The sequence below is a fragment of the Rattus rattus genome, chromosome 9 (assembly GCF_011064425.1).
Source record: "Rattus rattus isolate New Zealand chromosome 9, Rrattus_CSIRO_v1, whole genome shotgun sequence".
NCBI lineage: Eukaryota > Metazoa > Chordata > Mammalia > Rodentia > Muridae > Rattus > Rattus rattus.
The window spans coordinates 59,586,019-59,710,184 of record NC_046162.1 but is presented as its reverse complement, the minus strand read 5'-3'; the positions used below and the strand labels follow the sequence as shown (position 1 = coordinate 59,710,184).

At 50.1% G+C, this 124,166-nt stretch overlaps 4 protein-coding genes across 8 annotated transcripts; 2 read left to right on the top strand and 2 right to left on the bottom strand.

Moving 5' to 3' along the window:
* The first annotated feature begins 10,071 nt into the window (after positions 1-10,071).
* On the top strand, positions 10,072-36,394 carry Jup (junction plakoglobin). Of its 3 annotated transcripts, none has more exons than XM_032912237.1 (15): positions 10,072-10,219; positions 21,236-21,448; positions 23,876-24,135; positions 24,286-24,524; positions 25,932-26,133; positions 26,988-27,132; positions 27,644-27,747; positions 28,879-29,217; positions 29,911-30,066; positions 30,258-30,377; positions 32,604-32,754; positions 32,867-32,988; positions 34,458-34,497; positions 34,675-34,844; positions 35,596-36,394. In XM_032912237.1, exons 2-14 carry the CDS (start codon positions 21,241-21,243, stop codon positions 34,824-34,826), a joined length of 2,238 nt encoding a protein of 745 aa, XP_032768128.1. In that variant the 5' UTR covers positions 10,072-10,219; positions 21,236-21,240; the 3' UTR covers positions 34,827-34,844; positions 35,596-36,394. The 3 variants fall into 3 exon arrangements, with proteins under 3 accessions (XP_032768128.1, XP_032768127.1, XP_032768129.1); XM_032912236.1 differs by having other exon boundaries at positions 10,072-10,234; XM_032912238.1 differs by lacking the exon at positions 10,072-10,219 and adding an exon at positions 10,403-10,784.
* Positions 36,395-50,626: 14,232 nt separating this feature from the next.
* Positions 50,627-58,967, top strand: Hap1 (huntingtin associated protein 1). 2 transcript variants are annotated; one of them, XR_004389085.1, is made up of 13 exons: positions 50,627-51,036; positions 51,972-52,048; positions 52,375-52,491; positions 52,604-52,782; positions 52,942-53,041; positions 53,142-53,208; positions 54,449-54,579; positions 54,865-54,927; positions 55,209-55,343; positions 55,436-55,527; positions 56,762-57,144; positions 57,520-57,727; positions 57,858-58,967. XR_004389085.1 is itself a non-coding variant. In XM_032913225.1 (12 exons), the coding sequence occupies exons 1-12, from the start codon at positions 50,646-50,648 to the stop codon at positions 57,672-57,674; spliced, it is 1,890 nt and encodes a 629-aa protein (XP_032769116.1). In that variant the 5' UTR covers positions 50,627-50,645; the 3' UTR covers positions 57,675-58,967. The 2 variants fall into 2 exon arrangements, 1 of the variants encoding a protein (XP_032769116.1); XM_032913225.1 differs by having other exon boundaries at positions 57,520-58,967.
* Positions 58,968-69,363: 10,396 nt separating this feature from the next.
* Positions 69,364-72,029, bottom strand: Gast (gastrin). 2 transcript variants are annotated; one of them, XM_032913882.1, is made up of 3 exons: positions 71,936-72,029; positions 69,666-69,881; positions 69,364-69,554 (listed from the first exon to the last, which is right to left on the bottom strand). In XM_032913882.1, the coding sequence occupies exons 2-3, from the start codon at positions 69,874-69,876 to the stop codon at positions 69,451-69,453; spliced, it is 315 nt and encodes a 104-aa protein (XP_032769773.1). In that variant the 5' UTR covers positions 69,877-69,881; positions 71,936-72,029; the 3' UTR covers positions 69,364-69,450. The 2 variants fall into 2 exon arrangements, with proteins under 2 accessions (XP_032769773.1, XP_032769774.1); XM_032913883.1 differs by lacking the exon at positions 71,936-72,029 and adding an exon at positions 70,457-70,488.
* A 16,587-nt stretch (positions 72,030-88,616) lies between these two features.
* Eif1 (eukaryotic translation initiation factor 1) lies at positions 88,617-90,928 on the bottom strand. The gene is made up of 4 exons (XM_032913208.1): positions 90,739-90,928; positions 89,980-90,143; positions 89,764-89,865; positions 88,617-89,462 (listed from the first exon to the last, which is right to left on the bottom strand). The coding sequence occupies exons 1-4, from the start codon at positions 90,767-90,769 to the stop codon at positions 89,418-89,420; spliced, it is 342 nt and encodes a 113-aa protein (XP_032769099.1). The 5' UTR covers positions 90,770-90,928; the 3' UTR covers positions 88,617-89,417.
* Between the last annotated feature and the right edge of the window lie 33,238 nt (positions 90,929-124,166).

Below are 124,166 nucleotides of genomic sequence, written 5' to 3'. Positions count from 1 at the left end.
CATTGCCACCCCTCCCTGCTCCCAGGTGCCAGATGGCCAATCCTGGGACTCACACACCTTTGTGCCCTAGAAGACTGATGTCCCATCTGTCTCTCTCCTAGGCTCTGGTCCAAGTCTGTTGGCCTTTAGAGGTAGAACTGGGTTCCGGATAGGTAGCTTCCCTGTGACCTTCGTCTCTATCATAGGGAGTCCAGAGTGGTTTCCTGGCAGCGTCAGGTACCGGGATGGCTCTGCCCACCCTCTCTCGCCCAGGCTGTTGCACTGTCAGCATCTAGTGGCTCACCCCCTGCTCCAGGGAGGGGCTGCCTTCCAGGCCTGGCACCACATGCTGCAGGGAGCAGGATGTGCTTGAACATGTCTGCACAGATGTGTGCTGTTGTGAGCACCAGCTCTGGAATCTGGACTGCTGGGTGTGGTCTGAAAAGTGCCTGTGGATCAGAGTGCAAAGGTGTGTGTGCGCGTGCATGTGTGCGTGCCCGGTGTGAGCATGCACTTGTGTGCAGAGGTCTGAGGTTGCCCAGAATGTCTTTCAGTGCGTATGCCTCTGTCCATATGCATGTGTACCCAGATGTGTTTCGGGAGGGCTCCATTGATCCACACATTTTTTGAGTACCTTTTACGTATCAGGCATGCTTCAGGTTGCTGGGCAAAGTAGGCCAGTCACCCCGCCCTCTCAGAGTTCTGTTCCACCGGAGGCAGGTGGTGAGCAAGAGATCTTAGATAAATTGTTAGTATCCCAGGACTCAGGAGGCAGAAGAACTCTTACCACAAGTTCCAGGCCAGCCAGGGCTGCATAGGAAAACCCCCATCTAAAAACAAAAATTGAATTATGCTAGATATATCAGATAAGAAAATAGAGCTGGAGGGGTTGGGGATTTAGCTCAGTGGTAGAGTGCTTGCCTAGCAAGCGCAAGGCCCTGGGTTCGGTCCCCAGCTCCGGAAAAAAAAGAAAATAGAGCTGGGTAAGAGGGACCCAGAATGCTGAAGGGTCTCAGATGACATGTGTGACTATGTTTGAGTATGCATCTGAGTGTGCATGCGTGTGGCTGAGTGTGCATCCAAATGTGTGTGTGTGTGTGTGTGTGTGTGTGTGTGTGTGTGTGTGTGTGTGTGTGTGTATACGTGCCTATTAGCTACCCCTAGGAATCCTGTCCAGGCCCTTGACCAATCTCGGTATGTCTCACTCAGCTCCCCTTTCTCAGGGAGCTAGCAGCCCCTCCCATCTCTCCCTAATGTGAGCCTCTCCCATTGTCAGGCCGGCTGGCTCCCCAAACCGGTGAGACAGAATCCCAGCCAGTCTCCGAGTGGGCCCTCCAGCCCATTCTCCCAGCCGCACCCAGTCCACATGCTCTCACCTCTCCTCAGCCTTCCTACGACATGACATCCCACCAGTTCTTCCATTCTCAACAGTATGCTGGGTGGAGGTGTGGGCTGAGCAAAACACACTGGGCTGTGACCTCACACAATCAGACCAAACTCAAGAGATGCCACGTGAGTGTTCTGGATCCAGAAACTGGATCTCATCCTTAGAGAAGCAGAACTCTGTAGTGCCGGGTGCCCCCCAGGTACCAGACTTGATCATTGTTACCCTCAAAACTGCCCCCCTTATTTTAGGTGTGCTGGAGTGATGTTCAGAGTGAAGTGTTATGATCTGAAGAGAGGTCAGATGGAAGGGAAAGGCCCTGGGCTTTAGGTTGTCCACTGGACCAAGGAGAAGAATGGGCCGTTACACACCTACTGTGTTAGGATACAAGGAATTCGAAAAGGGAGAGTGGAGGGGGGAAGAGGAGAAGAAAACAAGGTAAGGAAGACAAAGGGAAAGGAACAGAGTCCTGGTGTCAGGCCCAGGGAGAATGTAGGTCTCCTATTGGGGGGCCTGGGACAGAGTTCTTGGGGTCATGTAGGAAAACAGGCTTTCTAACTTCTGAGAGTGATGGTCAGCAGAAGAGAGTCCCATTAGCGCTCCCAAATTCCAGTAACTTCCTTTCTCAGTCTGAAGAGAATTTTTGGAGGGCTGGAGAGATGGTTCAGTGGTTAAGAGCACTGCCTGCCCTCCCAGGAGTCCTGAGTTCAATTCCCAGCAACCACAAGGTGGCTCTCAACCATCTGTAATGGGATCTGATGCCCTCTTCTGGTGTGTCTGAAAATGGCGACAGGGTACTCACATAAATAAAACTAAGCACATTAATTATTTTTTTAGCCACTCTAGTAGTGGGATGCTGTTTCCACTTTACAGTATTATTGTTAGTACTGACAGACTACTGTGATGGGACCCGCCTTGGAATGAACCCTTAAGGAAACTCTGGAGAAATGGTTCAACAGTTAAGAGCACGGGCGGTTCTTCCAGAGGACCCGGGTTTGATTCCCAGCACCCACGTACCAGCTCAGTACAATTGTCTGTGACTCCACACTCTGTCATTTGCAGGTACTGCCCACATGTGGTACTCAAACATACTTGCAGACAAAACACGACTTTAATACAACTTTTAAATCTAAAAATTAAAAAAAAAGGGACGAACCCTTAGTGTCTCATCTCATGTTGCCTGTCTCCGAGGGTAGTCTCTTCTTGGAACAAAGAAGGGGACCTTCTCCATGTCAAATGATCCTGTCAGGCTGGCTCTGGAGCTAATAACTTTACCTAGCAAAGACCTGGTGATCACAGGGCCCAGGGTCATCATCCTTGTCTCCTAACTCTGGTCTCCTCCACACCTTTTTTTTTTTTTTTTTTTTTTTTTTTTTTTTTTTTTCGAGCTGGGGATCGAACCCAGGGCCTTGCGCTTCCCTAGGCAAGCACTCTACCACTGAGCTAAATCCCCAACCCCCACACCTTCTTTTATAGTCTCTCCAAGTCACCCCTGGAAAATGGCCCTGATTTCATGGATAGGGAAACTGAGGCCCCAAGAGTCTGGGTTGGTCTCCAGGTCCAGAGCTAACTCTGATCTGGACTAGCACATGGCTCTGGCTGCTTCCTTTTACGATCAGGTTCCAAGATGACTGGAGATTCATGGGAGTATGCTGGGAGCCATAGCAAGCGGCCCCAGCCGAAACCAAAATCCCAGGCCCAACCTATGGTCCGATCACCTCATAATCACTACCTCCCTGGGTCACGGCTGGCGCCAATGGCTCCTGGATAGCATCTCTCTTGTCCTCTGAAACAGCCCTTGGTATAGAAGCACCTATTCTGCCCATGACTCAGGTGGGGAAACTGAGGTGAGGTTGTGCTTATTTCCTTGCCTTCCTCCCACATACATATGCTTGACCCCTTGGCTACCCGGAAGAACTCTCTGAGGTCGTAAGAAAAGCAGAGGCCAAGGGAACTTGACGTTTTCCATTTGGGGTCATCGTCTCCATCTTTTCCTTTAAAAAGAAATTCATCCAGCTTGGGGGGGGGCGGTGCCCATCTTGCATAGAACTCTTGAGTTCCATTCTCGGTACTATGTAAACCAAGTATGACATTGTAAAACCAGCACTCCGGAGATGGAGGTTCAAAAGTTTGAGATCATGCTCAACTACGTTGCAACTTCAAGGCCAGCTTGGGCTTTCTGGAAAAAATGAGGAGGAGGAGGAGGAGGAGGGACTACTGCCATGTTCCTTGGATAAATTCAGAGGTGACCTGATTTCTTTCCTTCTTTGCCCCTTAACCACTTGGCTACATTCTTAGGGTCTTTCTGGAGGAAGAGGCTGGTAAGGGATGGGTTCAACCAGTCCAAGTGGGAAGTCTAGCTTGTCTCCCTGGCTTGCCCAAGTGTACAGTAGGTGGGGTTATTTGAGGGCGTCACAGTCACACAGAACCATTACATTGTTTTGTTATCTCGGGATAAGATTATACACTCCTTCGCAGACCTAGGGTCAGGCCTGGAAGTCAGAAAACGCTTGTCCGATGACTTTAACCTCCAGTCGTCTTTTTCTACCACTGTGTTGTTTATTGATTTTTTTTTTTTTTTAACACATTGGTATCCTCAAACACGGAAGAGTTTCACGGTGTTGGGAGCTCTTGCTCCCAACCTCTCATACTCCTGTCCAGCTGGCTTCTCTCCTTCACTCTTATCTCCAGCTCGGCCCTGCCCTCCCCCCTCACTCCAGGCCCTTCCCCCTCACTACTTCCAGGTTCTCTGTTGGGATCATAAATTATCCATGAGCTGTAAGCGCCGCTGCTTCAACTGGAGCTGAAGTGCTGATGAAATATTCAAGGACCTCGACTCTCACTTTCCCCAGGGGCCTGGCCCTAGATTTCTGAGTCCTGCCCCAATTCCTACTGAGCCACTGAGACCTCCGGGGTGTGCTTGGTGATCCCTCTGCTTCGCCCAGCACCGTGGCTCTGTTTGCTGGGTACGGTCGGTGGCGACCTAGAGGATATAAGGTCCAAGTCCTGGTGTCAAGCCTTCGAGGGTGTCCTAGGCATCTGTGGCCTACCATCAACCTTCCACCCTGGCTATCTAACTCCCAAACGTTCCTACAGTCTTACTTCGGATGACAGAAGTCAAGCTTGAAGCATCAGCCCTTGCTTCCTTCTCCCCCCAGGACCCTACCACCCTCCCTGGGTTGAAAAGAGAGATTGTTTGGGAAATGACCTAGTGGACAGGAAACAAAGGTTCTCTGTTTCCAGCCCTGCTATGCATTTGGCGTTCATGTGGCCTTAGAGAAGCCCCCTCTCGGGGCTGTAACCGCGGTTTTTCAGGTGTGCATGGGGAGCAAAGAGTCATTTCTTTCCAAGAACTCCACAGTGGGAGAGGTGTGAGTGTGTGTGTGTGTGTGTGTGTGTGTGTGTGTGTGTGGTGTCCTGCAAGCGGGTGTGACCGCATGCACAGGTGCAAGCTTGCTCAGGAGTAATGGCCTGCCTGTCTGTGGGAAGGGCTCCTGGTTAGTGCAGGCATTTCCCAGGGCTTGCGGAGGGGAGGGTGGAGGGAGGGGCAGGCGGGCAGGCTGGCAGGGCAGGTGGAGCCCCACCTGTGTCAGCCTGTGCTTGGAGTCGCCCAAGCCAGGAGCAGGAGGCTGAGTGACTCAGGTGGCAATGTCTCACTTGTCCCTCCCTTTCCATCTAAAACTACTCAGCTGGGATCGGCTGGAGGTTGCTCCAAGAAGGAGTTCTCAAAAAGACCCACTTCAGAACACACCCATGCCACAAGCCTGTCCTGAATCTTCACTGGTGGGGGTTGGCGCGGAAGGGGAGCAGCTGTTCTGGGACTTCATTCTAGAAGGGTTGTAGTGGGTAAAGGGAACAGCCCAGGACAGGCATTCTCTAAAGAGATCCAGGGTTCCTCTGGGCTGCCCTTCCCCCACCTCTGGTATCTGGCCCTGGCCGGTACTATTTCTGTTTCCCTATCTCTGTTTTCTTGTCTCCCTGTTTTCTTTTTGGCATTCCACCCCGCCCACACGCCTTGCTGCGAAGTGTCATGTCTGTCGCTAGAACTACCTCTGTAATTAGGAGCCTTCCTTGGCTGGGAGCACACCCACAGGACTAGCTATGGGCAGCATCTGGCCACAGAACCAAGTGGCACAAAGAAGGCAGCCGTACACCCACCCCTCCTCGAGACTGCTCCAGCTCTAGCTGAAGTCAGGATCCCTCTAGCAGGGCGTCTGGAGACTTCCAGGGCCTTCAGCTGCCTGTGTCCCTAGGGATCCAGCCTTGAAGTGGTCATGCCGAACAAGCCCCGCCCCCAACATCCGTGGGCAGGGGCTAAAGGACCTGCGGAGGCTCACAGACAGGCTGCAGATCCGTATGAGTTTCCGAGCAAGTGAGCAATCTGTTAAAAAAAAGCAATCCCAGGGGTTGGGGATTTAGCCCAGTGGTAGAGCGCTTGCCTAGCAAGCGCAAGGCCCTGGGTTCGGTCCCCAGCTCCGAAAAAAAGAAAAAAAAAAAAAAAAAAAAAGCAATCCCAGCACAAGAGAACCCCCACAATGACCACCAAAGGCCTGGAAGGGCTTTAGAATTCTCGCTCTGTCCGAGCAGGATAGCCCCAGGGATATTTGTTTCCAGCTTCCAGACCCCAAGACTTCTGCCTTCCCTCCTCCTGTCTCTGCTCTCAACACAAAGCCACCTCCGGCCCTACACATTCGTGAAGACACAGGAGTTTGCTTGTTGTCCCCAGCTGCCCAACTCCACTTGTAATTTCTTTGGCTTACCACCCAGAAGTGCCAGACCCTTCGGGACAGAGGGCTGTAGTGAAAGTTCATAGGTTTAGAAGCATAATCTATGCTGGACAAAGAACACCAGGGCTTCAAGTACCTGGTCTGCAAGGGGTGTGAGTTCTCTGCGGCCTTCTCCCCTAGTTGACCCTGAGTAGAGACTCAACCTCAGGAAGGTCAGGTCAGAGATAAAAAGTTGGAGCCTTTAAAGGTTAAGACTGGGGACAGAAGGTCTCTTCCCCTAGCCTATGGATGGCTCTGTACCTGGAATGATAGCTAAGCATGAGCACGACACCATTAGATTTTAACATTGCCTTTGATAGAGAGCGGCCCAGAACAGCTTCATCTGTTTGTATTTGTTCTTTATCAGCGTTAAACAGAGGCCCCTGCATGATTCAAAGGCCGAAAGGTCTGTGTGTGTGTGTGTGTCTGTCTGTCTGTGTCTGTCTGTCTGTGCGTGTATGTGTCTGTGTGTGTGTCTGTCTGTCTGTCTGTGTGTCTGTCTGTCTGTGTCTGTCTGTCTGTGTCTGTCTGTCTGTGCGTGTATGCGTCTGTGTGTGTGTGTGTGTGTCTGTGTGTGTGTGTCTGTGTGTCCAAATACAGCCGTCCATCAGGAGGGCTCTCTCCACGGCGTAAAGATGAAGTTCAAACAAAGAAGAGAAACACAGGCTGGTGAGATGGCTCAGTGGGTAAAGGTGTTTTCTCTGCATGCCTGGCAACCTGAATTGAGTCTCCAGAACCCGCATTTGAAAGGACAGGAATTGTTGAACTTGGCAAAACTGTCGTATGACCTTCACAGGCAAGCTATGGCACACCCGCCCTCATCACGCATACATACGATAATTAGAAGAAGAAAGAACAGAAACTCTCCTGCTTCCTTATACGGCCCGGAGGCCTATAAGGAGGTATGAGGAAGAAATGACATAAACAGTGGAGGCGTCCTGACTGCTCTGGACAATATCTGATTGATGTTCACCTTTGCCTTAAAGAGGTTCTCCAATGCACACTCCCTAATCTTGATCATTGGCTTCTGTCTCTGGGGAGCCTGGGATGGGGCTGGTTGGTGCTCCATTACTCCCGACTCTCAGGCTCCAAAAGGCGGCAAGGCTGAGTTAATCAGATACGTCTTGGTGGCCCAAGGATTTAATGCCTACTGAGCTCCGGGCAAGGGAAATGAGGTTAAGCTGCAGGGATACAAGTGGAAGCTAGACATCAGAGGAAACTCACCACTATCAGAAAAAAAGGAGACAAGGCCGTTTGCTATAAGGGAGACTGAAGAATTTCCCTTTTTTGGAGATTTGTCAAATACAAAAATTCTTGCCTTTAAAGGCTGGGAAGCTGGAGATTGGGTTAGATACCCTTGTGCCCTCTCCTTCAAGTTCAAGGTGCAAAGGAGACCATGGTCACAGGGTCACAGCAATGTCCAGTTCCACTCCTGTGTGCCCCCTTCCCTCCAGGAGATCAAATCCCCTATGCAAAAGAACGGATTCCAGGAACGACTATTTTCTGATTCCTTTACATATCCTCTGATGCAGATGAAGCCCTGGTGCTTGGCAGGCACCAGGCACATAGTAGGCGATTAAGAAACACACAGGAAATCCATCCATCTGGGAGGAACTGGCTCTGTTTTCTACATTGGAGCCTCCATGGCTGGGGGGTGCTTAGCTTTGGCCTCAACAACGTGCCGTGCCGTGTGGCTTGTTACATGCTAAGACAAGCAGGGGTGCCCTTCTGCAGACACACAGAGTTTATCCAGAAGCCCCAAATCCTTCCTCCAATACCACCTAGGCTAGTCTATTCCCCTCTCCAGCCTTCCCCTGCTGCGAGTTGGCTGAAGGAAGGAAGAAAGGCGGCAGAGAAAAGCTTGGACGTGGTGTGTGAGTGGGTGGGAGGGATGGGTGAAGGTGGAACCCTGGCAGAGGTAGCAGCTTGGGACAGTGAGTCTGGGATGATCACTGTGGAGAGTGGCAAGTGGCAGGTGGGGGCATGGATTAGGTAGAGATAAGGACCCTCAGGTAAGCTGGGAGGGAAACAGCAGAGGGGAGGGGTCCTGGCAACTTGGCACATACAGCTACAGCTAGATCAGGGATGCTGCAATCGTCCTCTCCCTTCCAGGAAGACTTACTGGATGGAAGAGAACAAGTTAAGCCTCGTTTCCTTCTCTGTTGGGGGAATGTGGTCAAAGATACTGTTAGGATATCTTCATCTGGAGTTATGTTAGCCCGTAAGTTCTCGTGTGTGTGTGTGTGTGTGTGTGTGTGTGCGTGCGTGCGTGTGTGCATGTGTTTTCAGGAAATTCTTTTCTAAACAGCCACTCCCCCAACTCCCACCCACACAAGCTGTTTCCTCTGGCCACTCTGTAAGCTCTCTGAGAGTTAGGGTACTTTTAATTATCTGTGCAGCCAAAGTCTACACTGGCGCCCAGCATAGAGTTGGTGCTCAGTACTCTCGTTGAGCGAATGAATGCCTACAGACCCTTGGTTCATGTTGCAGCCGCTACAGCAGTCATCAACCGCAGGGAGAAATACCCACATCTTCTCAGGCTACCTATTGAGTTCTTTTGGATAGCTCAGCAGCCTCGCCCGCTATGGAGGGCTTGCTGCCCCCTTTTGTTTAGAACCAAGCCCCCTTTCTTTCCATCCACTGGCTTCCCCCCCCCAACCCACCAAAGCTTCTTTACATCATGATTTAATCTTTGACGGAATCGCTTTGTCTGTGTCTCCCTGGAGAGGTATCCACCGCCCGCCCGAACCCCCACAAACACATACTGACCCTTCTGTTCTTAAAATAAGGTGTCCAAGTTTACAGTGCACCACATTTCCTAGTCTTTCGATCTCTGGAGCTTAGTTTTAAAATCGCATTACACTGTATTTACTTTTATGAGTGTGGGACTTGTGCCAAGGCGGGAGATCAGGGGACAGAGGACAACCTTTTGGACTTGGTCTACCTCCACCAGGTATCAAACTCAGGTCATCACACTTGCCCAACTGAGACGTCACACAAGCCCATTAAAGATATTCTCTTAATGCGGATCATTTTGAACCCTCTTTGTAGACCAGGGTGGCCTCTAACTCAGAGAGCTGCCTGCCTCTGCCTCCTTGAGTGCTGAGGTTAAGGTTAAAGGCCCGTGTCACCACTGCCTGGCTGCCTGCTCCAGCACTTTTTAAGAACTGTCTCGAACGGACCATCTCACTGGCTTAAATACTGACATTCCTCAGCTGTTTAAGCTACAAAGTTTATTTAATCTCTCCAACCCAAGATAGATAAAGCTAATGAACCCACTTAGATACAGGGTGAAAAGTATACTAACTGGCCTAAGGTCATACAAAGATTAAGGGGAGAACCCAAACCAGGCCTTCTAATTCTAAACAGAAGAGAACCGGGAACACTCCATCTTTTGTAGGGGGAGAAATCCCAACCTAGCACAAAGCCTATGAAATGCTTTACAAACATCTTATTACTATGTTGAGGCAAGAATGAATAATCCTGACGCTGAGTTGGCTGGCTAGTGAAGGCGTCAGTCCTTTCCCATGCTTCCCCCTGACTCACCTGTTGGACAGGTAGGGGGAAGGGGAGAATAATGAGTCTTACCTGCTCAGGGCTAGGGTGGGGCAAGTAACGCCCCACCTGTTCCATTGGCTTTTGCCTTAGTCTTACTGACAGCCCTCTGTCCAATCATAAGGAAGAAACTTTCTATTTGCCAATAGATGCAGAGTGAGGATGAGACCTCAAGTTGGCGTCCACCCCAGAGTCGACTGGCAGTCCCTGGGGCCAATGGTGAGCGCATAAACAGAGGCGGCCGTGGTAGAGGTCCCGGCGTGAGGCTCCGCCCCTCAATGGGATAGTCAGGCTGGGCAGCCAGTGAGATAACCTCAGAGGGTGGGAGTCTCCCTAGGGGGCGGAGCTTCAAGGGGGCGAGAGGTGTGGCTTGGCTGTCAGGTCCCTTTGCCTTTTGTTCGGTTACTGAGTTGCTGCCTTGGCCAGAGTCCGGAGCAGCCGCCGCCCGAGCGCCCCGAGCTCAGTTCGCTGCCTGCGCCGGCTGTCTCCCGGCCAGACCCGACCCCGACCCGGCTCGGCCCGGCTCCACGCTCAGGTACACCCGATAGGGGTACGTATCACTGAGGGTAGAGTAGGGCAAGCGGCCGAGAGGTTGGTTCCAGCGGTTTCAGGGCAGGTGAGGGCGGGTGCCAGGGAGCGCATCCTACACCAGCGACAGGGGGCGCACTGGGGTCCGGGGCACGGGACCCCTGGGACAAGCGATCTGGGTTGGAGCGCCCCTCCAGTCTCGGTGAACCGCAGGTCTGAGAAGGGCGGGGAGGAACTAGGGCAGGTGCCTCGGAGTTCGCGCCTCCCCCAGGGCCCGCGGAGCTTGCCCGACGCGGCGTCGCTGACTCTCCCCTGGAGCTGACCGGGCAGACTTTGACCCGCTCCGCCTGGTCCCAGATCCCACGGTGACAGGAATTTACCGCTCGGGAAACTTGCTGCCTAGTCTCTTTGGGGCCACCCTCACCCCACCCCACGCGTCATCCTCGCTTTCCCTCCCTCCCTACTCCCCCAGGCCTGGGTGGGGCCCTATTGTCTGCGCCCAGCTTACCCAACTGTGGGGGCCGAGTGCACATTTTCCCAGAGACGCGATTCCCACCTGCTGAGCAGAGCAGGTGAGCGCTTGGAGGACCGAGGCCCTGCCCTGTAGCTCCGAGCTGGACCTGTGGCGCCTCCCTCCGCTCTAGTGTACGCCGGTCTATGGCTTCTCCTACGGAGGTGGATGGGGTGACTGGGGAACTGGTGAAGGGTCTGGGCTCAGTGCCCTACCGATGTCTGACCTGGTGGCATGGCCTGGAGTCTGGGCCGGTAGAGAAAATTAAGAAACACTCGCCCAGATTTTAGTAGCTTGTGGTTTCCAGAGTGTTGGTAGGGAAACAGCGATATCTTTTGATTTCTGCAACCCATTATTGTTGAGAAATCACTCCAAACAAACTTTCCAGGAGAAAGTAACCGTGGGGGCCTTTTCTAGGATTTTCCCCGTCTCCTTGTTGAGAGCTGATTCAAGGCTTGGTGGTACTTTAGAGGAAAGCCTCTTCCCTGGTCAGCTCCAAGCTGAACACAGCCAGTGCGCTTTGACCCGGTTCTCCCTGCCCCCACCTCCATCCTGTTTGCTAGGCCCCTAAGGCCCGAGGTAGGGACCAATGGGGGTGGGTGGGGGCGTTGCTGAAAGGGGAAGTGTCTTCTTCCTTCCCTTTTCGCATCCTCACGGGACCACCACACCCCCTTATATGAGGCCTGCTAAGTGCCTCTCCTCCCAAGCTCTGCCCCTTCCCCAGGAATGGGGTTGGGGCAGGGCTGGGCCAAACTAGGAAGATTGGGAAGAGTGATTAATTTTTCCCCAACTCCCCCGTTCCATCCCCCAGTTTATTTAGCTGGCTGACCATTGAGGCAGGGTAGCATAGGGCAGGAATGTTGCTTGCTGTTCGCTGGGTTTCTAAATTATGAAGGTGCGTCCTTTCTAGAGGACTTGCCAGAAGTCCCTCCTCCACCCACTCTTTTCCTGAGTGTTTGGCGGGGAAAGTGGGACAGGAGGAAGTCTTTGCTATGGAAGGCGTCTGCCATGCCAGGCACCCTCAGGGTGAACAGTTTGAGCCCTCCCTTGGTTCCCTGTGCTGAGAGCTCTCTCCAGCTGGAATTGTCAACTTCTACTCGGCTTGCTGCACTCTTCTGTACAAATCTGAACATTGGCCTTTTCATAGGTATTTGGAGCCCAGTCTTCTTGGGGGGCAGAGCAGGAATGACAGCGCTAGCTGGGGGCAGAGGGAAGATGGGGCGGGGGTCGTGAGCACTGTTTGCTCTGATTCACCTGGAAGCTGAGGTAGTGCTTGGTTGTGAATAGGAGAGTGGGGGTGGGGGCCGCCCCCCCCCCGTAATCTCGCCTTAGGTCCTGTGGTTGGTAAAATATGTGTGACCACCTTTAGGAAGAACTGGGGGCATTAGTTTTAGGCTCATGTCCTCTCTGTGTCAAGGTGGAGGAGGGGTAGGCATTGTCATTAGGTGAACTAAATGAATAGTTTAGCGAATCTGGTTCGTGGCTCTGGTGAAAAGACAGTACTGAGGAAGAAGTAGGGCTATGAGCTGCCCGGCCCAAGCTGGCTTCTGACGGACAGGAGGGAGGGGAAGCAAAGGTAGGATCCGATTAGTCATTTCTTACCAGATCAAGTCTGGGCTTGGGTGACAGAAGCCTCCCCCGCACCCGAGCTCCACCCCATTCCCTCTGGAGCCGCCGTCTGGCCTGCTAAGGTTGAGCTTTGGAGAATGCAGCCTGTGGGAACGGAAGGTCAGGCGGGGCCTGCTTGACTGTTTTCCTTCCTGGGGGCCCACAGGTCATTGCCTATGAGAGGGAGGCCTGTCATCCTGCAGAGCTGCTTTAGGACAAGGTGACACATTTGGCTGGTCCACAGAAGGACAGTGATCTAGGGAGACAGTCTAAGGGGTCAGCTCTGAGAACAGGGACTTGGACGGAGATAGTTTGAATCCCTGAGCAGTGTCTCCTTACCTGTGCAGCCTGCGTCAAAGCACCTTCCTGGCTCAGCGACCTCAGGAATTAATAAACCTAGCTACCCAGAAAGTACTTGACTGATGGTAGCTCAAAGCCAGAAGACTATCTGGTACCAAGCGCTTCCTTACGGTTCCCACTAACCATGCTCACAGAGGCAGGCACACTTTAATGTCTTCCTCAGAAACTCAGGGAAGGATAGCAACTTGCCCGGTGTTGCTAGACTCAAGAGAGGGCTAAGCTCAGACCTCATTCTGCTGTTAGGCTCTACTACAACTCTGGAAGGATTTCTTTTTTCTTTCCCCTTTTTCTTTTGGCTGCTAAGGACCAAATCCAGGGCCTTGTGGATTTGCACGTAGACAAGCACTTTCCCATGGGATCCATCATCGGCCCTGGATGGAAGTTGTATCCCCCCACTGTCCTTTCTTTAATTTTTTTTTTTTTTTTCGGAGCTGGGGACCGAACCCAGGGCCTTGCGCTTGCTAGGCAAGTGCTCTACCACTGAGCTAAATCCCCAACCCCCTCCACTGTCCTTTCTTGACAGTCTCTTGTAGCCTAGGCTAGCCTCTGAGGTTGACCTTGAACTACTTCCTTTCTTTTTGATGACAGGGTCTCAAAGTGCAGCCCTGACTGGCCTAGAACTTGCTGTATAGACTGGAGAGGGGAAGGTTTCAAACTGCTCCCCGGGATAACAGGTGTGTGCCACCATGCCCAGGCAAACTTTATAAAACATTCATCATCATCATCATCGTATGTATGTATGTATGTATGTATGTATGTATGTATGTATGTATGTATGTATGTTGTGTGTGTGCCTGTGTGTCTGAGCATGCACAAGACCTCTGTGGAGATCAGAGAACAACCTTCAGGATTTTTTTTTTTTCCTTCCACCCTGTGGGTCCAATTTAGCTTTAGCCCAATCAGCCATCTGTCAACTCTTCAGACTTTGAACTTGCCATCCTCCTGCCTCTACCTCTCAAGTGCTGGAATCACAGGCATGTGGCACTGTAGCTGGCTTATACCATGCTGGGGGGTCGGACCCAGGGCTTCCTATAAGCTAGGTGACCGCTCTACCAAGGAAGCTACCTCTTTATCCCTAAATGGAAGTTTTTTTTACTGCCCCTTTTGGAGGGCCTCAGCTCCAAGGATAGAAGGGAATTTAGGAGAGCCCTGCTAGACGTGTGGGGGTGGTGAAGGCGGGACAGGTTTGTCAGGTGGGAGTGACTCATCCCCTGGCTGCCAGTACTCTGAAGCCTCACCGGCTGCCCCGCTCGCCTTGGTCGCTGTGGTAGGTGGTAAGGCAGCTCCTCCAGACCAGGAGCTGAGAGGGTCTAAGTTAGGGGAGACCAGAGGGAAGGACAGCATGGTTCAGAGCTTTCTGGGCTGGACCCCGGATAGGAGGTGGGAGCTACCTGCTTCACTAACTAGTGTCTGGGGCTTTGCCAGGTTTAAGTGGGCATGGGCGGGGGGTGAGGCGGGGGAGACACATGAGTCAGATTTAGGCTTGGGTTGAGAGTCCTGCTGGAGCATGCCAGTTAGCACAGCCCGGCTGCCTGGAGAGGAGTTTCTACTGCCCTGTCCGGTCTGGAGACCCTAGCATCTAGGCAATGAAAACCTCCACAGGAGGGTCTTGCTGTGGGAGTAGGGTGAGGGGTTGTGGGGGGGGAGGTTGGTGCCTGTCAGCCAGAGCCCTAGTCCTCAAGGGAGGATTTGGTGGTGCAAGGTCTTCTTAGGTATGACTGGTTTGGGCCCCTCTGCCAACCCAGCACCTGGCTCCAGAATGGGCCTGGGAGTGGGAACCTGGGGCTAGGCTGAGCCTGCGCACTGGTACATCCTGAAGACTGAGGCTCTTACTACCAGATCTTAAGATTCCGGACGGAACCACAGCATGATTACTGACCTTAGCGAAGAGAGCCCTCCGCCAGGAGCCTTGACTTAAGCACAGATGGAGAATGGAGTCATTCTGGCAGAGCACCACACAGGGAGATGGATGGACTTGTGGCTTTCTAGCACCCTGAGGCCACAGGGACAAGGTGGGTGGGTGGGGCACACAGATGTCCTTATGAAAAGAAGAGGCTAGAACAGAAAAAAAGGACTTCCTATCCAGAAGACAGTGTCAGGTCCCCAGTAGGCAGAGTTAGTTATAGAAGACTCGGAGCTGCTATGCGGGTTCTGGGAACTGGTCTGGGTCCTTTCCAAGAGCCGTAAGCGCTCTTAACTGCTGAGACCGCTCTCCAGCCCCAGATGGGAGGTCTTCCCTTCAAAAGGAGAAGCAGGTGGAGGGAGGCTCACAGTAGCGTCTCCTCTGGAGAGGGCCACCCTTGCTCAGGAGTTACTTCCTGTAGGGGAATAGTCAGTCCGAGACCTACTGAGTCCTTGGAGGAAACTTCTTTTGGGGACTTTAGGAAGAAGGACCACAGGGCCTAATAGAAAACTAGCATTTGACAGCTGGCTGACCCAGCAACTCTGAAAGAAAAAGGTAGTGAGATGGACCAGGACGGGTCACTGGGATTTGTGTCTCTGCAGATGACAGACACCTTGAGGCCTTTCTCTTGGGATGTGGTTGACTGTCCCATTTTCTAGCAACTTCCTGGGCTAGGTTTGAAGAGAGAGAGAGAGAGAGAGAGGGGAGAGAGAGAGAGAGAGAGAGAGAGAGAGAGAGAGAGAGAGAGAGAGAGAGAGAGCTTTGACTGTCTGCTTGAGCTAGCCTCCTGGCCTCTTAACTTTTGGTTGGCCGCGTTAGAGAGGGTGCTCAACTTTCTCTGCGGTTTCTCAGTGTGGAGAGAGATCTTATGTCTAGCGATGTCGAGAAGAGGCCAGGCGGTCAACAAACTGCCTCACTGTGGGCTGCCGCTCTGCCTCCTTTCACTGGGAAATCCATATTCGCTCTCTTTTTGTTCGCTTGTTTTTTGTTTTTGCTTGTTTGTTTTTAAATTTTTTTTTCTTTTTTTTCGGAGCTGGGGACCGAACCCAGGGCCTTGCGCTTGCTAGGCAAGTGCTCTACCACTGAGCTAAATCCCCAACCCCGCTTGTTTGTTTTTAAAGACAAAATCTCTATGTATCCCTTTCTGGCCAGAAACTCACGGAGATCCACCGGCCTCTGTCTTGTCGGTATCAAAGGCGTGCTCCACCATGCTCAGTTGGCCATCTATTTTTTTTTTTTTTTTTTCTTCTCACGACAGGGTTTTCTATGTAGCCCTGGCTGTCCTGGAATTCACTCTGTAGACCAGGCTGGCCTTGAACTCTTGCCTGTACTTCTGGAGTGCTAGGCTCAAAGGTGCGCACCCTCACCAGCCGGCTGGTCGTCTTTTTTTTTTTTTTTTTTTTTAATTGAAGAATGTACATGAGTTTGTAAGAATAAAAAACTTTCCTTAATCTGAACTGTGTGAGGCAGCCACCTTGAACCACCTTCTCCTCCCTACCTTCCTCTGCTCTTGACCTTGCACCTCCACGTGAGCTCTGTATACGGTGGTGAGCTCCTTTTATTCCTGCACAATACAGGGATTAGAACCCAGGGAGGGCTTCCGGGCAGGACATACAAGTACTTTATTCATAAGCTGCTCGTCCGTGAAGCCCTCCCATGCCCTCACTATGGCAAGTTTTTATTTTTCAAACGTGTATTTATTTCCGATGTGTGCTGCATACAGGTTGAAGTCAGGGGGCAACTTGCAAGAGTCAGTTCTCTCCTTCTGCCATGTGGATTAAACTCCTCAGGCTAGGCTGCAGGCACCTTTACCTGCTGGACTTTCTTAGCAGCCCCCACCAAGGCATTTGCAGGAAGCTTTCTTGCAAAGCTTTTGCTCGCTGCAGCCTGTGCTGTCCGGAAACTAAGGGTTCAGGTCCCTCCTGTCCAGCCTTACCCCTGCAACATCATACCCTAACTGGCTGGCATCCAACTGCCGTTAATGGGGCTGCCTAAGCCCCAGTGGTGCTGGCTAGTGGCTTGTAACAGCTGGAGTGATTTTCCACTCCCAGGAGCCCTGGTTTGGGCTCATCTGCCGGCTTGGGATGCTGCCCTCATCAGGGATGCAGCTGCAGCTGGAGCCCTCCGTTAGGGGAGCCCTGAGGTTCCTTAGGTCAGGCCACTTGGCCAGGCCACTTCCCTCTGCTACACATCCCCTTCATTTTCCCACCCGGTTCTGTTTGCTTTGGGAAGCGGCCCAGAAGAGAACAAACAGCGGCTGGGTCATGGCCTGAGCCTCTCCCACTCCAGACCTCTTCTCAGCCATGGTCTGGCCTGGGCTGCCCTCCAGGCTGGAAGTGAGAATGTTCCTTTGAAACTTCCCTTGTCTTCTCCAGTCCTCAGCACGGGCCATGCACGAGTAGCTCCTGCTGTCTCTCTTACCAGCGTGGCCATTCTGATGACGGAGGCCATGCTGGCTGCCCAGGAGCTTCTTCTCACTATGGTAGAATGGGGCACTGGGGGACAGTGAGGGGTTCCCTCCTGGAATCCGCAGTCTCTAGAAGTTTCTATGTCTGACTGTGCGAACCATGACAACCTGTTTTTTTTTTTTCCTGTCCTTGGGATGGCTGGCAGTATCTCAGCTGGATCCAGAGGCACTGAGAAGGGAAGCTTAGGGCTGGTGTCCTCTCTAAGCCCTCACCCTGAAGTGCTGACTGTTCCGTTGGGACTGGCTACTGCTTCAGGTTGAAGGAGAGGCAGGGAGGGTGGCAGCTATGTTCAGATCACATACAGTCTGAGGAAAAGGGCTCACATGAGTAAATGGTTTGTCTTGCCAAGAGACCCACAGCCTCTTGCAAAGATGCTTGCCAACCGCTCCTCTCCTGCTTTGATGGAAGCCTGTGGATCCGGGTGTGCATAGGGTACCAACCTCTAGCCCCAAGGACCTCTAGGGTAGCTCAGCCTGTACCTGAGCACATTTCTAGGTTTTTTGTTGTCACTTAGCAGCCCAGCCTAGCTGTGTTTGTTGCTTGACTGTCCCTGCAGGTGCTGGCTAGGCCGGAGGCTGCTGTCACTCTTGGTGGGGTTATTTTTAAAGTCAGGACTGGGCGTCATTCTGCAGGACAGCTTGGATGGAGGGTGTGTGGTGCCAGCACCCCAGCTGGCTGCACAGAACGGGCGAGAAGGGCAGGGCTCTTGCCCCCAGTCTGGAGCCAGTGGGGGAAGGGCCCTCAGCCTACCCTTCTAGGGCCTGTGTCTTCTGTCTTCCTGCCCTCCTACTCCACCCTGTGATCTCTAAGCTGGCTTCTTCCTCCCTGCTACCAACAATGGAGCAGAGGCCCACTGCTAAACAAAGGTCCCCCTTTCAACTCGGAAACCCGCCCTGTCTCTGTCTCTACCCATCTCTGGCCCAGTGCCTGGGCAGGGCCCCACCGCTGTCTCACTCACTTCCACCCTGGTTCTATCCAGGGGCATTGCAGAAGGTCTGACCTGTGGATCCAGGGTGAAGAATGCTGAGACCGAACTGGGTGCGGCCTCTCCACCCCGAGAATGGCCAAACCTGTACTTTTGCTTGTTGTGGAAGAAATTTCCCAGGCTCTCTTGAGGAGTTGGTAGGGAGAAAGGTGGAGTTGATGTAGCATCCTGTCTGATGGCTGACTACCAGCCTTCCTGTTGCAAGGGTAGCTGTGTCTGTGAAGAGTTCTGGTGTGTCCCCTCTCTGAGCTGTCTTCTTCTTTACCTTGCTCACTCTTAGCCTTCGTTGACACAGGAACCCTAGAGTCTTGTCAGAATCTGGTGTGCAGTCAGTGTGCCTCTTCTGAGATCATGGGGCCAGCCTTTCTCAGGTTAAAAAAACACCCGAAGGGGCTGGAGAGACATTTCAGCGGTTAAGAGCGCCTGCAGCTCTACCAAAGGACCCGGGTTCAGTTCCCAGCAGTCACATGGCAGCTCACAACTGCCTGTCACTCCGTGTTTCACATGACACCCTCACACAGACATGCAGGCAGGCAAAAACACCAAGGCACATGAAAAACAAATCATTCAAAGCAAAACAACAGCGCCTCCCCTTGGTCAGAGGGCGCAGCTTCTCCAAGACTCCAGTCTGCAGGTAAGGCAGGGCCAGCGCCCAGCAGAGTGCCACCACTTCTGCACCATGGAGCCTCAGTGTCCCCACCTACAAATTGGGAGTCAGCAAAGGCCTACCAGCAGGGTTGGAATTCGCTGGCTATTAGAGAACTGGACGCTTGCCCTCTGATATCCCTTGACCTCTGCCTGTCCCTGGGCAGTTTTCCAGCCCTTTGCTTCCCTTGGCTTCAGGCCTGACCAGCTGGACCTGAGGACCAGCCTATGAGGGAACCCCTCTCCTGAGGCTACTCTTGACTGCAGTGTTTCCTTCTGAGCTGAGGCTGGTTCTTGGTTTGAGATGAGCCTTCTCCCATCTCTGTGGGTCCTAGATGGCTGGTTGTATGGCTATCAGTGGAAGGCAGCTTTGTGCTTGTACCAGGGAGTGCATTCCTTCCAGGCCCTTCTTCCTCATCTTCGCCTCCGTTGGGCACTGACAGAGGGTCAGTGCCGGTGGGTTTCACCTTCTCAAGAGCTCAGGGTTCTCTTTCTTTTTCTATCTCCCAAAGATGACTTCCTCCCAAGCTCCCCAAGTTCTCTCTTTGGAAGCTGCCCTTGGGGCAGAGGACAGGAAGGAGAAGGGGAAGAAGGCAGGATTTTCATGAGCCGCCTCCAAGCTCCTGATTTCCTACTGCTCGCTGCTTGAGCTGGGTGGAGGGGAGCACGAGCAGGCGGGGGTGTTCTAAAATAGCTCTCCAGGCAAGTGTCTGGGAGCAGCTGTGCACATCTGGTGGCACCGAGCCTGCTGTCGGTGGCCTGGGCCTGCTGCTGTTTATCAGCCCCAAACGAAACTCTGAGTCACCCGGGATGGGGGAATGGTGGAAGGTGGCAGCTGGGGGCTGGTGCTGCTCTTGCTTCCGTCTGTTTTAGGCCTGCTCGTGGCAGGGGAGGGGCTGTGCGTCCCAGGAATGGCTGGGAGAACATTCATCAAGATCTCCTTTTTATTCCCCCTTCGAAACAGTGCCTCCTTTTGTAGCTGGCCTCCCACTGGTGAACCTCCTATCCCAGTCTCCTCTGTACCGGCATGACAGGCGTGTTCTACCATGCCCCTCTGTCGTCATGCAGTGAAGGTGGGGTCGGGGCTGTCACTGGGAAGAGGCCCCTGATTCTCTTTGTTCCTGGGGTGGCGCCTCTCAGTACACCAGCTGCCCCACCCTAATTTTTGCAGGCTCCCCCATCACGGTGGAACAACCTGTTTGAGAGAGCCTGGGCGCCACCCCATTTTACGAGCGGACTAGCCTGGGCTCTGTTCATTCTCTGAACATTCTGCTTTGGAGTGTAGAGGCAGAAGGCTTCGGCATCAAGCTCGCTTATGCCTGGTCCCTTCTCTGATCCCATTTCTAGCCAGTTTCCACATCTGTAAATTGAGGGGCAAAGCTTTGAAACCCATGTGCGTGCAAGGCTGATGGCATTTGTGAGAGGTCTGGAGGCATGTGTGAAGGGTGAGAGCACATAGTAGGTCCTCAGGCATTCCCTTGTCTCTCTACGTGACTGCCTGTATGTAGGTAGTGGTAGTTTCCGCGCCCATGACAGTGGGGCCAAACAGACCAAACGAGCCCACATCAAGTAGGTGCAGATGCCCGTGAGCCTTAAAGTGACCCCAAGTCCTCAGAACAGGGTGAGAGTCCTCAAGAGCAGTGACCCCCCCCCAAGAGGCCTGCTCCACTCTGCTCTTCTAGCCCGGGTTCTAGAAAGTGGATGGTGAACGAACACCCTAGGGGTGATGCAGTTAGGACAGCAACAACCTGGTCCCCAACAGTAGACCCCCTACTAAGTGCTGTCACCATAGCGAGTCCTTCCCAAGCACCGTCCCCACAGCAGTCCATCGAGTGTGGTGGAACCTGACTTTGAAGCCGTTGGCACCCAACAAGAGGTGGATTGGTGAGGGAGTCGTTTGCCAAGATTTGGACTGGTCCCTAGAGCTCAGAATGCTGGGAGCTGGAAGAGAGGAAGCCCTGGTTACGCTTGACCTTCTGGAATAGGAGATTCAGGAACTCTGAGGAAGCCCTGGGCGGCCCAGAGGAACCTGTCGGACAGCTTCCCTGCCCCACCCAGTTTCTCATCCAATGGCTGATAGTTTGCTATGCCTCTGCACCCTTTCCCAGGGAGCTCTAGTGGAGCGAGAGCAGGTCTGCAGAGCCCAGCAGCTGTCTGAAACCCTTAGCTCCTTTTCCACTGGCAATGTTGGGGTTGGGGCAGGCTGGCGAGCCCTGGGCTGGGCTGGAGGGATCTGACTGTTTCCTGTCTTCACACCAGAGCTGGAGCCTGCAAAAACCCAGAGCTTATTCCTAATGGTCCCCCTGCAGCCCTACTGTGCCCCCAGGCCATCTTCTGGTCAGGCAGGCCCATTTTGGCTTGGGTGCCCTTTTACTTCACCCCTGTACCTTGCTGTCTGTAACCCTCTGAGGCCCTTGAGGCTATGATAGGGCTTCAGGAGAAGGGACGATTTCAGGGATGGGGGCTACAGCTGAGTTGGAACTGGAGGTAATGGTGTCTCTCTCTAGGCAGCTGACATTGTGCTCCTGTTTTGTCTTCAACAGCCACGATGGAGGTGATGAACCTTATTGAACAGCCCATCAAGGTGACGGAGTGGCAGCAGACGTACACCTATGACTCGGGCATCCACTCCGGTGTCAATACCTGTGTGCCCTCTGTCAGCAGCAAGGGCCTCCTCGATGAGGATGACACCTGCGGCAGACAGTACACACTCAAGAAAACTACCACCTACACACAAGGGGTGCCACAGAGCCAAGGTCTGGACTCCCTTTAGATTTTTCAATCTGGGTTCTCTGCATAGCCCCGGCTGTCCTGGAACACCTCTGTAGATCAGGCTGGTTTTGAACTCACAGAGATCTGCCTGCCTCTGCCTCCCCTGTGCTGGAATTAAAGGCGTGCACCACCACGCCCGGCCGGCTTCACAGTTCCCACTCCTGAGGACTCGGGAAGTCTGAAGGGAACGCGTGACTACCCAAAGAGAGATAGAGAAGTCGCCCCAGTGAATTCCGAATGTGTGGGACGTCACAGGGTGCCATTGGAGCCCAGAGTTCTTGGCTTCTGGGGTCTTAGAAATGTAATAGGGAGATTTTATTGATAGCCCTTGGGGTGGGGGTTGGAGAGACCTGGAGATTACTGGAAAGGCATATTCTTTTCACTCCAGAAACTTCATGTCTGATGAGAAAGACAGGGAACAACCTGCCCCGCCCCACCCCCCAGTCTGGTGGAAGAGTCATAGTTCAAGCTTAGACTGGGCTAGCACTGTACTGAGGACAGGTATGGGGGAGCTGATTCAGTTGTGGGTTCCCGTCACAAAGGCAAATACTCTACCAGTCCAACTGTTCCATTCCCTTCTGGGACAAAGGTGCACATGGCTTTAGGACTGTCATTTGCAGATGCCCCCAGGGCCCTAAATGTCCCAGAAGATTTGAGATTTGAGGCCTGGACAGTTGCAGGATGAGTTGTGACTGGTTAGGGCTCTATGAACTGAGCCTCTGTGTCCCAGGTCTCCTCCTTGGCTGTGCTGGGAGGAACCTCTCTGTGTCCAGTTAGGCCAGGTGATCTCCTAGGAGCTAAAGGAAAGCGTATATAGGTAGGAGAGCCCTGTGGGCAGCCTCTCCTTCCCCATAGAGAATGGCCTTGTTCCTGCCTCTCTACTTACTAGGGCACTGGGACATTTGCCACAGCAGGACTATATGGGACTTTTTCTTGAGTTGCTACTTTGTGGAAAGTGAGTTGTATCATTAGACTGATGACGTTTAACTTGTTTAATCTCTTGACTGACTACGCTGGTGGAGGAAGAGCGAGGCTCTGGGCTCCTGAGTCCACTGCTTTTATGACCTCACTCTCCAGTGTCCTGCAAAGTGGAGACAGTGTTGTACTTGCCTTGTGAGCTTATTGTTGACAGATTAAATAAGCAGGAGGAAGGTTTTAACACAGTGTCTGGCACAAGTACTCCACCACTAGCCATTCCTCTTTGTCATTTATGTGTGTGGGTCTACATGAACATATGCACAACTGTGTGTGAGGGGGACCCCTGGAGGCCAGAAAGAGTCCTTTGGGACTGCGTAGCCAAGGGTGCCCTTCAACTTCCTTTTGCTGCCACTTCTGAAGTAGTGTAATTGCATGAGAGTGCCACCGTGCCTGTTTTGTTTTTTTTTTTAAGATTTATTTATTGATTATATATGAGTACACTGTTGCTGTCTTCAGACACACCAGAAGAGGGCATCGGATCCCATTACAGATGGTTGTGAGCCACCATGTGGTTGCTGGGATTTGAACTCAGGACCTCTGGAAGAGCAGTCGGTGCTCTTAACCACTGAGCCACCGCTCAGCCCACTGCGTGCCTGTTTTTATCCACTGCTGGGAGCAGAACCTTGTCAGGCCAGCATTCTACCAGCTAAGCTACACATCCAACCAAAGCTGTTAGTAATTTATTTCTAAGCTGGCCATCGTAGCAAAAGTATATGATGTCCCAGCTATTTGGTAGGCCTGAGGCAGGAGGATTACAAGTACAAGATCTACCTGAGTACGAAGTAAGTTCAAAGCCAACTTGGGTAACTTAAAATATTTTTAGTTTTTTAAGCGAGTGAATATGTGCCTGCATGTCTGTGAAGTGTGTGTACCAAATGGGTGCAGTGCTTATGGTGGCCAGAAGAGGGCGCCTGAACCTGGAACTGGAGTTAGATAGGGCTGTAGCCGCCATGTAGGCGCTAGGAATAGACCCTGTGTCCTCTCCGAGAGTAAGTAACACGTGGTCTTAATGGCAGAACCATTTTTCTGGCCCCTAATTTTTTTTTAAGGCTGGGAATACAGCTCAGTGGTTAGAGTGCTTGCTGAGCAAGTGTGTGTCCTGACCTTTACTTCCTTATTGCACTGCAATAAAAATATTGCCATGGTCACTTTTGTAATAATAGGGTGTCAGACACGAGTCTTTTAAAAGCAAGTCTTAATTAGCTGTTGTAGAGTTGCCTGCGCTGGGCGGGTCATGATATAAATGGGATGATATAGGCAAGGGCGATGATGTATCCCAGGGGCCCCGGTTAGGCTCAGAATCATGAGCGATACCCTGTCCTTTGGTGGAACACGAGGTAGCTCGGAGCCATGTCTGCAAGGCTGACCTTGCTCTTCGGGGTCCCCGTAAAAAAATCTCCTGCGGCTCAGTCCTTGTGCCATTTGGCTTTCAGGCGACCTGGAGTACCAGATGTCCACCACGGCCAGAGCCAAGCGGGTGCGGGAGGCCATGTGCCCAGGTGTCTCAGGCGAGGACAGTTCTCTCCTCCTGGCCACCCAGGTGGAGGGGCAGACGACCAACCTGCAGCGACTGGCCGAACCATCCCAGCTACTCAAGTCGGCCATTGTACATCTCATCAACTACCAGGACGACGCAGAGCTGGCCACCCGGGCTCTGCCTGAGCTCACCAAGCTGCTCAACGATGAGGACCCGGTCTGTGAAGGGCCTGGAGGTTGGGTGGGATAGAGCTGGCTGTCCCCAGAGGGATGGGCCGTCTAAGCTCTGTGGAGGAAATCTTTGACTTCCTTCCCTCTGTGGAGGAGCCTGGGGCTCTCTGCTCAAGGTCTCACGCACTTCCTCCAGGTAGTGGTCACCAAGGCGGCTATGATCGTGAACCAGCTGTCCAAGAAGGAGGCATCCCGCCGTGCCCTGATGGGCTCGCCCCAGCTGGTGGCGGCTGTGGTGCGGACCATGCAGAACACCAGTGACCTGGATACTGCCCGCTGTACCACCAGCATCCTGCACAACCTCTCCCACCACCGAGAGGGGCTGCTTGCTATCTTCAAGTCTGGAGGTATCCCAGCCCTGGTCCGAATGCTCAGGTACTCAATGCCTCTGCAGCATGGGAGCTGGGGGGTCCCGGGCTTCCACACGTATACAAGGAGCACCACACCCATCCTAGGTCTCAGCCGCTCACAGCCTACCCCAAGGACAGTAGTGTAAACGGCAGGCCGGCTGGTAGGATAGGATGTAAGTTGTAGCAAAGGATGGTTGAGAGTGCCCGGAGGCAGAGCGGCAGACGCTGAGGGCGGGGGCTTTGTGCTCAGAGTAGGTAAGGGGTAGGCTATCCTAGCAGGAGAGAACAGTATGGCTAACCCCCACCCAACTGTGCTCCCCCCCCCCTTTCCTGGCCCTTGTCCTGATGCGAGTGAGAGTTCTTTGAGGGCGGAAGCTGATTTCACTCCCCTCTGATCCTCTCCCAGGGCTTCTCCTGTATGACCTTAGACACAGAAGTAACTCAGCTGTCCAGGGACCTCGTAGGCAATTAGCGCCTTGCGGGACCTCAGAGGAGGGAGTAGAGAGAAGATGTGCCGAGGCCTTTAAGAATGGGGCTGAGGGGGTTGGGAATTTAGCTCAGTGGTAGAGCCCTTGCCTAGGAAGCGCAAGGCCCTGGGTTCGGTCCCCAGCTCCAGGGAAAAAAAAAGAACCAAAAAAAAAAAAAAAGAGTGGGACTGACTGGGTATGGTGGTGTTCTCCTTTACCCCCAGCCCTCAAGAGGTAGAGACATGCAGATCTCTACCAGGCGAACCTGATCTATACAGAGAGTTCTAGGCTAGCCAGGGCTGCACAGTGAGAACCTGTCTTTAAAAAAAAAAAAGGGGGGGGGGTGGGGATTGAGCTCAGCGGTAGAGCACTTGCCTAGTGCGCAAGGCCCTGGGTTTGGTCCCCAGCTCCGGAAAAAAAAAAAAAAAAAAAAAAATGAAAGAAGGAAAAGGGAGGAGTTGGGTGGGTGGGTGGGTGGGAGTGGCTCAGTATTTATTTATCTCTCAAGCGTGAGGACCCAAGTTTAATCTCCAGCACCCCATGTAAACATACTGGATGTGGTAAAGTGTTTTCCCAGCACTGGGGAAACAGAAACCAGAAGCATCCGTGGAGCTTGCTGGCTGACCAGTTTAGCCTAATTGGTGAGCTCCAGGCCAGTAGGAGACACTGTGTCTAAGGAGGGGGATTGTGTTCCCGAGGAGCACATCTGAGTTTGTTTTCTGGCGAATCTACACGTTCATTTGTATTGACACACCAACACACACCCACAGAACACACATGCACACGCATAAACAAAATTACAAAAGGGTTTGTGTTTGAGGAAGAATGAGATTTTGGGAAGGGCATATTTGCATAGGGTTCTTGACTTGGGGTGAGCTTTCTGGATGTGGTGGGGACTCCTTCCAGACCTCATTTCAGGCCCGGGCTCTGACAACTGACTCACACGGGTTCTGCCTGTTCCTCAGTTCCCCCGTAGAGTCTGTCCTGTTCTACGCCATCACCACACTGCACAACCTGCTGCTCTACCAGGAGGGCGCCAAGATGGCGGTGCGTCTGGCGGACGGGCTGCAGAAGATGGTGCCCCTACTTAACAAGAACAACCCCAAATTCCTGGCCATCACCACCGACTGCCTGCAGCTCCTGGCCTATGGCAACCAGGAGAGCAAGGTGGGTCCCTCCACCAAAGCCTACAACACCGTTGCGGCTTCAGGCCACTTCCCGGAAGGCGTATGGATGTACAGACACAGAAGAATGGGTCTCTTGGGCCTGCTTCTGAATTCTTAGGAACTAATATTTTAAGGATGGGAAGAAATTAAGGATCCGGATATAACTCAGTGATGGAAGCTACCTAGCCTCCCGAGTGACCTTGGATTCAGTCCTTAGAATTGAAAAGGGGGGCGGGGCAGGGTGGAGAGACGGCTTGGGGGCCAGCAGAGGGCTATCGATGCCCTGGAACTGAAATTACAGATTGTTATAGGTCACATGGGTGCTGGGAATCGAACCTGCGCTCTCTGGAAAAGCCACCAGTGCTCCTCACTGCGGAGAGAGCCATCTCTCCGGCCCTCTCTGTGTTTGTTAGTCAGGGTCTCTCTCGCTTAACCCTGGCTGACCTGGAATCCTACCTCAGTCTCCCAAACTACTGGGTGCGGAACACTAGACCTGGCAGGGCTAACAAGGTCTTTTGATTTTCATTATGTTTTTTTGTTGTTGTTGTTTTGTTTTGTTTTTTTTTTTAAGTTCTTCTAGACTTACTCAGTGGGTTAGCTCCCTTTCTTAAAGGATTACGGTTCATTACACCACCACCACCACCACCACTGATAATGGCTGTAACTGGCTTTCCTTTGCCACATGCTTTGCCAGCATTTGATGCTATCGCTTTTTTTTCCCCCCACCGAGATGTTGGCTCGATAGTCACGAAAGCCATTTACAGTTTAGCGGGAGCTTTATAATGACAGCTGCACCGCCTCCACACAATGCCTTCTGTCTTACACTCAGCCTTTTTCCCCTCCCCGCCCCGACAGCTGATCATCCTGGCCAATGGGGGACCCCAGGGTCTTGTGCAGATCATGAGGAACTACAGCTACGAGAAGCTTCTGTGGACCACCAGCCGGGTGCTCAAGGTGCTCTCCGTGTGCCCCAGCAACAAACCTGCCATCGTGGAGGCTGGTGAGTGTGAGAACCGCAAGGTGGCTTGTCTGGGAACCCAAGAGTAGACTCGAACCTGAAGAGCTCTTGCTACTTTTCCAGAGGACCTAAGTTTGGTTCCCAGTATCCACATCCACATACTGCCTGTAGCTCAAATTGGGAGGGCCTTGATGCCCTCTTCTGGGTACTGCACATCACCTCCACACCCCTACACCACCCCCCTCACACAAATAATAATGATCTTTAAGAATAAATACAAGGGCTGGAGAGATGACTCAGTGGTTAAGAGCACTGACTGCTCTTCCAGAGGTCCTGAGTTCAAATCCCAGCAACCACATGGTGGCTCACAATCATCTGTAATGGGATCTGATGCCCTCTTCTGGTGTGTCTGAAGATACCTACAGTGTACTTATATACAATAAATAAATAAATCTACAAAAAAAAAAGAATAAATACAAAAAAGTGACCTCTGGAGCCAGGATGATCAGGGTAGGCTCCCTTGAGGCTGACAAGACTCCTGTCCCCTCCCCAGGTGGGATGCAGGCTCTGGGCAAGCACTTGACAAGCAACAGCCCCCGCCTGGTGCAGAACTGCCTGTGGACTCTGCGCAATCTCTCGGATGTGGCCACCAAGCAGGTGAGAGAGGAGTCTGGGCCTGGGCCAGTCTCTTAAACCGTGCCAGCCTTCTACCCTGGCCTATGACCTGTGGGACCTGCGAGTCCTCCTGCTTCGTGGCTAAGGTTGAAAAGGCCCAGATGACATCATGCTTTCTTCCTGTTTAGGGTTTGGGAAGGGAAAAGGAAGGGGGCTGACATCTTTACGTTGGGCTTCAGGTGAGGGGACAATTTGGGCCTAGACCCTGGAGTAAGAAGCTGTACTCCAAGGGCTGGAGAGGTTGCTCAGTGGTTACAGAGCATCTGATGTCCTCTTCTAGCCTCTGAGGGCATCGGACATACACATGGTGACGGACACACAGGCAGGCAAATATATATATATATGCTAGCCACAGCGCACTGCAGCTTCAGGGCACGTCTGTGGCACCACCTTCCAAGCAGACCTCTGTTCCAGTGCTTAGCCATCACCACGCCACCAAGCAAGCATCCTCCATGGACAGACACTCCCAGTCATCTAGAGGGGGAGTAAGGGGCCCCCTATTGGTTGTGGAAGAAACCGAGGCTTGGAGTTGAGAGCCCATGTTCAGAGCCAGTAAATGACAGAGCTGGCGTTCTGACCCGTGACGTGTATCTCCAAGGCCCAGAGCCTTTCTGACCCACTGCCTAGCCCTACATAGCAATCCTTGGGAGAAGAGAGGTTTTTGAATTAGGGATTTAGGTGTGTGATTTAGGAATTAGGTGTGTGGGGGGTAGATTTAGCTTGGGGACTCCAGGTATGACAGAGAAGGCCCAGCAAGGTAAGAAGCATATAGAGGGGATTGGCTGACCCTGAACCCTATGACCCATTGCTAACTTCCTCCTGACCAGAGGCCTCCTGCGGCCAGTGGGGATGAAGCACGTAGAGCTTGGACTTAGAGGCAGGCCTCCAGCTTTGGGTCTGTGGAGGAGCTTTTCTCAGCCCCCTGGCTCTAGTGCTCCAGGAGCTGCAAAGGGCTTCCCTCAAGGCATGGGAGGCCATGAGGTCAAGGTTCCTGGCTCTAGACAAGCAAGACCAAGCCCTTCAGCCGGTTCATTCATTCCCCTTGGACCTACTGGAGAGGCTGTGTAGAGACGGTGTGTCCCTTACCCTTCGTGCTCTTCCCTTCTGTCTCAGGAGGGCCTGGAGAACGTGCTGAAGATCCTGGTCAATCAGCTGAGCGTGGATGATGTCAACGTCCTCACCTGTGCCACGGGCACCCTCTCCAACCTGACCTGCAACAACAGCAAAAACAAGACGCTGGTGACGCAGAACAGCGGCGTGGAGGCGCTCATCCACGCCATCCTCAGAGCCGGAGACAAGGATGACATCACAGAGCCCGCCGTCTGCGCCCTGCGCCACCTTACCAGCCGCCACCCCGAGGCTGAGATGGCCCAGAACTCTGTGCGCCTCAACTATGGAATCCCGGCCATTGTGAAACTGCTCAACCAGCCGAACCAGTGGCCACTGGTCAAGGTACCCAGTAAAGGCCACAGCCACTGTGGGGGGTAGGTGAGGGGTGTGTCCCCTGTTCAGGGGGCAGGAGGATGCTTTTCCCTCCGTTTGTTTTATTATTTATTCTTACTAGAGTTATTCACTTATTTATTTATTTTGTTGTTGGGGGACAGGGTCTCTATAGCTCTGATTGTCCTATAATTCTGTAGACCAGGCTGGCCTCAAACTCACAGAGATCCTCCTGCCTCTGCCTCCCAAGTGCTGGGATTAAAGGTGTTTGTCACCCTTCCTGACTCTGGATATTTTTTAAAACAGGGTTCCCTGAGATGTAGCCCAGGCTGGCCTTAGACTTGCAATCCCCCTGCCTCAGGCTCCTGACTGCTGAGAATATTCGACATGTCCCACCTCAGCAATCTAGATTTTTTTTTTAAAAAATAAAGTGTTAGGTATTCCAGGCTAACCCCAAATTGTAGCTGAGGATCACCTTGATCCCCCTGCCTCAGCCTCTCTCAAGTGCTGGGGTTATAGCTGTGTGCCACACAGCTGGGGAATCAGGACTTACCTCACACTGCAGTAGCTGCTGAAATGGAGTTGGGATTCAGAAGGGATGACAGGAGGCACAAAATACCTAAGGATAGGGAGCTGGCATCCCCCAGATATTCAAGGACCACCTCCCCCCAGCCCCCAATCAATCACTGCCTTCTTTCTCGCCAGGCAACTATCGGCCTGATCCGGAACCTGGCTCTGTGCCCCGCCAACCATGCCCCGCTGCAGGAGGCCGCGGTCATTCCCCGCCTCGTTCAGCTGCTGGTCAAGGCCCACCAGGATGCCCAGCGACATGTAGCTGCAGGCACCCAGCAGCCCTACACGGTAAGAGAGCTTAGTGGTGTCAGGGATGGACTCCTTGGGGTGTGTCCTCAGGGTTTATGTGTCTAGAAGAAGAGGCGAGTTGACACTAATGTCAACTCTAGGGCCTGATGAATGGTGTCAGGGTGTGCTTTGTCCAGGGGCCACCTGTCCCCCTCCTCTTGTTTCATGGCTCTTCTCATCTTCTCATGCAGGATGGTGTGAGGATGGAGGAGATCGTGGAGGGCTGCACCGGAGCCCTGCACATCCTCGCCCGAGATCCCATGAACCGCATGGAGATCTTCCGGCTCAACACCATTCCCCTGTTTGTCCAGGTAAGTCGGGTACCGATGAGCAGGAGATCCGTCCCCAGTCACTCCTGGAGGGAGGGGGGAGGATAGGATGTGTGGGTCAGCCTTAGTCTAGGTCTGTGTAGAAGGGTGGTGGATTAAGTGGCTTTCCAAACTTAGAAGCGAGGGAGATCACAAGAGCCTTCTAGAGATACATTAAGAGCATCTGCATGTTCAAGACAACTGGAAAGGGACAAACAAGGAACATAGGAGGGAGTGCCTCCGCACACCGGAGCTCATTAACTCTGGGTCCTAGCCGTGCTGTGTGCACAGAGTCAACAAGTGGTTCCCAGGTGGCTCATAAGCAGACAGGGCTCAGCCCAGGGATTTACAGAAATGAAATTCAGCTCCCAGTGAGAGGCCATTTTCCACTGTCAAATTGGCCAACTTGAGGGTTGGATAAACTGAGCATCTTGTGCCCTACTTGGGGTGGGGGAAGGGCAGCCTGGGAGCTATCCTTTGACCTGGAATTCAAAGCCGACTCTCTCTTGGGGAAAATCATTTAGCATAACGTAAATGGACAGAGATGTGTGCTGTGAGATAACAATTGCAGGCACAGCTGTTAAAAACAAGCTCTTTGTCTAATGGTGAGGAAATGGTGTTGGAGGAAACAACTGGGCGTGGCGGTACGCGCTTCTCATTCCTGCACTGAGGAGCAGAGGCTGGAGGATTAGCCATGGAGGGTCAGCTCAAGGCTAGCCTGGGTTATCTTTGACTTTAAAAAAGGAGTGGCAGTGTGTGATGTTGCATGGGGGAGGCTGAGGCTGGAGGGCTGAGAGACAGTTCTGGGGTAGCCTGGGCTAGTAGCAAGACCTTATCTTTTAAATCAAGCGAAACAGAAGAATGCTTTAGTATGTCATACAGCCATATGCAGTGAGGTCTCACCAAAGGGATATGTTTGTTTTACTTTGTGGTCCTGGGGATTGAACCCAGGGCCAAGCTCAGGGACAAGTACTCTACCCATGAGCTACATCCCCAGCCCAAGACTTTTTTTCTCCTTTGAAAAAAAAAATTTTAAAAATTTATTTTGTGAGTACATTTTATGAAGACCACAGCTGTCCTCAGACACACCAGAAGAGGGCATCGGATCCCATTACAGATGGTTGTGAGCCACCATGTGGTTGCTGGGAATTGAACTCAAGACCTCTGGAAGAGCAGTCAGTGCTCTTAACCGCTGAGCCATCTCTCCAGCCCACTGGGTGGGGTAATATTTTTTATTAGTATTCAGACTGAATCCCATCCTACCTTCAGTGGAATGGGTTGTTTCTTGGTTAGCATTACATCCCTCTTATTCATATGAACTTGTAGGTTTGTAGGACAGGCTTTGAGGTAATACACAGAAAAATGCCTTATCCTACCAGGGTAGGCAAAAAACTGAAAGAGCAATTAAAATTAGTAGTGGGGCTGGGAGATGGCTGCCAGTGAGGTAGTCGCTGTGCCTCCTGAGAAGCTGAGATCAGACCCCAGCCCTCAGGCGCATGTTTTTAACCCGAGCATTGGGAGGAGCGGGCCTAGCCAGACCAGGAGCTGCAGCGTCAGAGACAGACCCTGTCTGAAAAGTTGAGAAGCCACTGAAGGGGACGCGTGACTTCAACCTCCGATCTTCATACACAAGTACATGTACCCAAGTGCACATGTGCCCACCATAGAATCGCACATATAGAAACACAAAAAAATAGACTGGGTGTGCACACCTTTAACCTGGGAGGCAGAGGCAGGCGCATCTCTGTGAGTTCGAGGCTAGCCTGGTCTACAAAGGGACTCCAGGACAGCCAGGGCTCTTATACAGAGAAATCCTGTCTGGACAAACAAAAATATATACATATATATGTACGTGTGTGTGTGCTTATGTATAGTATATATAATATATAATGTTATACTACATATACTCTGTATAGTATATTTATATATACTATATAATATAATAATTATATATAATAAAATGTATAGTATATAATAATAATATAATAATAGGGCTGTGATAAAATACACTGCTCACATGCTGACATGTTGGCAGAGGCTGTGTCTGCCCAGGTATGGTGGTCTGGTAGCTCAGGAAGCAGTGGCTGGTCTGGGTTTTTTGCCCTTCCGTTATGCTTTCTTTGGCTCTCTCTTTTCTAAGATAGCCAGACAGGGCAGGACTGGGCAGTGCTGCTGCCATGCAGCCTCGTTTACCTCACTCCTCACCCCCACCTGTGTCCTCTCTCCTAGCTCCTGTATTCCTCTGTGGAGAACATCCAGCGTGTGGCTGCCGGAGTGCTGTGCGAGCTGGCCCAGGACAAGGAGGCTGCCGATGCCATAGACGCGGAGGGCGCCTCTGCCCCTCTCATGGAACTGCTCCACTCCCGCAATGAGGGGACCGGTGAGGGACCGGGACTGTGGGAAAGCCCCAGAGGGAGGAACCTGAGCTCTGTTCTCCCAGCCACAGGCCTTGACAGCAGCCTCTGACTTGGTCTTAACTTCCCTCTGCTCAGCGACCTACGCTGCTGCTGTCCTGTTCCGCATCTCCGAGGACAAGAACCCAGATTACCGTAAGCGAGTGTCTGTGGAACTCACCAACTCGCTCTTCAAGCATGACCCAGCTGCCTGGGAGGCTGTGAGTATCAGACTGGACTTGAACATCTGATTGTCCAAGCCACATACTGCACGGGGCCAGCTCACTGCTGTCCGAGGAGGCATAGCTGACCTCAGAGAGGTAGCCTGAAACTCAGGATTCACTTCAAGACTGATTTTGAACTCTTTTTTTTTTTTTTTTTTTTAATTTATTTTATGGGGGTTGGGGATTTAGCTCAGTGGTAGAACAAGGCCCTGGGTTCGGTCCCCAGCTCCGAAAAAGAAAGAAAAAAAATTATTTTATGTATATGAGTATACTATAGCTTCAGACACACCAGAAGAGGGCATCGGATCCCATTACAGATGGTTGTGAGCCACCATGTGGTTGCTGGGGATTGAACTCAGAACCTCTGGAAGAGCAGTCAGTGCTCTTAACCTCTGAGCCATCTCTCCCGCCCGATTTTGAACTCTTAATCCTTCTGTCTTCACCTTTCAAGTGCTGTGACTAAAAGCCATTAAGGTATGGGTTACCATGCCTGACTTAGATTTTTATTTTATTTTGCAATGGGGTCCTTTATAGAGAGTCATGAGCCACCATGTGGTTGCTGGGAATTGAACCCAGGACCTCTGGAAGAGTAGCCATTACTCTCAACCTCTGAGCGATCTCTCCAGCCCAGCAGTGGGGTCCTTTATGACATAGAGATAGCAGATTGAAGCATACCTAATATTTTATTTTGTGTGTGCTTTTGTTTGCTTGCTTGGGTATTTTTTAGTACTGGGGGTCAGATCGGGGCCTTGTGTATACCCTGCAGGCACTCTACCTCTGAGCTGTATCTGTAGTCTGGGATGGTGTTTTGAGATAGTCTTACTATATAATGTAGCCCAGGCTGACCTTGAATATATGATGATTCTCTTGCCTTGACCACTAAATGCTGGAATTAATAGGAATTGGGGTCTCGCTCTAGCCCTAGCTTAGCCTGGACTCCGCATCATCCTCCTGCCTCAGCCTCCTAAGTGCTGGGGTTGCAGGCATGATCCACCCACTGTTCCCAGCTACATATCTCTTTTGCTCACAGGAATATAAAGGGTTTGAGTGTGTGTGTGTGTGTGTGTGTGTGTGTGTGTGTGTGTGTGTGTGTGTGTAATGGAACCCGGGACCCTGGCCATGCTTGACAGGTACTCTGCCACTGGCCTACGCCCACATCCACGGTTGTCTTGCTCTAATTTGCACACTGCTACTGTGTAGCCAGTCGCACCCTGTATCGACCTCTCTCCCCTCCCTCTCCACAGCTGCTCTGGCCTGTCTGTGCCCAAGTCACTGGTGTCTAGACCTCTACCCAGGGCAGTGCCTGGCAACATAGAGCTTTCCTTTCTTCCTCTGGGTGTGGGTGTGGTGTGGTGTTGGAGGAGGCCTCCTGGCCCCTTGTTTGGAGCACCTCTCTGTTCCTTGGTGGAAAAGCAGCCCAGAGGATACTTTCCCACGCTTCCCTATATCTTTTTGTCCTTCCTCAGGCCCAGAGCATGATCCCGATCAACGAACCCTATGCAGACGGTGAGTGTGTGCAGCCCTACCCCAGGGCCTGGGGCTGTGTGGGTGAGAGTAGCCAGTGTGTTCCGGTCTAGATCCCCGCTGTGGGGTGCGGGGAGGGAGTTAGGTAAGCCGCAGGCCTACTCTGCTCTCAGGTGTGGCCTGCAGACCTCTGGATAAGTCTTCCTTTCTCATCCCCAGACATGGATGCCACCTACCGCCCCATGTACTCCAGCGATGTGCCTCTGGACCCGCTGGATATGCACATGGACATGGATGGCGACTACCCCATGGACACCTACAGCGACGGCCTGAGACCTCCCTACCCCGCTGCAGACCACATGCTGGCCTAGCTGGCTCCGCCTCACTCAGTAAGGCCCCTTTCTGTCTTGCGGCCTTGCCCTCTGCCTGTAGCTGTGGATACAGTGGCACTTCATTTTTTCTCTGGCCTGGTGGGGACCTCTCGGTCCTGGGCTATAAACCATGGCTCATTTGGGGGCGGGGAAGGAGTGTGGCAGTCCTGTGCTTTTTGGTCTGTTACCCTTTGGCCTGCTTTTCCTCTGATGATGGTGAATATGACTATTGAGTCTTACTCCGGTGTTTCAGGCTAGCCTGAAATTCACTGTGTAGCCCAGGCTGGCCTCAAGTCTGTGGCTTTTCCCCAGCCTTAGCGACACCACCATGCCCAGTGTCACCTTTTTTTTTCTTTTATTACACTGGGAACTGAACCTGTTGTGCCTTATGACTGCTAGGCAGGGGCTTTACCATTGAGCCGCATCTCCAGCCCTGGTTTTGCCTTTTATTATATTGAGATAGTCTTGCTAAACCGGCTGGGCTAGCCTTTAATACTCGGGAGCCCAGACATGCCTTGAATTTAGGATCTTCCCGCATTGGTCCCTTAAGTAGGTGGATTATAGGCCTGCACAGCGTGGGGTGGGGAGGTCCCTCCTTTACATTCATCCCTTGCTTGGTGAGTCTGTGCACCTCCAGCTACTTCTAAGCAAATAAGGAAAAAGGCCAGTTTTTTTCTGGGGTCATAGGCAGAGGTCACAATAGCACCCTGAACTTCCAGGGGATACAGGCCTGTCAAGCCCCTGACCTCCATGTCCACATGCCCCACAGGAGCTGTTTCTCACCTGGAAAGCTCTCCAGAGCAGACTGTGGGACAGAGACAGAAAAGTACCTAAGCCCCGGGAGCCAGCCTGGACTTCTTCCTGAACACGCGCTCCAGAGAGTTCCTCCGTAGGGATTTTGGGATGGTGTCTGCTCCCGCTTTTTTGTCCTGGGCTGGGGATCCAGGCTCAGTACTTTCTCCCCCTCCCCACTATGGCTATGACCACTAAAGCTTTAGACTCGGCCTGTGTCCCTGCACAGCAGCCCTCTCTGCTGACTCCAGCTGCCTGGACCCCCCCAGGGCTTCCTTTGTTTTTCCGGGGCCAGTTTTCTCACTGAACTTCAGCATCCAACTGCCCTGACCTCCTGGGATATCCAAGACACAGGTTCAAGGCCCAAACCCTTGACATCCAAAGCTTCTTTTGAAAAGTTCAGGGACCTTCTTGCGGGTAGCGGGAGAGAGTGGAGACTTTTTAAGTGCCCCTGCTAGGACCTGCCCTTCTCTTCAGGATGCTAAGTCTGCCTTGCCCCTCCCAAGGGTGAAGCTCCCTCTCACACTGCTCCACACTGGCCCATCTGACCTGCAGAAGTGCTCTAGCTCACCCCTCTGGTGTGTGGTGAGGGGCTTTCTTCTCCCACTCCTGTTTGACTCCCACCACCTCCTGCACATGGGTTTGGGGAGGACTGAAATGGAAATCCCCTCAGAGAGTCTTATTATCAACACTTTATGTTTTGGTTATTGGTTTTTCTTTCCTTTTTGTTTTTGTATAGACCAAAGCAAAGAAAATAAAATAACACAGAGATCCAATGGAGGCGGTTAAAAGCATTTTGGTGTAGGGGAAGTAAGGGGTGTAATGGTGGTGACTGATCTCTTCTGCTGCCCCTCATTGGGTGAACCTGGCAAATGAAGGGAAGGGAAGAGCGGGATTCCATTGGGTGATTTAATCCCATGTTCACATAGAACTTTAGGGGTCTAAGACACAGGATAGGTGACCAAAAGCTTCTGCTTTAGGGACACCAGGTTGTCTTGTTCCAAAGGCAAACTCCTTGCTGGCTTCAGTCTCTGCTGCCCTGTTGTAACGTGGGTGTGACAGATGTCTCCTATACCCATCTCTCCGTGGCCTATTGCTCACTAATACAGGCTTCCTATTGGGCAGAACTGGGCCCACCCCAGCTCCTGTCCACCCTTGCTGCTCACAAACCGCTAACACTAATGCTGGCCAGCACCCTCTGCACTTTCATGCCTCCTGGTCTTTGCTCAGGCTGTCCCCTCTACCAGGAAAGCCTTTTCGTGCTGGCCTACGCCATCTGTCTCAGCCACACCCCAGGAGCACTGATCCTGGCTAATCCTGGCACCTCCTTTGCTACCTGGTGCTGTCCCTGGACACAGATGTCTTTACGCCTAGTACATGGGACGCTTCTTGAAGTTCTTCTTTCTGAAGCGGGCTGGTCACAATGGCCTTGGCAAATGCCGAGAACAGGAAATTCCTGTAACCTGCTCTTGTAGGGCCAGACATCTGCCTCCGATAACTGCAGGGAACCCAGGCTAGGACCTGAGGGTCACAGAGCATCGGGGTAACTCCCTGCTTCCCTGCCCAGTCAATCGCATTTGAGGATGAAATAAGAAAAAAACTAAAAACAAACAAACAAAAACAAAAAATACCAAACCAGGGGGTCCAGGAAGAGAGAAGCAGTGTGGGGTGGAGGCAGGGAGTTTGTTCAATCAAGAAATGGCTGTGCCATCAGGTGGAAGTGATGAGGGACAGCTGAGCTCCACAGGCAGCACCATGGGAGGGGGAGGAGACAGAGCATACAGAGACCACAAGCAAGGAGGTCATTTAACAATACCCTTTAACTGTGCTATATGTTCAGGACCTGGCTGAACGCACAGTCTGGGTAGTCGAAAAGAATCTGGTAAAGGAAGAACACTGGACCCGGTGAGTGGGCGTGGGAAGCAGCGAGGGAGAGACAGCACATGAGCCTGAGGTGGTGGATTCAGTAGGATTCTGCATCTGTGGCCGATGCTCCCCAGACAGGCAGTCTGGGACCTCACTCCCAACCACGGATGCTCCCTGTTCGCTGAACCCAAGTGGAAACCCGAGAGTGTGCTTACGTTATTTCTAGCTGCCCAGCATAGAGCAGAGCGATCTAGAGATGCCAAGGAGGATAGCGAGAAGTCTACCCAGCCCTGAAGAGGATGGGTGGTGGCTGCTGAGGAAGAACCTCATTGTGTACCCCCAGGACAGGCAGCCAGGGCAAGGGATCCAGAGAATGGAGCAAAACCGCCTTGGAAAGATTGAAAGTTAATTCTAGCATTGATGGAGCTGAAGCGCTGAGCGTCCCAGCAGGCTGGCCCAAAAGGGCACAGTAATCTCTGTAACGTTCATGGTCCATTTCTGTTACCATGTAGGAGCTAACCACAGCCCTGAGAAAGCTGACGCTTTCGGGGCCTTGATTTTCTTATCTATAAAATGAGGGCTGTAGCGTACGTAGCACAGGGTAGAGTATGAGTTCGGTTTGTGCCCAGGTTATGGAGTCCCCACCCTCAGGAGGAACCATGCCTGGCCCATCTGCCTAGTATCGGGAGAAAAGGAGAAGACGCTGGGATTCCAGGCAGAGGGTAAATGGGGTTGGAGAGACCAGAGCACTGGCTGCTTCCATTCCCAGCACTGAGGTAGCAACTCACAACTGTCTGTAACTCCAGTGAGGGCACTCTGGCCTCCATGGGCATCGGGCATGCCTATGGTGCCCATGCATGTGGTCAGACAAAATGATTACTGGTAAAAAAAAAAACCGGGTTGGGGGGGGTTGGAGAATCGAAACTTGATTCCCACTGGAACTACACCACATGACCGGCCTTTCCTGGGAAGTTGAGAACTATCCCAGCTCTGCCTGGCAGCCCCTAGTGAATGTCAAGGCTCTGGCAGTGACAGGAGATTCGGAAGCCATTGTGTACACAACCACCGCGGCTGACCACAGAAAGGGCTGCTTCCTGTGCTAGCGGCAGAGGAACTGACCGAGTGGTATCCCTAGGACGGAAGGTGATGAGTCAGGTGGCAGACATGTTGGAGCAGCCACGGCCAAGGAACGTGAACCCTGCCCCATGAGTGTGGAGGAAGGACACCTGTGTTGTCCACGACAGTCAACAGACCCATAACCTAGACAGCGACTAGAGCAGAGGCACGCCTATCAAAATGGTAGGAGCCACTCCAATGTGGGGAGAGGACAGTTGGCTAAATGACAAGCCCAGGGCTCTGAGAAATAGTGATAGGAAAGGGGGAGCAGGGGCGGCCAGAATCCAACTAGACAGATTTCTACAATGAGATTGAGTGTCTTTTTTTTTTTTTTTTTTTTTTTTTGTCAGAGCTGAGGTCTAAACCCAGGGCCTTGTGCTTGCTAGGCAAGCGCTCTACCACTGAGCTAAATCCCCAACCCCCCAAGTGTCCTTTTACATTATTATATGTATGTGTGTCACAAATAGAACTCGGGGTCAGCCTTAGTGGCAGGTGCCTGTACCCACTGAGCCATCTCACTGGCCTGCATATTCAACCCATCTTATCTTTTGAGATTAGTGTTGCTAAGGGAGCCTGGGGCTATCACTTTGGCTAGACTTGCTGGCCTGCCAGTCCCACGGGTCCTTATGCCTCAGTTCCTGGCACTGGAATCACAGGCCCGCACCGCACCACTATCCTGTTTAAGCAGCTTGAGCTCAGGTCATTCCAGTAAGCCCTTTACTAAATGAAACTATTAGAAACAAAATGTCATGGTGCAGGAGGGGTGGCTAAGAGGTGAAGAACACTTGCTATTCACAAACTCCGGTTTGGTTTCCATGTAACTCTGTCTCCATGAGAGATTCAACATTTCTGGAATCCAGGAAGCCAGGAGCAGCTCCACATGTGCGCATATCACACACACACACACACACACACACACACACACACACACACACCAACATCTTTTTTTTTTAAGTTAAGGGAGCCTTACACTGGAAATTTTCTCTCTCTCTCTCTCTCTCTCTCTCTCTCTCTCTCTCTCTCTCTCTCTCTCTTTTCTGGAGCTGGGGACCAACTCAGGGCCTTGCGTTTGCTAGGCAAGCGCTCTACCACTGAGCTAATCCCCAACCCCTACACTGGAAATTTAAATCACAACTGTAAGACCTCATTCCAGAAACTATAACTTAGGCTGTCAAGTTGGTTCAGTGGGTAAATGCTCCCTGCCAAGCTGGGTTTGACCCCTGAACCCGTTTGATAACATGCAAGCTGCCCTCTGACCTCCATTTGTGGGTCACGTCGTGCACATGTGCGCACACACATCATGCAAAGTTTCTTTTTAAGGCATGTAGCTTCATTTAAAAGAATAAAAGAAATCTGGGGGTTGGGGATTTAGCTCAGTGGTAGAGCGCTTGCCTAGCAAGCGCAAACCTGTTCGTCCCCAGCTCTGGGAAAAAAAAAAAAAAAAAGAATAAAAGAAATCTAAGTAAATACTGAAAATAATTTAGCTGGACCCCAAGTCCTTTAGTTTAAGCTGCAAACGTCCGTTCACATAGGAATTGACTATAAAGTTAGGCTGTACACAAGATGTGGGGACAATCTGAGAGATTCAGTTGAATCTCAAGTTCATAAAAAAACTTATATATCCAGGTGTGGTGTCAGACCTCTCTAATCATAGCTCCCAGAAGACTGAGGGAGGAGGATCAAGAATTGCAGAAAACAACCAAGAAGATTAATGCCAGGAAGTGGTGGTAAATGCCTTTATCTTAGCACTCTGGAGGCAGAGGCAGAGGCAGGCTGATCTCTGAGTTTGAGGTCAGCCTGGTCTGCAGAGTGAGTTCCTGGACAGCCAGGGCTGCACAGAGAAACCCTGCCTTGAAACACACATGCACACACACACACACACACACACACACACACACACACACACAATTTATTTCGGTAGATTGGGGTTGGTGGTACATACCTATAATCCCAACTGGAACAAAACGTGGAGAGGCAGGAAGGTCACTAGTTTGGGGTCATCCTTGGCTACATAAATTCAGGGCCAGCCTAGGTTAAGTGAGACTGGTCTCTAGGAAAGGTGGTTGGGGTAGACAACACAGATGCATATACAAGTCAAACATTATATCATCACATGAGATTTACTATGAACCATTGGCCCACGTATTAAGCAAAATTGATGACGGATGCTGAGAAGCCCCAGGATCTGCCATACACTGCAAGCCAAGACTGAGAACCCAAGTGGTTGGTGTCTTTCTGTCCAGGTCCTGGAAGGCCTGGGAACCAGGAGAGCCTGGCTTGAAAGTGCCAGTCTGGGGCTGGGAGGAGAGGAACTGAAATGTCTTCGCCCAAACAATGAGAAGAAAAAGGACAAATCCCTTCTTTGTTCTGTTCTGTTTGGGTCCAACGGGAAGATGGCCACCTACACAGAACACCGCAAGCTCCTTGAAGGAAGTCCCTGGATTGGAATGCCCACCCTTCATCCCCTCACCCTCTCCTAGGGGCCTGCTCTTTGCCAGGTTTTTCTCAATGCTGTGGGGATCTCAGCACCCACTATCCTTACCTGTTGGTAACATTATTACACTTTGGGAACTGGGAGACAACGGTCATTCCAAGCCAGGAGGGAAATGGTAGTGCTTACTATATTCAAGCATAGGGCGGGGTGGGGCTGGGAGGGGCACTAGGTAGACCGCTGATGCACTGTGGCCCAAGCAGCAAAGACTCCAAGGCCCCCTACCTGGAGGGAGAGTGGTGTGAAGGTATTTTGCTGTGCCTTAGCTAGGACACCAACAGCCACCAGATGTCAGTGGTGTAACAGTCAACGCTGGTGGTTTATTCTGATTCTGGAGACTTTGGTAGTGGGAGCTGCTGCCTGTGTATTGACTGGAAGGTGCCATGATCCCTGGTGAAGCTGTCCAGGGACTATGCTTGGAGAACCAATAAGAAGTCCCTATCTCTACCTCGGGCTCCTGTCATCCAGCCCTGAGCTCATCGATCATCTGGAATAGCCTTGAGACACGAAGTAGGTCTTTTTCCTTCCTTCTTTCCCTCCTTCTCTTCTCTTTCTCTCCATTTGCTTTCTCTTTCCTGTTTTAAGATAGGGCGTAATATAACTTAGGCTAGCCTAAAAGTTTCTATGTAGCCGAGGCTAGCCTGAAAGTTTTATGTTACTCCCTCCCCATACCTAAATGCTGTGATAACAAACATGTCACCACACAATGCTTCCCCTCTTCTTTCCCCTCCATCTCCTTTCCTTCTTTTCCTTTCTCTTCCCTTCTTCCATCCTTCTCTCCCTCCTGTCTTTTGTCTTCCTCTTCCTCCTCTTTTCTTTCTTCTTTCTTTAGGTTTGCACCAGGCCACCCAACAGCAAGGTTGGGGATATTGGAGATACTTTCTGCTTTTAAGGCTACTAAAGCCCAGGGAGCCTGCCTGGGATTTGATTTGCCAACAGTACTGACAACAGTAGTTTGTGGGGATTGGGGATTTAGCTCAGTGGTAGAGTGCTTGCCTAGCAAGCGCAAGGCCCTGGGTTCGGTCCTCACTCTGAGAAAATAAAAAACAAAAAAAAAACACCCCAGTAGTTTGTGGAGTTCTGATGAATGGCAAAAGCCACACCACATATCAGCCAATGGCCAGTTTTGCCCAGCGTGTGGAAGGCAGGGACATGATACTCAGAGAGGTTAGAAAATGCCCCTAAGGCAGCACAGCTCATGAGAGCCCCAGCGCTGGCCTTTGAATGGCAGATACCAACTCCTTCCCAGGCAGCTTCCCTATCCTCCACAACGGGGACTGGGTCCAGGCCTCCATTGTTGCTATGTCCAATCAGTTCAAATGGGGGCTGGGTAGCCTACAATGCCAACTCATACCAAGAAGGAGGAGCTCAAGGCAGCCTGTCACACATCCTTCCCCCTGAGCCAGAGATGTACACACCTAGTCTGGGGCCCCCTCCCCCAGAGCAGAACTACCAACAGAAGCGGGGCCTGATGCAGTCTTGTAATCTCAGCTGCTTAGAGAACAGAGGCAGGGGTATTGCGAGTTCAAGGTCTGCCTGGACGGCTTAGTTACCTCAAAATGGAAAGGAGAGGCCTGGGGAGATGGCTGCTTTTGGAGAAGATCTGCCTTGCAGAGAGCATCAGAGGGCGTGAGCCTCTTCAGCTCTTCCCCAAGTCTCAGAATAAAGTGGTTGACAGTCTCCACCTCCAAAAAACCAATGAGTGGTCTTCCAGAAGTCCCGGGTTCTATTCCCACCACTTACAGGGTAGCTTACAATTTTCTTTGACCTCAGTTCCAGGAGTTCTGAGGCCCTCTGGCTCCTGAGGCACCACATGCACTGATGCACACCACCGTGCACTCAAGCCCAGAGTCCATCCTTAGATTCATTCAGTAAACAGTTATTGGGCGCCTAATTACGGTCCAAAGCATAAAACAGTAAACAAAACAGACGCTGCCTTCGTCGTCGGTGAAATGGGGAAACTGGATTATCTTGCATTGTGAATGGTGAGCACCGAGAGTTAAATAAGGAGTCAGGGTAGGGGATGGAGTCTCTCAAGCCCCTGTGAGTGGCGAAGGTCCCACTGCAAGAGCCAGAGAGGTGGTAGGAAGCATAGGGGTTAGGAGCGGAGAAAGCATTCCTCCTGAGACCTTGGTCCTTCTGCCTCTAGGACGCCCTATCCCTCCCTAGCGCCTGCTCTCTAGATCCTGACATCTTGCGCTTCCCGAATACAGCCAGCAGGGGGCGCAAGACACAGCCAGCCGTTCTCCTAGGTGCTCTGACTCGACTAGCCTGAACTCCATCTGACTCACATAGCCTGAGCGCCATCTGCGGACTCTTGAGCCCCAAGAGTTTGGCTGTATTTCTGAGAGGAGGCATAAAGGAAAGGGGAAGGATGCTGAGAGATAGGAAAAGCCTGATCCTCGGGAATTCCATCCTGTGAAGGTTGTATGAGGAAGGGTTTGTGCTGGTGCTGGATTGGAGTAGGGGCTACAGTGGCCCATCTGCCTGGGTGACAGGATCCAGGAGATGGAGCAGCCCTAGGCCTGCAGAAGTCAGCAGGGGAATTGCCAAGAGGAAGTCTCATCCAATTCCAGTCCTCGGTCATTCAGAGAGGAGTGCTGGGGCCTTACTCTGGGCCTAGCATTGACCCTCGGCAACCCTACTGGTGACTTTTTCCAGGATTAGTCCAGGAAAGGAGGCAGGGAGAGGGAACTAAACTAGGTGTGGGCTACCCAAGGCTGGGAATTAGAGGAAATGTGCCCCTGAGTTCACGGGTGGAGGTAACTAGAATGTGAAGGTTTATGTCTCTCCCTGGTCCCTCTTTGGCCCATTAAAGGTCAGAGAAGACACACTGGGATAAAGAAGAAGGCCTCGGTCCCTTAGGACGTTTCTAGAACAGAGAACGACCAGGATCAGAGTCCCCTCTGGCTCTCCTAGCAGTGCTGGGCCCTGAAGAGACCACAACAGCGACTATTGCTAATGCTTTTTACGCAGGTGAATGAGCAGGACCAGGGGCGAGGCCGAACGTGATCTCACACTGCCCTCTAGAGGCCACAGCCAGAATCGCATGATTCCAACGCACTGACCTAGAGGACTCTTTTTCTGTGTCATTTCCCGTTTTACTCAGACTCCCCAGGTCAAGACAGCTTCTCCATATGCAAGGAGATGTCTAATGCACATTTGAAGAGCTCCTACTATGTGCCCTGTTCTGTGCTCTCTGTAGGCCAAGTGTCCAGGCACAGAGAGACTGCCTGGAAGGAAGAGCCCTAAAGCTGTGACCTCATGAGAGATGGGCTGGCCAGGTGTCAAAAGAGTCCCCTCCTGTCCTTTACTGTCCACAGCAAACACTGGGGCTGTGTTTCCTTCTAAGTTTTTGCTGACAATGAAAACATGTGGACTGTGGGGAAAGGCAGTCAATGTATGCTCCTTTGAAGGTTGAGGCAGGGGGATTAAAAGTTCAAGGGAGGGGGTTGGGGATTTAGCTCAGTGGTAGAGCGCTTGCCTAGGAAGCGCAAGGCCCTGGGTTCGGCCCCCAGCTCCGAAAAAAAAATCCAAAAAAAAAAAAAAAAGTTCAAGGAGATTAGTGAGAGGACCAGCAATTTAGAAACTATTTTTCTCTTCCAGAGGTTCTGCCTCTGCCTCCTGAGTTCTGGGATGAAAGGTGTGTGCATCACTACTTTTGTTAATAACTTAAGGTCCCCAATGGACTCACTGGTCTAATAAGTTAGACTTGGGGAGAATCACTTCATTGTCTTTGGTGCCATATCTGGGGTGAACAGACACTTGTTTACATATCCTTAGGAAGAACCATGCAATTCTCCAGTCCCTCCCCGGCTGAGTCCTCCTCCAAAGCTCTCCTCACAGTCGCTCCCCCTGGCACACGGTCCCTCCGGCTCCACGGCCCCATCTTCTTTTAGTTTTTCCAGAGACAAGTGTCACTCAGTGAAGGAACTCTAGCCAGGCCTAGCATGCAAACATGGCTCTGGAAGGCCCTGTCCTTCTTCCCCATTCCCTCTGCCTTGCTAAAAAAACGGTTAGAGGGCATTCCTGGAACTAGCCACCAGGTTCTATTTCCTTATTTGGCCACTTCCTCTTTCTGAGACTGATTGCCAAGGTCCAGCCATCAAAGTATTGAAGTCCAGCCATCAAAAGTGTATCTAAGTACACCGTAGCCATCTTCAGACAGCAGAAGAGGGCATCAGCCCCTATTATGGATGGTTGTGAGCCACCATGTGGTTGCTGGGATTTGAACTCAGGACCTCTGGAAGAGCAGTCAGTGCTCTTAACCACTGAGCCATCTCTTCAATCCCAAACTACCCTTTTCTCACGGACCACATCAGTCTCCTCTGTATCCAGAGGCAGTCCTTTGTCCTTCCTCCTGGATAATTTCCCCTTTCCCTTCTCCCTTGTTCTCTTCCGCTTCTCCCCCATCCTCTATCTTCTGTCTTTGTCGCTTATTCCCTGCCCTTTGTCCCTCTGGGGCAGATAAATCTCCTCTGCGCTTAGAACTTGGTGTTGAGGGTCCTGAGTGGATGCGTGTCCCTTCAGTCCTAGGCTAGGATGTTATTGTTCTTCTATCTTCCTGCCTCTGCCTCTGGCGTGCTGGGATTGCTTACAGGTGCCTGCTACTGAGCTGAGCCTCTGGGCTTCCGTCCTTTGCTTCTGTTTGTAGCTCCGCCTGGCACATGATCCCTAAGACAGCAGAGATCTAGTCTCTTTGTTCAATAATTGTGTCCTGAATGTCTGTCATAATGCTTAATAAATATTCGTTAGGGATGAATAATGATTGAAAGATAAGTTAGAGGCGTGAGATTAAAAGGGCATTGGAGCCCACAAAAACTAAGGTGGCTAACAGTCCTGACCATAACAGAAGGCAAACTTTACATGTTCTTTTTTTTTTTTTTTTTTCTCGGAGCTGGGGACCGAACCCAGGGCCTTGCGCTTGCTAGGCAAGCGCTCTACCACTGAGCTAAATCCCCAACCCAACTTTACATGTTCTACCTTCTCTGTAGTGACCCTGGCCTGATTCAGTGCTCAACAGCTGGGCAGAACTGTCTTGGGGTTAGCCGGGTGTAATGGTGTATACTTTGTGGTGGTTTGAATGAGAATATCTCCCAGTGGGCTCATATGTTTGAATACTTGCTCACAAATAGTTTGTGAACTGTTTGGAAAAGATTGGGAGGTGTGGCCTTGCTGGAGGAGTGTGTCACTGGGAGTGGGCTTTGAGGTTTCAAAAGCATATACCAGGTTCAGTCTCTCCTTTCTCTCTCTCTTTCCCCCTACGCTTCCTCTCTCTCTCTCTCTCTCTTTCTCTCTCTCTCTCTCTCTCTCTCTCTCTCTCTCTCTCTCTGTATAAGAAGGTAAAGCTCTCGAAGCTCTAAGGGACTGTTCCAGTGCCATATCTATCTGCTTCCTGCCATGATGATAATGGATTAAATTCTTTTTTTTTTAATGAGAGTTGCCTTGATCATGGTTTCTCTTCACAGCAATAGAACAGTAACTAAGACATACCTCTAATACCGGCACGAAAAAGACTGAGGTAGGAGAGTTTCGAGTTTGAGGCTAGCCTGCCTCACAGAGAATTCCAGGCCAGCCTGAGCTACCTAGCAAGATCCTGATTTAAAAAGGGGGAGTCAGGAGGTTGAAGAGATGGATTAGTGGTTAAGAGCACTTGTTGCTCTTACAGAGGACCTGAGTTCAAGTCCCAGCATCCACATGGCGCCTCACAACCATCTGTGACTCTAGTTCCAGGGGATTCAACTTCCTCTTCTGGCTTCCCTGGGCACCAGGCATGCATATGGTACACGTGCATGCAAGTAAAACACTCATACACATAAAGCAAAAAGAATAAATCTTTTAAAAGGACAATGATGAATAGATAGATGGGAGACAGACAGACAGACAGGCAGGCAGGCAGGCAGACACTAAGGGAAAGGAAGGAAGAACTTGTAGGGTTGGGAGGGGTGACATTTCTCTATTTCCTGGCTCCCTGCTACTGTACAATCTGATCTGAGAGCATGGTCCTTTGGAGAAATGGGCAGATGGATCCCGCCAGGGCCACTGGGCATGGGAAGGATGCAGGACTCGAAAGGAACGTGGGAGCAAGGTTCAGCCACCAGTCAGGAATAAGAAGCCCTGGTCCCTAGGGAGGAAGGCTGTGGAGGGAGATAAGGAGTCTGAGTGTGCCTTGTGCAGTGGCAACAGCCCGCACCTGCGCTACAAAACGGCTCATGGGTGGATGCTTTTCCCCACCCTCAGAGAGCAGGTACTTTCTGTTTTTTTCTTAATCATACCTCTTTGTGTCTTCCTGAGCACTGTGTGAAACCCATGCTTATCTGACTTGTTTTCCTGTTTATCTGTCTCCCCTCTAGACTCCAAATTCCAGGAGAACAGAGCTGGGGAGATGGCTCAGAGGGTTAGGAGTCCTTGCTGTCTAAGCATGAGGGCCTGAGTCTGGATCAGCAGTGTCCATGGGAAAAGCTGGTCGTGGCTGCAAGAGCCTGGAACCCTGGTGCTGGGGAATGGGGCTCAGAGAGCGAGCGAGAGAGTGAAAGAGCGAGAGAGCAAGACAGTGAGAAAGAGCGAGACAGCAGGACAGTGAGAAAGAGTGAGAGAGTGAAAGAGAGCAGAGATTGAGACAGTGAAAGAGATTGAGAGAGTGAGAGAATGAAAGAGCAAGACAGAGAGGAATAGTGAGAAAGTGAGGGAGCAAGACAGTGAGAAAGAGTGAGAGAACAAGACAGTGAGAGAGTGAGCGAGAGAGAGAGAGAGAGAGAGAGAGAGAGAGAGAGAGAGAGAGAGAGAATATATTCCTGGGGTTTGCTGGCAAGCTCAAGGTTCATTGAGATATCTGAGTCAAAGGAGTAAGGAGAAAAGCAAGAGAGATTTCCTCTAGCTTCTGGCCAGAGATGTACACATGTTGTACATGCATGTACACACACACACACATGCACAAGCCCACTAATTAGAATAGGTACTCAATATGTTTGTTGATGGAACGAATGAAAGGAAATGTGGTTTTCAGGGGAAGGGCTTTAAAGACATGTTCTCATGTAGCCCAAGGTCTCAAACTTGTACATAGTTCAGGTTGGCTTCAAATTTGCCATGGAGCCCAGGCTGACCTTGAACTCATGATCCTTCTGCCTCACTCCCAGGGGCTGAGATTGCAGATGTCCACTACCACATGTGGTCGAAAGACATATTGGAATGCCAGTACCTCTCAACAGGGTACTGATGGAGGGGCATGTTGATTCTTTCTGGGTTGCCTCTATTGGTCTAGACTTTGTAGAAACCTGACCCCAAATGCACTAGGAACTTCTTTGCTAGTCAGCAACCTTGAGAATCAGCCCTGTCTACAGTTTGGACAAGGATGCTATGAGGAATTGGTGTCAGAGTTCTTCAGCTTAGGTAAATGTGTGGACAAAGGGCTGTGCAACGCATGCATGCCTGGTATGTATTCATTCAACAAATATATTGAGTACCTATTCTAATTTGTGCGCGTGTGCGTGTGCGTGTGCATGTGCATGTGTGTGTGTGTGCGTGTGCGTGTGTGTGTACAGTACCTGTACTTCTCTGGACAGAAGCTAGATAAAAGAATGTACCTGGACCAAGGCAGGTAGGTGTGTGGGATGTGTGTTGGGTGTAGGAAGAGATTGGCTAGCACAACAATCTGAGAAGAAAGGAGCAACACTCAGCTCGCAAAACAGACCATTGGAACAGAAGACGAACATCTGAAAAGCACTTAATGTTTTCTTTTTTGAGATATGGTCTCGCTCCGTAGCCTTGGCTGACCTGGAACTTGCTGTATTTGAGGAGTATGTAAAGGGCAAATTCAAGCTGGGTGTGACTTGTAATTCCAGCTCAAGAAAGTCTAAGGCAGGAGAACTGAGGCCAGACTAGGCAACATAGCGAATTTTAAGCTAGCCTGGACTACAGTGAGACCCTCTCGCAAAAACAAAACAAAACCGGGAGAGAGGGGTTTGGAGAGATGGCTCCGTGGCTGAGAACACAGGTTGTTCTTTCAGGGTTCTTTTCCCAGTTCACAGCCACTCCAGTTGCAGGGGATCTGATGCCCTCTTCTGGCCTTTGTGGAAAGCAGGCATGTAAGTGGTACACAGATATACAAGCAAGCAAAACACCAATATGCACAAGCAAAACTGTGTGTGTGTGTGTGTGTGTGTGTGTGTGTGTACACATACATACATATGTGTGAGTGTGTGTAAACTGTCTCTGCTGTGTAAACGTAAGGGACTATATTTGAATCCCTAGTCTCCACATGAGCGTCTGGTATGGTGGCTCCTGTCTGTAAACCCAGGGGCTGAGTTAAGTGGGTGTCTGGGGGCTCCCTGGCCAGAAGGTCTAGTCAAAGTGCTGAACTCCAGATTCAGTGAGAGACCTTGTCTCAAAAAAACGAGATGGCAAGGGCCAGACAACATCTGATGTTGACCGCCGACTTCTGCCCACAGACACGGACACATTCGTACACCACATACAAAATACATTAAAATGAAATATTTTCGAAAAGGTGAAATCAATAGGATTGGCAATTGGAGGATGGTGGAGGAGAAGGGAGAACATCAAGAACGATTTTGAGATCTGAGTCCATGAGTCACCATTTCCTTTTAGCCTGTTTCCCAGTCTAAAAGCATAGAAATGGCTACTGCCCTCCCTAGCTCCCACCCCCCTCTCCCAGTTCATTCAGGACCGAGAGCAAGCTTCCAAAGCATCTAATTCTCTGGGGAGCCCACCGTCCATGAACTGAAAAGCATAGGTAAAGTCGAAGACCGACATTGATCCTTTCAGACCCCAGGATAACGGGTGTTTTGGTGTGTGTGTGTGTGTGTGTGTGTGTGTGTGTGTGTGTGTGTGTGTGTGTGTACACGGAGATCTGGAAGAGTCGTCACAGAGAAACATTTAAGTAGGATCCCCTCCGAAGATGCTTGGACTATAGGCCTTGCGAATTAGGGTTGGAGATAAAAGAACGAGTGAACGCACTAAGATGGAAGGCGTCTAGGGGCGAGTGCGGGAGTGTGAGCGCGAGGACCTGTGGATGACACGCAACACGTTGAAAGCCATACCGGAGTTTGGATTTCTCGCTTAATCCACCTGGGAAGACACAGGCGCACTGCCTCGATTCTCAGGTCACCTCGGAATGTATTCAATGTTGTGTAGAACAACAGAGAAAGCCCCTGGAAGCTGGGGTGGCGGGAGCGCGCGCGGGAGGGCTGGGGGGGGGTTGTTTCTAGGCAGAAGCTACGGGTCCCTCTACTCAAGTCCAGGGAAGCCGCGGCTTTGGACAGAACCATTCTCAGAGGATGGAAGGGAAGAGAAACCCATCAGCGTGAACTCGACCCCATGGAAAAAACTGGGCACTCTCTCATCTCTTTCTTTCTTCTTCTTTCATTTACTTCCTATTCCGTCACCACTGGCTGCTTTCTCGTGGGATCCCGAGTCCTCAGCACCACTAATTGATCAACGGTCACCCCTAGCGCCACACGTGGTACAGCCCAGTGGCGCCCGCTCCGAGCACAGGTTATAAAGGGTCGGCTGCGACAGCGGACTGCAGAGTCAAGATGCGCCCGAAGGAGCAGGTGCAGAGCAGTGCGGGGGACGGGACGGGGTCGGGGGACCCAGCAGCAGGCACCCCCACGACCCAGCCTGCAGCGGATCCCGCTCCGGAGCCCTCGGCAGAGCCCAAACCTGCTCCGGCGCAGGGAACCGGGTCCGGACAGAAATCAGGATCCCGAACCAAGGCAGGAGGAAGCTTTTGTAGGTCCAGGAACCGTGGCGACTCGGACGCACCATGGACCCGCTACATATTCCAGGGGCCTTACGGCCCCCGGGCTACTGGCCTGGGCACTGGAAGGGCTGAGGGAATCTGGAAGACGCCAGCCGCGTACATCGGCCGAAGGCCCGGCGTGTCCGGCCCTGAGCGCGCGGCGTTTATTCGAGAGCTGCAGGAAGGTAAACTGAGTCTCGGGGATCCCGCACTGGGCGTTATTAGGGCATCTCTAATAACCACCGACTCAGGCGCCCCGCCCCCTTGTGGCTCTCAGTCCCACCTTTCCACCACCCCCGCGAGACCACTCTCCGCCGTGCCTGTTTGGTTTCCCTTTCCCCATCTTTTCCTCTGTCTCGGGTTCCCCGATTATTGTAGGTGCGTCAGATCTAGGGCTGTCTTGCTCTCCCCGCCCCCCTCTTCGCGCCTGTTGCTGTGGCAGATCTGCGCACTCTCAATGCCCCCTCCCCGTCTACCGCAGTGCCAGCAGAGGGGCGGGGGTTGCGGGTGCGCTGCCCGGTGCGCTTTGAGCCTGCGCTAGCCCGCAGGACCAGCCAGCGTGGGTGGGTAGAGCGGGGGGCGGGGCGGGGAGCCTTTGACACTGCTTGGCCGGAGGGGTCTGGGTCGCGCTTTCCTGAAGCTGGAATGAAGCGGGAGGAGTGGGCGGGGCACTGGGCTTCTGTCCCTCCTCTTCTGGGCGGGGCAATTTTAGGCTGAGGTGCCCGCTTCTGGTGCTGAAGAAGTCTACTTGGCCCTCCTGTCACATGCAACAGGTTTAGGATGGGTGACTGCATCTGTTACGATCGAGGAGTCTCCAGTGAGCTGGCTAAGCTGCCGACTGAGTCAGGCATGATGAATCCAGTATTTCCCCTGACTTCTTATCTCGAGGGACCAGAGACCCAGGGGTCTTGAAAGTCTGGTTCCTGAGCCTGGAGGATGGTTTTGCCTTTACAGCACCCAGGCCCCTCCTGAGAAGGCAGGAGTGCTGAGATCCGGAGCTGTGAAGAGGGTGTTAGGGCCAGATAGAACGCAGTCTCACCACTTTTGCTGTGAGGGATGTAGGGGGCTGTGGGCAGCCTCGGCTCCTTTCCCTGATCCACTCAGGCCTTTCCTCCTGCAGCACTGTGTCCTAATCCACTGCCCAGGAAGAAGATCACCGAAGATGATATCAAAGTGATGTTGTATTTGCTGGAAGAGGTGGGTACCGCCTTGCCTTCTTCACTCAGGCCAGCCCTCATTTTAGCTCTTCCCTACAGGACTTAGGGCTTTTGTCTGTTTTCTGCTTGCCTGGGGGCCAACTTGAGGGCCCCTTTCCTGAAAGGCACGTAGATTTCAGAGGACCAAATCTGGGCTGATCTTTTTCCTCAGGATGAGAAACTGAATCAGACCCCAGAGTTGGTTAATAGTCTTTGGTTTAGTACTTGGACGGCTGGGCGCTGGGGCAACTTTCTTCTTGTGGCTTAGCCCCTGCTCTCGCCCTCCTGTTTGGGAGAAGTATGGAATGGTTGGCTCTCCTTTTGCAGAAAGAACGGGACCTGAACACAGCCGCTCGCATCGGCCAGTCCCTGGTGAAACAGAATAGTGTTCTGATGGAGGAGAATAACAAGCTGGAAACCATGCTGGGCTCAGCCAGAGAGGAGGTATCTGGGCTCCTAAGGACCAAGAGGAGGGTTCGGCTTGTTCCCTCCCCCAACCAGCACCTGTTCTGCCCCTCTGTGCTCACCTTTCCGCGGCCCCTTTCTCCTGTCCTAGATTTTACATCTCCGGAAGCAGGTGAACCTGCGAGATGATCTCCTTCAGCTCTACTCGGACTCCGATGACGATGAGGAGGATGAAGAGGATGAGGAAGAGGAAGAGGGAGAAGGGGAGGAACGAGAAGGACAGAGGGACCAAGACCAGCAGCACGACCATCCCTATGGTGCCCCCAAGCCGTGCGTGTTCTGCCTTTGTGCCTGGATCTCCGAGCCTCGGTTGCCCGTTTGTAAACGGGCATGGGCAGTGAGCCTGCTGGCATTGCCGCGTCTAGGGAAGCCTTGGGGGACTGGGATCCTCCACCCCTTACAGTCTGACTCTCATTGCCCCCTTGCCAGGCCCCCTAAGGCTGAGACGCTGCACCACTGCCCACAGCTGGAAGCCCTGAAGCAGAAGCTGAAACTGCTGGAAGAAGAGAACGGCCATCTTCGAGAGGAGGTGAGGACAGGGAGGGGGCGTGCCCTTGGGCAGGGGAGGGGGGAGGGTGACTGATGGGGGATGGTGGCGGCCTTACCCTTTCCTCTTCCCCTTCCTCCAGGCCTCCCACCTTGACAACCTGGAAGATGAAGAACAGATGCTCATTCTGGAGTGTGTGGAACAGTTTTGTACGTGACACTGTAATCCGGGGGAAGGGCGCTGTCCCAAGAGCTGATAGGAAGAACTCAGGGTTTGGGGTCCGGAGATGGAGTCCTGGCTCCGGCACTTTGCCGCTGTGTTAGCACGGCCAAATTCCTCGACTTCTCTGAACCTTCATCTTTACAATGAGGACTGATAACCCCGGCCTGCTCTTCATCTCCTCAGGGTTTATGAGGGTCAGGAGAAGCATCACCGTTGAGCATGGAGATGCACGCATGTAATCTCAGCACTCGGGAGTCAGAGACGGGAGGGTCAGGTGTTGACGACTCTGGAGGGAGGGGATGGAGGGGAGAGCAGGTACTGAGGAAGTAAGGTCGATGCAGAAGCTGCGGAGGTCATCATTAAAGTCTGACTATTATTTGGGACAGTACAAGCAGGGAGGGTGGACAGGACAGTGAGGGGGGGAGCCAGGAGCTGCCAGAGCCTGGGCATTTAGGGCCGGGGCAGTTCACAGTCACACTTTGGGTCTGAACACCAACTTGGCCTTTGTCAGCCTCTGAGGGCCTCAAGCCTACCTGCTGAGGTGCAGATTCACAGGGGCAGCATTTAGCTTATGGTCTCTGTATCTCATCTCCGTCCTTCCTTCCCCGCAAGCCACAGCTGGCCAGTCTCTAGCCCCTGACACCTCATAATGTATGATGGGGTCTCTCTGCCCATCCAGGTCCTTTTTCCCACAGCCAGGATGAGTTTTCTGAAGCCAAATCGGGCTCTATCACTAATGTGACTAAAATTCCAAAATGGCTTCCCATCGGTCCAAGGATAACTTCAACCAGCCCCTTCCCCCACCACTGTGATCTGGTCCCTGCTCACTGCCCTGCCCCACCACCTCACTGCCCATACTCTGCGTCTCTTTCTCTGTGTGGTGGGGCGTACAGAGCCAGTGGCTCCTTCCAGGACCCCTCCCAGACTTTGCAGCACTGAGTTGGTCAATACTCCACCTGTGAGACCCTTTCCTCTGCTCCTCCCTTGACACTGGCTTCATCGTACCTCATACTATTTGGAATTACAAGTTCCCCTGTTTCTACTCTACTGGAACTTGGTGTGGACAAGGATCAGGTCTTACCAAGACATCCCCCAGTCCCCTGCTCTGTTTCAATAAGTGGTTCTTGAAGAAGAAGACCTGGGGGAGGAAGGTCAAAGGCCCTCAGGACCCCTGAGGGGTGTCGGATCGTGGCTTAGAGCCTCCGCTGATCTGTGCTTGTCCTGTAGCTGAAGCCAGCCAGCAGATGGCAGAGCTATCCGAGGTGTTGGTGCTGAGGCTGGAAGGCTATGAGAGGCAGCAGAAGGAGATCACCCAGCTGCAGGCCGAGATCACCAAGCTACAACAGCGTTGTCAGTCTGTAAGCTGCTCAGCCAGGCCCAAAGCCCTTCCCTGTGTAGGCATCAGAGCTAGCAGAGATAACCAGCGAGCTATTCATCCAGCCCAGTCATGTCCCTAACCAAGTCCACACAGAGAGACTCCTACTGCTCCCAAAACCAGGCTGCATGACCCCCCACTTTAAGACTCCCATTCCTGTGACTTCCTAAAGGGACTGTCAGAGACTCTGATGAGGGAAGACTGTTCGGGTAGGAGGTACCGGAGTGGGAGGCCTTGGGGGCGTCTCACACTTCACGGTTTCTTCCAGTATGGGGCCCAGACGGAGAAACTGCAGCAGCAGCTGGCCTCAGAGAAGGGAGTCCACCCAGAGGTGAGGTTCCATGGTTCCCAGATCTGGAAGGCAGGTCCCTGGGGACTAATTGGCTCTCCAGAGAAGACAAGCAACTTCCAGGCAGAGCTTTTCTGCCTTCCACCCTCACTGGCCTATGGCCCAGCAGATATCTGCTTATTTGAGGCCTGAATGGGGTAGAGATCAGGATCTTGTCCAGGGTCACCCAGAATCGCACTGTTTGGGTCTGGAACTGGGGTCTTTGCCTGTGCCTAAAGCAAGGGCAAGCAGAGTACCTGACTGGAAACCCCTGATCCTGGCAGAGCCTGCGAGCCGGCTCCCACATGCAGGATTATGGAAGCAGGCCTCGCGAACGCCAGGAGGATGGGAAGAGCCATCGTCAGCGTTCCTCGATGCCTGCAGGTTCTGTCACCCACTATGGATACAGTGTGCCTCTGGTGAGGGTGCTCTTTTACCTCAGTGTGTCCCGTGTTTCAGCCCTGCTTTTTCTGTGAGTGTGGGGGTGGAATGTGTCCCCTCTTTGCTGTAGGATGCACTTCCGAGTTTCCCAGAGACACTGGCTGAGGAGCTCCGGACATCCCTGAGGAAGTTCATCACTGACCCTGCGTATTTCATGGAGAGGTGAGGAACTGGGATCCTCAGGCTTGCTCTGTTCAGCCATGCTCACTTCGGTTCACCCAGTGCCAACTTTCTCTGAGTGGAACATGGTTGGCACGAATGTTCGGACCTCCATTGCTTTTCCTGGCATCCCTCTTGCCTCCTTATCCTGCCTCACTCACACTACCTGGCTCTGGCTTTTTTCCTTCCTTCCTTCCTTCCTTCCTTCCTTCCTTCCTTCCTTCCTTCCTTCCTTCCTTCCTTCCTTCCTTTTCCTCTTCTTCCTTCCTCCTTCTTCCTTCTTCCTCCTTCTTCCTCCTTCCTTCCTTCCCCCTTCTCCTTTCTTCCTCCTCCTCCTCCTCCTCCTCCTTCCTCCTTCTCCTCCTCCCTCCTCCTCTTCTTTTTGAGATCGGGTTTCTCTGTGTAACTCTGGCTGTCCTAGAACTCACTCTGTAGATCAGGTTGGCCCTGAACTTAGAGATCTGCTTTCCTCTGCCTTCCCAGGACCGGGGCCACCATGCCTGGCTCCCTGTGACTTTTCAATATGTTTATGCCCCAGGGAATTTGCAGTTTGAGCCCCCTTAGTACACCCAAGGTCCTGTTCTCCGTTTAGGATTTAGTGAGATGGTTGTGGGGAAGACATCAGACCTGGGGTAACCTGACTAAGAGATTCCCAACATCTGTCTTCACAGCCACTTGTGGGTTCTGTGTTTGGAAAACTCTGGGAAATCTGTGTTCTTGGGGGAGCTCATCTGCTCGGTATTTTGGGCACGGCTGTGCCCTCTCCATTCAGGCCTCACCTCCGAGGTGGCTATTTGGTTTAAGCTACTCCATGTGGATGGAGACTAAGGCTTTTTTTTTTTCTTTTCTTCACCTGACTATGATCTGAGAGGTGAACAGCCCAGCCATTAAAATACCCGATACCCAGTCCCCGTTTGGCTCCTTTGTGTCCTTTTGGGCAAGTCATTTGACCCATCCGAGCCTTACTATAATGGATTTATTTCTATGACAACTCCTCTGGGATGAAATATCCCAGTTGCTCGTCTCCAGACAGGGAAGTGGAGAAGAAGAAGGAACCTTTTTGGTGTCCATAACCCTCATTCCTCCTGCTGAGGGCAGGCATGGCTGGGTTTTGGAAGTCTCAAAAATGATCCTCTCTCCCCTCACTCCTAGCTGGGGCAGCCGAGGGGGCCTGTCAGGGTCTGTGGAGTAGAGTGGGGTGGCATGTGAGGAAAGACGTCACTGTCTCCTTGCCTAGATGTGACACTCGCTGCAGAGAGGAACGAAAGAAGGAGCAGGGGGCAGTGCCACCCCCACCTGCACAAGATCTCAAGCCGCCTGAAGATTTTGAGGCTCCAGAGGAGCTGGTTCCTGAGGAGGAGCTGGGGGCCATCGAAGAGGTGGGGACAGCTGAGGATGGGCCGGCAGAAGAGACAGAGCAGGCATCTGAGGAGACCGAGGCCTGGGAGGAGGTGGAACCGGAGGTGGACGAGGCCACAAGGATGAATGTGGTGGTCTCTGCCCTGGAGGCCAGTGGCCTGGGCCCTTCACACCTGGACATGAAGTATGTCCTCCAGCAACTGTCCAACTGGCAGGACGCCCATTCTAAGCGGCAGCAGAAGCAGAAGGTGGTCCCGAAAGGTGAGTGTTCCCGCAGAGGACACCCTCCTGCCAGTGGGACAAGCTACCGATCATCAACCCTATGAGAGGTGAGAGTAGGTGAGACCCCCACCCCCAAGGGCTCACTTACCTCACCTTGGTCCCACTCGGTGTGCTGATTTGCATGGACTTTGCATACTATTTGCATAGTATTTACATACTTGCCTCCAGTCCCCTTGGCTAGAACTGCTGCCTCAGTGTTTATTTATGCAAAATCTGCTTACAAGTCCAGCTATCCATCCACCTTCTTCCTGGGGGGGCTGAACTGGGAATCAGGGTTGGACTATACACTCCTTTGTACCTCAACTTCCTGTCTCTGCCCATCCTCTTCCTATCCCCAATTCCTCTACCCTCAAGACTCCCCAGCCCCGCAGCAGCAAACAAACATGGGGGGCGGGATCGTGGAGCAGCAGCCCATAGTGCCGACCCAGGACTCTCAGAGGCTGGAGGAGGACAGGGCCACTCACTCTCCCAGTGCCAGGGAGGAAGAGGGGCCTTCTGGGGCCACCTAGGCCTGGAACGAAGGCCTCTGCCAGCAAAGGCCACAGTTGGACCAATCCCCCGGGTGAGTGTGGGGCTCCCGCAGGGTGGTAGGGGCGGGTCAGGGTCTCCTCTGCCTATCTGGAAACCCCAGTTCCTATGAGGAGCTGTCCGTGAAATCAGATGATTTAGCATTGGATCTCTTTCTGTGTTAGCTCCTTTCGTCTTCTGGCCCTGTGGGTGGGTGGATGTGATTGTGCACCATTTATTAGAAGAGGAATCTGAAGTTCAGAGATCTGAGATGACTTGGCCAAGGTCATACAGCTAGGAGCAGATCTGAGCCAGTGTCTCTTGAGGACTGAAACCCTGGCCTGGTCTCACTGCCGTCCACACCTCCTCCTGCTCCCGTCCTTGAGCTCCACCTGAAGCTTTGGCAGCCTCCTTCGTGTTGGTCGGTCATTTTTGGGGGGCACCAGTGAGTGGAACATCACTGGCTGCAGCACAGTCAGATCGTGCAGGTTGTAAGCTGAGTCAGCACACCCGTGGCTGACCCCGGGAGACCTGAGTAACGGCTAGCGGTGGCTTTCTGTTGTCTCCTGACCCAGCTGACTGGGTTTGAGGGTGGTCTGTCTCCCGGTTCACCCCCTTCTCTTCCTGGCTTTGCTGTTTCTCAGCAGCCTGAAGAAGACCCTCAGACAGCTCGAGACCCCTCCTTCCGCTGCCTGGCCAAGTCCGACCCTTCCTTGCTTTCCTCTGAGACAGGACCCCCACCCCCATGTCTGTCAGCAGTTCTCCCTCTGTCTTGATAGATCTTCCCCCTCTTGTAGGACAGGCTGAAAGAACCCCAGTCCCTCATTCTGAAACTGGGGCCAAAGCTGTGCCTGCTGGAGCCCCAGGGGGCAGATTGGTTGGTAACCAGACCCAGCTCTGAGATGGTGTGAGTGGGCACGTCCCTAGGGTAGGCAGTTATTGGGGGGACCCTTTCTATCCCTGAACCTCTCACGTAAAGGGACTTCCCCAGTCCTGGTTGGCTTTTGGAACCTGGTCCTTCTTGCTGTTTTTTACCCTTCCCCGTTTCTATTACTGCGTGTAACGTACAGTGTATCTGAGTGAGGGTGGTGGGAGCCCTCTGCCCAGTGCTGTCTCTGTCTCCTGTGGCCTGTGAGTTTCCTTCTAGAGTTCTACTCTTCTCCACCTCTTTGCTCGTACAGAGCTGTGGCCTTGGCGCCTGCCCTGCTTCTGCAGTGCTTCATTGTCTCGTAGCTTGTCAGCTTTTGTATTGATGTATGTGCCAATGTGGGAAATAAAGACCTTGTGAGAAACCTGCCCTGTCTCAGCTGTGTTCCTTAGGAATGGTGATGTGGGGGGTGGGGATTTGGCTCAGTGGTAGAGCGCTTGCCTAGGAAGCGCAAGGTCCTGGGTTCGGTCCCCAGCCCCGGAAAAAAAAAAAAAAAAAAAAAAAGGAATGGTGATGTGTGTGTGTGTGTGCCTGTGTATGAGTGTATGAGTGTGTGTGCCTGTGTATGACTGTGTGTGTATGTGTGTGTATTAGTGTGTGCCTGTGTATGTGTGTGAGTATGTGTGTATGAGTGTATGAGTGTGTTTGAGTGTGTGTATGTGTGTATATGAGTGTGTGCCTGTGTATGTGTATGTGAGTATGTGTGTATGTGTGTCAGTGTGTGTGTATGAGTATGTGTGCCTGTATATGAGTGTGTGTATGTGAGTGTGTATGAGTGTGTGAGAGTGTGTATGTATGTGTGCCTGTGTATGTGTGTGTGTGTGAGTATGTGTGCCAGTGTGTGTGTGTGTGTGTGTGTGTGTGTGTGCCTGTGTGTGTGTGTGTGTGCCAGTGTGTGTGTGTGCCTGTGTATGTGTGTATTTATGTGTGCCTGTGTGTTTGTGTGTGTGTGCCTATGTGTGTGAGTATGTGTGTGTGTGTCTGTGTGTGTGTGTAAGTGTGTGAGTATGTGTGTGTGTGTGTGTGTGTGTGTGTGTGTGTGTGTGTGTGTGTATGTGCAAGACACCGCAGAAAATAGTCTTAGGGAGTGGATAAGTAACAGGAAGCTAACATGGAGAAGTTTGAGACAAGGAAGTCCAGTGGTCTACCTGCTATGCTAAGCTTTTAACTTACAAGATTTGGGGGTGATTCTTCATCTCTAAAGCATAACAATCCACTTAATGTTCTTTACAAAAGCTTAGATCAGTTAGTTGGTGTGTTCAGTATATCTCTAGGAATCCCCCAAATCTTAAAACAGTTGCAATGTTCCTCCGAGTCTGAGTGGTGATTACACCCTTAATCCCAGCACTTGGGCATCAGAGGCAGGAGGATCTCTACGAGTTCAAGGTCAGATTGGTCTACCTAGTAAGTTCCAGGACGGCCAGGGCTACATAAGGCCTATCTCAAAAACCCAAACAAAAAAAGTTTAAGTTTAAACAGACCTGTGAGAGCCAAGGCAAGTCTCACCTACAAGTCTTGTAGGAAGGGAAGTTGTCTACTTGCAGTTTATAGCGCTATGTGGTAAACACGCAGGGTTGCCTCCCACCCCCCTTCTTTTTGAAACTGTGGCTGACTTGGAACTCAATATGTAGACCAGGCTGGCCTCAAATCCACAAAGAGTTGATTGTCTTTGCCTCTCGAGTAGTGGGATAAAGGCATGTGCTCCCCCTCCCCCCAACCCATCCCTCCAACTGGCCTTACTTTAAGCTACTAGCTGGTTGGTTATAGCATCTTAAAGAAAAAAACTAGGAACGGTAGAACATAGCCGCAATTTCGGCGTTCAGAGGCAGAAATGGGTAGATCTGGAGTTCAAGGCTTGTTTGGGCTCTACAGCCAGACCTTATTATCTCAAGCAAAAAGCAGAGAGGTGGCCCAGCGGGTAGGAGTGTTTGCTGTGCAAGCCTGAATACCTGAATTCCCAGGACCATGGAGAGTGGAGACCAGGGGCTTTGCTGGGGCTTTGGGGCTATGAGTTTAGTTCAAGGTTGACTAAGAGGCTCTGTCTTTAGGCATAAGGCAGAGATTATGAAGCAGGACACTGATATCCTTCTCTGGTCTCTGAGTGCACGGACGGGCGCGTGCACCTGCATATACACACACGCACCACATACTAACATTCCCAAGAAAAGGACAACCAGACCCAATGCGTACTGTGACATGTATGTGTACATGTGTATACACACACATGTATACATAAATAAATGTAATGACTTGTTGGGTATCGTGGTGAATGCCTTTAATCCCACCACTTGAGAGGCAGAGGCAGGTGGATCTTGAGGTGGAGGTCAGCCTGGTTCCCATAGCGGCAGGTTCTAGGCCAGCCAGAGCCATACTGTGAGACCTTGTCTCAAAAACAAACAAAACCAAAAACACAAACCAAGGGTAGCCAGAGGACAAATGGTATAGAATGGTATAGGTGGTGCTTGTCCATCTGGAACCCTAAATGATCCTTGCGATGCCTTCCCTCTATTGTTCTGCATTCTCCTCCCTGAGAGCCCTCCAGTGGTCCACCTTGTCTTCCTCATGGGACGACCTGAATCTTCACTTCTGAGTAATCTGAACCTTGGTCCCACTGCCTTTGTCAGGCAAATTTCCTACTTATGTTTATTTTGCGACTGGAAACACAGAGCCCCTAGACATGACTCTTCTTGTCCTGAGGCGAGGCTTTCCCTCATGGAAAGCGGGGACAACGACCTGTAGGTTCTTAGTTCTTTCTAAACCCACTTTATTTAGGCTTCTAGAATGCTTCAACCCCCCTTCTAGCCCACTGACCAGAGGTAGGGCAAGAAGAAGGCTTATAGAAATGGGAGTTGTGGAACCTGTTTAGAAGTAGTTCTTTGGGGGGGGGGGTTTCCACTCTTGGTTGCCAGGGTAACCAGTCCAATAGCAAACAGCAAACATGAATCAGTAGCAGAGGCTCGATCCAGCAGAAACTGCGAGGTTGTGCAGAGTCGGTATGAGTCAGCAGAGACGGCAAGTATCACTGGGAATACCGTGAGAAGTTCCTTGCTGCTTTTCTCTCTACAGAATGAAGGCCGGCAAAGACCAGGGAAGCGTTGCAAGGCATAACAATGCAAGAGCATCCTTTCATGATCTGTGTGACTTCATTTTTTTTTTTTTTTTTTTCGGAGCTGGGGATCAAACCCAGGGCCTTGCGCTTCCTAGGCAAGCGCTCTACCACTGAGCTAAATCCCCAACCCCTCTGTGTGACTTCATGATCTTAGACTCTTTCAAACGTCTCGCACCCTCACAAGTGTCTGCTTCAGCCAAACGTCCTCTCCTGTGTCTGTTTCAGGAAAACATCCTCTCGCTAGACAGCTTCCAGAAAAATGTCACAAAACCTCTCACAAGACAGATCCCAGAGAAACATCCCGTGACACAACTGAGCTTCCGAAGAAACCAGAAGTTTCCATTTCAGTAACCTCTGATAGTCCCTAACCTTTTCTTTGTCCTGCAGATAGGAAGTCCCAAACATGGCCAAGAAGCAGCTGTGGTACTAGGGACCCAGGGCCTCACTTACAATGTGCCCAACCATAGAGCTACACCCCTAGTTCTATTGTTGGGTTCAGGGTAGAATCCAAGAAAACTCACTTCAGATATGGAGGCTTAAAAATGGGAACTTATTTTCTGAGCACTCAGGGAGATGGCCAGTTGAGGATCTGAACTGTGTCCCCGAGGGGAAGCTATATTGCATTTTCAAGAATGGGAACTCAAAGCCAGGAAGCAGCTGGGGGGAGCTGCAGTGTTATCCAATTGCATTTCGACAATGTGGGTTAAGCAAGGGAGTACCTATTGGAGACTGGGCTGTATCCAGGGCACCTGGCTTCAAGTCCTTAATTCATTGTCCTTGACATTAGGTGCAGAGCTCAGAGTGATACTGGGACAAAGGAGTGGGTCAGCTGCATGGAGTTAGGGCATAATAGGCAACTGGTTATGTATTTTTATAACTTATACACCTTAGTTTAGATAACAGCAATTTCTTTTTCTTTTCTTTTCTTTTCTTTTTTTTACTGGCTAACAGCAGACAATTAAAACATTTGGAGAAGTGGGATAGGCATTTGTTCCTAGGACTGGGAACACAAACTTGTTTGACCCCACCAGCAAGATGGAGAAGTTGCCCCTGAGATAGCTGGACTCAGACAACTGTTCACAGCAGAAGCTGTTCAGCTATTGGGAAGTCCCTAGCTTCCCTAGGGCCTGGGAGCTTGAATTTAGTTTCTGAAAATGAAATGGTAGTAATTACAATACTTAGAATAAATTTCTTTCTTCTTTTTCTTTTCTTTTTTGTTTTGGAGCTGGGGACTGAACCCAGGGCCTTGCGCTTGCTAGGCAAGCGCTCTACCACTGAGCTAAATCCCCAACCCCTAGAATAAATTTCTTTTGCTTGTTCCCAACATTGTAATTTTATTTTTATTTAAACTTTTTTTTTTTAAAAAAAAATTTGAGATAGAGTCTCTTGTATCCCAGGCTAGGCTCAAACTCCATATATCGTCAAGTTTGACCTTCAACTTTTGATCCTCCTGCCTCCATCTTCCCAGTGCTGGGATTATAAGTGTTTACCACTATATCCATTTTATAGGTTGCTGGGGACTGAAGCCAAGAGTGTGCATATTAGGTAAACACTCAGTTAGCTTTTTTCTAAGAAAAAAATGACACTGTGCCTATTCATTCCAGAAAGGAAAAAAGTGACAATACCACTAAAGTCCCATTTGGTGAATCCATGGGTTTACTGGGGTTATGTACGAGAGTTTAAGTTAGGGGCTACTTATAGGAACAGGGGTGACTCAAGGGCAGCTGTATCACTGAAAACCCATCCAAGTACGATGACTCATGAGACTGGGACCCTGAAATTCACAGAACAACTTGGAAGCAGCTCAACAGGGTAGAGCTGTCTTCTAGAAAGCTTAGCAGGACAGCCTCTTCCAGCCTCAGCTGCTCTGTGTATCCTTAGAAGTCCTTACTGGTTAGGGGCCTTGTACATCCGGTCAGTTTCAGGAACTTCCTGAGGCTTGTCAGTTGTTTACTTCTTGAATCTTTTTGTTTTTTTTTTTAAACATTTATTTATTTATTTATTTATTTAATGTATATGAGTACACTGTCACTGTCATTAGACACACGAGAAATGGGCATCAGATCCCATTTGTGAGCCACCATGTGGTTGCTAGGAATTGAATTCAGGACCTCTGGAAGAGCAGATAAGGCATCTCTCCAGTCCTGTTTGTTTTTTGAGATAGGATTTCTCTATGTAGCCTTGGCTGTCCTGGAACTCTCTCTATAGACAAAGCTGGCCTCAAACTCACAGAGATTCTTCTGCCTATGCCTCCCAAGTGCTGAGTTTAAAGGAGTATTCCACCATGCCCATTGACATGATGGGCTGTATCAACTCTGAGGAACTCACTAGACTACAGGTCCATGATGACCTCTACCACCATGGCCTTGGTCACTCTATTCATAGACCCATGGCACAATGATCGAGCTGGTTGACCCCCCTCAGATTCTATCCACTGAAAGGTGTTCGGCACCATTCTGCAGCAGCGCTCCTGGGTGGACACTGATGGGAGTCATAGAGATCCATGCGATCTGTGCTCCCTCTCTAAATCCATCTGCCCATCGCTTCCCCAGGAAGCCTGTGTCTCTGATTTCCTTCTGTTTGAGGGAATGGAGACTCAATATATAGTCTAGGCTGATCTTGAACTTACAGCCCTCTTGTTTTAGCCTTCCAAAGGCCAGAATAGTGAGTGAATTCCTAATATATAAAAATGGATATATATAAATATATACTTAAATATACATAAATTTAAATTTATATATGTACACACACACACACACACACACACACACACACACACACACACACACTTTTGAAAGCAAGGTCCAGGACATTCAGGGCTGCTACACAGAGAAACCCCATCTTCAAAAGCAAAAACAAAGACTTATTTTTATTTCAAGTCTGTATTTTGCTCTGGGTTAAAGAAACCAGGAATCGGGCTGGAGAGATGGCTCAGCGTTAAGAGCACCTGACTGCTCTTCCAGAGGTCATGAGTTCAATTCCCAGCAACCACATGGTGGCTCACAACCATCTGTAAAGAGATCTGATGCCCTCTTCTGGTGTATCTGAAGACAGCTACAGTGTACTTATATATAATAAATAAATAAATCTTTAAAAAAAAAAAAAAAAAAAAAAACCAGGAATCATTGGATCCCCTGAGTTACAGACAGTTATTTGCTTCATGTGGGTGATGGGAATGGAACTGGGCTCTTTTGCAAGAACAGCTAGTGCTCTTACCTTCAGAGGGATCTCCCCGCCTACTCTGCTTTTCCTTCTGAGATGGGGTCTCATTTACCCAGGCTGACATTGAACTCACAACGTAACAGTGGTGACTCTGAACTCCGGGTTCTTCTGACTCCATCTTGCAGGCGCTAGAACTCCTGGCTTTATGGACTGTTCTTACAGTCACATGTGGTGGTCCATACCTGTCCTGCACTCAGGAGGCTGAGGTGGGAGGACTGTCTTGAGTTCCAGACCAGCCTGATCTACTAAGTTGGCTGCAGTTAGACCCTGCCTCAAAGGAAAAAAAGAAAAGAAAGCAAAGGGCCTAGGGTGTAGCTTGGGTGCTAAAGGGCTGCTATGAAGCCCAGGCCGACCTTGGACTTCCAACCCTCTCTCAAGTGCTGTGGTTACAGACTCCCGCCATCGTAACTGCCAGATTCTTATCTGAGAATCCCCCTACCTTCTTTGACGTTTTGCCTCTTAGCTTGCTAAGCCTAAACTATTTTCTATTTTGCCCTCTTAGAAAGAGCTTAGCAGCCGTAGGGGCGAGGACTTCCCTGTAGTCTCCTCTAGAGACTACGCCGACAGTCTGGCGTCCCTGTCTAGCACAGGTACTTTGGCGCTGATTATAAACATGTCCTGTTTGAACGTGTACTGCGGTCTGTTGTGACTGGAGAAGAACTCTTTCTGATCCTCCCCGCTCCCCCATGGAAAAAGCGTTTCGTCAGCTCAGCGCGCATCAGAGGCTGTGGTGCTGTGATACTCTAGTAACGTCAGGATGTCTTTCTGTATTCAAGACTGCGGTTGCGGATCTTCGCAGTTCCCAGGATAGCAACGGCCCACCTTGTCTCTCCAGGACCCAGGCTTGGCCTGTCTAATAGGCCACGTCACTCCTGTCTCTTTTAAGTCTTTGTTTTGTTTTCCAAGGCAGGGTTTCTCTGTGCAGCCCTGGCTCTGTATACCAGGCTGGCCTTGAGCTCAGAGATTCGCCTGCCTCTGTTTCCCACCAACACCGACACTGGGCCTCCCTTAAGTCTTTAAGGATGAGTCTCTGCTATTTCACCGGACCTGTGATATTGTGAGGGCGACTTCGGGGGCTTGCGCTTTGTTTTCCCACCATAATGATTCGTATTCCTCACCTCAGGGAATTAAGACGGAGGTTCTGCCAGCTGTCGTGTTTATTTATCCCAATTATACACTCCTAGACTAAGAAATTACAAGGTATGCCTAAGGATTCACTGCGCCTTGGGTGAGACACCACAGGCTTCTCTGTGCCGTCCCTCTAACACTCTGACATCACGGCTTTCTGGGTCTTTCGGGGCGAGTTTTGGCTCAGGCCCTGGGCTCAATAGCTTAGCTTGTGAACTCCGCGTGGGGCTCTTTCCCCAGTACGCACCCACCCTGATCAGTAGCTGTTTTGGGAACCCAAGTGGATTTGGAAGCCAAGCAAAGGATTAGTTTTCCATTCCAGCGGTTGGATCAACTATTGGCTCCTCTGTTCTTAGTCTCTGATGTACTGAATCACTGTGGTAGAAGCAACCGTAGTCAAGCCTGCAGTTGGGACCCCTGCTTGCCCGCTTCCGTTTAGCTTTTCTATGACAATAAAGTCTGCCTTGTTGGGCTGGGGATTTAGCTCAGCGGTAGAGCGCTTACCTAGGAAACGCAAGGCCCTGGGTTCGGTCCCCAGCTCCGAAAAAAAGAACAAAAAAAAAAAAAGTCTGCCTTGTTATGGATGGTAACATTGCTTCATGTCCATTTGGTAACTTTACCATCCCTAAAGCACCAACGAGGCCAGGTATACAGTAGCAGCTCGTCCATTAGCCATGGCCTAGACCTTTGAAGATTTTTAAATGTATTTTATACCTATGGGGGTTTGATCCGTACATATGTAAGGATGCTGTGTGCATGTGTGGTGTTACCAGAAGTCAGAAGAGAGTGTCAGATCCCCTGGAACTGCCGTTACACATAGTCATGAGGCAAGATGTGGGTCCCAGGTTCTCTGGAAGAACAGTCTGTACTTTTTTTTTTTTTTTTTTTTTTTTTTTCGAGCTGGGGACCAAACCCAGGGCCTTGCGCTTGCTAGGCAAGCGCCTACCACTGAGCTAAATCCCAACCCCAGTCTGTACTCTTAACTGCTGATCCATCTCTAGCGCTTGTTTTATATGTTGAAAGGGGCTTACTCTATAGCCTAGGCTGGCCTTGAACTCAGGGCAATTCTCCTGCCTCGAATCCTGGAATGTTGGGATTGCAGGTGTGAGCCACCAAGCCCAGTGACTCCTCTCCAATTTCTGTGCAGATCTAATCCCCAATAGCTCAGAGTGTGGCTTTTAGAATAGGACCAATGCGCAGATGTAATTAACTACAATGAAGTCATTGGGGGTGTGTAATCTGTGTGACTGATGTCCTTAGTAAACATCACACACACACACAGAGAAAGAGAGAGAGAGAGAGAGAGAGAGAGAGAGAGAGAGAGAGAGAGAGAGAGAGAGAGAAAGAGAGAGCACTATGTATGGATAAAGGTAGAGACTTACGAGCTGAACATTGCCAAAGGCTGCCAGCAAGCCATCCTTAGAAGGAATTAACTCTGCCAACACGTGGCTCTCAGACCTGCTTCGGTTCTCCAGAAACCAGGAGGGGACAGCTTCTTGGGCTTCTTGGTGGTGCCTCACTTCCCTCTCCACAGCATCTCTGTGTTCCTAGTAGAGCACTCCATGCCCTGCAGATTCCTTTGTCCTACCTGGTAATTCTCTGCTATCATGTTCTCCGCTGAGCCCTTTGACCCCTTCTCAATACTCCACCGAGACAATTTGACATCTTCAGTGCAGTTCCTGTACAGCATTGTTTTTGTCCAAGCTACAAGGACGTTGTCTATAGAGGACATGAGTGCTGACTCCAGGTGTCCTTCTGAGGATGAAAAGTCCCATGGAGATGCTGCCCAGATCTTGAGCCCTCATTTGCCCTACTTGCTTAGGTCCACTGCAGTGGTCTCCAGCCTCGGATGTCCATTCCCCTGTGTGTTCATCCAGCTCCTCCTGGTGAATCTCTCTAGTTTACTCAGATCCTGCCAAATTTTGAAGTCAGTAGGCCTTTCTCCCCTATCCAGGACAGTGCTTCTCCACATGCTCATGTTTGGTCTTAGTTCCTGTTTTTGAAGCCTTAAGGAGGCAGGCTCAGACCTTGCGGAGACATACTATCTTCTGAAGGGTCTGTCTCTGGGAGCCCTTCCCAAGGTTTCCAGCACAAGGGAGGCTGCTCACCTCCAGCAAGGTAGAGGGTCTTCCAGTCCAGAGGATTTAGAGAAGGCTGGCAGTTACAGGTTAGCCTCTCAGCATCCCATCCGAAGGATCACATCCTCCTTCCCTTTCCCCTGGGGCTTTACAAGAGGGGATTGCTTGGTTGCTTGTTTTAGCCTATTATGTTGCGTTGAAGCCAGGATTGTAGGCATTTCATTTGGGTGGTGGTCCCCAAGAACCACAGGAACCCCGATAGGAGTGAGGATTTGAGGTTGGGAAGGGGGAGGAAGCCAATAAAGTCACTGAGCAAACTATTGCTGTGGCAACTGAAGAGTCCGACTGGGGAAGTCTGGGAGACAGTAGGAAATAACTCAGAGTCCGTTCAAGGGGTGAGAAGCACCAAAACTTATCTTCCAACTTGTCTTTGCCCAGTTTGGCCAAAATAATGGTCTACAGCCAGATTCCTCTAAAAGGGCAGTAAGCACTCTTATCCTCTGGGCACCCATCTCATGCTTCGTTTTCCATCTGGATGAGAAGGCAGATGTGAGTGGGCGAGAAACCAACTACACACCTGAAGAAATTTGTTTGAAGGATGAGGAACAGAAAGTAAAGTCTGCCAGGGGCACCTCAAGGAGGAAGGGGAGGCTGCCATGTTTGGGCAGAGAGAAGATCATCCCAGGAGCTGAGAACATCAAGGACAAAGGAGCAGGAAAGAGGATGATGTGTCTGTGTGAGGAAAGGAAGGGGAAGGGATGGACTGGATTCCCCAGGATGGGAAGAAGGCACTTCGGCTAGCACAGGGCTTTAGAATGGAGTCATGGCCTCATTGTAAATGGAATGGACAGTCTTGGAATGTTTAAACCTTCCTAGAGTCACACATTAATGTGTGTGTGTGTGTGTGTGTGTGTGTGTGTGTGTGATTTAAATTAGACTTTATGTGTCTAGGTGCATGTGAGTGCAGACATCCAAGGAAGTGAGAAGAGGGTTGGATTCCCTGGAACTGGACTTATAGGCAGCTGTAAGCCAGCTATATGTGAACTGGGTACTGAACCAGAATTCTCTGAAAGAGCTGTAAAAGCTTAACTGCTTAACCTCTGACCATAACCCGAACCCAGGTAGATTCTTGATCAGTGCTACTCTCTGGTCTGCCTCTAAGGTGTACTCAGCTCTCCTTCCTGCCTCAACCCCTCTCCAGTCAAGCACATGACAGGACTCAGGGATACATTGCAAGCTAGTTTATTTTTAATATGTTTTTTAAGGACTGAGCTGGGGGTGGCTGGAGATGGCTGGGCTCTGGAAGAGCATTGCTAGTTATACTGGTCTTCTTCCTCAGCGCTGCGGCGACCAAAATCCATCCATCCGTATGCTTCCTCTTCTTCCTCCCTTGGTGGCCTATGTTTCTTGGACAGATCTGAGGAGGTGACAGGAGGTAAGAATGGAGAGAAGAAGGCCAAGTCTCAAGGAACTGTGGGATCAATATGGGGGAACCATGGCCAAATCTGCCTGGGTCAACAGTTACTACCTGCTATGAAGTGTTGCGGACCTTGGGGCCCCAGCTGTCTCCGATGGTGAGAGGATGGGCCCAGCTTTTCTAGCTGGTGCTGTTCCAGGGCCCCATTGGTCCTTGGTCCAGAGGATGCATCCTGTAGCTGGGAGCGAGGTTTCCAAGAAGCTTCCGAGAAGGTAGCTAGAGCCAGCCCTAAGACTAGCATGCACACACACAGTCGAGGCATCTTGTCTGAGAAGGGAAAAGAGCTGGGTTTCAAGATGGGGTTATTCCACAGTCCCAGAGGTAAAGGGCTAGACCGGATGGGCTCTAAGCTGCCTGGCTACACAAAGAGGGAAAGGGAGGGGGGAGGGGAGGGAGGGGGAGGGGGGGAGGGAGGGAGGGAGAGGGAGAGGGAGAGGGAGAGGGAGAGGGAGAGGGAGAGGGAGAGGGAGGGGAGGGAGGGAGAGGGAGAGGAGAGGGAGAGGGAGAGGGAGAGGGACCTGGTCTCAGTGGAATAAGGTATAGAGCAACAGACTTCCTCTGATGTCCATATGGGCACTGGCATTGCCACCCAAATGTGTGTCACACACACACACACACACACACACACACACACACACACACACTGCACACAGCACACATGCATATGCACACACACACGATTTCAAATGCAAAACACAATAGCCATAGAACAGTGTCTTTCCAGACTGCTCCGCCAGATGAGGCTAGGTCCAGTGACTCTTGGGTGACTCTTAGAGCTTACAGGGAAATTTTAAATACAACGACAAAGATGCACGCACACTAAAGGGTGTTATAGATCATACACTGTCACTTGGAGACCATCAGCATGTCCATCAGGGGCTGGGCCACATGGTTGCTAGGCAACCTTGGAGGAGAGGCTCCACTGTGTTTAGCTGCTGAGCAGCCTGCAACTGCACTTATGCAGCTAAGGAAAAAAAAATTAACCCCAGCTTTTGCAGCTAAGCAGGAGGGTGAATGGGGTCTGGAGAAACTACAGCACGGACCTAAAGTGGAATGCCCAAGCAAACATCAAGTTCCAAACCTTACCTGTTCTTTGGACTTGATGTTTTCTGTTTTGTTTTTGCTTTTGCTTCTTTTTTTTTTAAAACTTTCCCCCATAAGAAAAATGTGTATTAAAATATATTAGAAGCTGGGCGTGGTGGCACATGTTTTTAGTTCCAGCACTTAAGAGGTAGAGGCAGATGGATCTCTGAGTTCGAGGCCAGCCTGGTCTACAGAGCTAGTTCCAGGGCAGGCAGGATGGTACTAGAGAAACCCTGTCTTCAAAAACAAAAACAAAAACAAAAACAAAAACAAACAGAGAAACCCTTTAAAACATTAGCTTTTTATGACAAAATTTTCAGACTAGATTTTCTGTGGGAGAGAAACATTTGTGGCTAATAAAGAAATGTTGAAAAATCGTAGCTGGATATGCTGGCTCCTGCTTCTATCTCAGTACTTGGGAGGCTGAGGCAGGAGTGCCTTATGTTTAAGACTCTGTGGGTGCTAGGCCAATCTGGGTTAGAGTGATACCCTACCAAGAAGAATGACTGAAAAAAATAGGGGAAACAATGCTAGAGAGAGTCATTCTGTCCAATACAAGCCATACAGCTTGATAAATATGGCAGTCACTAGATGTTTGTGGCTCCTTAAATTTGGATGAATTGCTATTCAATTTCTCTACCTTTGAATTAGCTGGATGATAAGTACCCATGTGACTAGTGGCTGCTATGTAGGAAAGTACGGATTTAAAGCATTCTCGTTATCACAGGATGTTCCTTTAGGTAGCACTGGCCTAGGAAAGGGCTTGAGATGGGATCCAGAGCTGTGGGCTGCAGTCTTAGCACTGCCTACTAAAGTCTAGTAATTCCTAGCCTCTGGACCTTGGTTTTCTCATCTTAGCAATAGGGGAAAAGCCCTCGCTTGCTCACCTCCCTGACAGGCAGGAACCCCAGGATCATGGCTGGGTCCTGAGTGAAGTGGTCCTGAGTGGGAATCAAGGACAACAGTGTGGCCTTAGAGCTGAGACTCAATTCCATTCTAGGCTAAGCAAAGGGTCCCATCTCTGGAGACACCGTGGCCTGGAGCCTTTATAGGAAGGGGGCTTGTCAATTCTAATCCCTATTGTCCCCTTCCCTTCCCTTCCCTTCCCTTCCCTTCCCTTCCCTTCCCTTCCCTTCCCTTTCTTTCCCTTCTCTTCCCTTCCCTTCCATGCCCTTCCATGCCCTTCCATGCCCTTCCATGCCCTTCCATGCCCTTCTCCTCCCTTCCCAGTTTCTCACCTGCAGAGCTGGGGGAATGGTTAGCTGTTGTGGCTGTAGGTCAGCTCTGCTCTGCTCTGCATGCTGCTCCAGGCCTGCCTTATATAGCTCTCTAGGTTCCTCCCAAACCCTCCTTCCAGGTGAGGCCAGACTCCCCACAGCGAGAGAAATGGGTGTGGAGCGTAGGTCCAACCTGTCACCCTGTCACAGAGCTGTCACTCAGTTAGTTATCCGTTCAGGATTCGGGGAAAGGGAAGGGCTGAAACAGGGAGGGGGGCAGACAGGAGACAGACTCCCTTGGTTCCAGAGCAGCTCATTCTACTGTATCCCTTGGGCCACAGGCTTCCTAGTCTTCTATTGGACTGCCTCCCCTGGGGAGGGGTGGAGAGGAGAGCCAAGAGGAAGAATGAATGGGAACCAAATGACCTAAGATTCAGAGGTGCCCGTATGTTGATGTCTGAAGGGCAGGCAGTGTGCAAATGTAGGGTGATTTATTGATCCCTGTCCCCTCCATTGGGCTTTGCAAACAGTATATGTTGTAATTATCAGGAGCAATGGGCCATGGGCTGATGGGCTCACTCTATCTGTTGAGAGCGTCATGTTGGTTGCTTTGGAACCCGTTAATGCTCCTGTTACCATGGAAAACCCTCAGCATCTCCTGTCTATGCCCTCTATGTTGGGCTGGATCTGCCCAACACTCTTGTACCCTCCTGCTGGGTTTGCGGCCTAATCAAACCCCTTGTCAGCCCCCTACCCGGAGCCCGTTCCTTGAGGGCCTTGCGTCTCAAGACTCTTCCATTTGGTTTTCAGGGGTAGATTGCGATTTGCATTAAGAATTCATAACTTCTCAACAAAAAAAAGAATTGCGTCTTAAAATGGTTATTGAACAAAGGCATTTTTCAAAGATGTACCACGATAGAAAAATGATACATCTCTTGGTTTATTTGATACACTCCTTTCTGACTACTGCATTCAGGCAAGGTTATAACAATCTCTGGGCCGTTTATTTATTTATATTTTAATAACTGAGATGAGGCATTTGCTCTCATTCATGCGTCATTGGGCCCCCCTTTTCCTGTCTCAAGGAGCTTCGATGTCCCTTGGGTTTTGGTTTGAGGGCAGTGGTACCCACGCTCGCAGCCAGCCTTGCTGAGAATTAACAGGTGATGAAGGATGCAGGCTGCACTGTGACCATGGCAACCGGCACCCAAATGTTCTAGTGAGTAACCACTCTAATCCAGAGCAGGACACGGTGACTCAGCAGATGGAAATAAGAAAAGAAAAGGGAGGAGAAAAAAAAAAAGACAAAACAGCAGCACAGGCATTGACAGTAATTAATTGAATCACAGAAATCTCAGGGATAGAAGGTATCGGAGGGGGTTGGGAGGAAGGACAGGGTGAGAGCAGCTCTTCTCGTGTCCTGGGGGTGGTGGTAGGGAGATGGAGATGCTGGCGTTGCTATGGTAACGGGAAATTACAAGCGTTCCAGAGAGCTAGGTTGATTTCTGCCTGTGGATCAGGTTATGCCCCCTGGCTGTTCTTCCCCCGGCTAGAAGGATGGCAATTATTGTAAACAGTAGCCGGCCTCCTCTTCACAGTGATGGCTGTCACTGCAGGCACTGCAAAGTGCGGGAGCGCGCGACAAGGGTCCTCTTCAGAGATGAGAGGCAGAGCCCTCTCCCTCCCTCAGGAGTGCGGGCTGCAGACTGTGCTCGCAGAGGCTTGTGGTTTGATAGAAAGGGACGGTTTCCTGGCCCTTCCCTTTTCTAGTGTTGAGATGACTTCTCCACCAAACACTGCGGGGCGGAGGTGGGGTAGACTTCCGGGTGGGTCTTGGGACGGTGCAGTATCCAAGGGGTTCTTCTGCACAGCACCCATGGGACTTTAATACGTTTTGCACTTCTCTTCCCCTTGCCTATGCAGTTAGCCTTCTCTGTGAAATGGGATTCATTCATACCCGCCTCGCAGGGCGGGGGCGGAGGGGAACGGGAGAAGGCCCACGCACAAACTTGGCACATTTGAGTAATTCCCTCCAAAGCATCACTTTGTGACTCCAAGCTGCTCCAGGAGGAGGCAGCAAAAGTGAGGTGTCTGGAGTCTGAGCCTCCCAAAGGCCATTACGTACCACTGTGCAGGAGGCCAGGGTTGGAAACCAACACTGAGCTGTTAGGTGGTGTCAGTGTCCGCTTTCTGGGTCTGTGAAGTTGAAAACCAGACCATGAGACTAAGTCTCATGCCTTCCCCCTTGACCTCTACCCTCGCCATCATAGTAGGACAGTGTGTGTGCCAAGTGGGTAAAGCCCCCTTTGGGAATGAATGCAGTAATCTGTGGCGTGATCCTAAGACACAAGTGTCATTGTGACTCTATTCTACAGATGAAGAAACTAAGGCCCCCTTAGGGGGAGCACTCTCCCCAGCCTGAATTCATGCACATGAGGAGGAGCTGGTCTGGTGTTCCTCCTTAGGAAGGATGAGGAGGCAGATTGATGGTTCCCCTGAAGAAGAAGTCCCCATGCCAAAACTTAGAAGCCATTGCAAAGTTGCCACTGAAATGAGAAACTCAATATACACCCCTATCTGACTGGACCCCGTTTAACCACACAGTCCTACAAAGCAGAGGTCTCAGAAGTCTTAATAAGGAGGACCCCACCTGAGGCGGCTCGTGTGAACAGAAGAGTCTAGGAGGGCAAATGACTGAATCTGGAGGTGATGGAGAGTTAAAATGTTGCCAACAATAAACCAGCCTTGCAGGTTCAGGCCTTTCATCCCGCATTCAGGAGGCAGAGGCAGGCAGAGCTCTGGTTCTCAACTACCGTGGTCTACAACTAAGACTACATAGAGAAAGTTTGTCTCAGAAACACAAAAAGTTGTGGGCTCGAGAAATGGCTCAGTGGTAAGAGCACCTAATACCCTTCCAGAGGTCCTGAGTTCAAATCCCAGGAACCACATGGTGGCTCACAACCATCTGGTGTGTCTGAAGACAGCTACAGTGTACTTATATACAATAAATAAATAAATAATTTTTTTTTAAAAAAAAGTTGCAAACCAAAGCCAAATTATCTTGGGGTATTTTTCATGTGAGCTGAATGTGGGTGCTGGGAATCAAACCTGTGTCCTCTGTTAAGAGCAGTCAGTGCTCTCGACCTCGTCTCTCTGGATTGAGGTGCCCTTCCTTCTTTTCTTCCTTCCTTCCTTCCTTCCTTCCTTCCTTCCTTCCTTCCTTCCTTGCTTCCTTTTTTATGTATGTGAGTACCTGTTTCTCTCTTCAGACACACCAGAAGAGGGCTTCGGATCCCATTACAGATGGTTGTGAGCCACCATGTGGTTGCTGGGAATTGAACTCAGGACCTCTGAAAGAGCAGTCAGTGCTCCTAACCACTGAGCCACTCTCCAGCCCCCACCCCCTTTATTCTGGTGTTTTAAGATAGGGAGGGTATCTCTGTGTAGCCCTGGTCTGGCTGTCTTGGAACTCACTCTGTAAACCATTCTGGCCTTGAACTCCAGAGATCTGTGTCACAGAAATGCCACCAAAGCCAGCTCTACATTCCTTATCTACTAATTTAGTTTCGAGGGTTTGAGGGCTGTGCATGTGCCACGGCTTGAGAATGGAGGTCAGAGGGCAGCTTGTGAGAGTCAGTTCTTTCCTTCCATCACGAGAGCCCTGGGGTTTTAACTCCGGTAGTCAGGATTGGCAGCAAGAACCTCAACCCTGTGGCCAGCCCATGGGACATGTTCTCGACTTTTCAAATATTTTAAATCTGGCTGGAAACGTAGCTGGGGGTAGACTCCCTGCACAGCATGCACCCTGCCCCCAGGTTTACCCCTAGCACCACAAAAACAGAATCGACCCACCTGAACCCCAACTATTCCAGATTTATTCTTATTATGGAACAGTAGCTTAGAGTGAGAGTCCGGGTAAGAGCCCCCACCCTGGGATAAGAATATGTACAGTACCCAGTATTGCCTGGGTGAGTTGAGAGCCCACTGGTCCGAAAACATCCATCATTTTCAGGGCACTCCATTAGGGTGACTGATCCCTGGAGACAGGGCTCCAGTTGCCACCTACCCCCGCATGCCTGGTTCGCTCCTGCTCACCCACACAACGCGAACCATTATTGATGAGCTAAAACTGCTGTCACACAGGCCACTGCCTCAGCTCCCTAATTGGTTCTTAATAGCGGAACAAGGGAGAGGTTGGTGGTGACTCAGCCTCGCCAGGCAACTGGGGCTTGGAGGGTGTGATGGCACTAATGGGACACCTGTGAGGAGTTCGTGTCCATGTGAGCATCTTAAACACTGTGTGGGAGTGGAGGGGCTCAGGGAGAGCAGCAGGGACAGAGTTAGAGATGCCTACCTTCCTGCCCACTCTCAGAAGCTCAGCAGCATACAGAGAGGGCATAGGTGCCCCCATCCCTTCCTTAGCCTCTCCTGGCCTCCCCCTCTCCTCTTACCCACCGGTGTCTCTTAGGTGTGCTTCTCAGGCAAGGCTTCATTCACACTTTTTTTGCTTGGGGAAAACTCAAACCAGATCGAAGGGGTGAGGCCAGACACAGGCACAGGGGTCTGCATGCAGGATGAGCATCTGTGTGAGAGAAGGGACTGAGCAAAGGACGCTTTGGTACCCTGGGCTCAGGTCTTGTTTCTGGCATATACATGGCTGCCCTTGTATCTGCAGCTACCCAAGTCCGAGGATGCTGAAGCGTCTTATCTAAAATGGTGCAATGTTTGCCTTTAATCCAAACACACCCTAGCATATGCCTTATTTTCTTTTATTATTTTTGTTTCTTTTTTAAAAAAAGATTTATTTATTTTATGTGTGTGAATACACTATAGCTGTCTTCAGACACACCAGAAGAGGGCACCAGATCCCATTACAGATGGTTGTGAGCCACCAAGTGGTTGCTGGGAATTGAACTCAGGACCCCTGGAAGAGTAGTCAGTGCTCTTAACAGCTGAGCCATCTCTCTAGCCCTTATTTTTGTTCATTAAATTACTTTTTCTTCCAAATAACTTAATTTTTGAAAATTATTTTGTTTGCATGTGTGGCCATGCATGCCGGCAGTGTAAGAGTGGAGGTCAAAGGGCAGCTTGCAGGAGTCGCCCCATCTCTCTCCTTTTAGGTCCTGGGGATTGAGTTCAGGCCATCAGGCTTGGCAGCAAGTGTCTTTAGCTAGTGGGCCACCTCACCAAGCCTTGAAGCGTTATTTATTTTTGTTATATATATGATGTTCTGCCTACATGCATATCTGTGCACCGCCTGGGTGCCTGGTGCTGTGGAAGCCGGAAGAAGGCCCCAGATGTTCTCAGGTTGGAGTGATTGTTATGAACTGTCATGTGGGTGCCAGGGAGCAGACCTGGGGCCTCTGAAGAACATCCAGTACTCTTAACTGCTGAGCCGTCTCTCCAGGCCCAGACACTTTGTTTTGTTTTGAGACAGGGTCTCACTGTGTAACCCTGACTGTCCAGGAACTTGCTATGTAGATCAGGCTGGCCTCAACCTTCCTTGTGCCAGAATTAAAGACATGTATAACCACACTCATCCTACGAGGCAGTTTTTTATTTTATTTTATTTATTTATTTATTTATTTAATGTAGCTCAGGCTAGTCTCAAACTCTCTATTTAGGTAAAAATGACCTTGACCTCATGACCCTTTTGCCTCCACTCCTGAAGTGCTGGGGTTAAAGGTGGAGTCCACCATGTCCAGCTTTCCTTAAAGAACTTTTTTTTTTATTAACTTGAGTATTTCTTATTTACATTTCGAGTGTTATTCCCTTTCCCGGTTTCCAGGCAATCATCCCCCTAATCCCTCCCTCCCCTTCTTTATGGGTGCTCCCTCCCCACTTAAAGAACTTTATAAGGTCTCTCTGTCTCTATCTCTCTGTCTCTGTCTCTCTCTGTCTCTCTCTCTCTCTCTCTGTCTCTCTCTGTCTCTCTGTCTCTCTCTGTCTCTCTCTCTGTCTCTCTCTGTCTCTGTCTCTCTCTCTCTCTCTCTCTTTCTCTCTCTCTGTCTCTGTCTCTCTCTCTCTCTCTGTTTCAGTTTTCTTTTTTTTTTTTTTTTTTTTTTTTTTTTTTCTTTTTTTTTGGAGCTGGGGACCAACCCAGGGCCTTGCGCTTCCTAGGCAAGCGCTCTACCACTGAGCTAAATCCCAACCCTTCAGTTTTTTTTTTTGAGACAGCGTCTCCCATCTCCCGATGTAGCTCTGGCTGTCTCTTACTCACAGGGCCTGCCATTGTCTCCCAAGTGCTGGGATTAAAGGCCTGCACCACTATGCTGGTGCAAGATCCCACCTTTCGGAAAGGTGTCAGGGGACTGGGGAGAAATGGCTCAGTGTTTGAGATCACCTACTACTCGTGTCGAGGATCTGAGGTTAGAGTTCTGCACGCGTGTCTGGCAGCACTCAGAATCCAACCATCTCTAGCTTCTGGGGTCACCTGCAGTCATATGCAGACCCATTTGTGCCCCCCACCTACATATAATCCAAAACAAGACAAAAAATTCAAACATAAAAGAAAAATAGAGGGCAAGCTGGCCATGGTGGCTTAGTCCTAGCACTGGGGAGGCAGAGGCAGGTGGATCTCTGATTTTGAAGCCAGACTGGTCTACAGAGCACAGAAAAAAAAAAAAAAAAAAACTGTCTCAAAAAAACCCACACACACACAAAGTCACAGCGAAAATTTTTATTATGTATAAATAATATATATTAATACAAATTTTTAGTGGGGCCTGGTAGCATACATATATTAGTCTAGCACTCAGGAGGCAGAGGCAGCAAGAACTCTGTGAGTTCCGGGCCAGCCTGGTCTGTACAATGAGTCATTGTCTCAGAGAAAATAATTTTAATGCATAAACGGGAAAGCTAATTGAAAGGTGCCTGTGCGGCTGGAGAGCCCTTTCTTTTCTTTTCCTTTTTTTTTTTTTTTTTTTTTTTTTTGCATCTTTGTTTTTTTTTATTTAAAAACAGGAAGGAGGGCGCTTTTTTCCCCCCCCTTCCTCTGGCTCAGGTTGCAACTCCCCTTCCCTATGTAAGAGCAGGAGTCTGTAACACTGAGATGTGGTGGAGGGCCAGGGTGGGAAGTGGAGGGTGAAGTTGGGTGTCACAGCGCATACCTGTAACCCCAGCAGTTGGGGAATGGAGGTAGGAGGGTCTGGAGAGCCCTTTCTCAGAAATAGACGAGGATGAGGCTTAACCAGGTTCAGTTCCCACAGGTGAGAGGCCAGGGAGCTGAGCTGCAAACCCAGTGGGTCTTCTCGGACTTCGGGGGTGGCTGGCTGTCTCTCTTGGCTCTCAGCCCCGTCTCCCACCCCCTCTTTGGAAGCCCAGCTCGTGTTTAGTCCATCTCTGCTGCGACCTCTGGTTCTTCCATTTCTCTGGCTCCCAGCTTACTGTCTATTCACCGGGTCGATCATTTCAGCTACAGGGATGTGCTTGTGCGGCTCAGAACCTGGCAGACTGGCAGAGGCCACCATCATCCCTTCTTCAGCGCCTGCCCCTCCCTCCCTGTAAAACCCAGGCAGAGAAAGTTCCAGAAGCGGCTACTCTATTCAACTCAAATTATCTGCCGCTGGATTGTTGCCTGGCAACGTCAGTGAATCGGCTCCTCTTCACTCCCAAGGTCATCAGCGCCGGTCTCTCCACGGCTAACACAGTTGCCTGAGCCTACGTTCCTTGTCACTGAGCAGCCTGTCACCTTGCTCAAGGTCAGCCTCTCTTCAGGACCCTTCGTCTCAGACTTTCCTGCTGGCTTAGAGGCCATGTGATTTTACTGCCACTCAAGTGCCCTTCCATTCATTCAACGTTATTATTATTGTTGTAAAGGTCCCAAAATCGCTGAAGGGAAGACTCCAGTATGCAAAGACAAAGGAGCATTTACTCTGCAGAAACCACCAGTACGCAGGGGTCAACCATTCTCTAAAATGGTGACCGCAGACAAAGGTGCACAGGCTTTCTTATAGGAAAATGGGGGAACTCTCTAGAAGGATTAAATAATCTAAAATTGCATTGTGGGTAACTAGGGGTCAGAGGTGGTCAGTGGTCTGCATTCCTGTGTCATGGATGTTTAACCATAGGATGAGACAGGACTGTCCAGCACAGATGGCCCATTCTGAGATAAGATATTTCCCCATTTTTGTGGTTATCCCCAGGCTGTTCTTTGGGAGGGGTGTTTTATGATCTTATTTCTGAATTTTATGTCTGTTCCTGGAGCTGGTGACTATGGCCTTCTTTTCAAAATCAGACCTGGTCCTTAAATGGAAACAAATGGAGTTTATGTTGTCCTTTCTTCTTCTTCTTCTTCTTCTTCTTCTTCTTCTTCTTCTTCTTCTTCTTCTTCTTCTTCTTCTTCTTCTTCTTCTTCTTCTTCTTTCTTCTTCTTCTTCTTCTCCTTCTCCTTCTTCTTCCTCCTCCTCCCCTCCCCCTCCTCCTCCCCTCCTTCTCCTCCTCGTCTTCCTTCTCCTTCTTTCGTCTTTGTTTTCTTCTTCTTCTTCTTCTTCTTCTTCTTCTTCTTCTTCTTCTTCTTCTTCTTCTTCTTCTTCTTCTTCTTCTTCTTCTTCTTCTTCTTCTTCTTTCCTCCTCCTCCTCCTCTTCCTCCTCCTCCTCTTCCTCCTCCTCCTCTTCCTCCTCCTCCCTCTTCCTCCTCCTCCTCTTCTCCTTCTGCTTCCTCTTCCTCCTCCTCCTTATCATCATCGTCGTCGTCATCTTAAACACCTGCTCTTCCCCTTTATACCTTTTCAAGTGCCAGGAATATGGGTTATGCCACTGTCCTGCCTCTGGGGATGCAAGGTTGATCAAGTTGGCCTATGTGCCAATCTACTGGAGAGGCAAACACATGGGAGTTTGGGGATCATGGATGGTGGATGGAAACACAGTAGGGAATGTGGCAGGATCTCTGATCATTGTACACTGATCTCTGATCTGAGATTGTACACTGGAAAAACTGTCTCTAGGTGTGGTGTGGCTCAGCCCTAGCACGCACCCTTATTCCAAGAGCTTTCTGTTTATTGTGAACAATATTAAATAAAATCAACAATAGGTCAAGGGGCGGAGCAAGCAACCAGTTGACACGAACTGAGCACAAAAAAAAATTATAGAGAGTAAGAGGAAATCAAGAAGACAGAGAGACAAACAGGAATTAGAAAGGAGGGACATTCGGCTTGAAGGGTTTTTGAGACAGTGATGAGAAGGAAAATGGTTTTTTTCCTTCTGGGACATCGGTTAAGGAGGAAGGTCAGCTGGTTGTTATGCTGCCTCTATGAGCTAGCAGGCTTTCACCCCAGCATCTGGCTCCTGAGTCTTCATTTGGTAAAATACAATGGTTGGGATTTTGTTTTAAAAACAAGAGAAGCCACCTCCCTCCATTTGGACCCCACACCTCTCCTCCATGCTGGTGTCTAACAGTTTTCTACTTCTCCGTTCCCACAATGACAGTGACAGAACTGTAGAGACTTTTAGTAGCCTGCATGAGCACTTAAAGTCTTACCACAGCCCCTCTGAGGAGGGTAATATGGTGGCTAGAGTTTATGGCTGATGGGATTGGGTCACGGGAAGGTTCATGATTGCTATGAGAAGGAAGGAAGCAAGCCCTTGTGGGCCTAAGTGTCTCTGAATATGCTGGGTGAGGGTGGCAAGAATACAAGGTGACGGGGTGGGGGATTTAGCTCAGTGGTAGAGTGCTTGCCTAGCAAGCGCAAGGCCCTGGGTTCGATCCCCAGCTCCGATAAAAAGAAAAAAAAAAAGAATACAAGGTGACGACTCTTCTTTGTCTGGACCATTCCTCGGGGTTCTGTGTACAGAGATGTGAAGTATAAAGGACGCAGTGTCTCCCCCAGAGACAAAAAGTTGTTTGCTTTCTGCAGAAGCTGCTGATTCTCTAAGCTCAAAACTGCTCAACTTTAATCAAACTACAGCATGTGTGTGGAATCCATTCGAGTCTCTATTGTGTCAACCCCCTGTTCCGAACTTGAGGGGACAGGGGCAAGTTATGTAGGTCACACTGCTGGCTATGTTGTAGACAAAAGAATTATTTGTTTCTGACTCGGGAATCTTCTATTTAATTTTAAATTTTATTTTAGATTTATTTTACTTTATATGTATGGATTTTTTGTTGCATGCTTGTTGTATGTCATTTGTGGGCCTGTGGGATCCCCTGGAACAGAGGAGAAGGAGGGGGGGTTGTGGGCCAGAATGTGGATACCGGGAATCCAACCTGGTCTTCTGCAATAGCAGCCAGTGCTCCTAACCACTGAGCCATCTCTCCAGCCCTAGTTTTTTTTTTTTTTTTTTTTTTTTTTTTTTTTTTCTCTTGGAGCTGGGGACTGAACCCAGGGCCTTGCGCTTCTTAGGCAAGCGCTCTACCACTGAGCTAAATCCCCAACCCCAGCCCTAGTTTTTTTTAAAGATGTATTTATTTAGTATGTATACAGTGTTCTGCCTACAGGTATGCCTACAAACCAGAAGAGGGCAGCAGGTCTCATTGTAGACAGTTATGAGCCACTGGGAACTGAACTCAGGACCTCTGGAAGAGCAGCCAGCACTCTTAACCTCTGAGCCATTTCTCCAGTCCATTTCTAGCCCTATTTTAATTTTTTTTTTTTTTTTTGAGACAGGGTCTCCCCTAGCCCAGGCTGGCCTCAAACTCACTATGTAGCCAAGGTTAACTTTGAATGTCTGATATTCCTTCTTCCAGTTCCTTTTTTTTTTTTTTTTTTTTTTTTTTTTTTTCGGAGCTGGGGGACCACTGGGGACTGAACCCAGAGCCTTGCGCTTGCTAGGCAAGCGCTCTACCACTGAGCTAAATCCCCAACCCCTGCTTCCAGTTCCTAAATGCTGAGATTACAATTCAGGATTTCCTGTGTGTTAAGAAAGCATTCTACCGGGTTGGGGTTTAGTTCAGTGGTAGAGCGCTTGCCTAGGAAGCGCAAGGCCCTGGGTTCGATCCCCAGCTCCGAAAAAAAGAACCAAAAAAAAAAAAAAAAAGAGCAATAAAAAAAAAAGGACAGGGAGCAAAAAAAAACCAAAAAAGATTTATACCAAAACAAAAAAAAAACCCTAAACTAAAGTGCAAGGCCTTGGGTTCGGTATAAAACCCAAAAAACAAAAAAAAAAAAAAAAAACCAAAAAAACAAAACCCAAGAAAGCATTCTACCAACTGAGCTATCTCCTCAAACCCGGGCCCAGGAGTCTTATATCTCCTGTCAGCATTGGTGAAAGAATGGTAGGCTAACCGGTTGGCTTATAATGTGGGTGAAACCAAATCCCAAATTCTACCCCATTAGTCCCAAATTAAATGCAGCCCACAGCTACACAGGGGAAACTTGAGCCCAGGGGTTTTATTCCAGAGCAATTGGTCTGGAGTGGTAGTGAGCACTGTTAATGCCAACACCGAGGAGGTGAAGGCAGTGCTCTAAGTGATACTAAATGCAAGGCCATTTTCCATTACATAGGAAGTTCAAGGCCAGCCTGGACTACATGAGATTGTGGAGAGAGAGAGAGAGAGAGAGAGAGAGAGAGAGAGAGAGAGAGAGAGAGAGAGAGAGAACAGAGAGCAAGGCTGGAGAGATGGCTCAGCCGTTAAGACACTGACTGCTTTTTTCAGAGGTCCTGAGTTCACATGGTGGTTCACAACCATCTGTAATGGGATCTGATGCCCTCTTCTGGTGTGTCTGAAGATAGCGACTGTGTACTCACGTACATAAAATAAATAAATCTTTAAAAGAAAAAGAGAGAGTGAGAGAGAGACTGTGGTGGTTCAAAGCTTCTGATCTGGACGGACACTCCTGCAGAGGCAGGTGGATCTTGGTGAGTTAATTTCAGGCTAATCTATATATCAAGTTTTAGGTGCCATACACTGGGTTCAGGTTTTTTTTAACTGAGTCTTTTCTTTTTTTTTTTTTTTTTTTTTTTTCCGGAGCTGGGGACCGAACCCAGGGCCTTGGCGCTCACTAGGCAAGCGCTCTACCGGCTGAGCTAAATCCCCAACCCCGACTGAGTCTTTTCTTTCTGTGTAGCCCTAGCTGTCCTGGAACAGTGTAGACAGACCGGCCTTGAGATCTGCCTGCCTCTGCCTCCCTAGTGTAGGCTGTGCACCACTATGCTAGGCTGGCCTCCAACTCTCGACCTCCCTACTCTTCCTGAATGCTTCAATCATACTTGGCTCTGAAGACTGACACCTCTCTCTCTCTCTCTCTCTCTCTCTCTCTCTCTCTCTCTCTCTCTCTCTGTGTGTGTGTGTGTGTGTGTGTGTGTAGACCAGAGTTTGGCACTGAGTGTTTATCTCAGTTGATCTCCAGATCTCCACCTCACTTTTTTTTTTTTTTTTTTTTTCCGGGGCTGGGGACTGAACCCAGGGCCTTCCGCTTGCTCGGCAAGCGCTCCCCCCCTTAGCTAAACCCCCCACCCCTCCACCTCACTTTTTGAGACAGGGTTTCTCACTGAACCAAGAGTTCAGATTCTGGGGTTGGGGATTTAGCTCAGTGGTAGAGCGCTTGCCTAGGAAGCACAAGGCCCTGGGTTCGGTCCCCAGCTCCGAAAAAAAGAAAAAAAAGAGTTCAGATTCTGCTAGATTGGCTGGCCATCCCCCAGGCCTGGGGTTACATGTGCTATGCCCAGCCTTTATGTGAGTCCTGGGGATTTGAACTCAGGACTTCACACTTGTGTGGCAAGCATTTTACTGAGTCACTCCCCAGTCTATGGAGAGTGAGACTTCGTCTCACTCACACGGCTTTGCGCTTGCTGTGATGTCAAGGATGGTCTGGAACTTTCTGGTTTTCCTTTCTCCACCCGAGTGCTGGGAGTACAGATACGTGTGCCCACAGTCACTTGATATGATGCTGGGGATGGACTGCCCAAGACTTCACACATGCTAAGCACTCAACCAACTGAACTACATCCTCAGCCTCAGGATTATAAATTTTTTGAGACAGAGCCTCACTGTGTGACCCAGGTTGGCCCTGCACACTTGATGATCCCACCTCAGCCTTCTAGTGATGCGATTACATGGGTGAACCATTATGCTCAGCCCTAGAGCCTCAGCAGAGATCAATGAGAGTGTGATGGTTGGCTGGGCCACCCTTGGTGATGGTCTCATGTAGACAGTTATCCGATGTACATTCATTCTTACTGTTCTAATTTCACAGCAGATCTAAGGAACTAAAAACCCCACTTAAGGCAGGGCAGTGGTGGCGCTTGCCTTTAATCTCAGCACTTGAGAAGCAGAGACAGACAGATCTTTGAGTTCAAGACCAGCCTAGTCTATAGAATGAGTTCCAGGACAGCCAGGCCTTGGGCTGGAGAGATGGCTCAGCGGTTAAGAGCACTGACTGCTCTTCCAGAGGTCCTTAGTTTAATTCTCAGCAACCACATGGTGGCTCACAATCATCTGTCATGGGATCCGATGCCCTCTTCTGGTGTGTCTGAAGACAGCTACAGTGCATTCACATATATAAAATAAGTAAAATCTGAAAAAAATAAACAAACAAAACAAAACAAGAAACTAGGAGAGCTAGGCCTACACAGAGAAACCCTTTCTTGAAAAACTTTAGAGACCGGCTGGAAAGATGGCTCAGTGGTTATGAACACTGACTGCTCTTCCAGAGGTCCTGAGTTCAATTCCCAGCAACTACATGGTGTCTCATAACCATCTATAATGAGGCCTGGTGTCCTCTTGTGGTGTGCAGACATACAAGCAGACAGAACATTGTATACATAATAAATCAACATTAAAAAGAATATCTTGTCTGAGGAGAGTGACAGGATAAGTAAATAAATAAAAATAAAAAATAAATAAGTAAATCTTTAAAAAAGTTTTTTTTTTTTTTTAAAGACAAACTAGAGAGACAGGGTCCTACTATATTGCTCCAAATGGCACCAAACTCCTCTATGGCCTTGGCCTCCTCAGTGCTTTGATTACAGATGTACATCACTGTACTCAACTAGTGCCTTAAAAACACACAAGAAACCCCAGCTTGCCGATCACAGCAGGTGGTCTGTATGGTCTAAACAGGTGTCAAATGCCTTATTAAATAAACGTCAATAAGATAAACATTGATCCAGTGGGGCCAGGTCAGGCTCTCCGAGTGAGGTTCTAAAATGCTGTCTCCAAGTGAACTGAGAGCTGTCCTACGTCATCAGCTCGCCCGGCGTGCAGCCTTTTCTGCTGCTTGCTTCCTCTCACCTCACACAATCAATGGCTTGACACACAGAGTAACTGTCACATGTGTGCCCCAACTTAACTTTTAATTTTTCAACGTCTTCCTGTTTTTAACCGATTGTCCAGGATGGGCACCAATTAACCATAAAACAATGATTAAAGACAATGTAAACTGCTTCGATCTGGCCTGGCATGGCTGGGCTTGGCAACAATGTCCATGGAGAAAGGGAAGTCAAGGCAGGGTTGTGGGATTTGGGCCACATTGTGAGATCCTCTCACCCAATACACACTTGCTTTTGATGGGGGCTGGGGGGTGGTATTGAAAATTAAGCTCAGGGTCTAGAACTGACGGCCCTGTGCATGCTGGGTAAGCACCCTACCACACACAGAGCTATATCCCCCGCACACGTTCTTTTATCTGTTCACTTATATGTATGTGGCTGTTTTGCCTGCATATATGTTTGTGCACCATGTGTATACAGTGCCCTTGAATCAAGAAGTTGGCTTCAGTTCTTCTGGCGCTAATTACAGATGGTCATTAGTGGGAACTGAACCCATGTCTTCTGCAAGAGTAGTCAGTGAACCATCTCTCCGGCCCCTATTGCTATTTTAAGATGGAGTTTTGTGTACCCCAGGCTGACCTTGAACTGCTGATTCTCTTGATTGTATCTCTCAGTTCAGCCCTAGTCCACAGAGCAAGTTCTAGGATAGCCAGGGCTACGTAGTAAGATCCAGTCTCAAATCAAATTTACTTATAGCTATTTTCTGGGGTTTTGGGTTGCTATGTTGGTGATGAACCTTCAAGTTCCTCTACCCTCCAAAGCCCATGGGACCGGGCATTGTCTAGAGAATACACATGGAACTAAATTGTTTGGCGGCAGGGCTAGAATCCCAATTTGCGACCAGATCTCTAAAAAACGACTATAAATGCTTAAAAGAGCCATTAAGAGTATGCAGGAGGCATAATTTAACTAAAACCTTGTAGCACGAGCTAAGATCTGGGGTTATATGTATCTCCTAAAGGTAAAAATGATCAACAGGAGCCCTCTTGTGTACCCATAGTCTCAATTTAGAAGAAGCCTTAGAGCTCAGGAATTTAAGGCTAGCAACACAGCCCATTAAAAACAATTCAAGTGACAAAGGCTTGCATTATAAATTGTTTCATACTAATGCCACAAGAGGGCACTGCTGAGACAAGTGGCCAATTGAGTTCCTGGAACAGCCTTCGATCTGTTCATGAACCTCAGTTTGAATTAGCTTTTAGTTTAGTTATTTTTGTGGACCCGTACAATTTAAGGTGGCTTTTTGCCTTGTTTTCTTCTATTCTTGCTGTGTATTGAAACCTAGGGCTTTAGTAATGCTAGGTAAGTGCCCTATTACTACCAGATATTCCAGGCCCTTTTCTTTTTGATCTTTTAGAGTTTGCAGTTACTTTGTAGCCCAGGCAGGCTCCTGAGACCTCAGAGCCATCTGAGGAACTGAGACCACAGGTGTGCCACCAGACCTGATTTTCATTTTAAGTATAGAAGAAATGGACTAGCAGTAATAGTTTTCTCATATGCCAGGACAGTACTTTGCCTTTTCAACACAGCCTGAGATTTTGTCAGCATGGGTTCAGTCCCCACTAATAACCATCTGTAATTAGCACCAGAAGAACTGAACAACTTGAGTTGTTTCAGTCATGTGGTGGTACACAGCTTTAATCTCAGAACTCTGGAGGAAGGTGGATCAGTTTGAAGCCAGCCTGGTCTGTAAGTGCTCCAGGACAGTCAGGACAAGTGGGATAGTTCCTCACAAAGTAATAATCTGTGTGTGGAGCATGGGACCTTTGTGGGCAGAAGACAATTTGTGGGAGTGGGGTCCTCCTACTCCTGAGATCCATGACTTGTTATTCCCTACATGGTTCCCACTGAAGCAAACACAAGGACTTGACATCTTGTGAATACACAGATTAGTTTTACACGTCCCTAATGCTGACCCAGGATGCCCACTACTTATAAACCTTAATTTTTTTTAAAGTTTTTTTTTTTTTTTAATGAGTACACTGTTGTCTTCAGACACACCAGAAGAGGGTATCAGATGGTTGTGAGCCACCATGTGGTTGTTGAGAATTGAACTCAGGACCTCTGGAAAAGCAGTCAGTGCTCTTTAACCACTGAGCCACCTCTTTAGCCCTTAATTTTGTTCAATTATTTTTCAAAATAATTTACCTTTTTGAAAAATTGTTTGCATGTGTGTGGCCATGCATGCTGGCAGCAGAAGAGTGGAGGTCAAAGGGCCACTTGCAGGAGTCACCCCATCTCTCTCCTTCTAGGTCCTGGGGATTGAGCTCAGGTCATCAGGCTTAGCAACAGGTGTCTAGCTAGTGAGCCATCCCACCAAGCCTTGAAATGTTATGGATGACTGTTTTGTATCGGTTATGTATCTGTGCACCGCCTGTATGCCTGTGTAAATGAACTGGCACAGCTTTGGATAGATGCTTCCCAGCTGAGCCCATCTTTGAGATTCCTCAGTAAATAAGCTTGACTTAGTATGAAATACAATCTGGACATCAAGTATTTCTGAAAACAAGCTTTATTTAAATAAGGATTTAAATACATTACATAACATTAAAACTGGAAGGGAAAAGAAAACCAAAAGACCAGTTTGTTCCTTCACATGGCACTGGGCAGTGGCTTGTATTGTGTTGAAGCCTCTATGGCTAGCCACAAGACCAATGGCACCAGCTTGGTATTTGTTCCCTTGTCGTAAGTTTAACTGATACCAGGCTGGCCTTACTCTTCATGTTTCAACATCCTTGGCTAGGAGAGATCTGCCTAAAAAGACTGCCCTGGTGGTGAGCTAATGTCCATGACTTCTCTGGAAAGGTGGCCCTTTCTGGATTCTGCCTACCTGGTCAGACACCAGGGGTTCTTTTTACAGCCAGAGAGACTCCCTCTAATGATATAGCTGGGGCAGTTACCCATACTCTAGGTCACCTGGGCTGTTCAAATGGTGACACTCTTCTAGGGCTGGGGACTGTGTCAAGGGAGTCCCAAGGAACTTCTGGTCAGACATAGCCTCCTGTGATTTGGGGGTTTTTGGCTTGGCTGAAATCCTGTTATTTATTGCTTTGTTCCAGGGTGGACTGTCAGGGCTTACTGCTTAACCTGTTTAAAATGAGGGACTTCAAGACTACACAGCATGGCTCTTTTCAGTTTATTGCATGAAGGAGTTACACTAGTCCAAGTTAAAAGCGGACCCCAAATGATTACATTATACAAGCTGTGAGGTTTTTAAACTTGTGACAAGGGACAGAAGGGAAATTCTACTCATTGCAAGGAAATCCTCACTTAAGCTTCAGAGAGCCACAAGCACTTAAAACCCATGAACCTTCAGCTGATCGTCCTTAGCCAGTCCAATCTGCAAAGAGGACAAAGGAGATAGAGAGACAGGTTAGTTGAAGCCTGAAATGACACCAGTTACACACAGGTCTTCCCACTACACCCTGCAAGAGCAGTCCCAATAAAGAGTACTAGTCAATCCCAGGAGGCACAATGGATCAATCGAGCAGTCACTACTAATACTTCCCTTCTGACACTGTCCCCCACCATGTATTGGAGGTCCACATGTATCTAAAAAGAGCTCAACTCTAAGATTAGAGAAATGTAGGATCCTGTAACTTAAAAAGTGGCCGACAGTGTTGAGGTAGGCCTGAACTCACCTCTATCAGGAACTGGCATATGTTCTTGCGCTGGTCACCCTGTAGCTGAATTACTTCTCCATATTCTGGATGCTCAATTACAGTACCATTGCAGGCAAATTTCTGCAAGCACAAAAGAATGCAGCATGTATGAGGCCCTGCATCAGCATGTAATACCTTCTAGTTTGCACCCTCTCCCCTTGTAGACAAAATGTGCTCTCTCCACAGCAGACCCACCTTCTTAAACGCCTTCACTAGTTTCTTTTTATCGTAATCATCAGCGATCCCTTGGACAGTTGTAAGGGTCTTCCTGCCGTTTCTCTGTTGAATTCTTATATGGATATAATCCTCAGTGCCAGCAGGAAGCAGGTCATCACCCTTACTTGCATCAGCAAAGGGGTCTACGAAGAAATAATTTTTGTTACGGGACGTTGTGGACCATTTGTCGACTCCCTTCTCCTGATTTTTTTTTTGTCTGTGCAGATATCGTCACTAAAATCCGGAGGTGCTCTTTGTTGTCCCTTGGGGAACAGGCCAGTACTAGAGCTAGACAGAACACAGGCTTTCTGCTCTAGGCCCGCCCTCCCTCCACAGCTGATCACGTGCCAGAGACCTAGTGGGCAGGCAGCGCCCCACCCGGCTGATGCAACCGACCGGAAGCCGAACTCTCAAGGCGGGGCCTTCCCACCCTGCTCCGTGACAACGACGGTGACGTAGAGGACGTGACGTAGGGGTGGCGGGAGGGGGCGGGTGTGGCTCTCCCAGAGACAGGAGCCATTAGTAAATGCGCCACCCGAGACGCCGGGCCCGCCCAAGGGCTCACCTCCCACCCGTTTCTTCCGGGCACCCTTGGAGGTCGACCCTGGGCACAGGTCTCGGTCCCACGGGCACCACCGCTCCTCCAGCCCAAGCTAACAAAGGCTCGCAGCGCTCAGCGGCTCCCCTAGCTCCGCCCCCGCCACCCCCACTCGGGCCCGCGACCTTCCCCAGGCTTACCGAAAGAGTGGAGGTTCTGGATAGCGGACATACGATACGATTCCTTTTCCTCGGTGGAAACGGCCTGCGGAAGGCGGCTGCGGGAGAAGGCGGGCGGGGGGGACGGAGCGTCGGGAAGCGAGGGGGCTCGAGGGGGAGGCAGCTGAGTCCTCGGCGGCGGCTCAGTGACTGGGGCGGAGGGGCGGCGCCTGTATTCACTTATATAGCCGCCCCTGTGACGCCAGCGCGCTGCCCTCACGTCTCGGCCCCACCCATGGCGTCAAGCTCCCCGGCGTCCGTATACTGAGGCTTCCTATTGGTCGGGGGGCGGAGTCAAGGATCGACGCGTGCGCACTAGGTTTGGCCTGGAAAGGGCGTTCTGTTGATTCAGGGAGGGGTGGGAGGGGGAGGGAAAGCTTGGTCCGCCTGCGCGCTTGCGCAGTGTGGATGGTAGTTGTCCGGGCGGCCGCGAAACTGGCGGAGGTTTCGAGCGCGCCTGCGCCTATCGCACGTTCTACCATCTTGACCCAATCGGGGTGCTGGTACTAGCTGTAAGATGGGTCTAGGGTGAGGCTCGATTGACTTTCTTTAAGGGGTAATTAAGTGCCGGTCTTCCCAAATTCGACAGATCCAGCCACTCATCAACCCACCCTTCTCTGCACTCATTCACAGATTTAGCCATTTAATCAGCATAAAATAACGTGATCAAAATCGGAACCTTATATAGTGTATCATTTGGATTAGCATGTTTTAAAATTGGTAACCAAAGGTTGTTAATTTAGATTAATTCTTCTAAGGAAGGAAGTAGTCCCTGAGGTGGGAGTGGGAATCCCAGAAAGAAAAAAAAAATCCAGGCAGTATAGGATTTGTCCAACACGCCTGTGTATGAGGTAAAAGCCTTTGTAGAGTTTAGGTGGAATGTTTCATTCAAAGCATTTAACCTTTCTTTTTGTTTTTTTTTGTGACAGGGTTTCTAAGCTGTACTGGAACTCTGTAGACCAGGCTGGCCATAAACTCAGAGATCTGCCTGCTTCTGTCCCATGAGTGCTGGGATTAAAGGCAGGTGCCACCACCACCATCGTGCTAGTATTTAACCTTTCAACTTATTTTAAAATTAAATTTTCTGCAGTGCTTGATGGCAAATAGAGCTAGCTAGACAAGCATTCTACCACTGAATTACAGTGCAGCTTGTTTATCGAAACATTCTTTGTAATAGGGGTGAATGGTGAGTAGAAATTAGGGATCTTAGATCCAAAGGCCCTCAAGAGCCAGGGAAATCAGATTAAAGAAGAGACAGCCAAGTATGATGTAACTGGGTTTGTGGGGGCCTAATAGAACCAAAGGCTGACAACTACTGTGCCAGACTATCCAAATGCTCCCCAAAGGGTGGCTGCTTTATGTAAAAATCTCTGGAAAATACTGTCAACTGCTGGGTAGGATGGTGCATCCCAGCTCTTAGGAGAAGGAAGCAAGGGGAAAAAGTTCAAGGACAAGTGAATTCAATGCTAGACTGGCTACTGTCTCAAAAGAACCGGAAAAATAGGGCTGGAGAGATGACTCACTGTGTGCTCTTCCAAAGGTCCTGAGTTCAAATCCCAGCAACCACATGGTGGCTCACAACCATCTGTAATGGGATCTGGTGCCCTCTTCTTGTATTCTTAATCATAATAAATAAATAAATCTTAAAAAAAAAAAGAGCCGGAAAAATAGACCAGGTGTGGTGGTGCACACCTTTGATCTTAGCAGTTGTGAGGCAGAGGCAGGCAGATAGATGCCTGTGAGTTTGAGACCCACCAGAGCTATACACTAAGACTGTCTCAAAACAGCAAAACTGCTGGGTGATGGTGCAATCCCAGGTCTCTGGAGGCAGAGGCAGGCGAGTTGGGGGCCAGCCTGGTCTACAAATTGAGTTCCAGGATAACCATGACTCCACAGAGAAACTCTGTCTCAAAAACAACAACAACAACAAAAAAAAAAAAAAACAATAACAAACCAAAAAAAAAAAGATAATAAAAAGCTCAAAATAAACAAAACAGAAAAATTGCCAATGATTGAATCTTGGAAAAAAGCACCACACAATCCCAACAAAAACTTGCAAATTTAGCCAGGCGCAGTGGCACACGCCTTTAGTCCCAGCACTCATAAGGCAGAGGTAGGCAGTTCTCTGTGAGTTCAAGGGCAGCCTAGTTCACAGAAGAAGTCCTAGGACAGCCAGGGTTGTTTGCTGCCACAGAGAAACCCTGTCTCTAAATGCAAACAAGCCAAAGCAGATTAAAACAGCGACAACAAAAACGTGCATGCTGGCCTCATGAACTGTCAGTTTATGCCCAGATCACCGGGCTCCCTGTCCTCCTGAAAGTAAAGGCTGGTAGGACAGACAGAATAAACAAACTAATAACACTGGGTTGAGAGAGATGCTGGGGAAAGAAATGGTCTGGTGTGGCAGAGGCCCAGACTCCTCCTCCAGATGGGCTAGTTAGATAAGGCCGTCTCACTGGTGGTTAGATAAATCAGGAGAGGGGGCGGCATCATGGTTTACAACATGTTGTGGAGCAGAGAGCAGGAACTCACCAAACAGAACACTCCCCAGGGAGGAAAAGTTGGACCGTGAAAGGATTTTATTTTGGAGGTTCTGGGGGTCGAGCCCAAGGTCTTGCTCATGTTAGGCAAGTGTTCTAGTCGTGAGAGGTTTTGTTTTTAAGATGTACTTGTTTTCAGGGCTGGAGAGATGATTTGATGGTTAAGAGCACTGGCTGCGCTTTGAGAGAACTTGAGTTCGAATCCTGTGCCTCACATGGTAGCTCCCAGTGGTCTGAACCCAGGAGGTCTGACATTCTTCTGGCCTGCAGTGTATGCATGTGGCGTGCAGACATACACACAGGAAAAAACACCAATACACATGAAAATAAAAGTAAAACATGAAGACTAATGCGTGTGAATGTTTGCCTGCGTGTCCAGGACTGGTACCTCCAGAGGCCAGAAGAGAGAGCTAGGCATGGAGCCTGAGACCTCTGCAAGAAGAGTAAGTGCTGTTAACTTCTGTGCCACCTCTCCAGCACCCCCAAACGTTTGTTTTCCTATTTACTAAGTCATCGACACTCCCCCCCCACCCCTTTCAGTTTTTTGAGGCAGGGTGTCACACAGCCTTGGCTGGCTCTTTTTTTTTTTTTTTTTTTCTTTTTTTTTTTTTCAGAGCTGGGGACCCAACCCAGGGCCTTGCGCTTGCTAGGCAAGCGCTCTACCACTGAGCCAAATCCCCAACCCCTTTGCCTGGCTCTTAATTCCTTATTCTGCGCCTCTGTTTCCAAATGCTTTGCATACAGGATGTGCCTTGGAGCAGGGGCTCTAAACAATGTTTAGATTTAAGTAATTTAGCTCCCTAGATGTCAGGAAAGGGAATGGCGTGTGTGTGTGTGTGTGTGTGTGTGTGTGTGTGTGTGTGTGTGATGTGCATCTCAATACTGTTCATCCAAACTCGAAGACCTGAGGCCCCAGCTTGCCAGCCTGGGAGCCCTTACACTGTGGATATGACTCTGCTATAGAGAGATCTACCTGTAGAACAGATTCTAATCCCCTCCCTCCATATACATAGCCATTGTCTCAGGATTGGCTTTTTTTTTTTCTTTTCTTTTTTTTTTTTTACCAAGGGCCTTGGCAAGCGCTCTACCACTGAGCTAAATCCCCAACCCAGGATCGGCATTTTTTTGTTTTTGTTTTTGTTTTTTTTTAATAAAGTCCACCCTCACAGGCCTTTCCTAATCACTCTGCACATATGTGTGTGTCCCCCTCCTTTGGCCTGCTTATCCCTGAATCACACTTTTTTCCCGATCTTTTGAATTCTTTTTTTTTTTTTTTTCCGGAGCTGGGGACCGAACCCAGGGCCTTGCTCTTGCCAGGCAAGCGCTCTACCACTGAGCTAAATCCCCAACCCCTTGAATTCTTCTGGATGGTGGTGGTGGTCCTCATTCTCCACCACAGCCGTTTCAGGCAGGAAGCTCTCCCAGCCTTCTCACCCAAAAAAGCTCATCTAAGATGAGAGCTGTTTGCATCTACTCCTCCCTCCCTTGGAACATGGTCCTCCCTCCTCCGTGTCTCCCAGGCTCACCTGGGATGCACTTGCTATGAGGAGACTGCCTGCATGCCCTCAATTCTGACATGATTTATTTCAACGTTATGAGATAGGGTCTCGTGTAAGCTAGGCTGCTTTTGAACTCCTGATCCTCCTGCGTCTATCCTGAAAGTGCTGGGCTTGTAGACATGCCTCAGCATGCCTGGCGTAATGGCATTTATCACACTGCATTGCGTTTAATCTGTATTCTGGACTGGCTACATAATTTGCTAGCCTCGCTATTACAATAAAAACACAGTGGCTTTGGTTCAAAGGCAGTTAAAAGGTTCAAGATGGGGACAACAGGGCATAAATTAAGTGCCCCGTAAGCGAGGAGTATTTTAACTTACACAGGTCACATGCCCTCAAATCTACACAGGTCACATGCCCTCAAATCTGGCTTTGCCGCTTCCCTTGTATCCTGCTAGGTTGCTAGTTTGGGGAACAGAACAGTTTTGTGTGTTCTACTCTGAATTGAGGGCAGTGAGTGGATGTGCAGGCATCCACTGTAGATGCTCAATTACTAGGAATGGCCAACCCGTGGCTACAGGCTGACCTCTGCTTCTCTGAGTCTGGGAGCATAGGAGTGGGGAGAGTAACTCTCGGTAGGTGTGGATCTCAAAGGGAGCTCTGGGCCTGGGCTGGTACAGAGAAAGGAAGGCGGCCCTCCCTAAGCCACTTTCCCAACTCTTCTTGTAGGCGCTTAGCCAGTGCATACCTGGTGTGCTAGTGTGTGCTTCCAGGTCTGACCTCCTTGCTTGTAAACAGTTATTACCACATGCACACTTTGCCCCAGGTGGGATACAGGTGAGAGGGCAGGTGACAGGGAATTAGAGACTGCTTTTGCTGAAAAGCGCCAATGCTTCACTCAGCCGGGCAGAGGTCTGATGGGTAATTAAAAACAAGATAAAAGCCAGGTGGTGATGGTGCACAACTTTTGTCCCAGCACTCAGGAGGCAGAGACAGGTGGAGCTCTGTGAGTTCGAGGCCAGCCTGGTCTACAGAGCGAGAGCCAGGACAACCAGAGCTACACAGAGAAACCTGGCTCTCTCTCTCTCTCTCTCTCTGTCTCTCTCTCTCTCTCTCTCTCTCTCTCTCTCCCTCCCTCCCTCTCTCTCTCTCTCTCTCCTCTCTCTCTCTCTCTCTCTCTCTCTCTCTCTCTCTCTCTGTGTGTGTGTGTGTGTGTGAAGCCTGAATCCTTCATGTTGCATCTGGCTACATTATAACATTTTCAACAGTCCAGTTTCCCAGAGTAGCTTCGAGAAGTTGCCAGCCATTGCCCTAAACCTCAAGGCCTAATGTGCCTTTGTGACTAGGCTGTTCTTAATACCAATGTGCCCTTCACTCATGTGGGATCGCAGGAACCATGGGCCTGACTGGCGAACCCTTTACAATGCTCCCTAAACTGCCTTAGTCAAACCCTGCATAGCCAGTCCAGAGATAATAGTCAGAGGTCAGAGGTCACAACCAACTTGATCTCCACCAGACAAAGGGCAACTGACTGCAGCCAGGGAAACAGACTTTGCACGATGGCCCTTACCATCTGTTCTTCGTAGCGTAGCCCAGCTGAGAATAAAGCTGCCTTCACCAGCCTAAAACTCTCAGAGATCTAGCTGCCTCTGCCTAGAGAGAGCTGGATCAAAGATGGGTAGCATCATACTTGCTCTGTTTTTGACAAATCCCTAGGTCTCCTAGGTTGACTTTGAACTCCTTAGAGGCTGAGGACTTCACTTCTAAAAGTATTGAGATTACAGGCAGTGTCCAGCTGTGCCCTGCTTGGGAAGTAATGTTACTATTTTCATTCTATTTTAAATTTTTGAGACAAGATCACTCTGAGGACTAGGCTAGCCTAGAACTCACAGAGACCCATCTAGTCTCTGCCTCCCAAGTGCTGAGATTAAAGGTCTGTGCTACCATACTCAGCTTGCTTGCTTGCTTGCTTGCTTGCTTGCTTGCTTTCTTTCTTTCTTTCTTTCTTTCTTTCTTTCTTTCTTTCTTTCTTTCTTTCTTTCGATAGAGTCTCACATAATTCAGGCTGATTCATGAGCAGCCTCAAGCCTGCACTTCCTGAGTGCTAGAATTATAGAATTATATCTATGAGCTACTCTGCTTGGCTTTTATAGAATTATATGTGTGAACTACTATTATGTTTGGCCTTTCGAGACATGTTTCTCTGTGTAGCCCTGGCTGTCCTAAAACTCGCTCCGTTGACCAGGTTGGCCTTGAACTCACGGAAATCTGTCTGCCTCTGCCACCCGAGTACTGGGATTAAATGTGTTAGCTACCACTGCCTGGCACACTTGTCTGTCTGTCTGTCTGTCTGTCCATCCGTCCATCTGTCTGTCCGTCCGTCCGTCCGTCCATGTGTCATGCTCGTTCTGCCTCAACCTCATCAGTACTTTCCGTCAACTTTCTGGTGATCTGGTTCTCTTCTCTGGGCTCTGCTTCTATTTCCTGTAGCACAACTGGCAACCCTTTTGGGAGGATGCCCTGGTCTCTGTAACCTCGATAGACTCCCTCAGGGCCTTAAATGTAGCACCAGAGCAGCAGAGTCTCCTGCCAGGAAGAGGGTAGCATTCTCTGGGGAAAAATAAGTATCTCCATGGTAACCAGAGAAGATGGATGGTGTGATCCGAGGAACCTCCCTGAGTTCTGCTACTGCTGCAGAAAACACTGTGATTGAGAGAGTCCTGAGGAGGCTGGAAGCCTTTCATACCCAGAATTGGGTTTCTGAGCAGCCCGGGTTCTTCTGATTAGCAAAGATGACTTGACTTAGAGAAAAATCTAATTCTTCAGACGTCTTGCATGTCTTATTTGGGACCCCCTGCCCACGGACGTAAATGACTGGAATAGTTCCCTCTGTTCCCCACCCACTCAGAAGGGCCCAGAGAATGAATGTTGCTATTCTTGCCTCTTGGAAAAGGAGGGAAACCCAGGCCCTATGCTGCATTCCTGCCCCAGTCAGCAAGACCTGAATGTCACTTGGGATTCTTCCAACGGCGCTGGTAAGAGACAGAGCGAACGTTGAGGACTGAATCAGTGAAACATTGGATACAAGGGGCAGAGAGGGCTTGTGTGCATGCTATAATTTATTCCCTCCTTCCCCTTTCCTGCAGCCTAGATACTTTCTCCTCTGTACTCCCTTTCTCTGCCCTTGTCAGGGACTCACCTCTGCCCACTCACATGGGAATTCAGCTCTGTTCTTTTGCTTTTTAAAAAGGTACAAACTGCTTAATTCATTAATTCATTGATAGGTGATGCCACAGCACCCATGTTAAAGTCAGAGGATAGCTTGCAGGATTTACTTCCCTTTCTATTTCTTTCCTTCCTTCCTTTCTTCCTTCCTTCCTTCCTTCCTTCCTTCCTTCCTTCCTTCCTTCCTTTTTTCCGTAGACAAGGTTTCTATGTACCTCTGACACATAAATTTCCGTGAGACTTAACTTTGCACAAAACTATGTTCGTGACTATCCTCAGGAGGTCAAGGTTGATTTCATGTTATGGCCAGAGGGGTTAAAAAGGGAGGACAGGACTGGAGAGATGGCTCAGCTGTTAAGAGGGTTAAGAGCACTGACTGCTCTTCCAGAGGTCCTGAGTTCAAATCCCAGCAACCACATGGTGGCTCACAACCATCTGTAATGAGATCTGATGCCCTCTTCCAGTGAAGACAGCTACAGTGTACTCATATATGACAAATATATCTTTAAAAAAAAAAAAGGAGGACAGTATGAATGAGGCATCAGTATTTACTTCAAAGTTCAACATTAGGTGGAGTAATAAGTAATTTATTTGTTAATAATGGCATAACTAGTTTACCCATCAAGTTTCAATTCCAAATGGCAGGCAACAGTCCCTTTTCCCTCCTTTCCGGAGCTACTGATGTTGTTAAAATGCTAATTTTCAGCAATTCAGAAATTACAGGCTGCTCTGTAAATATAGCCCTTGCTCTAGATCCTGCCTGAGGAAACACCATCCAAAAAATAAATAAATAAAAATAAAAAAAGGGGAAGACATCCACGTTGGTTAGTGTTAGGTGTTGTGCTTGTTGCTGGAGAATTGCTGTCTCGGTTTTGCCCAGCTATGAAGCCTGAAAGTTACAACAGTGACTGGCTCGATCAAGTATGTCCCCTAGAACAATGGCAGGAATGTTATGGGAGTGACTTTTTGTTGTTTTTGCTTTTTGTTTCCTAAGAGAGGGGTTTCTCTGTGTAACCCTGGCTGTCCCGGAACTCACTCTGTAGACTAGGTTGGCCTAGACCTCAAAAATCCATCTGCCTCTGCCTTCTGACTGCTGGGATTAAAGGTGTGCACCACCACCTCCCTGTGGGAGTAACATTTTTGATTGGATCTAAGGCCAGCTTCAGGAGACGGCACTATTAAAAGGGGCTGTGACTAGATAGGTCATAGGCCTTAGGGGAGAATCCAATATATCATCATGGGAAGTAGACATAGTATTAAGATGACTCCTAACGCCTTACTACTATACCCATGTGTAGAGCATCTCCCAGCTCTCATCAGAGGGTCTTCTCTCTGCAGTAGACAATGATCAGCACAGAAACCCAAAACAGGCCAATGCACAGGGAACGAAAGACTGCAAAGTGCCCAGCACAAAGTTGGACATTTTTATTCCTCCGCCCCAAGGCTCAGGGATATTTGGAGAAGAGGAGAGGGACATTTCTAAGGGCCAGATATGGTGGGTGGCCTCAAGGATGACAGCATTTCCCAGACACAGCAGGGGAGGTGCACATATAAATTCACAGCAGTCATGACAGCATGCACAGGGCCTGGATAAGCTCCTGCAGATACAATCCCGGTGTGGTGTGTGGAGGGGGCTGGGCATAAAATCCCACCCCTACCTGAGGAGCTACTGACATTTGATGGCAGCCTGGTGGAGAGGGAGAACCAATTTAAACATGAATAAATAAGTTAAATACAAAACCCTGGTAGGTTGACTACTCACCAGGGCAGGCCTCATTCCCAAGACTAACTGGGCAACACAGACTGGACTCAGTGGGGGTATTTAAAAACAGCAATCTCGAACTTGGATGGGAAGGGTTGGGAGGGTTGAGAAGGTGGTAAGGGAGAGGTTGAGGGGTGAGTATATTTAAAATGCATTGTATGAAATTCTCAGATAATGAGATATCAAAGAAAAGACATAGCCTCTGGTTGATGAAGACCCTACTCAACACATATCCCCTCCCCAGCTTTCCCAGTGCCCTTCCTCTTCCTCCCTGTTAAAAGCCAAGCTGTATACCTGAGTTTCTGAAGACAGAACTTTGGGGTCAATAGCCCCTCTCCGTCCTCTCAGATTTAGCTTGGGAGTAAATGAGACGCCCTTCCCTCCAGTGTTCAGCTCCTAATTGCAGGCCTTTGGATGTTGAGCAGACAGACATGATCTGGTAACGATTTAAGACATTCGTTCTCTTTTAATTTTTAATTAATTTAATTGTGTGTGTGTGTGTGTGTGTGTGTGTGTGTGTGTGTGTGTGTATATATATATATATATATATATATATATATATATATATATATATATATAAAACCATGTGAATGCTGGTGCCCTTGGAGGTCAGACGAGGGTGTCAGATCCCCTGGAACTGGAGTCGCAGATGGGAAGTGAACCAGCACGTGGGTGCTAGAAAGCAAACTTCCATTCCCAGCAAGAAGAACAAGTGAACCATGTCTGTAAATTTGGGGGGGGGGTTTTGCCCCCTTTATCTCCCCAATAAATAGCACAGAGATCAGGTCTGCTATTAACAAGCTTTAACTAAAGCAGGGCACGTTACGAGCTATCCTAACCTGACTATGCTGGCCTGGTCTACTTCCCAGCCACAGGTCCCCTGTTACTGCCATCTTGGTCATGTCCTGACCTCCTCCTCCATCTATGTCTTCATGGTGACTCCCCTGGCGACCTGCTCCAGGCAAATCTCTTCTCTCTCTCTGGTCCTCACCAGAGACCTCCTCTCCCTGGTTCCTCTGCAAGAGCAGCCACACGAATGCCCACAACTGTCTGCCATGCCAGTTCCAGGGATTTTGGTGCCCCCTTGTCTGACCATTTTGGGCACCAGGAATAAATGTGCATATATAAGGTGAAGATGCAGATAAAATACTTGTACACATAAAATAATAAAATAAATAAATTCTTTTAAAATACTTCAGATTCGAGGGGCAGCTTAGCTGTTTAGTGCTTGCTGTTCCTCTGGAGTGTCCTGAATTCATTTTTCGGCACTCATGCCTGGCTACTCACAACTGCCTGTAACTTGAACTCCAAGGGATCCTCCTTCCCCTCTGGCCTTGGAGGGCACCCACAAACTTGTGTATACCCCCACCCCACATACACACACACACACACACACACACACACACACACACACACACACACAATTAAAATGTAAAACAATGTATTTGAGTGTGGTGACATATGTCTTTAATCCCAGCACTCAGGAAGCAGAGGTAGGCAGATCTCTAGGTTCAAGGCCAGTGTGGTCTACATAGCAGGTTCCAGGCTAGCTAGGACTGCATAGTGAGAGACACTATCTCCAAAATAAAAAGACAACACCCCCGCCCCCACAAAAAAAAAACCCTAAGTCTTTTTTTTTTTTTTTTCAGAGACTGGGTTTCAGAGACCTGGCTGTCCTTGCTCTGTAGACTAGACTCGCCTTGAACTCCGAGATCAGCCTCCTTCTGCCTCCTGAGTGCTGGAATTAAAGGCATGCACCACCACTGTCCAGCTCAGAAAAAAAAATCTTGAAAGCTGTTTCCTAGGTCTGATTACGTAGCTTAGTGATGGAGCATGGGTATTACCCAGCATGGACAAAGCTCTGGGTTCGATTCCCAGCTCTGAAAACGAGGACAAGTAAAATATCAAAAGCATCTTAAGTTTCTTGGATATTTTTGCTAAGCTAAATTAAGTGAATGGGACATATCCCCTCCTGTACTGGGGAACTTGTTTGCAGCAATGGTCATTTGGGAAGTAATGGGGTCCCGAGATCTCTGACTTCATAATCATGGTGGAATTTGACATCATTATTGGGAGGTGGTGGTGAGGGGCCAAACCTACTTTATGTTGAGACACGCCTCTGTCTTAAAAGAAAAAAAAAAAAAAAACCCTGAAAACTTGACCTACAGCAGAACCCAAGCTACACCCAAAGACCCAGAAGGACCCCAGGGCTTGACCTTGGCCCATATCTCAAAGTCACTCCCTAGCTACTGCCTAGCAACAGTCAATCAAAGACGAGCCTGCTTGTCTCAGATGTCCTCTCAGACCCTTTATGATTGTTCACGGTCTTGCTTCAGAGCACGCACCTGCCGGCTCACAACAGTCATTCTATTAGAGGCCAGGCTAGACCCCCTCATTTGCTGCCTTTTCCTATAAAACTGGTCCTGCTGAGGGTTCGAGGGAAGCCCCAGCCTGACCAGAAATAGCTCCTTGGTGGACTTCTGGCATTCTCAAACGCTTTCTGCACAACAGCGGGAAGGTTACAAGGATGGATGGAGGTAGTAGGTAATGGAGTGTGCCTCTGTTATATTCTCTCCCCCACCCTCCCCCCCTTTCCTTGTCTGTCCGTCTGGTCCTCCCACCTCGATTCAGGGCTGCTGTGAGGCCAGCTGTTATGTCCATCACCTGGTCCCGCAGGCTGAGCCTTGCTTCAGGCCGTCGCAGTGGAGGCAGCTGGCAGACATTTCTCAAAGCATGGGTTAAAATAAATCTCTTCTCCTTTAAGACTGTTTCCCACAAGAAAAACCCCCAAGAACCCCAAAACCAAACCAAAATCCCCCACAGAGCCTGAACTTTGTGGTTGGTCATACAGGCCTTTAATCGCTCAGGTGACAGAGGCAGAAGGATCTTTGGGAGTTCAAGACCAGCCCAGACTGCATATTGAGCTCCAGCACTACTTAGAGACAGTGCCACACGGAGTGAGCCCGTCCCAAAACAAAAAGAAAAAGAATAAAACACACCCGAGGCCCAGGAGAGGTGGCTCAGTGCCTGAGAACACAGTCTGCTTCTTAGGGGATCTGAATTTGATTCCACGCCAAGGTAACTCACAACCACCCGTGACTCCAGTGTCAGACGATTCCACGCCTCTGGCCTCCTTGGGCTCCCGCATGCGTGTGCACGTACCCAGTCACAGACACATAACTAAAGAAATAAAAATCTAACAGATACCATCCTTGAAAAAGAAATAGCCTGAACTGAAAGAACATCTAATTGTTTCTCTCAGATATTTTTAACAGTGGTAAAAGTGACTTACACAGACACGTCATATATACATACATACACACACACACACACACACACACACACACACACACACACACACACACACAATGCGTATATCTATTTTTTGAGACAGCGTGTCTCTATGTAGTCTTGGTTGTCCTGGAACTTACCATATAGAGCAGGCTGCCTTCAAACTCACAGAGATCCTCCTGCCTCTGATTCCCAGCTCCTGGGATTAAAGGTGTGCCCTGCTGTTGATAAATGTTTCTAATGATTTACTTATTTTTGTTTTATGTGCTTTGGTGGTGTTTTGTCTGTAAGTATTCCTGTGTGAGGGTGTTGGAACGCACGGAGGTAGAGTTATAGGCAGTTGTGAGCTGCCATGTGGGTGCTGGGAATCAAACCCAGGTCCTCCGGAAGAGGAGTCGGTACTCTTACCTGCTGAGCCATCTCTCCAGCAATCGCGGCTCTCGATACATTCTGCCTTTTCTTTTTTCTTCTGTTCCTTTGTTCCTCCCCTTTCCTTGTTTCTAAGCCTTCACCGAGGGCAGGCAATTGCTCTACTGTTAAGCTGAAACCTCAGTTCTTCTTTCTTTGTTTGGGACCAGACGTCATTTAGTCCAGGCTACCCTTGAACTCCTCATCCTCTCCCTAGTGCGGGACTACAGGTGTGCACCATTATATCTAACTTAAAAATTGTTTCAGTTCATATGTGTAGGTATATTGCTTGTGTGTGAGTCTGTGAACCATATGCATTCCTAGTGCATACAAGGAAGTCAGAAGAGGGCATTGGATTCCCTGGAACTGGAATTATAAAGACAGTTGCGTACCACCATTTGGGTGCTGGATATTGAACCTGGGTCCTCTAGAAGAGCAGCCCAGTGTTCCTAACTGCTGAACCATCTCTCTAGGCATATATATATATATATTTACTTGAACTCCTCATCCTCTCCCTAGTGCTGGGACTATAGGGGTGCACCATTATATCTAACTTAAAAATTGATATATATAATTTAGGTGAGGTCTCATTCTGTAGTCCATGCTGGCCTAGAACTCATGTTCCTCCTTCCCCAGCCTGGGGGCCGGATGTGTGTGCCACCATGCTAGGCTTTGTTAGCATCCAGAGATGAGTGCATGACAGCTATGACAGCTTGTTTACTGTGTTTCTCCTTTGTGCAGATAACGACGGTTGACTCATTTGTCCTAGGACTTCAACACAACTCTACAATGAGGGTGTGGCTTCTTTTTTTTTTTTCTGGATACATAGGTTTTCTTTTTCTGGGTGCATAGATATCATAGCTGGCCTTTCTTTGGGCATTTGCCTTACTCTTCAATCCTTTACCCTTTTCATAATTTCTGGATTTTACCCCCAGGGTGTGTTATACCCGTCCCTCTGCTTTTCTCCAGGTGAATGGCTCCAAGCAGGTTTCCCAGATAAACTCATCATTAGGCGCCTTCCACATTAGTCTGTAGGGACAGTGACTCACGTTCCCTCCGGCGGCTAGGAGACAAGAGAGCCTTTCCTCTTCCAGTGACTTCTCAAACCTCTCTCCCTTGGCTTCTGAGATCCTTTCTCTGATCCTTGCTGGGGATTTCCCAAACTGTAGGTTCTCACACTTAACCGTTTCATCCACTCAATGCCACAAACCATTTATTATCACCATTTTACAGAGAGGGACACCAAGGGTTCAGCAAGTTCCAAAGAGAGAAAAGCTTAAGTCCAGGTGTGGTCGGACATGCCTTTGATCCCAGCATTTAGGAGACAGAGCCATGCAGATCTCTGAGTTCAAAGTCAATCTACAAAGCAAGTTCCAGGACAGCCAAGCTTAGGCAGTGAAGGAGTTGGACAACAGAAAGCTGGTGATAATGTAATAGAACAAGGGGGCCATGTTCCAGCCTTAGCAAGGAGCAGAACTCAGCAGCTTTGGCCAGGAGGCTCTGGCTCTAGAGACAGAAATAGAAGGGACTGTGGGGACAATTGATGCCGGTTAGCTGGAGCTAAGAAATTAGCGGTGACTAGGAAGAGACCAGCATCACTGAGGTGATGTCTTCTGGGTAGTGTTTTCTGAGAGCACAAAGAAGCTGTGTTCCAGAGATAGCCAAGGTTGTACCTCATACTGCCGCTGTAATGGTAACGTGTAAGAATCACCCAGGTGGTACTGGTTTTGAAGGCATGAAGGGGTCATAGAGAGCAGCTGAGGCTTGGCACTGTGAGAGGCTGGACTGAAGGGGTCATGCAAAGAAGTTTGAAGCTTGGCACCAGGAAGAGAGCCTATGAGAGGCTATTGGTGAAGCCTAGTTGCGGCGGAAGACCCCAGTGTATTGGAGATACCAGAACCATGGGATGATCGCCAAGAACAGCAGTAGCAATGGAGTGGAGTCAACCAGAACCTAGAGAGGTCAGGGCTGGAGGAGTGACACAAGCCCTTTAAAGGAGCCCAGAAGATCATGTGTGGATCCCAGATATTGGAACAAGAAGCTATAACACTGAAGTTGCCTTGGAGACCCCGAGATGTTAAAGATCCCAGAGCCAAGGAAAGCTGCTAACAGGGAGTGGAACCAGCCCAGGAAAAAAAGTTTGTTGTAGTCAATAAGAATAAAAAAGGAGTTGGAGATCTGAAGACCCCTTTGACATCAGATATGGAGATGTAGAGTTTGAACTTTGGCAGCTGGTTTTCTGTTTCGCTTTGGGGATCACAGTTAAGTGATTGAATAAATCTCAGGAGAGACTTTGAACTTTGGACTTTTAACATTGTTGAGACTGCTATAGACTATGGGAACTTTTGAAGTTGGACTAAATGTACTTTGCATTGTGCTATGTTTAGGTATGACACCCATAGACTCATGTTTAAACAAACCTATGGGGGCCGAGGAGTGGAATGTGGTGGTTTGAATATGCTTGGCCCAGGGCACTCTGATAATAATGGACTGAACCTCTAAACCTGTAAACCAGCACCAAGAGAAAATGCCTCCATAAGATCAGGCTATACACAACCCTGTAGGGCATTTTCTTAATTAGTGATTGATGAGGGAGAGCCCAGCCCCTGTGGGTGGTGCTGTCTCTGGGCTGGTGGTTCTGGGTTCTATAAGAAAGCAGGCTGAGCAAGCCACAAGGAGTAAGCCAGTGAGTAGCTTTCCTCTATGGCCTCTGCATCAGCTCCTGCTTCTAGGTTCCAGCCCTGCTTGAGTTCCTGTCCTGACTTCCTTTGATGATGAACAGTTCTGTGGAAGTGTAAGCCAAATGAACCCTTTTCCGCCCAAGTTACTTTGTTCATAGTGTTTTGCCACAGCAAGAGTAGCACTAAGATATGTACCGATCTGTGTGTGTGGGGTAGTTAGGTACATCATAGAGAAAATAAAGAAATGCTTACTAGAGCTAGGAGAGGGAGGAATGGAGAGTCAGTGTTTGACAGGTATGGAGTATCAAGGGTCTCTTCTCTCTCTCTCTCTCTCTCTCTCTCTCTCTTTCTCTCTCTCTCTCTCTGTGTGTGTGTGTGTGTGTGTGTGTGTGTGTGTGTGTGTGTATGTGTGTTAGTTACTGTTCAGTTGCTATAAAGAGACACCATGACCAAGGCAACTCAGAAGAAAGCATTTTATTGGGTACTTGCTTATGCTGTTTCTGGGCCCATTGTCATCATTTGGGGGAGCGTGGTCGCATGTAGGCGTCGTGTTGGGAAAAGTAGCTGAGAGAATTACATTCTGATGCACAGGTGGCAGAGTGGGTGGGGCTGGGTATGGACTTTCAAACCTCACAGCTGACTTCCAGTGATGCACCTCTTCCAACAACACCACACCTCCTAATCCTTCCCAAACAGTTCCACTAACTAGAGACTAAGCATGAAATACATGAGCCCATGGGATTGTTCTCATTCAAACTACCATAGAGGGTGAGAGGACAGTTCACAGGAATTGGTTCTCTTCTACCATTCAGGTCCTGGTGGTCTGGTGGTCCAACTTATCACCTTCATCCATTGAAATATTTCTCCAGTCCCTCTACCTTGCTTGTTCTTTTTTTTCCCCCTCTTTTTTTGAGAGGGATCTCTCAGTAGCCTAGTCCATTTAGCCAGGCTGGCTGGCTAATGAGTCCCAGGGATCCACCATTTCTGCATCCCAAGTGCTGGGATTACAAGCATGTGCCCTGCACCAGCTCTTTTTAAATAGGTTCTGGAAACTGAGCTCAGGTCTGTGTCACGCAAGCACTGTACTGACTGGGCTGTGTCCCAGCCCCAGAATGTTAAGTTTGGCTGCTAAAAAAAAGTAATGATGATGGGTGTCTTAGTCAGGGTTTCTATTCCTGCACAAACATCATGACCAAGGAGCAAGTTGGGGAGGAAAGGCTTTATTCAGCCTACACTTCCACATTGCTGTTCATCACCAAAGGAAGTCAGGATAGGAATTCACAGCACAAGAACTTGGAGGTGGGAGCTGATGCAGAGGCCATGGAGGGATGCTGCTTACTGGCTTGCTTCCCCTGGCTTGCTCAGTTTGCTTTCTTATAAAACCCAAGACCACCAGCCCAGGGATGGTGTCACCCATAATGGGCCCTCCCACCCTTGATCACTAATTGAGAAAATGCCTTACAGCTGGATCTCCTGGAGGCATTTCCTCAAGGGAGACTCCTTTTTCTGTGATAACTCCAGCTTGTGTCAAGTTGACACACAAAACCAGCCAGTACAATGGGAGAACAATGGTCCCATAACACAGGAGGCTGAGGCAGGAGGACTGTCATGAGTCTCAAACCAGGACCTAAAAGCCATTGTCTTGAAAGAGGAAAATAAATTGGGAATGGTGGTATATGCCTTTAATCCCAGCTCTCAGGAGGCAGAGGCAGGTAGATGTCTATGAGTTCCAGGCCAGCCGAATATACTTAGTGAGACCCTGTCTTTTTTTTTTTTTTTCCTTTTTTTTTTTTTTTTTGGAGCTGGGGACTGAACCCAGGGCCTTGCGCTTGCTAGGCAAGCGCTCTACCACTGAGCTAAATCCCCAACCCAGTGAGACCCTGTCTTAAAAAACAAACAAACAAACAAAAAAACCCCCCAAAAACCCCCAAAAACCCACCAAACCCAAAACTCCAGGTAACCTGGATGTGGTGGCTATTCCTGTTTCATTTTGTTTCTGTGACCAAGGTCATGATCCAAACTCAGTCAGTGGAGGAAAGAATTTCGTCCACACTTCTAGGTTCATAACTGAAGGAGCTTGTCAGGAACACTAGCACAAACTTGAAGGACTATCTATTGAGGAATTCCACTTACTGCCTTGCTCACAAGCTCCTGCTTAACTAGCTTTCTTACAGATCCCAGGACCACCTGCCCAGGGGGATGGTGCTGCCCACAGTGGGCTGGGTCCTGCCACATCGATGAACAATCAAAACTCTTCCCCTCTCCAACTGCAACGCCTACAGGCCAATCTGACATAGGCAGTTCCTCAATAGGTTCTTCCTTTCAGAGGCCCAGAGGCTGTGTCAAGACCACAGTTCAGGCTAACTAGCAATGAGTTCCAGGCCAGCCTGGCTTTCGTGAGTCTCCGTCTCAAATCCCTGTAAAAGCCAGGTGTGGTGGAGCATGCCAGTAATCTCAGGCTCTGTGTCACTATGAGTTTGAGGCTAACCTGGGCTACCGAGTGTGGCTCTGTTCCCCAAAACCAAAACATTGGGGCTGGAGAGATATCTTAGATAGGACACGTAGCGCTTTTGCAGAGGACCCAAGTTTGTTTCCTAGTACCCATATCGGGTGGCTCATAACCATCTTGGTTATGGCGGTTTGAACAGGAATGGCTCCATAGACCCACGAGCATGAATGCTTGTCCCATAGGGAGTAGAACTATTAGGAAGTGTGACCTTGCTGGAACAACTATGTCACTGTGGAGACACACACACATACAGATATACACAAACACCCATTTACATATATGCAATTAAAAATAATAAAAATTAACCTTAAAAAATTAAAAAAATCCAACATATAAACAAAGCTCAAAACTAAGCAAAGACTTGAATCATGGCAACTTTTATGTTGTACTTTATAGTATCCACATGCACAGGTCCTCACAGAGCGAAACTTCTGCTTCAAACCCAAAGTGCTCCAGCGTCTCTCCCCTCCCAGCAGTCACTGTTACAACCCACGGCAACTCTGTTACCTTGGAGACAATACCCTAGATCAGTGGTTCTCAACCTTTAGTACAGTTCCTCATGTCGCTCTGATCGCCCTCCCCCACCATAAAATTATTTTGTTGCTACTTTATAACTATAATTTTGTTACTGTTAAGAATTGTAATGTTTTAAATACCCCATATCCAGGATATCTGATATGTGATCCCTGTGAAAGAGTCATTTGATCCCCAAAGGGGTGGAGACCACTGCCCCAGACCCTCACTTCCTACCCCATGTCCAACGGCTTAAGAACGCCCTGGGTTCCCTTTGCACAGCGCTCTGTGCTGGCTGTTTGCTGGCTCTCACTGAGGCTACAGGAGAATTTTGCAGTCTCCTCCTGCGTTTCTCTGATCCTTGCTCTCCAGTGTCTGATTCTTCCGCAGCATCCAAAGTCCCCACCTTGTTCTGGGGGATACCCGTGGATTTAGTTCTTTGTCTTTTCTTTTACAATTTATTTATTTATTTAGCTTATTTATTTAATGGGCATCGGGGTTCTAGCTGCATGCTTGTGTGTGTGTGTGTGTGTGTGTGTGTGTGTGTGTGTGTGTGTGTGTGTGTTGGATCCCCTGGAACTGGCGCCACAGACAGCCGTGGGTTCCATGTGGACTCTGGGAACCGAAGCCTGATCCTGCAGAAGAGCAGCTAGTGCTCCCCACTGCAGAGCCATCCCTCCAGCCCTCTCTGTCCTCTCTTGACCTGGTCCATCAGCTCTGGGCTCTGCTTGTCTCTGTTTTCTACCCCATACCCTGGTACCAGAACATTCTTGCAACATCCTCACCCTGGGATGGATCAGATATTTGGTTCTTTCTCAAAGTCTCGAGGTTTTGCCTTAAAGTTACCTTTTTGCCGAGGCCCTTCCTGTCTGTCTGTCTATCTATCTATCTATCTATCTATCTATCTATCTATCTATCTATCTATGAATGAGTGAGACTGTGTCCACTATACAGACCAGGGTGGCCAAAACTTACAGAGTTCCACTTGCCTCTGCCTCCTGAGTTCAGGTATCAAAATTGGTCACCACCATGCATGGTCTGATCATTCAATTTTAATTGTGCGATCAGTCCACACCCCCTTCCCTGTCTTCCCCATCCTTTCCCTCTCCTTACAAACACAATTTCCTTCTTTATTTAGACTGCTGGCTGATGTGCTTACTCTCCCTGCCCCTCCTCGGGAATTGTGTTACTGATGTTCAGGTAGGCTTCAATCTTTCTTGTCTGTTTGCTTGTGAGCCTAGCCTCTAACTTGCCGAGCCATCTCTCCAGCCTCTGGCCTCTACCTTTTTATGTAGCTGAGGACAGTTTGCTGGATAGTTTTCTGTCAACGTGATAAAAGCTTAAGTCATCTGAGGGAAGGGAAGCTCAATTAAGAAAATGCCTCCATACGATTGGCTATAGGTAGGGCATTAGTGCTTGATGGGGGAGGGCCCCGACCATTGTGGCTTCTATGCCTGGGCTGGTGATTCTGGGTTCTTCTTATTTTTTGATTATTTTATTTTATTATGTGTACAGGCATTTTGTTTGTATGTATGAGCAGCATATGCATGCAATACCCTCAGTGGCCATAAGAGGGCACCAGATCTCCGGGGATTGGAGTTACAGATGGTTGTGAGCCACCACATGCGTCCTGGGGAGTGAACCCAGGTTCCTAACCACTGAGCCATCGCTTCAGCTTTTGTTGTTGTTGCTTTGTTTTTTTGTTTTATTGAGACAGGATTTATCTCTGTAGTCCTGGCTGCCTGGAACTCAGAGATCTACCTACCTCTGCTTTCCAAGTGCTGGAATTAAAGGAGTGTCCAGTAGACCTGGGTTCTATAAGAAAGCAGGCTAAGCAAGCCAAGGGGGAGCAAACCAGTAAGCAACACCCCTCCATAGCCTCTGCATCAGCTCCTGCCCTAGGTTCCTGCCCAGTTTGAGTTCCTGTCCTGACTCTCTTTGATAATGAACTATGAAGTCGAAGTATAATGTCAAATACATTTTTTTTCTTCCTAAGTTTCACTGGTCATGGCATTTCATCACAGCAATAGAAACCCTGACTAAGACAATGACTTTGAACTTAAAAAATTATTTACTTGTATTTATACGTATGTGTTTGTGGCTGTCGAGCCTGCAGAGGTCAGAGCACAGATCTGGGGTCACAGGTGACTTGAGTGAATTGAGTGTTGGGAACCCAACTGAGGTTCCCAGAAGGAGCCCCTCACTCACCTGCGGAGCCATCCCCCCAGTCTTGACCTTAAGCTTCTGATCCTCTGGTCTCTACTTTCTGAGTCCTGGGATTACAGGCTGGCACAAATCACACCCAGTTTATGTTGTATTCTTTTTTTTTTTTTCTTTTCTTTTTTTCGGAGCTGGGGACCGAACCCAGGGCCTTGCGCTTGCTAGGCAAACACTCTACCACTGAGCTAAATCCCCAATCCCCAGTTTATGTATTCTGAATGACTGAACCCAGGCTGAACCTTGAGGCCAGTGCGTGGTAGGCAAGATATCTACTAACTGTGCTACAGAAAGGTCCACATATTTCCATATCGTTTGGTATGACTTGCAGTCAGGTCTTGAGATATGCCAAACACGTGTGACTTAAAAGGACATTATTTATGTAAATACCCCAATATCTGTGTGTAGGTAGCAATCTTAGATTTCGTTCATTTCTTATTCCTAGTTATCTCAAAGATTTCTTCCTAGGCATGTTCCTGGTCTCCCTGCTCCCGTCTCTCCACTCAGCCGATGACATCATTATCCTCACCGCCCCCCTCCCCCGGCCCTGTGACTCTGAGACAGTGGCGGTGTGTCGTCCTGCCACCTCATCTCCTGTCTCACATGCTCTCCTCCTCACCTAAGGACTGTGGTCACATGTTCTAGGCTAAAAACTCAAGGAATTTTCAAGTGATTTTCCCTTGTGACCTTTGGTATCTGAATTACCATGGCCTTTTAAAATCTGGAAGGGGGATAACCTGACTCCAAGTTCAGTTTAAGTTCAACCCTTCTGTTGTTACCCTTCTGTCGTCCCCGGAACTCCAGCTATAATTTGTTTAGCACAACCCAAGAGGAATTTAGAATTTCAGGGTCTAAGCGGTCATAGGACAGGCGCACTTCCCGCGGCGGCCACACGATGGCAGCACAGACCGGGTTTGGAGACTGGAAACCAGCTGCCCCAGCCTAGCGTTCAGCTGCCAATTACTGGGGCTCCAGAGGAGTGTGGCACAGTCCTCTTTCTCTAAGGCTGAGCGACTTTAGGGATGGACCAGGGGCATCAAGTATGTCTGTGGACCGACCAGGAAAGGGCCCGTGTGTGTGAGATGATTCCAGGTCCACACACATTCTCTTCCTTTCTAGAATTCTGTGGCTGAGCATGAGACAGGAGGATGCCAGGAGTCTCAGATGGCCCCCGCTCCCATCTAAGGCCCTTTCTGTTCGTTTTCCCTCCATCAGCAAAAAAAACAATTCAGCTTAGCAATTCTTGCTCAGCAAGCGAGGATGCTTGGTATCAAGCTTGTGGATCTAAGTTCGATTTCGCCGAAGAACATGATGAAAAGGAACAAACGACTCTTGTAAGCTACCCTCTGATCTCTACAAGGGCACTGTGGCGTGCGTGTGCGCATGCACGTGTCCATGCACGTGCACACACGCACATAATATAATGAAAATGTAGGAAAATTTCTTGTTGAGTGACCTGGGATAAGCATTTTGTGCCTCTGGGAGCAGCTTCCCACCTGTGCAGGGAGGTCACTCCTCTGGATGACGGTGGTCTGGCACTGCTCAAGTGGCAAGTAGCTCTGCAGCTGCCAACATCTTGCAGCTGTTACTTCTGAGGCCCCAACTGCTCCAGCGTTGATCGTTGATCTGGTAACCTCCTACCTGAGGTTGGGTGGCAGTTCTGCCGCACGGCCAGCAGGGGGTGCTGCGCTCTCTAGACCTGGGGTTGGATTCTCCAGTGGGGTTGTCTTAGCCTGAGTGGATCTCTGCAGTTTTGACTGCGATGTAGTGGGTATCGTCTGTGGGTGTTAACACAGTTTGCAACTGATGGCCAGTGTTCTGGGTGTCGACTGTGGGTTTACCTGTAATCATTCACTCATTCATTTAGTGTTTAAGCACCTGTCACGTGTCAGGCACTGCGCTGAGAACAAGCAGGTAACAGGTGCATGTACTGTTCCATGGTTGTCACCTGATCCTGGTGACAGGGGTTAGACAGGGCTCTGAGGGAGTTCAGGGGAGGGGGCGAGGTAAACTGACAGCCAGGAAGGCATGGGAGCTTGGGGTGGAAGGGCTGTCTGGGAGCTGAAGTAAACGAGAGGTTCATGGGACTCTTCTTCACAGACACTGGCCTAGAGCGTGTGGAGACCTCTCAGAATCTAGGACTAACCCACTGCAGACAGTGTGTGTGTGTGTGTGTGTGTGTGTGTGTGTGTGTGTGTGTGTGTGTGTGTGTGTGTGTGTGTGTGTGTGTGTGTGTGTGTGTGTGTGTGTGTGTGTGTGTGTGTGTGTGTGTGTGTGTGTGTGTGTGTGTGTGTGTGTGTGTGTGTGTGTGTGTGTGTGTGTGTGTGTGTGTGTGTGTGTGTGTGGTGTGTGTGTGTGTGTGTGTGTGTGTGTGTGTGTGTGTGTGTGTGTGTGTGTGTGTGCATGTGTGTGTGTGTGTGTGTGTGTGTGTGTGTGTGTGTGTGTGTGTGGTGTGTGTGTGTGTGTGTGTGTGTGTGTGTGTGTGTGTGTGTGTGTGTGTGTGCATGTGCGTGTGTGTGTGTGTGTGTGTGTGTGTGTGCGTGTGTGTGTGTGTGTGTGTGTGTGTGTGTGTGTGTGTGTGTGCATGTGTGTGTGTGTGTGTGTGTGTGTGTGTGTGTGTGTGTGTGTGCATGTGTGTGTGTGTGGTGTGTGTGTGTGGTGTGTGTGTGCATGTGTGTGTGTGTGTGTGTGTGTGGTGTGTGTGTGTGCATGTGTGGTGTGTGTGTGTGGTGTGTGTGTGGTGTGTGTGTGGTGTGTGTGTGTGTGTGTGTGTGTGTGTATGGTGTGTGTGTGTGTGTAAAGGGGTCGGTACATACCAGGCCTAGGATGAGCAGGGTCCCAGGAGCTCAGTGCCAAGTGTGGCCGGAAGGCATCATGTCCCCTCTGTGAAGGTCATCGGGCTGTGTGGGGAAGGAGGAACACTCTCCTTCTCAGTGGAGACCAGACAGAAGTGCGGTGGGAGCTGAAGTCATCTACCAGAGTCCGGGTGAGCGCTGAGGGAAGAGGCTGCTGGGGGAGAGAGAGTTGGTGTGGAGGAGCGGGGAGCACAGAAGGGTGGCAAAGGTTGCTCTGAGCCCCAGTTGAGTCAGGGGAAGTGTGGGACAGTGGGTAGGAAAAAAAGAGGATCAGTTTTTCCCCATTATGAAGAGCAAAGGTCCCTGGAAAGGGAAGGGGAGTGTGTGTGTGTGTGTGTGTGTGTGTGTGTGTGTGTGTGTTTTATCTTATGTCTTGCACAGGTCAAAGTGCAGGATTTGAGGGCACTGGCATTTCAGGCCACTTATCAGATGGGGAAACTGAGGAAAGGGAGTCCACTCTTCCAGACTGAATGCTCAGTTTTTGGTGGCACATTTTAAAATGCAGGGCACAGACTCCTAGGAGCTGGTCAGGAAAATGTCCATCAGTGTCAACCTCTCCTAATACCTGCTAATGCTGAGGACTTCTGGCCCAGTCTCTCTCCCAGGAGCAGCTCTGAGATCCAAAGAACTCTTGCTTGACTGTGTGCGTGTGCGTGTGCCTGTGCGTGTGCGTGTGCATGTGCGTCTGTGTGCGTCCATGGGAGCGCCTGCGTGTGGAGGTCAGAGGACAATCCCATCTGTCTTTCCTAAGGTGCTCTGTCCACCTTAATCTCTTGAGGTAAGGTTACTCATTGGCCTGTGACTTGTGGAGTAGGCTGACTGGCCATCAGACCCAAGGAGTCCACCTATCTCGGCCTCCTGAGTGTTGGGATTTCAAGTGATTACCCCACACCTGGATTTCCACCTCTCCTCTACAGGGGAGAGAATGGAGGTTCAGAGAAGCTAAGTGGCAAACCCAAGGCCTCACAGCTAGCAAGATTCACACCCGGAGTCTGGCTCCAAAATGCTCTCCCACCTGCTTGGAAGGCCACATCTGCTATGGGTCTGTTGGTTACCCCAGGGCGAGGGCAGCTCTGGAGGCAGGAGTAGGGTTCTGTCTGTGGGTACCCCGAGTGCTAGAGGAGCCTGGGAGGCTTCTAGAAGAAAGGCTCAGCTGTCAGAGCTGCAGTCGTTGAGTGGGTGGCCCTGAAGCATACAGCGTACCCAGCCTCTTCCCAGACAGTGTCCCGTTACCCTCGAGCTGGGACAGAACCCTTCCACGTGGTGCATTTCCCAGCTCAGGAACCTCAGTTGACCGTAACCCCTCTATTTCCAGCCTCAGCTACCCTTTCTCTGTGCCACCCTGTGTCCCTGTCACTTGGTCCCTTTCAGGAACTTGCTGTCACATGTCACCTCTGGCTTCCCTGTGTCTTTGCCTGACTGATAAACACATCAGCCTGGAACCCTCCTGTGACATCAGCAAGGTGAGTGGCCACAGTGTTGCCTGATGATGCCCCCCATCCCCCTAAATATGCTTTAGTTTCCCTTGGAGTCCTCTCTGGCTGTTTTCCCTCCCACTAGGCAGGGGATGGGGGTGGGGGCACACTGCCCTAGGGTATTCTCCTCTATCTAGCAGAGCATCTTGGGTGGTGCTCAAGTGGTATGGGTGGCTAATCTTAGTTGCCACCTTGACACACTTAGGAAGAAGGAGCCTCAACTGAGGAGTTGCCTCCATCAGAGTGACCTGTCTGTGCCTGCTTCTGTGGACCCTTAAGGGGATGGTCCACTAAGGACTGAGCTCCTAAATGCGCTTTCTGAAATGACCACCAGGTGGCAGCAGAGGCCAAGAGTCGGCGATCAGGCCAGATGCTCTGTCTGCCGGCAGGGGGCGCTACTGCCTTTCAGACGCAGATTGCCTAGGAACTTGCTGTGGGACCAAGGGAGGCTCAGGCCAAGGGAAGGTTGTGTTTCTTTTGCTAGGCAGCTGGGTGATCCCTGCTCACCTCATTTGTGCAGAGTGGTGAGTCCTGCTTTATAAGTCCCATAGGCCGACTGTGAAGGGGGCTCTGCCCTCCAGGCATGAAGGATCGGGGCAGGGGGAGGTGAGCTGTGGTCCAATAGGACTGCTAATGGGCACCTACATTTGAATCCCATACAGTTTTCCCAAGCCACAAAAATATCTTGAGTGCAGGATGTAACTCAGTGGTGCATCACTTACCCAGCGTGCTAAAGGCCTCGGCATACCAAAAACAGAAATAAATGTCCCCAGATTGGAAAATATTGTTCCTTTGGTGTTTTAAGAGAAGGACTATGCCTGATGTTGAAGTGTTCAAGGTGGTGATCTGCATTCTGGGTTGGAACAAGGGGGTAGGAAGTTCAGGGCTAGCTGGGGGCTACACAATACCTTGTTCTCAATAAACAACAGAGGAAAACACTAACAAAAGAGTTGCTTAGAGCTGGGCTTACCAGTGACTTCCTGTAGCTGGTGATGGTGACTTCCTGTAGCTGGCAGGACTTGAGAAGCTTAGGTGAGCAGGAAGATCTCCTGAATTTGAGGTGGTGGACAGAGCAGCATGGACCCTCACCCCCCTTTTAAAAGATAAACTGTCTAAAATGTAAAAGAATAATTTTGTTTTATTCATTTATCTTTAGGCGTGTGGCTGTTTTGCCTGCGTGTATGTCGGTGCCCCTTGAGGCCAGAAGAGCTTATCAGATCCCCTGGAACTGATGTTATAGACAGTTGAAAGCTGCTATGTGGGTTCTGGGACTAGAACCCAGGTCCTCTGGAAGAGCAGACAGTGCTCTTAACTGCTGAGCCGTCTCTCTAGCTCTGCAAAAGTCATTTTTAGCCACAGGGTGACTTTGGCTCCATGAAGACCGAAACTGGGCTGGCTACACTGTGGCTACTCAACTCGGCAGTGCTGACTGGTCCAGACCCTCCCGTAAAGCCCCCTGAGCCTGCCATGGTCAGGTTGCTGTTCTCAAAACCAGGAGATTTTTGGGCCCTGCTCCCCTCTCTCTGTGGGTCTTGAGTTATGAATGTGGGGGACTCGAGGCCACGGCTGCTGCCTGCACCTCGACACCTTGAGCTCTACCTCAGCCGCTCTCCCCTCGTAGAAGCCCTGCTTTCACCATTGAGAAAGGCCCACTCTCATCTCTTCCTAAAAATGCATAAAGCAAAAGGCACTTACTGTTGACTATAGAGTTTAGGAAGTATTTTATTTTTATTTAGGTTTTTTTTTTTTTTTTTGAGATAGTATATCATGTAGCCCAGGCTGGCCTTGAACTTACTGTGTAGCCAAGGATAGCCTTGAACTTCTGATTCTTCTGCCTCCACCTCCCAAGTGCTGGGAGGACAGATGTGTCCTCATGAATGATTTTAGATGGTGCTGGGGAGCCAACCCAGGGTGACCAGCTGAGCTACATCCCCAGTCAGAGTTCACGACTTTTGTCGAATGTTCGCACCTAGGCTACCATCACTACAGCCCAGACAGAGAACAGGGTCAGCTTTGATTAAAAATACAGATGAAACTCAAACAAAATCTCTCAGAGTTAAAACTCCTGCGGTGTGCCAGTGCCAGGGGAGCCCTGGACAAATCTGTGTCAGTGTTGCTTAGGGACCTTGGTGAGGCGGGACAGGTGGGCGCGGGGTGTACGTGGTTCGCTGTAATCTGTGGGGATGGAGGCTGATAAGTGAAGTAAGAGCTGAGCTGCGGCTGGATCCTGGCCTCTGTCCCCAGCCACATTGCTTCAGCCACACCCTGCTCTGCCGGCCTCCATTCCCCAGCGTCTCTTCCCGCCCTTGCTCTGCTCCCAGCCACTCCAGAGGCGGACTGAGACTGCAGCCTCAGCGTCTCCGGCTTTGCTGGCCGGGAATGCAGTCTCAGGTTCAGCCACAGGTAGAGGCCGAGCGCTGGTTTGCCTTGCCTCTTCCCTGAGTGGTGGCTTTGCTTTCTCCTTCCCTGATGGTCTGAGGGCTTCTGGAAGGTGGACGCTGAGTCTCACGCATCTCCTTCAGGGCCTCCATTCTTCTGCCCCGGGGGAGCCAAAGGTGGATTCGTAGGAAAAGGGAGGGCAATGGAGACTGGAGTTTTTCGGGGGAGGGAAAAAGGAGCCTGTGGGAAGAAGGGGTCAGAGGCCGGTGGTTTAAACTTGGGGAGTCTAATCCTCCGGTCACTGCCCAAAAGGACTCAAGGAGTCCGAGCTCATTTACATACATCTACATACATATGCATGCATTTGCATATGCTTTCTTTTACTTTCTAGACTCCCTTTCTCTTCTCTAGGCACCCAGAGGAGCAGGCTAGATCTGGGGAAAGACTGACAGGGCTAAGGACGGGGGCACTGGGATTGCATGCGCCTGGGCCACAGCTCTCCATCCTGGGAGCTAAACTGGTGACCAGCACTTTTCTTTCCAGGTGACTCTCCTAGCCCAGGGCTGGCTGGGGCAGCTTGGCTGGCTCTGGGCTGGTTCCTCTTGCCAGGGTGTGTTCCTCAGAGCTCCCCCTTTCTCTTGTACCCCCATACAGCTGTGCCGCACATAGCTGTTCTTGTGGTAGGATGGCTATAACAATGAGACAAATGTTGACCTAGAAGATAGGAGAGCCCACTGTGTATGAATCTGGTTCCCCAAAACACAAAAGCAGGAGCCATGAGCCTAGGCTGTTAGAAGTCATCACCTTGGGGCTGGAGAGATGGCTCAGCAGGTTAAGAACACTGACTGCTCCTCCAGGGGTCTTGAGTTCAATTCCCAGCAAACATGGTGGCTCACAACATCTGTAATGAGATCCAATGCCCTCCTCTGGTGTGTCTGAAGATAGCTGCAGTGTACTCACATATATAAGATCTTAAAAAAAAAAAAAGAAGTCATGGTCACCTTTGGGGACTAGGGCCTAGAGAGAGGCACAGGAGGCTCTTGGTCCCACTCACATTCTTTGTCCTCTGCATGCTAGTGACATGAATGGGTTCATTCTGAAAACTCATTGAGTTGGACAGTGGTTTCATAAACATTTCTCTCCATAACTATGGAGGCTGGAGAGACGGCTCAGCAGTTAGGAACTGCTTTTCCAGATGACCCGAGTTCAGTTCCCAGCAAACCCACGAGATTTCTCACCAACGGGCTCTGACTTGAGCTCCAGGAGACTCAGTGTCCTCTTCTGGCTTCTGTGGGCATTCACATACATCTGCCATACGCAGACACACAGACACACATAGTTAGAAATAAAATAAGGATGGTCTGGAGAGATGGCTCAGCAGCTAAGAGTGCTTGCAGATCTTACAGAGGACCCAGATCCCAGCACCCACACGGAGGTTCACGACCATCTGTGACTTCAGTCTTCTGAGCTATCCGGGCACCAGGTGGGTGGTGTTTATACATACTTGGAGGCAAAACAGTCATACATATAAAAAAAAAAAAGTCTTAAAAAAAACCCAACAACCAAGAGGTCGCACGTGTGACTCTAACCTTCAACAGGCAGGCTTTTCATGTGTGCTAGACCCTTCTAGAAGCTCCCTGTCTCCCTCACACCCTTTACCTTGGCTACCCCACTGTGAGAATTCCTGTGAGTTTCTTCCGTATCTACTCTCTTTGCCAGCTGGATTGTGATGTGGCCGAGGGCAGCGTTGTCCTTGTGTCCTCTGGCATGGGATCTGAACACAGAGACTCCTTAACATCTCTGGGGTATTTCACCTACCTAGAGGAGGACACGCTTTCTGGTCCTCTGAAGGCCAGGACCAAAACCCAGCTTTGGGAGGCAGAAGTGGACTAAAGGAGGGGGCAACAGAAAGAGTCTGAGGGGGGAGGAGGGGGGAGGAGGAGGGAGGAGGAGGGAGGGCTGACTTGGGCCTGGACAGGGCATCTCCTCAGAGAGCTGCCCTTTGCTGTATTGATTCCCTGGCCTCTCTTCCTGCCATGTGTACTGAGGGTGGTACTTCATGTGGCCTGTGGGTTTCCCAGAAGCCTGACTCCTAGTAGAGCTGTGTCTTCATACCCAGGGCGGGGGGAGACAGGGGCCTGGCTGTTTTGGACTTGTTTGCTTGGGCCCAACTTTCCCCTGCTACTGCTTGCCCTGAGAGTCAGGGCCTCCTGGATGCCCTAGTTACAGGGACAGTCAACAGGCACAGAGGTCCTCTCTGACCCTGCGGCTTCCCGGCTCTGGAGCACTGGCCTCTCTGGCCTCTGTGGAAGTAGGAGAAAAATTCAGGCAGTTTTTGTGAGGTCGGACAAGTTGGCTGGGGGGGTCCCCATGGGGGACTTCAGGGACTGCCTGGGAGGTATGGTTAGTTGGGGACCAGCAGGGTGTCACTTTTAGCTGACAGGCGTGTGGTGGTAATGTCCTCCAAACTCTGCCCTCAGGTTCCCCTGGGAGGCAGCTGGAAGTGCTGGGGAGGGCCCCAGAGAGCCTAGAACCTAGGTTTTGGCCAACTGGATTCTAACCTGATGCAGGCCTCAGTTTACCCTCCTGTCGAGAGTAGCTCACACTTTTTGTAAAGGGGCCTGCTGGGTTAGGAGAGTCCTCCTGCCTCATAAGCTGAGGCCAGAGTCTACACCTGATGTTGTTTGGCAAGCATGGGCGTTGCTTTTTGGCTACAGTTTCTAAGTATGGGAGGACAGCTTCTGCAAGTCTACCATTTTAGCTCTTGCACACGCATTCTATAACTCTGGAGTCCCAGCTGCCAGGGGCCAGGGCTTCATTTTCTAGGCCTCTCTCTCTTCTGCAGGCCCAGCTCCATGGGCACTGGAGTAGGTCCTTGCTGGCCTCCCTCCAGCCTAGGCCCTGTTCCTATCCGGGACTCTTGGCTCCTGGCTCCTTGAGCTTGGGCCCAGGATCAGCCCCGGGCAAGGCCCTCTGAGCCCACTTGTGTGCATGCCCGGCCTCTCATCTTTCTCTCTTGTTTTGCCAACAGGAGGCTTTGGAAGGGCAGGTCTGAATCAGACTTGAATGAGCTCATGTATTTACTCAAAGCAGAGAATTGGGTCTTGGCATTTCCTGGGGGTGGGGGGAGTGGGGGACGGGGTTGGGGGGTGCATGTTTGAGTAGGAGGAGGGACCTCTCTTGCTCTCCCTGCTGTGGTGACCAGGGGTCATGGTGTCTCAGGCTGCCTGCAGGGCCCAGGAGACTGACTCCATCTTACCTCTGGAATGCCTCTTTGATTTAAACTGTGGCTTCTCCCCACCCCGCTAGACCATCGCTGCCCCATCAGTGTGGGGGTGGTTCTGTGCTGTCTGCTGGCCACTGGATTCTCAGATGCTAGACAGAGCCTCTCAGTACTCCAGCCTCTGGCTTGCCTGTGGCTCAGCGCCAGTGCTGCTGCATGTTGCCTTTCTAAAGATTTATTTATTTACTTTGTGTATATGAGTACACGTAGCTGTCCTCAGACACACCAGAAGAGGGCATCGGATCCCACTACAGATGGTTGTGAGCCACCATGTGGGTGCTGGGAGTTGAACTCAGGACCTCTGGAAGAGCAGTCAGTGCTCTTAATGGCTGAGCCATCTCTCCAACCCTGCAGGTTGGGCTTTGCCTAGAATGGCTCAGGCTGTGACAGTGACCTGGTGGGCTACTCTGGGTTCTTGCTGGGTTGGGGAGAAAGGGTAGGTCCTGCCTTCGGGGTGAGCAGAGTAGGAGGCCCTTCCTCGCTAATGCCCTATTAGTCTTTCTGACCATAGCCCTGGCTCCTTGCCCATAACTACCCCGTCCCTGCGGGGCCCAGAGATAGGGAACTAGCCTTTATTGCCAGGGACTGAAAAGCGATAACCAATTCCATGTCTGGTTCTTCATCCTGCCGTCCCTTCACACAGACTTGTCTAGCTCACGACAGGAGAAGGGAGGAAGAAAATTCCCTCAGGAGCTGCGTAGTCCAGCTCCTGATACTTCACAGGTGGGGAAACTGAGGCCTAAGGGACAGTGATTTGCCCAAAGTCACGGGTCCAGATCTGGTGTCTGGGATCCACCTATACCGGGTAGCCTGAACAGGCTGAGGTGTGACGTCATTCAGTCCTAGAGTGGGGATGTACATTTCGAAGGCCCAGTCCCTCTAGGTCTCTTCGGACCCCTCCAGCCCACCCTAGGTGCAGAGAGCTGCCCTTCCCCCAGCACTTGACCCAGTCAGGCTCTCTCCCCAGAGCCAAGCAAAGCTAGGAGCAAGTCTGAATCGGTCCTGGGAGCTTCGAGTCCCAGCTGGCCCTCCCTGCCCTGGGGCTTAGGGAGCAGGACGTGAGCTCCACACCCCAAATCCTTCTGCCTTCCCTCCCCACCCACACTTCTGCCTGGGGCCCAAACATGGCAGGGAGCCAGGGAGTCAGGCCCTCACCCTCTGGCCTTGGTAACCAAGGCACAACACCCAACACTGGAGACTGTTTGTCCTGACAAAGGCCACACCCAACCAAACTAGGCCTGCAGTTCAGTCAGCTGGGGAAGAGGCCTAGCTAAGGGTGAGACAGGGAAGCACTGGTGGAGGGGCCCAAAGTCCATGGCCTGGAGACCCTCACCCTCCTACTATGCTTTTCAGCTTAGAGCACCTGGACAGTGTCTGTCTCCCCAGGATCATGGGCTGGGTGGGTCCTCGATCCCAACCTCAGATTCTGTCCCCTGCCTGGCTCTGTGGTCTCCGCAACTTGGCCCCTACTCCAGCCCTGAATCACTGGTAGAGCTGAGGGGGGAAGAACCTGACTGGCAGTCCAAGTGTCTGTCCAGACCAGAAGAACGGAGGCCAGACAGGAGAAGTCTTTTGGCCAGTGAGCCATAGCAGGGCTTCAGGGAGGGGAAGCCATGGTCTCTTTCTCTCCCCAGGCAGGGGACAGAAGAGGACTCGGCTCCTTCAGCCCCGGAGGGCTCTGCTGTCTGGGGCCTAGGGAGGAAAGGACCGGTCTAGCCTGGAACTGTGGGTTATCTCAGTGGGCAAGGTGGTGGAATGTGGTACTTAGGGGAGGCTTAGATGGCCCAGATAAGAAGGTAGTGGTTTCGGCCTTTGCTGGCCTGTGGTTTTCACATAGTAGAGCTTGGGATTGTGGGGAGGGAGAGAGGCTGATGGGGAATTCCCTCCTGAGGACCTATCTCTCTTCTAAAAGAACAAGTGTCCTGGCCTTCAGGGTGGCCTTGGGCTGAGGGAGTGAGACTGAGCTGCTTCAAGTACTCCTGTCCTAGGAGGATCTCATGGGGTCCTGTCTGCTTTTTTTTTTTTTTTTTTGAGAAAGGGTTTCCCTGCATAAAAAGCCCCTGGCTATCGTGGACTCACTTTTGTAGACCATGCTGGCCTCGAACTCACAGAGATCTGTCTGCCTCTGCTTCCTGAGTGCTGGGATTAAAGGCACGTGCCACTATAATACTTTAGTTCTTAAGGAAAGGTGGAGAGAGAACCCTTTTTTTGTGATTAAATTATTTTCTCTCTCTCTCTCTCTCTCTCCTCTCTCTCTCTCTCTCTCTCCCTCCCTCCCTCTTTTTTTTCCTTCCTTCCTTCCTTCCTTCCTTCCTTCCTTCCTTCCTTTTTCCTTCTTTTCTAAGCCCTTGATGTTCTGGAATTCACTGTGTAGCCCTGCTAGCCTCAAACTTGGGTGATCCTCCTGCCTCAGCCCTCTGAGTCTGGGATTACAGATGAGAGCGTTTGCACTAGGCTCAGAATCAGTTTTCCGAACTCCTTCTTCCGGTGGGCAGGACCCCAGGCTCTCCTTTAAGTTTCCAGACACACTCAAAGTCATCAGCAGTTCGTAGCTGCCTGTTAGACGATTCCGGGTTAAGTCTCGGCCGCCCAGGTAACTCACAGCTCAGTTCTGACAAAGACTCCAAAGACAAAATGCTCCTCGGTTCCCTGTTCACAAAGCAGGGGACCCAGGCTCAGAAAAGGCTCAGGATGGGGGAGTAAGGGCCCAGTGGAGCTCTGCTGACCTCGGTGTGTGTATGAGTGTGTTTACAGCCCAGTACAGGGTAGAAGG

What these genes read in the sequence shown, in the direction of transcription:
- Gast (XM_032913882.1), bottom strand. Translation starts at nt 69,876, where the DNA reads ATGCCTCGACTGTGTGTGTGCATGCTAGTCTTAGGGCTGGCTCTAGCT. An exon ending in TCCGCAACACTTCATAGCAG is followed by an intron (nt 69,555 to 69,665) that starts GTAGTAACTGTT and finishes TCACCTCCTCAG; the next exon opens with ATCTGTCCAAGAAACATAGG.
- Jup (XM_032912237.1), top strand. Translation starts at nt 21,241, where the DNA reads ATGGAGGTGATGAACCTTATTGAACAGCCCATCAAGGTGACGGAGTGG. An exon ending in TGCTCAACGATGAGGACCCG is followed by an intron (nt 24,136 to 24,285) that starts GTCTGTGAAGGG and finishes CACTTCCTCCAG; the next exon opens with GTAGTGGTCACCAAGGCGGC. An exon ending in CCATTCCCCTGTTTGTCCAG is followed by an intron (nt 30,378 to 32,603) that starts GTAAGTCGGGTA and finishes CCTCTCTCCTAG; the next exon opens with CTCCTGTATTCCTCTGTGGA.
- Eif1 (XM_032913208.1), bottom strand. Translation starts at nt 90,769, where the DNA reads ATGTCCGCTATCCAGAACCTCCACTCTTTCG. An exon ending in CCAGAACCTCCACTCTTTCG is followed by an intron (nt 90,144 to 90,738) that starts GTAAGCCTGGGG and finishes ATTTCTTCGTAG; the next exon opens with ACCCCTTTGCTGATGCAAGT. An exon ending in TATGCCAGTTCCTGATAGAG is followed by an intron (nt 89,463 to 89,763) that starts GTGAGTTCAGGC and finishes TCCTCTTTGCAG; the next exon opens with ATTGGACTGGCTAAGGACGA.
- Hap1 (XM_032913225.1), top strand. Translation starts at nt 50,646, where the DNA reads ATGCGCCCGAAGGAGCAGGTGCAGAGCAGTGCGGGGGACGGGACGGGG. An exon ending in TATTCGAGAGCTGCAGGAAG is followed by an intron (nt 51,037 to 51,971) that starts GTAAACTGAGTC and finishes TTCCTCCTGCAG; the next exon opens with CACTGTGTCCTAATCCACTG. An exon ending in CCTGCGTATTTCATGGAGAG is followed by an intron (nt 55,528 to 56,761) that starts GTGAGGAACTGG and finishes CTCCTTGCCTAG; the next exon opens with ATGTGACACTCGCTGCAGAG.